The 121,896-nt window shown below is 46.9% G+C and overlaps 5 protein-coding genes across 12 annotated transcripts; 3 read left to right on the forward strand and 2 right to left on the reverse strand.

The window, feature by feature from the left end:
* Nucleotides 1–7,335: 7,335 nt before the first annotated feature.
* On the forward strand, nt 7,336–40,286 carry Fam234a (family with sequence similarity 234 member A). 4 transcript variants are annotated; one of them, XM_021149025.2, is made up of 13 exons: nt 7,336–7,547; nt 27,802–27,908; nt 32,081–32,380; nt 34,443–34,559; nt 34,872–35,066; nt 35,756–35,892; nt 36,452–36,584; nt 36,803–36,932; nt 37,759–37,899; nt 38,239–38,314; nt 38,485–38,640; nt 39,063–39,165; nt 39,252–40,286. In XM_021149025.2, exons 3-13 carry the CDS (start codon nt 32,113–32,115, stop codon nt 39,461–39,463), a joined length of 1,668 nt encoding a protein of 555 aa, XP_021004684.1. In that variant the 5' UTR covers nt 7,336–7,547; nt 27,802–27,908; nt 32,081–32,112; the 3' UTR covers nt 39,464–40,286. The 4 variants fall into 4 exon arrangements, with proteins under 4 accessions (XP_021004684.1, XP_021004685.1, XP_029327203.1 ...); XM_021149026.2 differs by having other exon boundaries at nt 7,336–7,531; XM_029471343.2 differs by having other exon boundaries at nt 7,336–7,531; nt 27,802–27,892.
* Nucleotides 40,287–41,620: 1,334 nt separating this feature from the next.
* Rgs11 (regulator of G protein signaling 11) lies at nt 41,621–50,004 on the reverse strand. Of its 4 annotated transcripts, none has more exons than XM_085832731.1 (17): nt 49,911–50,004; nt 49,583–49,679; nt 49,463–49,513; nt 49,291–49,397; nt 48,559–48,610; nt 48,397–48,455; nt 47,992–48,068; nt 47,729–47,810; nt 47,133–47,201; nt 45,626–45,649; nt 45,490–45,551; nt 45,286–45,399; nt 45,071–45,186; nt 44,866–44,953; nt 44,649–44,787; nt 42,530–42,612; nt 41,621–42,450 (listed from the first exon to the last, which is right to left on the reverse strand). In XM_085832731.1, the coding sequence occupies exons 1-17, from the start codon at nt 49,977–49,979 to the stop codon at nt 42,339–42,341; spliced, it is 1,401 nt and encodes a 466-aa protein (XP_085688857.1). In that variant the 5' UTR covers nt 49,980–50,004; the 3' UTR covers nt 41,621–42,338. The 4 variants fall into 4 exon arrangements, with proteins under 4 accessions (XP_085688857.1, XP_085688856.1, XP_085688855.1 ...); XM_085832730.1 differs by having other exon boundaries at nt 49,851–49,985; XM_085832729.1 differs by having other exon boundaries at nt 49,463–49,679; nt 49,911–50,001.
* A 1,577-nt stretch (nt 50,005–51,581) lies between these two features.
* On the forward strand, nt 51,582–53,779 carry Arhgdig (Rho GDP dissociation inhibitor gamma). The gene is made up of 6 exons (XM_021149863.2): nt 51,582–51,883; nt 52,592–52,771; nt 52,864–52,947; nt 53,133–53,209; nt 53,285–53,348; nt 53,432–53,779. The coding sequence occupies exons 1-6, from the start codon at nt 51,811–51,813 to the stop codon at nt 53,629–53,631; spliced, it is 678 nt and encodes a 225-aa protein (XP_021005522.1). The 5' UTR covers nt 51,582–51,810; the 3' UTR covers nt 53,632–53,779.
* A 149-nt stretch (nt 53,780–53,928) lies between these two features.
* Pdia2 (protein disulfide isomerase family A member 2) lies at nt 53,929–56,968 on the forward strand. Its single transcript, XM_021149998.3, has 11 exons — nt 53,929–54,136; nt 54,714–54,920; nt 55,012–55,145; nt 55,223–55,360; nt 55,428–55,544; nt 55,685–55,810; nt 55,882–56,079; nt 56,169–56,289; nt 56,370–56,551; nt 56,640–56,747; nt 56,845–56,968. Exons 1-11 carry the CDS (start codon nt 53,929–53,931, stop codon nt 56,887–56,889), a joined length of 1,584 nt encoding a protein of 527 aa, XP_021005657.1. The 3' UTR covers nt 56,890–56,968.
* Nucleotides 56,969–57,160: 192 nt separating this feature from the next.
* Axin1 (axin 1) lies at nt 57,161–117,132 on the reverse strand. Of its 2 annotated transcripts, XM_021149614.2 has the most exons (11): nt 116,785–117,132; nt 112,254–113,212; nt 80,754–80,894; nt 70,445–70,541; nt 68,745–68,882; nt 64,712–65,229; nt 64,189–64,359; nt 62,683–62,928; nt 60,305–60,412; nt 58,937–59,104; nt 57,161–58,044 (listed from the first exon to the last, which is right to left on the reverse strand). In XM_021149614.2, exons 2-11 carry the CDS (start codon nt 113,144–113,146, stop codon nt 57,918–57,920), a joined length of 2,607 nt encoding a protein of 868 aa, XP_021005273.1. In that variant the 5' UTR covers nt 113,147–113,212; nt 116,785–117,132; the 3' UTR covers nt 57,161–57,917. The 2 variants fall into 2 exon arrangements, with proteins under 2 accessions (XP_021005273.1, XP_021005274.1); XM_021149615.2 differs by lacking the exon at nt 60,305–60,412 and having other exon boundaries at nt 116,785–117,023.
* Between the last annotated feature and the right edge of the window lie 4,764 nt (nt 117,133–121,896).

The raw sequence follows: 121,896 nt of genomic DNA on the forward strand, positions 1-121,896 counted from the left end.
CTTTATTATTTGTTTTCATTGTGGATGGTTGTGAGCCACCATGTGGTTGCTGGGATTTAAACTCATGACCTCTGGAAGATCAGTCAGTGCTCTTAACTGCTGAGCCATCTCACCAGCCCAATTACATGCTTTCTAAAATGGATAGGTGTTAATGTATAATTTTTTACCCACAGCACATGGATTTAGGAGAATGTACCAAAATCCACGACTTGGACCTTCAAGCAGATTATGAAATTCCAAGTAAAGAAAGAGACCTGTTTTTTTAATTAGATGTAAAAAATTTTTTGGATGTTGATTTATCAGTGCTGCAAAGTACTAATTGCTATTGAGAGTAATGTTACATTTGTAAGTTATAAAGCAAAATAATTAAATATGCACTTTTTTACATATATATAAAACTGGGGCCGGAATGATGGGCCAGAGAGTAAGAGCACTAACTGCTCTTCTATGGATCAGCACTGCTGAGTTCAAATTCCAGCGACCACATGGTGGCTCACAATCATTCGTTATGAGATCTGACTCTCTCTTCTGGTGTGTCTGAAGACAGCTACAGTATACTTACATATAACAATAAATCTTTAGAAAAAAAAACTTTAAAAAATGAAAAAATAAAACTGGGCAGGGGTGATTTGTGTCTGAAAGCTGGGGAATAGGTGTTGGATCTATAAAGTTCAAGCTAAGGGATTTCTTTTGATACCAGGAGGAAACGACCTCTCTAGAATGGTAGACTTTCGTGACAAAGCTGCTTACTCTATATAAATTGTAAAAATGTCCACCCTGAGACAGACAGTTTTGATGATCTAGCCCATGTGTTTATTAAATCGTTCTCCATTCTCTCTGAATGCTTTTGTGCTCTCCATGGGGGTTGCAGTTTGTACTTCACACAGAACCATAATAGTACAATATTTGTTTTATAATATATTACAATTCCCTTGGAACCAGAGTTAGAAATGTTTGGGAGCTGTCATGTAGGTGCTGGGAACCAAACCAAACCAAGAACAGTAAGGCTCCTAACCGCCAATTTCTCTCATCTACAATTCTCTTTCTACAGACTTCTCTTGGCCCTGCCCACTTACTATTTCCAGCTGACACACATGGCTTTGTTCTGATGTTGATGTCTGTTTTCTCCTTCTTGCCTCCCGGTACACTTTTTTCCTACACTGGCCTGGTTGTGCTCTGGTCCATCAATACGGATGTCTCAGTCTGATCTTAAATTAGGAGGAAGAGGGGATTGTTGTTTTAAAATCTCAAATGCTTGATTTTGCCAACAAAGGCTCAGGAGTCTGATGTCCAGGTGAAAGGCTGCTAGGTCATGGAGGCAGAGAAAGCACCAAGCTGACCTTCCCTCACAGTCAATGCCCCAGAAGCAATGCCCCACCTCCTTCTCAAACCACACTCCCTTCTACTTCCTGTGCATGCACGTTTCTCTATCTGTCCTCCTAATCCCCTTTTACTTTCCGTGGTTTTTTGTTTTGTTTTGTTTTTTCTGAGACAAGGTTTCCCTGTATAGTCCTGGCTGTCCTGGCACTCACTCTGTAGACCAGACTGGCCTCAAACTCAGAAAGCTGCCTACCTCTGCCTCCCGACTGCTGGGATTTTGCCCCTTCTCTTGACCTATGGTTGATTTTATTTAACCCTGTTTAAAGAATTCAAACTGAAAGCTCTTGTATGAAAGGTGTATGCTAAGCCACACTACAACTAAAACCAGGATTTTCCAGTAAATTACAGAATCTTGGGGTTCACAGCGTGATCAAAGGGTAGTTATGGTGTAGTTCAGCCCTTAAACACACACTTTAGACACAGATGAAGACAGAAGAAGCCAGAGAATAAGAAGGAGTCAGAAGATTAGAACATATTGTCAAAGTTAGTATGAGAGCAAGCAGAACAGTTGGCCAAGAACAGCAATTCAGGAGAAGCCAAGAGAAGCCAGGCTGAATTAGCCCAGAGAGGCCTTTAAGCCAGAACAGCTGAACTGAACCAGCCACCCAGAGCTCAGAAAGAGCTAGGAAGTAATGAATGTATTCAACAGTAAGACTCAGAGGCTGAGGACATCCTGGGCCAAAATTAGGTTGTATGGAGGCTAGAAGCTTCCAGGACTAGGCCTAGGTTAGCAGATGAAAGCAGTTAGCCTTGGAGACAACAATTACATCAGGAGAATATAACAGACTTTTACAAGATGATGTGAATTGAAGTTTCCAGGAAAAGCCCACACTTGGGCCAAAGATTCTACAAGGCCAATTAACGGTTTATAACCGTATGAATGGGGAAAAGAAGGGACTGGGGATGTGGCTCAGTTAATAGTGCTTGCCTAGTGTGCCCTGTGTTCTGTAGAGGCAGTAGGATCAAAATCTCAGATTCATCCTCAGCTACATAGTGAGTTCAAGGCCAGCCTGTATTACATGGCTCTTTGTCTAAAAGAAAAGGAAGGAAAGAAGGTAAAAGGAAAAAAGAACTTCCCGAATATGGAATGTTAGAATGTTGCTGATCTAGAACCAAATTATCATGAAGTTTCTTTAGTCCTTTTAGTACCATTTATTGTCTACCTATAGTCTGACCTATAGGTGGTTCTCTGTGACTGAGGCCAGCCTGGTTCACAAAGGGAGTTACAAGATAGCTAGGGCCACCAACCAACCAGGGCTACATAGTGAACCCTGTGTCGTGTGTGTGTGTGTGTGTGTGTGTGTGTGAATTATGCTCCCCCCAACTATAATTGCTTCATGAGCCAGGCATAGTGTCTTAGTCAGGGTTTCTATTCCTGCACAAACATCATGACCAAGAAGCAAATTGGGGAGGAAAGGGTTTATTCAGCTTACGTTTCCATATTGCTGTTCATCACCAAAGGAAGTCAGAACTGGAACTCAAGCAGGTCAGAAAGCAGGAGCTGATGCAGAGGCCATGGAGGGATGTTCTTTACTGGCTTGCCTTCCCTGGCTTACTCAGCCTGCTCTCTTATAGAACCAAGACTACCAGCCCAGAGATGGTCCCACCCACAAGGGGCCCTCCCCCCTTGATCACTAATTGAGAAAATGCCTTACAATTGGATCTCATGGAGGCATTTCCTCAATTGAAGTTCTTTTCTCTGTGATAACTCCAGCTGTGTCAAGTTGACACAAAACTAGCCAGTACACATAGTGTCACACACCTTTATTCCCAGCACTCAGGATGCAGGCAGATCCCTGAATTCAAGGTCAGCCTGTTATACAGAGTGAGTTCTAGGACAGCCAGAACACAGAGACCCTTTCTCAAAAGGAAAAATTATAATTAAAGACTCCTGAAACCTTCCTTTCCCAAGTTGGGACATAGCATTCAGAGACGTGGTGGTTTGAAGGAAAATGACCCCCCCAGCCCCACGTAAACCCATAGGGAGTGGCACTATTAGAAGATGTGGCCTTGTTGAAAGAAATGTGTCACTGGAGGTGGTCTTTGAATTCTCAGATGCTCAAGCCCAGTCAGTGTGTCTCTTCCTGATGTCTGCTAAGTCTCAGCTACCTCTCCATCACCTTGTCTGTCTGCATGATTCCCACCATGAGAATAATGGACTAAATTTCTGAGCTCTAAGCCAGCCCCAATGAAATGTTTTCCTTTATAAGAGTTGCCATGGTCATGGCAATAAAACCCTAAGACAAGGGACAACCTGATTCTTTGTTCCTGTCCCATGGTCATCTGTATATTTGACTCAAGAATACACAATCTCTTATCCCCTTCTAGGCAAGAGCTATGTTTTTGTGCTGGCAAACTGCTGGTCGGTTTAAAACTTAAGCAAAAGGCTGAAGAGATAGCTCTGTGGTCCAGAGGGCAGAGGACCAGAGTTTGGTTTCCAGCACCCATGCCTAACTGTTCACAACTTCCTGTAACCCTAGCTCCAGGAAATTTGACACCTTCCTCTGGTGTGTTGAGGTACCTGAAGTCAAATACTACATACACCCTCCCCTGACATACATATGAAAATATTATTAAATAAAAACCAAATGAAGCACCTAAGCAAGTTCTTTTGACAAATTTTAGCAATAAGATAGTTAGAAACGCCGGGCGTGGTGGCGCACGCCTTTAATCCCAGCACTCGGGAGGCAGAGGCAGGCGGATTTCTGAGTTCGAGGCCAGCCTGGTCTACAAAGTGAGTGCCAGGACAGCCAGGGCTACACAGAGAAACCCTGTCTTGAAAAAAACCAAAAAAAAAAAAAAAAAAAAAAAAGATAGTTAGAAACAATAGCACTTGGGTACACACTGCAATAAGCACTTATCAGTTGTTTTTGCTAAAATGTATTTACTCTTTACTGGGGTCCATAGGATAAAATAAAAGTCGGAGAAGGGGCCTGGTGAGATGGCTCAGTGGGTAAGAGCACCCGACTGCTCTTCCGAAGGTCCAGAGTTCAAATCCCAGCTCAAATCCCAGCAACCACATGGTGGCTCACAACCATCCGCAACGAGATCTGGCGCCCTCTTCTGGAGTGTCTGAAGACAGCTACAGTGTGCTTACATATAATAAATAAATCTTAAAAAAAAAAAAAAAAGTCGGAGAAGAAGCTGGGTGATGGTGTGGAGCGCCTTTAATCCCAGCACTCAGGAGGCAGAGGCAGGTGGATTTCTGAGTTTGAGACCAGCCTGGTCTACAGAGTGAGTTCCCCTAGGACTACATAGATAAACCCTGTCTTCAAAAAAAAAAAAAGGGCTGGTGAGATGGCTCAGTGGGTAAGAGCACCCGACTGCTCTTCCGAAGGTCCGGAGTTCAAATCCCAGCAACCACATGGTGGCTCACAACCATCTGTAAAGAGATCTGACTCCCTCTTCTGGAGTGTCTGAAGACAGCTACAGTGTACTTACATATAAATAAATAAATCTTTAAAAAAAAAAAAAAAAAAGCCGGGCGTGGTGGCGCACGCCTTTAATCCCAGCACTCGGGAGGCAGAGGCAGGCGGATTTCTGAGTTCGAGGCCAGCCTGGTCTACAGAGTGAGTTCCAGGACAGCCAGGGCTACACAGAGAAACCCTGCCTCGAAAAACCAAAAAAAAAAAAAAAAAGGACTAGTATGTCTGGATTCATTTTGTCTGTCTGTCTCCTTTACTTTAACTGATGAGATGACAAATATTAATGATTATCCTCAACCTTTCTGCTCAAACAAGTCCCAGGAAGAAAAATTTGGATGGACAGCCCTCCTCCATCTTACATGTGTCTGGATATCCAAACATCCTTTCACTTGCGTCTGTTTCAGGAAAACAGTCTTTTTTTTTTTTTTTTTTTTTTTTTGGTTTTTTTCGAGACAGGGTTTCTCTGTATAGTCCTGGCTGTCCTGGAACTCACTCTGTAGACCAGGCTGACCTCGAACTCAGAAATCCGCCTGCCTCTGCCTCCCAAGTGCTGAGATTAAAGGTGTGCGCCACCACGCCCGGCTACAGTCTTTTTTTTAATGTGTTTGCTTTAGCAAGACATTCTTTCAGCTGGGCAGTGGTGGCGCATGCCTTTAATCCCAGCACCTGGGAGGCAGAAGCAGGCGGATTTCTGAGTTCGAGGCCAGCCTGGTCTACAGAGTGAGTTCCAGGACACACAGTAATGAGTAATTATCCACAGTAATAAGGATGCACCATCAGGAATAAATAGATTAATAATTTAAAGTGTATTGAGGGCTGGGTCTTATCAGTGACAGTGATAAGAGTGTTTGCTTAACATACACTGGGCCATGGGTTAAGCTCCCACGACCATCCTTCCCCAACCTTCAAATCACTAAGTATAGTGTTGCAGGCCTATAATCCCATGAAATGATAGAGGCAAGAAAACCAGGAGTTCAAAACTAGCCTTAAATATGTAAAAAATGCAAGGCTGACTTGGGCTAAATGAAAACTCCATCAAAAAAAGAAGCAGCTAGGGTTGTACCTGAATTGGTAGGGCGCTTATCTACCAACCACAAAGCTCTGAGTTAGATTAACAGTACTGTATAAAATCAGTGTAATGGCACACCAAGTGGAAACTTCTAGTTCTTTAGAAAGTTAGCTATGCCAAATGATGGTTTGCTGAGGCACACGGGTGAAAAGATGTCTTTTTTTTTTTTTTTTTTTTTTTTTTTTTTTGAGACAGGGTTTCTCTGTGTAGCCCTGGCTGTCCTGGAACTCACTCTGTAGACCAGGCTGACCTCAAACTCAGAAATCCGCCTGCCTCTGCCTCCCAGGTGCTGGGATTAAAGGCGTGTGCCACCACTGCCCGGCTGAAAGGATGTCTTGCTAAAGCAAACACATTAAAAAAAAAAGACTGTTTTCCTGAAGCAGACACAAGTGAAAAGATGTTTGTTGGATATAGCAGACACGTGTAAGGACTCTTGGTAAAGGAGTATAAATGTGACCCCACAGACAGTGGGAGGAGAGGAGCACTGAGCTTTGGTTTGCTCTGCCTCGCTAGTCTTTGCTAAAGACACATGTATTTGTTTGCATTGTTGAGCTTACCTTGTGGTAACACTGCCATTGAGAGAAATTACCCAAAGAACTGCTTGTGCCTTTAATCCCAGCACTCGGGAGGCAGAGACAGGCGGATTTCTGAGTTCGAGGCCAGCCTGCTCTACAAAGTGAGCTCCAGGACAGCCAGGGCTACACAGAGAAACCCTGTCTCGAAAAACCAAAACCAAAAACAAAAAAAGAGTAGGTTGCAAAAAATTTATGCCTACATGCCTGTAATTACAGTACTCAGGAGATATAGTTCAAAAAGTAAAGATTTCAAGTTCAAGACCAGCCTAAACGACATCAGACCCTGTTTCAAAACAGTAAAGGTCCCATGAGGTGACTCAGAGAGTAAAAGTCCTTGCCAAGCTATTGTGCAAGCCTGTAACCTAAGTTCGATCCCAAGAACCCACATAAAGGCGAAAGAGAACCAGCTCTACAAAACTGTCCTCTGATCTTCACTTTCTGTCGTAGTGTGTGTCTCTGTGTGCCTGCGTGCGCACTGAGGAAAGAAAATACCGTGGCCAGTAAGTGATTGGAAAGATACGCAGGCTAGAAAAAAGAAGCCTTAGTATGGGTCTTCTGCAGGCCAGGTGTCCGACGCCTTGTCTCCTTTCATTGATTCCTGGGGTTAGTATGGGAACACCAGGCCTAAGCCATCACAGCATTATCATGCCAAAATGCTCCTGCACAAACAGGCTTTCTGCTCGAAAAGGGCAACACTGGACACAGTGGCCGCGTTGCTAAGCAACCGACTCAGGCAACAGAACGGAATCGCCGCGGTACGCCCCTTCCGCTGGCAGGAAGTGACGCACAGATTAGGTGGGCCGAACTAAGGGGGGGGGAAATCACAGCCTCTCTGGGGCGGGGCCTACTGTGGGGCGGGCCCAGTGGGGGCGTGGCACGCTGCCCTGGGGGCCGGGGCGGACCGGGGTGCGCCGGGGAGGGGCGCTGCTGTCCGGCGTAGTCTGTACTCCTGTTCAGCCGCTGTCCTCCCGGGAACCTTGGGGATGTGAATTCCCGGATTCCAGGGACCGCAGTTGAGCCAGCTTCGCCAGTCCTGTACCATTTGCTGAGGAGCAGGATCTCGCGGACAGGTCCGAGAGCAGGTCAGGATCGGACTAGGTAACTCTTAACGCGCGAGCTGGTTCCGGCCAAAGCCGCCTGCGTTCGATCGCCCGGAGCTAGTGGGGGCCAGGAGCGGGTCCCGCCTCCACTTGCAGCGCACTGCTAAGGTCGGCCCCGCCTGAGCTCCCAGAGTAGCAGAGCACAGGGCCTGGCACCCTCAAGCGTGCGCAACTTGGCCAAACAAATCTCTGCTCCGTCGTGTCTGTTCCCTGGAGGGCGCTGTGGTGACCCGGAGCGACAGGGGTTGACCTACCAGAGGGACTTTGTGCTCCGGTGGACATGTTCCTTAAACCCTAACGCTCTTTGGGCCCCGTGGGTTTAGTATCAGTGAGAATCAGTTCATGTTCTTCAAGTTCAGGCCCAAGGCAGTGAGGTGGGTACGGTCAGGAGTGGTTGGTGATGGGGGTTGTCTTCATATTCCACCCTCACAGTTCTAATGTTCTTTTAAGGCCACCACCGCCTCCTGCTGCCTTGAACTGGAAGCAATCTTCCTGCCTCATTACACCGAGCTGTTTCTTATGTACTGGCGTTTTTCTTACTCCTTCCATTGCCTCCTTGTATTCCTTATCTGTTGCTTTATAACAAACAAGAAGTTTATTGGTTTATCCTAGCAATCTTTATCCTAGGTGTGGTGGTGGATTTCTGTAATCCCAGAAGTAGAGGCTGAGACATATGAATTTGGAGTTTGAGATAAGCCTGGGCTACAATATGCGGTCTTCCCCAAATGCACAAAATAAAACAACCTTTATTAGTCAACATTTTCTGTGGGTAGGGAATCAGAAGTAGTCTACCTGGGTGATGATGGCCCAGTATCTCTCACCAAGTTGGGGGATCCAAATCCAAGATAGTGGACTCAAAAGACCAGTGGCAGGAGTCCTCATTGTTTTCTGTTGGTATCTGCCTTCCTTCAGAAGGAGTTATCTGTAAGGGAAGTGGGGCAATAGAGAGTGATAGAAACCACTGTCATTATGACCCAGTATGGGAAGTCTAACTCCCCCCTCCACATTCTTTTTGTATTACTAGGTACATAGGAGGTGGGTACAGCAGAGCTTATGAAATGTGTGTGTGCATGCAAGTGTGAGTGCAGGTGTAGTGTGTCAAGGACAATGACCTGTAGGGGCTCTCCCTCCTCTATATGGGTTCCAGAGAATCCTCTTGTCATGAGTCTTCCAGTGCTGGAATTTTGTGTCACCATCCCAGAACCCTACTAACCGACCTAGCACCCCAGCTCCCTACCTCCCCAGCTCCCCAACTCTCTTTTGGGAATGGAGTTTTTTGAGACAAGTTTTGCTTTTATCCCTGGCTGGCCTGGAACTCATAGACCAGGCTGGCCTCAAACCAGAGGTGAGCCTCTTTGCTCTTTCAAGTACTAGGGTCTCAGATATATGCTACCAAGTCCAGCTTTTGAATGTTATGTTTTTTTTTTAGAATTTATGTGTATAACTGTTTTGCCTGGGAGAGAGAGAGAGAGAGAAAGAGAGAGAGAGAGAGAATGTGTATGCACACACCATGAGAATGCTTGGTGTCCAGGGTGTTGGATCCTCCAGAACTGGAGTTACAGATGGTTGTGAGCCACCTTGTGAGTGCTGGGGACTGAACCTGTAAACCAACTTGCCAGCCCCTTGTGATTATATTTTAAAATCCTGCTACTAGCCGGGCGTGGTGGCGCACGCCTTTAATCCCAGCACTCGGGAGGCGGAGGCAGGCTGATTTCCGAGTTCGAGGCCAGCCTGGTCTACAAAGTGAGTTCCAGGACAGCCAGGGCTACACAGAGAAACCCTGTCTCGAAAAACCAAAAAAATAAATAAATAAATAAATAAAATCCTGCTACTGACATGCCTGTGGGCAAAGGGTGCCTACTCCCTGTAATTACAGCACAAGTTTCCACATTGCATTCACATGAGCTTTAGCTTTGTGAGAATGACTGGGGCTTTTCCCAGGGAAGGGAAGCATTCAGCACCCCAGGATGACGTTGAACACTTGGAAGAGCAGACTTCCCTGTAGAAAATGGAACTAGGTAACCGGGCGTGGTGGCGCACACCTTACCTGGAGACAGAGGCAGGCGGATTTCTGAGTTCAAGGCCATCCTGGTCTACCAAGTGAGTTCCAGGACAGCCAGGGCTATACAGAGAAACCCTGTCTCGAAAAACAAAAAAGGAAAAAGAAAATGGAACTAGGACTGGCTTGATGGCTCGGCAGTGAAGAGCACTGACTGCTATTCCAAAGGTCTTGAGTTCAGTTCTCAGCAACCACTTGGTGGCTCACAACCATCTGTAATGGGATCGATCCCTCTTCTGGGGTGTCTGAGGAGAGCAACAGTGTACTTACATATAAATGAAATAAGTAAATCTTTAAAGAAAGAAAGAAAGAAAGAAAGAAAGAGAGAGAGACAAAGAAAATGGAACTAGTCTTACAGAGAAAAGCATGGTCATAGGTGTTGTCATCTAACTGACGTCACCTGATCCTGTAAGGTTTCTCTAATGAACATACATGTTAGTAAATAGCCCATGTGTGCTTATGAGCACATGTGCTAGTGAATAGCTCTCCCGAGAGAGGCTGATGACCTCATTAAGGACATTTATTCAGTTCGTACCTCAGTCTATTTTCTGCCAGCTACCACTCACTCTGCTTTGTCCTTGGGGGACGGGGCGTGATGGGGGATGGGGAAGCAAGGACAATTGTGTGCTCTTACTGTTTCTGGAACTCTCTGTGGAGAGGACCCAGAGCAGTGTGATAGGCAACTAAGCCACAATGCTGTAAAGCATCATAGGAAATGTCCCAGTAGATTTTGGGCACATCTGGGCTTTTACAGATACAGTAGGAGCAAGTAGAGGGGGAAGGGCAGATGAAGGGACAGGTGCAGAGCCGCAGTATGATGGGACATGGGAAGGATGACACTAGACAGACAGACAGGACCAAGGATGGAAAGGCCTGATGTTATCCAGGGTGTTGACTTTGTTCCAAAGTGGTGATGAGTCATTTTTGGAATTGTAAAAGGAGTAACATGACCAGCAGATATTTTGGAAACATTTGAGGAAGCTCCAGGATTCACTGTGGTCTCTGGGAGGCGCCTGCTCCGAGGGCTGCTGAGACAGCTCAGCAGGTAAGCGCAGCTGTCACCAAGCCTGGTGAGCTGACTTTGATCCCTAGATCCCACTAGGAGATTGAGGAGAGAACCAACTCCTGCAAGCTGTCATGACTTCCACACGTGATCTTTCTATGTCAAGTGTGAATCCATACACTATACACACACATCAAATAAAATGAAATAAAGAGGCGGAACCAGATTGACAGGTTAGATGAAATAGAATCTACAGGGCTTATTAAGTGTTCCAAAATTTACCATGGATTTCACTCAAAATTGATCTTCAAACCAAGCATATGTGCTTGGTGTGATGTGTTTCTAATCTCCTTTGTAAACTCCTTCTTGGAGTTTAAGTTGTCATGTGTAACACACACGGGAAATGCTGAATTCTACCTAATAACCAGAAAGTTGATGCCGACAGTTGGTGTGACTCATCTTTGGAGTACAGTGTACTATAGAATGTTCAGAGGTTGGGCATGTGGGAGAAGTGTGCTGGCTCCTCACAGGTTATCTGTTGACTTTAGTCTTGGTAGTTAGTTCACAGAGCTGGTGTTCTCTGCTTTTGTGAATGTATAGATATGTACATTATAAAAGTCTTTTAAAAAATGATAAAGCAGTCAGGCGCGGGCCTATAATCTTATCATTGGGGAGGTAGAGATATGAGTTTGAGGTCAGTCTCAGCTACATAGCAAACTGAAGGCTAGCCTAGGATATGAGACCTTGTGGAAGAAAACAAAACCCAGGAAACAACAAAAGAAGATAAGTATGGCCGGGCGTGGTGGCGCACGCCTTTAATCCCAGAGGCAAAAGATCAGTAAATTGAGCCAATGCTTTAAGCAAATGAATGCAAAATTAGTTATAATTTATCTTAATAGTTTCCCTACTAAATACAGGAATGAAAAGGAATAATACTGATTGATGGGGGAATTGCAGGAAAGAAGTCTGATCTAGACTTTAGGGAAAAGTTTATTCCTTGGGCTAATCAAGGACTTACCTGAGGCTGTTTTTCATCCAAGCATCAGGTCTGTGTGTGCTGGGAAACTTTGGGTTTCAATCAGGGAACCATGACCTTAAAATTTGTCTCCCTTGGAGAACTGGCTGAGGCTCTGCCCTTGTTGTGAGATTGTGCTTTGTGAAGAGAGTCAATGGTGGCTCCCTGTAAACAACTGAACACTAACTATCTTTGTCTCATATCTGCTTGGCTCAGCTAGAAAGCCGGGTGCTGCCTGGCTGGTTTTTGTGGGTGTCTCTCTCAAGCATCTCCTATTGGAATGCAGTTAGAGTAGAGGGAGTAGTCCTGGAGGTGGCAAAGCCACACAGTGTAAAAGACATCCTTTGTTCTTTCGTTTGCTGCTTTTGTAACCTTGGTTATCCTGGAACTGAGTTTGAGGCCAGTTATTATTATTATTATTATATGTAAGTACACTGTAGCTGTCTTCAGATACCCCAGAGGAGGTAGGACGTCATTATGGACGGTTGTGAGCCACCATGTGGTTGCTGGAATTTGAACTCAGGACCTTTGGAAAAGCAGTCGGTGTTCTTACCCTTACCCGCTGAGCCATCTCTCCAGCTCCTTGAGGCCAGTCTTGAATTCAGAAATCCACCTGTCCCCAATTTCTGAGATTACAGGTGTGTACAGCCACATCCAGCTTGTTCTTGATTTTTTGTTTGTTTGTTTTGTTAGCTTTATCTTTTGTTTGTTTTTTCAGATAGGGTTTCTCTGTTTAACAGTCCTGGCTATCATGGAACTTGTTTTGTAGACCAGTCTGCCAGTCTGGCCTTGAACACACAGAGATCGGCCTGCCTCTGCCTCTGCCTCTGCTGGGAATCAAGGTGTATACCACCATGTCTAACTTCCATCTTGTTTTTTAAGAGCCTTTGCTTTTTTTTTTTTTTTTTTGGTTTTTGGAGACAGGGTTTCTCTGTGTAGCCCTGGCTGTCCTGGAACTCACTCTGTAGAGCAGGCTGGCCTCGAACTCAGAAATACACCTGCCTCTGCTTCCCAAGTGCTAGGATAAAAGGCATGCAACACCACCGCCCAGCTGAGCCTTTGCTATTTATAGCCCAGGCTGAATCAAATCCCTATGATCATGTGTGTGTGTTGGGGTCTTTCAATTCCTGATGTTTACCATCGTGTCCAGATGGTAAATACATTTTTTATTTATTTTTGTGTATACTGTTAGGCTCTAGAATAAGGAGATGAATTATCTTGCTCATGTTTTTTGTTCAAAGACTTGTACCTTATAATCTTGTGCCCATTATGATTTCAATGATATTTGAGTGTCCACTGTGTGTATGTGGCTTATGGGATACTGTAGATGTCTTTCTGCCCTAAAACAGCTATTGATATGGCAGAAGATGAGTGTACACAGGATGCTTTGAGTGGAAGGTGTGCCACAGTAATAGAATGCTAGCCTAGCATGTGCAAGGCCCTGAGTTCCGTGTGTGTGTGTGTGTGTGTGTGTGTGTCTGTGTGTCCTCTCTCTCTCTCTCTCCTTCCCTCCTTCCCTCCCTCCCTCTTCCCTTCTTCTCTCCCTCTCATTTTAAAAGAAATATACTAGGCATATTATATTTCTGGAGTAGGATGAGATTAACCATAGTCAATAGAGTCAAACCAAACTGACTTTATTCTCCTTAAGCTGAAAGTTGAATGACATGGAGGGTGTAGATCCAGACTCTGTGCGTGTGAGAGAGCATGTGTGTATGTATGTGTGAGAGAGAGAGCATGTGTGTATGTATGTGTGAGAGCATGTGTGTGTGAGAGCATGTATGTGTGTGTGAGAGCGTGCATGTGTGTGTGAGAGAGAGAGAGCATGTGTGTGTGTGTGTGAGTGAGCTTGTGTGTGGTGTATGTGTGTCCCTTTACTTTTATAGATCAGTAAAATTGCCATTGCCATTTGTTCTGCTGACCTGGGATTTCAAACCTTCCATAAGTATGAAGCAAACAGAACCAGATTCGTTTGTTTTTTTTTTTGGTTTTTTTTTTTTTGGTTTTTCGAGACAGGGTTTCTCTGTATAGCCCTGGCTGTCCTGGAACTCACTTTGTAGACCAGGCTGGCCTCGAACTCAGAAATCCGCCTGCCTCTGCCTCCCAAGTGCTGGGATTAAAGGCGTGCGCCACCACCGCCCGGCAGATTCGTTATTTTATTTTCAGTTGTCAGCGACGTAGAAGCTCAGAGCACTTGGGGAAAGGGGAAGCATATTTTATTTCTTTTCTGCACCTCCCATGTTTATGAGCTGAAGGAGCTATTGCACAATTTTATTGTTCTGCCTCACAATCAACCTTTTTACTCAGGTCATGATAGCGTGTGTTCGTGGACAGGCGTGGCAGCCTCAGGAACTTGACTGGAAGAGTGAACACTGTAGTTTTCTGATAGTCCACGGTGCCAGGGTATGATCAGCTTCAAAAGCCGTCATAGGAACAATCTTGCTGCAGAGCAACCGGGTTTTGTTTGCCCACTTACATGATGGATAGCAGAGCCTCAGGTTGGGAGGCTGCTTATTAGATGCTTGCCTGGCGTGAACACAGCACTGGTTTCCACCCCTAATTCCCAGTACCTCAATATGTATGTGTATACATATCTATATATTGTCTTCTGCGCATATGTGTATGTTTGTACGTGTTCATGAGTGTGCATTGGGAGGCTAAATGGAAATCAGGTATCTTTCTCAGGTCCCACGCTTTTGAGATTGACTTGTGTTATGCACGTGAGTGCTTTTTTGTGTGTATCTGCGCACTGCATGAGCCCCTGGTGCCCTTGGCGGTGAGAAGAGTGTTGGAGCCCCTGGACCCGGACTTACAGATGGTTATGAGCTGTCTGTCGTGCATGTGCTGGGAATGGACCTTGCATCCTCTGGAAGAGCAGCAGCAAATGCTCCTTATTAACTGGTAAAACAATCCTTTGTTTCCATGTAACTGTAGCACTTGTTGAAATGAAGGCAACTTTGCATCTGAGGGAGGCTGGTGTGCTTCTTCATTTTTACTGTGAAATTGAGGTTGCGCTGAGGTCACGTGCCTTTACTCCCAGTGCTTGGGAGGTGGAGGCAGGAGCCTTTCTGTGACCTCAAGGCCAACTTGAGCTACTTAGTGAGTTGGAGGCCAGACAGGGATGCACGGTAAGATCCTGGCTCAAAAAAATTTTTTTAAATTAAAAATAAAGATTGAGGTATAGTATCACACACCTTTAATCCCAGCAGTCAGGAGTCAGAGGTAAGCAGATCCCTGAGAGTTTGAGGCCAGCCTGGTCTACAGTGAATTACAGGACAGCCTGGGTGATGTAGAGACTGTAGTTAGTTTGTAGGTAGTTTGAATATTCAACACTCCAAAACAGCGCATCTTCAGAACTCGCTGGGTTACATGATATTTTGACTTTGTAAATGCTGTATCTATATTTGCATAAATGCATAATAAAAATGCTAGAAGTATGTTTAGAGCCATCTAAGAAATTATAGAAATGTAGTCCTAATGTAGAACTAGGATTCTTTTTTTGTTTTGTTTTTTTGTTTTTTGAGACAGGGTTTCTCTGTATAGCCCTGGCTGTCCTGGAACTCACTCTGTAGACCAGGCTGGCCTTGAACTCAGAAATCCGCCTGCCTCTGCCTCCCGAGTGCTGGGATTAAAGGCGTGCGCCACCACGCCCGGCTTGAACACGTCTTTGAACCAGTCTCATAGTGCCTGTTTGCAAATCTGAGTGAAAAACGAGCTGGCTGGCTTTGGCTTTGTTCCTCTTGAGGCCTTTAATAACCATCTTTATTTGTGGATGTCTGAGTGGAGTCCACCAAGAAAGTCCTTAGGGATTTATTTTATGGGTGCCATAAAGGAATTTCTCAGCAGTCTTTCATTTTCAAAGACTTTCCTTTCCAAGCTAAACCTGCATTCACCCTTTTTGGCAGCAGGGAATTAAGTGCTTAGTGATGAAGGCACGACTGTCCCTTCCCTGTTTAAGCTGTCACCAGGTTCCAGTCTGGATGAACTGTGGTCTTCATCTTTGCTCTCAGCACTGAGAATTTTGGGGGCCCCATTGCTGATGAGTCAGGCTGTATTGTTTTTCTCCACTCTGAAAACGGAAGTAACTGCAGAGGGTGGCTTTCAAGAAGCCAGTAATTATTTGGGAATAAAGAGTTGCAGCAGGCCAGTGGCTTGGCAATTCTTAGACTATGTCCCTGAGTTATTGAAAAGCCCCTCCATTAATGATATCCTTCCATCCACAAGCAAAGCAAAACAAAAGGCTACTGTCTTTGGAGCAAAACAGCCTCATAGGAGAGGGCTTAGAGGCATTGGCTGAGGCGCCCAGGGCAGCTGCTGCTTCCTCCTGAACTCGGGTGAACCTCTGACTCCACCTCTTGTGAAGGGTTCCCTTTACTTTTTAAAATTATGTTCTGTTTGGAACTAATTATGCAATCAAAAGATATTGTAAAAACAGCCTAGTGTTTTCTTGACTTCCCTGTACCTCGGTGGTAATGTCTCACACACACGAAACTGGGCATCTTGCCTTCTGCAGGAAGTCGTTTGTTGTACAGCCTCTGAGACTTTATCTCATCAGCCCGCCAGCCTCACACCCTGGTCTGTGTGCGTGCCTGACTGCGTAAAGCATCACTGCAGGTGGTGCTGATGTGCCCAGCCTCTACATCAGGATGCCAGTCTGTACCCTCAGGACAGAGACATTCCCTGTCTATTTCACCCACCCTTACGCCTGGCAGAAAAGGAAGACTTGTCACTGGCCATTACTCTGCTGCAGTGAACAGTGGAGCCCTGTAGTTTGCTCTTAGAAACTCAGCCCAGGCAGCGTTTCTGGGAGGAACAAATGTTGAACATCATTCGTTGTCTTTTAGTGAGGGAGAAGAAAGGCGGCCTTTTTTTATCTTGTCTGGCTCAGGTGCATTTTAGGGATAAACAACATTATTTTACTTGCTTTAGGCCTTGAGTCTTGCCCAGTGCTTAGTTCTTTAGTTTTTCTCTCAGAACAGAAACTTGAAAAGAAAGATCACAGGGGCTGGAGAGATGGCTCAGCGGTTAGGAGAACTGACTGTTCTTCCAAAAGTCCTGAGTTCAAATCCCAGCAACCACATGGTGGCTCATAACCATCCATAATGAGATCTGATGCCCTCTTCTGGTGCAGCTGAAGACAGCTACAGTGTACTTACATATAATAAATAAATAAATCTTTAAAAAGAGAAAAAAGGAAGATCACAGTGGGGCTGGAGAGAGGGCTCAGTGATGAAGAACACTTGTTGCTCTTGCAGAGGACCCGGGTTCAGTTCCTAGCACCCACATGGCAGCTCACCACCATTGTAACTCCAGTTCCAGGGCATCCAATGCTGCCTTCTAGCTGTTGTAGGCATCAAGCAAACAGGCCTACAGATGTGTATATCATTCATATAGCCAAAATACTTGTATATGTAAATTTTGTAAATATATATATTTAAAAAAATAACATCTTCCACAAAGTATTTATCTTTTTACTTTTTACAGTCACAGCATCTCTAGGCAGATCTCTGTGAGTTCAAGACCAGTCTGGTTCACAAAGTGAGTTCCAGGACAGCCAGAGCTACATAGTGAGACCCTGTCTCTAAAAACAAACAAACAAACAAACAAACAAGTAGAACAGTTGTTGCTCTTTGCAGAGATCCCAGGTTCAGTTCCCAGAACTCACATGGCAGCTCACAACTGTCTATAACTCTAGTTCCAAAGACTTGGATACCCTTTTCTGATCTCAGTGCTCCATGGTATACATCCGTCCATTCAGACAGACAACACTCAGTGCTTACGTGTAGAGGGAGCATATGCACCATGGTGCACAGATGGAGGTCCGAAAACCAAGGTTTGGGAAGTCTGTTTTTCCTTCCACTTCCCAGGATCCAGCTCAGCTCTCCGGGGATGCTGAAGGAAGTGCCGTTACCCACTGGGCCATTCCACCCACCCTTGAAGTCCTTTTCCTTTATTGTTGAATACCTCCCAAGGTTTCTGTCTACTACCTCCTTTCCATGGGAAACCTTAAAGTTTCCAAAGACATCCCAGGTAGAATTTAATCTCTCTCTTTTGTGAGTCATTTGTTATAGACTCCAATATAAAAACAGCCCTGTGGGGCTGGTGAGATGGCTCAGCGGTTAAGAGCACCGACTGCTCTTCCAAAGGTCCTGAGTTCAAGTCCCAGAAACCACATGGTGGCTCACAACCATCCGTAACAAAATCTGATGCTCTCTTCTGGAGTGTCTGAAGACAGCTACAGTGTACTTACATATAACAAATAAATAAATTAAAAAAAAAAAAAAAACAGCCCTGTGAACTGTGAGGCGAGCCATTGTCTAGGATAAAGACTGTGGCTTTTGGGCATGGCCAGCAGGGAGCCATGGAGGGGCTGACAGCATGGCTAGTCCAGCAGAACTTAGAACCCCCGGGCTGATGTGTTTATATATACTGTGACTTACTTGTAATAGCAACTCAAAGATCCTTCAGTGCACATCAGAGCAAACTGCAGCTTCCACCGCATGCATTGCTCGGCCCTGAAAGGAAGAGACTGCCAATGCCTGTGAATACTTGGGTGGGCCTCATTATACTGAACAGAAAAACAACTTCAAAGTTCACATGCCGTGATCTACTTATGCAGTGTTCTCTGAAGACAATATTTAGAAATGGAGAGTTCAGCCGGGCTTGGTGGGTGTGCCTGCCTTTAATGGCAGTACTTGGAAGGGTCTGGAACTCAAGGTCACCCTTGACCATGCAGGCAGTTCCAGACTAGTCTAACTTGAGTACCTTTGTTGAGAGAGAGAGAGAGAGAGAGAGAGAGAGAGAGAGAGAGAGAGAGAGTTAGTTCAGCAAATAAAAGTGCCTGTCACACAAGCCTGGTGACTTGAGTCTAAACTATGCAAGCCATAGGAGGAGAGAACCCTTCTTTTTTTTCTTTTCTTGTTCTTGTTTTTCATGACAGGATTTCTCTCTGTAGCCCTGGCTGACCTTGAACTCAGAGATCCACCTGCCTAGGCATCCTGAGTGTGAGTCTGGCATTGAAGGCTCTCGCCAGTGCCGCCTGGCTCCTGTTTTGTTTTGGTTTTGGTTTTCTTTTCTCTTTTCTTTTCTTTTCTTTTCTTTTCTTTTCTTTTCTTTTCTTTTCCTTTCCTTTCTTTTCTTTTCTTTTTTTTTTTGATTTTTAATATTTTTATTACATATTTTCCTCAATTACATTTCCAATGCTATCCCAAAAGTCCCCCATAGCGCCCCCCCACTTCCCTACCTACCCATTCCCATTCTTTTGGCCCTGGCATTCCCCTATATTGGGGCATATAAAGTTTGCAAGTCCAATGGGCCTCTCTTTCCATTGATGGCCGACTAGGCCATCTTTCGATACATATGCAGCTAGAGACAAGAGCTCCGGGGTTCTGGTTAGTACATCATGTTGTTCCAACAATAGGGTTGCAGATCCCTTTAGCTCCTTGGGTACTTTCTCTAGCTTCTCCATTGGGAGCCCTGTGATACATCCAATAGCTGACTGTGAACATCCACTCCTGTGTTTGCTAGGCCCCGGCATCGTCTCACAAGAGACAGCTATATTTGGGTCCTTTCAGCAAAATCTTGCTAGTGTATGCAATGGTGTCAGCGTTTAGAAGCTGATTTCTTTCTTTTCTTTTTAATTAAAATTTGTAGGACTGGAGAAATGGCTTAGGGGTTCAAAGCACCAGCTGCTCTTCAGAAGATCCAGGTTTGATTCCCAGCGTCCACATGGCAGCTTACAGCCCCCTGTAGCTTCAGTTCTGAGGGATCCAGCACTGTCTGTCTTCTGGCCTCCAAGTGTATACGATACACACACTACAGGCAGACGAACACTCATCCACAAAAAACAAAGTTGTAAACTTTTAAAAATTATGTTTGTTGGGGCTGGAGAGATGGCTCAGCGGTGAAGAGCACTGACTGCTCTTCTAGAGGTCCTGAGTTCAAATCCCAGCAACCACATGGTGGCTCACAGCTATCTGTGATGGGATCCGATGCCCTCTTCTTGGGTGTCTGAAAACAACTACAGTGTACTCATATAAATAAAAAATAGATAAATCTTTTAAAAAAATTATGTGTTAAGTTTCAAATCTGGGACTAGTGGCTGAGGTGCCTATTTAACATATTAAATCGGACCTGGCCTCCAGGTTCTCCCAGCATCCCCCAGTCCCTACCTGTTGCATGATATGGCTAGCATACCCGCCTTCTACACTGCTCTCCAGCCCAGGGGCTGGGCTGCCCTCCCCCAAAAGGGTCTTCCCTGTGTAATGCAGCCATTTCAATTACCTACCCCTTTAGTACCTTTGGCCTCCTGGCTGCTGCACTCTGTTCCCCTCTGTCCTTCTCTTCCCCCCTCTCCCATAGGGTTCGTGGTCATGACCACTCTCGACGCTCCCAGATGTCTCTGCCCCTGGCTCTGCTCTCCCACATATCTGTAACCAACTTTCTCCTCCATCATACCTAAGAGTGGCTGTGTCCTTTCCTTTCCTTTTTAATTCCTTTTTTTTTTATCAGTGTGTATGGGGGTTTTGTTTTGTTTTGTTTGCCTGCGTGTATATTTGTGAACCACACACATGCAGGACCCAGGGAGGCCAGAAGAGGGCGCTGGATCCCCGGGAACCCGAGGCTTAGTTGTGAGCTGCCATGCAGGTGCTTGGAACTGAACTCGGTTCTCTCTCTCTGTCTCTCTCTCTCTGTCTCTCTCTCTCTCTGTCTCTCTCTCTAATTTTATTTAACAATCTAGGAAGTTTGTGGCCATCAGCAGTTCCAGTGCAATTGGGAATTGAAGAATTTCGTGGAGCTCAGTGGAGCTGTTAGTGTAGGGGACCTTGTAGGTAAAACACATGCACACTTTCGATAGCACATGTGAGGGACTCTTCTAAAATTGACCTCCTTGGTTTCATTCTCGGCAAACTGGCCTGGACCACCCCACGTGGCCTTTCTTGTCCCTGATGTTAGTGCGTGTTCTCTTTTCTTTTCTTTTCTTTTATTTTTTTTCTCTTTTAGAATTTTATTTATCTTTTACCCGTCCTGAGCTTTGGAGCTTGTATGCACAATGTAACTTTTAATTAATCTCTAATATCTTGGCCAGTCCCTGATTTACCTGGGCAACAAAGGCAGGTCCATTAGCTCGGGAAGATTTCTTTTAGGATCTTCTTGGCTATCACATTGGTCGTCTCAGTCCTTCAATGGAGAGGCTACTGCCATCAGTGTACCAGCTCGAATTTTCAGGCCAAGGCTGATCTGATCCTTCAGATCATTTTGAGTACCAGTTTCTTCTGTCAGAACGTCAGCGCAGGGATGAGTAGGTGAAGTCTTGGGCAGTAGGGTAGAGATTGAGGACAGCAGGTGGAGCAAAGGTCACTCGTTCTGTCAACAAAAAGCTCTGATGTGTCACAGGAGCGTTGGTCGTCATCCATCAGTCAGGGGGCTTTCAGATAATGCTTTTAAGAGTGTGGGATGCCACTACAGTTATTTGCTGTCCCAGAGTGAGCTTATTAGCATCCTTGACAAGCAGAGCTATGGCAGCAATAATTTACAGGCAAGAAAACCACCCGCTGGCAACAGGGTCTAACTTCTTGGATAGGTAAGCCACTGGCCTTTTTCAAAGTCCCAAAGTCTGAGCAAGGACTCCTCTGGCGACCCGTGATCTCTCTGGGAAAGAAGTTTTAAGTGAGCAGATGTCTCCCTCGCTGGTTAGCAGCTTAGGCAGGGGTCGCCCTCCAAGGGGTCTTTCGGGATTCCTGGGTGTCACGCAGATCTCGGTGGGACCTCCAAATGAAAGAACCTAGTGGGGAAACCCCCACTCAATTCCCGATTCGACGTGCACCCAAGAATCACGAACAGACGACCAACTTGATGTAAGAACACGAGGTAGTTTAATGGCGGAGCTCCGGGTCGAAACGTATCTCACGAAGGAGACAGTGGATTCGACCACATGGTGGAGCCATAATGGCGGAGCTCTGGGTTGAAACGTATCTCACGCAGGAGACAGTGGTTTTGACCATGTTCTCTTTTCACAATAAATTCATGACCACCAGAAGATACTGATTTCACATCCGTAGCATCAGGGCCTTAACAGCCACCATAGGTTTTCTCCTCTCCATCCATTATGTTCTTGTAAAACTCTATCTGAGCCCAGAGGAACTTTAGAAGTTTCCTGGCGAGATGGAGATTCGGTCTGCTATTAACTTGCGTCTGAAGGAAGTGCAAGAAGCAACTCATAAATGTTGTCTTCTGAGCCCCACATGCTCTGCTACATGTGCCTGCATTCAGACACACAACAATAATAAATGATAAATATGGGGGGTTTTGGTTTTGGTTTTTTTTTTTTTTTTTTGGTTTTTTTGAGACAGTGTTTCTCTGTGTAGCCCTGGCTGTCCTGGAACTCACTCTGTAGACCAGGCTGGCCTCGAACTCAGAAATTCGCCTGCCACTGCCTCCTGAGTGCTGGGATTAAAGGCGTGCGCTACCAACGCCCAGCTTAATGGTAAATAATTTTAAATTAATGTTTAAAATGTTAAAATGGGAATGTCACTGGGCAGGTATGTATTTGAAAGACTGTTTAGAAAGTTAAAGCTAAAATAAAGATTAAAAAAAAAAAATCAAACTATTGAAGTCCTGAGTTCAGTTCCCAGCACCCACACGGTGGCTCACAGCCATGTTTAATGGGGTCTGATGCCCTCCTCTGGTATGTCTGAGGACAGCGGCAGTGTGCTCATATACATAAAATAAATAAATATTTTAAAATATTTAAAAAAAAAATCAAACTATTAGAGACAAATTAGGAAATAATTTAGGCACACCTAAGGAAATAAAACAAGCATTGAAATGAAGAGGCTTAACCTTTTCCCACCTGCCTCAGCCCGGCTGAAGCCTCTGCCTCTGGTTATGCTCTCCCTCACGACCACCTCACAGTTAACCTCACAGCTTTACCATTCTGGGTGCGTGCTCATGCGTGTTCATGTGTGTTGGGGGGCGGGGGCGTGGAAAGCAGAGGCCAGCCTCTAGTGTTCTCCAGGAGCTGTCCTTCTTTTTGAAGGCCACGGCTAGGACCTGCTGCTCTCTATTCTGACTAGGCTGCCTCGCCAGTGAGCCTTGGCGCCCACCTGACTCCAGCTCCCTACCACAGGGTTACAAAGCTTGCTTAGCTTTTTAATTGCATCTGGAGGGCTTATACTTGACTGGCTAGCACTCTGCTGACTGACCTGCCTACCCAGCTTCCCCTCCCCTCCCCTCCTTTCTTCCTTCTGTGTTTTTCTACTTTAAGACAGTCTCTCATGAAGCTCACTTATGTAGCTCATGGAAATTCACTATAAAGAGAAATCTGTCCTTGAACTCACAGAGATCCCCCTGCCTCTGCTGCCTGTATGCTGGGAGTAAAGGCGTGTGCCACCACATGTGGCCTTTTCTTGTAGTTTTCAGACAGGGTTTGAGGTATTTAGTTAGCATAAACTCATTGTATTGACAAGAACAGCCTTGAACCTCTAGTGCTCCTGCCCAGTGCCTGCCGAGTGCTGGCATCACATGGGCCAGCCACGCCTGACTTCTCTCAGGAAATGTAGAAATGGAGGAACCGTCTCTACTGTCATTTTGTTCCATAATCTTTACTGTAGTGAATATGTAATCCTCTTTCCTTCTGTCTCACAAGGATTTATCGAAAAAGCTGCTTACCATATTTTTAGTGGCCTTCCTAATGCTTCTATGCCAAATGCCTTGCATAGTGCTTTAGTGTAATAACTGATGGGGAAGTGTCTAGGTAAATTTGTTGTTTTGTTTACAAGACAATATGCAAACCATTTGCTTTGTCTGTATTCCAAAGTCTTGACCCTCCCCCCTCAACACAGCACTCATGTCTCCTCTGCGGCACACTCACACTCAGCTCAGCCCCGATGGAGGCTGAGTAACATGGAATCCTGACTCTCTCTCTTTAAGAGGTCACAACAGGATTAAAACTACGGCTTGCAGCATGCTAAACATGTACCCTGTGTCTCTAAGCTACACCGCCAGTGTGCCTGTGAGCTGGTGCTTTCTCGTTCTCTCTCTGTCTCTGTCTCTGTCTCCCAGAATGCCTGAAGACTTCATTTACAAACTTGCTATGTAAAAAAGGATGGTGCTGATGCTGCGCTCCTGGTCACTGTCCCTCCACCCTTCAATTGCTGGGATTGCAGACATGCACTGTCTTGTCTGGGCCATGAACAACTGTTTATTTATATGTCTTTTTTAAGTTTATGTTTTGTTTTATTTTACTGCATATGGGTGTTTGGACTGCATGTGTGTCCGTGTCACACATGCATGCAGTGCCCATGGAGGCCAGGGCTATAATTGTGGGTCAGTGGAGACCACTGGGCTCCTGTACGGGAAACCCTCGCTTTGGTCTCTGGTCTCACAAATGATAACTCTCCAGCCCTGCATCCCTGTCCCACGCTTGCCTCTTGGTCCCAGGTTCTGGGTTTGCTGGGTTTCCAGGCCACCGTCACTTGGCCCGAGAGTCTAGTGAGAAGGTTCAGCTTTGGCCTGGGAACCTGGACATGGCCATCAGCAACAAGTGAGTGAGTCCCACTTTCTAGGCCTCAGTTTCCCATCTGTAAAGTGGGTGTAGCTGCTGACATGTCCCATCAACCTAAGGGGAAGGACAAAGCAGTTGGCCTGTGTCAGGGACTCTGAGGACTCCTTCAATGCCCGAGCAAAGTGAGGCCTACTTCCCCTCAGCCACACACACTGCACCAGTGCTTCCTATAGAAACTGATTTTCACATGAGAATAAACCCTGCAGGCAAGTGGAGGCACTGTCTTAGTGTTCCTCGCTGTATCGTCGTCATCACCCTGTGTCCACTCGTGCACAGACCACAGAGCATGTGGCTTGTGCAGCAAGGACCTTTACCACTGAGCCATTTCTACAACCATATTTATGATTTAAAAAAAAATTTTTTTAAGTGCTGGGCATTGAACCCCTGGTCTCTTGAATATTAGGCAAATATTCTGACATTGAGCCACAGCTACAAACTCCACACATTTTCTTTATTTCTTTGGTGTGTGTGTGTGTGGGGGGGGCTGTTCTGGAACTCACTCAGTAGACCAGGCTGAACTCAGACTCTAGAGCTCTACCTGCCTCTGCCTCCTGAGTGCTGGCATTGCAGGGTGAGCCATCACATTCCTCCCCGACCTCTCATTTTAGTATCTACAAACTTTTAAAGATTTAAAGTTTTACTTTATGTCTGTGAATGTTTTGTCTGAAAAAAAAAAAAAAAAAGATGTGTATGCCTGCTGGATCCTCTGGGACTGTGGTTATAGACAATTGTGAACCACTGTGTGGGACCAGAAATCAAACTTTGGTAAGCTACTTCTCTAGCCTGCATCTACGAATATATAGATTTGTAATGAGTCTATATTTTAATAGTGAATATATGATTACTGCAAACACCACAAATGGTCTTTTAATGGTTACCAGCACACTAGGAGTGGACCTCACACCTAATCTCAACACTCAGGAGGCAGAGGCAGGTGGATCTCTAAGTTTGAGCCCAGCCCGGTCTATATAATAGGCAGGCAGGGCTACATAGAAAGGCTCTTAAAAAAAAAAAAAAAGTGGGGGAGTATGGGGGTAGGGAAGGAGTAAGAATCAAAGAAAAGAAAGAAACCAGGCCCATCATGTACTACCATGCCTGATTGTGGTTGAGTTTTTTTAACTACATTGTGTGTGTGTGTTTGTGTACGTGTGCCACAGCACATGTGTGAAGGTCAGAGGACAAGTTGGCAAGAGCTGATTATTCTCCCTACTGTGTGAAGCCCAGGGATCAAACTCAGACTGTAAAGCTTGATAGCAAGGGTTTGCCCAGTGAGCCTCCTAACAACCCCTATTATGTTTTCTTTCGGAGGTTTTGTGTAGCCAGCTTCAGATCTGCTGTATAGGTGAGCATGGCTTTGAACTTGTGATGCTTTTGCCTCTGCCTCCCCTGGATCCCAGGCATATGCTGCCATGCCCAGTGCATGTGGTGCTGGGCTGCGGAGCAAACTCGGGGATTCTTTTTTTTTTTTTTTTTTTTTTTCGAGACAGGGTTTCCCTGTGTAGCTCTGGCTGTCCTGGAACTCACTCTGTAGACCAGGCTGGCCTTCAACTCAGAAATCTGCCTGCCTCTGCCTCCCAAGTGCTGGGATTAAAGGCGTGTGCCACCATGCCTGGCCAAATGGCCAAACTCGGGGATTCTTGAGTCCAGGCAAACACCCTCTCAGTTCAGCTCCATGCTCGGCAGGCCTTTGATTACCGCAGGTTATTACAATGTGCCACAGGCTCAGAGACAACACTTCATTCTCAGCATGGGAAAAGCTAGGTGGTTAGCTGGTGATATGGAAGAGTCACTGTCATCTCAGGCACAGGGAGGCCCTGACGTTTTGCCAGTTTTAAATTCTACCTGTGGACAGGAGGCCTTTCTGCTCAGCTTCCTCCTCTGTTGCTTTGACTCCTCCTGCTGTTTCTACTTGAAAGCTTAGTCTTCTTCAAGGCAGGAAATGGCTCCCGAAACCCCTTCCCCAGACATTAACCCTCTGAGTGAATTTTTGAGTCAGGGTCTCACTTTGTTGAACAGGCTGGCTCCAAACTTCTGAGCTCTAGCATTCCCCTGCCTCAGCCTCCCACGTAGTTGGGACTTTTGCTGGATGCCTTGGAGTCTGCCAAAATACAATATTTTTATAATTTTCTAGTTTAACTGTCCTCCTTCTGTTAAGCCACTTATTCCTAATAAAAAGGCGTCAATAGTCCTAAAATAGAAAAAGAAAACTAAATAAGTAAACAAAATGTTACTTACCTAGGCATGGTAGTGAGTACCTGTTACCCCCAGCACTTGAAAGGCTGAGGCCGGCAGATCCCTGGGCTACACGCCAGCCAGGGCTACACAGAGGGACCAGTTCAAAACAATTCACAACTACATAGCATGTTCACATTTAATCTCTTTGGAGTTTATGCTGATTGACTGGGATTTTACTTTATTGAGGATTTTTATTTGATTTCTGTCAGGAGCACACATAGATAGCCTAGGTTAGCCTCAAACTCATTTAGTAGTGAGGATAACTTAAACCCCTTACCCTCCCCCTTCCTCCTACCAGGAGGCTATCAACACTGACTTTACTGAGAATTTTTTTAAAAGATTTATTTATTTATTTATTTATTTATTTCATGTATGTGAGTATACTGTCAGTGTCTTCAGCCACACCAGAAGAGGGCATTGGATCCCATTACAGATGGTTGTGAGCCACTATGTGATGTGTTTGCTGGGAACTGAATTCAGGACCTTTGGAAGAGCAGTCAGTGCCCTTAACTGCTGAGCCATCTTTCTAGCCCTTTACTGAGAATTTTTAAGCTAGTTTTTCTTGGTTTTTTCAAGACAGAGTTTCTCTGTGTAACAGCGCTGGCTATCTTGGAACTCCCTTTGTAGACCAGGCCAGCACCTACTTTAGCCCAGTAGCAGATGATTCTCTTTGAGAGTTTGAGGCCAGCCTGGTCTATATAATGATATCAGGCCAGTCAGTATTTTATAGTGAGACCCTGTCTGAAAACTACCACCTGCTCCAAAAGAAAAACAAAAGAGAAACAAACAAAAGGAAAAGAGGGGTCATGCTACAGCTCAGTTTGCGTGCTATGGCTAGTGTATGTAAGGTCTTGGGGTTCAGTCCCCAGAACCATTGTGTGTGCTTGCACACACACATATACACACAATTCACCAACAATAAAGTTAAGTATCTTGAGGAATGTACTTGGAGCAACAAAGTTTCCTGAGAATTGCCAAAAAGCAGGACTCAGACACAAGTTGGATGAGCTGATTCAAGGAAGGCCTCCTCCTCTTCCTCTGTGGGCCTCTCCTGGTTGGCAGTAAGGACGTGAGTCTCCACTGTGAAGTGCGGAGAGATGTATCCATTCTCTGACTGCATGAATGCTATTGGCTAAGTTAGTGGTGCCTAATGGGTATGGACAAACAAGGGCAGGCTCTGCACAGCCTTCTCCACCTAGCTGCTCCTGAGAGACCCTGGGACAACATTATTCATGGTCCTGACTCAGACCCCACCCTAGGGGGGCTATTAGATAATATGGGGCATTGCATCAGGTGGCTGTAGTGTGGATCACTGTAGCAGGACCTGCTGCAGTCATCTGACCTGAAATGCATTTACTGAAGCCTTTACAACCCTTAGGTCTGCCTGGGCTTTTGAAGACAAAGCCCCCAAGACCAGTGAGCAGATGCCCCAGCAGTTGGCCAGGATCGTCTATTGAACACCCTCTCAGGTACTCCACCCACCAGGTAGGTCTGGGAAATGTGAACCTTGAGGACAGATGGGCTGTGTTTCCAAACTCCTAGCACCCTGGCTGGCAGCCAATGTATGAAGATTTTTGTTGTATTTGAGACCGGGTCTGGTTCTGTAGCTAGTCTGGCCTTCTACAAAGATAGGCCCCCTGCTTCAGCCTCCCAAATGCCAGTATTGCAGGTATGAACCACCATGTAGGGCTTGGTGTATGAAGCTTGTCTACGCAGCATCAAAGATGCTCTGGCTTCTGACGGTGATGATGGCAGTCAAGCTGGGGCTGGGGCTTCCTGCCTAGAGTGTGAAGCTTCCAGAGCGCTAAAGACAGAATCCAAAATGTCAACACGCGGCTTCTCATTTGGTTCTCTTTGCTTTGCCAAAGACATGCGTCACGTGTCCCTTCCCTGTGTCCTTGGTGCCGCTGGCCGAAGCTCTGCTTTTCTCCAGGTCCTCTCCTTCCCTGTGGGCCCTGCTGTTGACCCGTGCCAGGTGCAGCTGCTGACTTTTCCCCTGGTAATCTTTCCGTGCAGCCCGCTGCCCCGCCCTGCCCGTCTCAGGTGCCCCAACTTAATGAGGTGCCAGGCCTGACTCAGTGTTTGATTTTCCTTGTGTCCAGCTCATTGCCTTTGATAGGAGTGCCTCTTCTGACCTTCAAGGAGAGAGCCCGCAGTACTCAGGAGCATGCACCGAGTTTTGTTTGCGATGGAAAGTATTCCATGGTACCACATGATTGTCACCCCTGAACAGTGGGGAGCGGGAGCATGAGGCCAGCCAGAGTTGCAGAGTAAGACCCGATCTCAAAACCAAACCAAACCATGGGGTGGAGAGGTTGCTCGGCTGTTAAGAAGTTGCTGTTCTTCCAAAGACCAAGGTTCAATTCCGAGTGCCCACACCTCAGCGCTCCACCTTACGCAACTCTATTATCCTAGCACTAGAATGAATCAGGATAAGGAGGTGAGGCCAGCCTGGACTACAGAAGACCCTGTTTCAGAACAAATAAACATTTTTATTGTCTTCTAAAGTAGATGTGCCTCTTTTACCAGTGAGGAAACTGAGGAACAGTCAAATCAGATCATTGTCTCAGGTCACATACCTTGGAGCAAGGCTGTGTCCCCAGAACCTGTTTTCACTCTAGATTTCGTTGGTGTGTTTGTTTTTCAAGACAAGGTTTCTCTCTGTAGCCCTGGCTGTTCCAGAACTCACTCTGTAGAGTAGGCTGTCCTTGAACTCTCAGAGATCAGCCTTCCTCTGCCTCCTGAGTGCTGGTATCAAAGATGTGTGCCACCACTGCCCAGCCCAGTATTTTTTTTTTTTTTTTGGTTTTTTTCGAGACAGGGTTTCTCTGTATAGCCCTGGCTGTCCTGGAACTCACATTGTAGACCAGGCTGGCCTCGAACTCAGAAATCCGCCTGCCTCTGCCTCCCGAGTGCTGGGATTAAAGGCGTGCGCCACCACGCCCGGCTCCAGCCCAGTATTAAAGTAATTAATATTATTTTAATATTATTTTAAATTGGCACTGAGGAGGCACAGGCAGGTGGATCTCTGAGTTCAAGGTAAACCTAGTTTTCTGTAGTGATTCCCATCCAGCCAAGACTAAATAGTAAGACCTTATCTCATGGGAAAAGTTTCATTAAAGTTGGAGTCTAGATCTTCAGATGTGGCGCGCAGCTTCTGCTACCCCACCTGAACTGGGAATGGCCACATCACCAGCCCCCACCCAGCTTCCCTTAAATCCATGGATAAAAGACACAGACACACACATTGTTCATTGTCAACCTGCCTTCTTGGCACAGTAGCTGGGCATCATTATTAAACTCCGAGCCAGTGTACCCTGGTCAATACTCTTAGCTCCACACCTCCCACCTGCCCTAGACTTTAGCTGCTCAGTTACATCTAGTCCCTTCCAAACACCCGGACTGCTCGCCTGGAGGAGCAGCCTGTGTGGCCACTCTGTTTTGAGATCTCACATGGCTGGTCAACTCTGTCTCTCCTTCCTTGCATCTTTTTGCTTGCCCCCAGGGCCCAGAAGTCCCTGCTTATTCCCTCTGCCCAGCAATTGGCCCATGGCCTCTTTACTAACAGATCAAGAACTAACTGGTGAACAGGACCTTAGCATCAGAGCCACCCCTACACTATGGGACAGACTTTTTCTGGGGAAACATCTATTCACCCCAGAAGTGGGTGAGTAAGTTTTTCTTGGTTACAAACAAGAAATGGGAGCAGAGAAGACTGAAAAGCAGCTGAAAGCTGCCCCTAAATCAGGCAGTGATACATGAAATCCCTGGCTCCGGAGAGTTCTCTCTGCACAGCTTGCAGGCAGCAGCAGGTCTGAGATTCTCCTAAGCACTTGGCTGGTCGCAGTCTCCTTCCCCAGGAGCTATTTACTCTTTCAGTAAAGCTTGGAAGGGCCCTTCCAGAACCTTGCAAGTTTCCACTTTGCCTTCCCATCCCTCCTAAAGAGAATGTTTCCATCAGAGCAATCTGCTTTCCGACAGATCTCTTGGTAGTCTATTTGTGAGGGTGTTGGCTTCATCAGCCTGGCATGCACCCCCTTTCCCATCTGCATGCCTGATTTAGGAGCAAGTGGGACCTGGCTAAGGAGGACACTAGCAGACCTTTTTTTTGTGTGAGGAAGCTGTGGTGTCTGGTCAGCTGGAGCTGAAGGATCAGCTGTGACTAACAAGAGACCAAAACCACTAAAGTAGAACCTTTGCTTACGGGGACAATTGATGCTGGTCAGCTGCAGCTGAGCAATTGGAGGGGATTAAGAGGAGACCAGCCTCGTTGAGGTAAAGTCTTCTGGAAAGTGTTACATCAGGGCCAACAATCAGAAGCTGTATTCCAGAGGCAGCCAAGGAAGGCTGTACCTTATGCTGGCACTACCGAGCTGAGCAGTGTAAGAGTCATTAAGGTGAAACCGGTTTTGAAGGCATGAAGAGGTCATGGAGAGCAGCTGAGGCTTGGCGCTGTGAGAGGCCAGGAGAGGCTGAGGCTTGGCGCTGTGAGAGGCCAGGAGAGGCTGAGGCTTGGCGCTGTGAGAGGCCAGGAGAGACGGCTGATGGAAGGTGCAGCCTCAGCAGCAGTTGAAGGCCCAGGATTGAAGGGATCATGCAGAGAGTTTGTTAGTGAAAGTGCAGCCCAGTTGCCACAGAAGACCCCAGCATTGTGGAGAAGCCGGGTGGAGTGGAGCCTGTCTGAGCTTAGAAGACAAGCTGTGTGTGCTGCAGAGTACTGAGCTGGAGATGTGACCCAAGCCCCTTGGAGGAGCCCAGAAGATGGTGAAAGAGCCCCAGACGCTGGACTTGAGTTAGTTACACTGTTACTTTGGTTTCACTGTGTTCAGATCATGATTTTGCCCTGCTGCTTCGCTGTTTTCGTTTGTTTGTTTGCTTGCTTGTTTTATTTCTTTCTGAGACGTTTCTTTGCAGCTTTGGCAGTCCTGAAACTCTGTAGACCAAACTGATTCTATTGGGATGATAAGTGAGTGTGCCGAACAGTGGTGGCACACGCCTTTAATCCCAGCACTCAGGAGGCAGAGGCAGAGGGAGGCGGATTTCTGAGTTCGAGGCTAGCCTGGTCTACACAGTGAGTTCCAGAACAGCCGGGGCTACACAGAGAAAGCTTGTCTCAAAACAAACAAACAAACAAACAAATCAACAAAACAAAACAACAAACCAAAAACAAGAAAAGGAAGGAAGAAAAAAAAGAGGCTGAGCAATCCATGAGGAGCAAGCCCGTGAGCAGCATCCTCCATGGCCTCTGCATCATCAGCTCCTGACTCCCTTCAGTGCCGGACCACGATGTGGAAGTGGAAGCTAACTAAGTAAGCCCTTGCCTCCCTATCTTGCTTTTGACCATGGTGTTTCATCACAGCAATGGTAACCCTGATTAAGACAGACATCATCTCAAAACAAAAAAACAGGACAGGACAGGACTGCTGAGATGGCCTGGGAAGTTAGATCTCCCGAATCCACAGAAGGTAGAAGAGAAGACCTGTCTCCACCGAGTTGTCCTCGGAGCTCCATGCTGTGGTGGGGATGCATTCAGACACGTACAATAATACTAATAATGTGTCTCCTGTTAGCAAAGGGCAGTGGGGTGGGGCGGATACAACTAATTTGCCTTGAGCAGCAGCTCACTGCCAGCCTTACCCATTTCATTTCTTAAACAGTGACCACAGTTAAGCTCTGGAATGTGCTCAGGATGATGGACAACAAGGACTTAGAAGCCGAAATACACCCCTTGAAGAATGAGGACAGGAAATCGCAGGAAAACCCAGGAAACCTACCAAGAAACGAAGATAACCTGAAGAGCAAGCCCGTGCCTTCCCGCTTGTCCCGGTGCCGCACAGTGGCATTTTTCCTTTCCCTGTTCATCTGCCTCTTCGTGGTGTTTGTCCTGTCTTTCATCATGCCATGTCCAGACCGTCCCTCCTCACAGGGCACGTGGAAGCTTGACTACAACAATGCAGGTGAGCCTGCGGAGGGACAGCGCGGGCTTCCAGACCCTCCCCTTGCCATTACTGTGACGTAGCCTAGTCCCGTGGTCTTTGACAGTCAGCCCTAAGGGGCCCTGGGTTTACCTCTGAACCTGGAGGCTTTAGGAGCCTTTAGGGGGCTTGGAAGCCCTCTCGTGATCAGGTAAGTAAGCAAAGGCAGGCTCACAGGCTTTAGTGGAAACAGGTCAGTGAAACACAACCTGGCTGAGGGATTAGAGAAGGCGCCATAGCTGTGGAAAGCTGTGCCAGGCAGCTGAGTGCTCCTGACACGAAAGCCGAAGCAAACCACACTTTATTTCCTGCCCATGAAATTAGCCTTTACAAAAAACAATGGAAACAGTTCTAATTTTTTATTTTATTTTTTAAATTTTTATTTAGAGGCAAGTTCTCCCTTAGCCTCAGGATAGCTTTGGATATACTGTGTATCTGGACTAGTCCTGAATTCCTGCCTCCCACCCTAATGCCAGGATTATAGGAATGTGTGTGAACCACACTTGGCTTCATGTGGCACAGGAGTCTGAACCCAGGGCTCCCAAAATGGTAGGAAATCACTCTACCAACTGAGCTACAGCCCTAGTCCCCAACTCCTGCTCTGTTAACTAATTTATTGCCGGGCAGAGGTGGTGCACACCTTTAATCCCAGCACTCGGGAGGCAGAGGCAGGCAGATTTCTGAGTTCGAGGCCAGCCTGGTCTACAGAGTGAGTTCCAGGGCAGCCAGGGCTACACAGAGAAACCCTGTCTCAAAAAACAAAACAAAAACAAGAAACCAAAACAAATTAACTTATTACTTAATTTATTCATCCATTTGAAATTTAATATTTCAAAGTATTCGTTTCCTATAGTTATAAAGGGACTTTTTTTTTTTTTTTTTTTTTTGGATTTTCGAGAGGTTTCTCTGTGCAGCCCTGGCTGTTAAAGGGACTTTTTAATAAATGTAATTTTAGGTTTGTTGCTCCCACACCAGGGCACCAGGGTACCAGTCTGCTGACACTTATTTCCAGTTTTGCTTTCCAAGCAGCCGTCCTGGTGGGTTTGAGGGTTTCTCCTTCAGGGTTATTTGCTTGTTGTGTGTCACCGTGCCCCACTTATGTCACTCTAGGTATTGAACCCTGGGCCTCACATGTATGAGGCAAATACTCTAACACCTGGCTAATACATCGTCAGCTACTTTGTTTTTTAATTTATTTATACTTATTTCTGTATTTATTTATGTTATTTTCAAGGCAAGGTTTCTCCATGTAGCCCTGGCTGTCCTGGAACTTACTGTATAGACCAGGCTGGCCTCAAACTCAGAAATCCACCTGCCTCTGCCTCCATGTGCTGAGATTAAAGGCGTGCGCCACCACTGCCTGGCCTGTAGTATATAATTTTAACTATTTAGGATCTGATCCATTTTGAAGTTTTTTGTTTTTTGGGTTTTTTTTGTTTTTCGAGACAGGGTTTCTCTGTATAGCCCTGGCTGTCCTGGAACTCACTTTGTAGACCAGGCTGGCCTTGAACTCAGAAATCCGCCTGCCTCTGCCTCCCAAGTGCTGGGATTAAAGGTGTGCGCCACCACTGCCCAGCCATTTTGAAGTTTTGAGTGTGATAAATGTCTAATGTCACCTTCTCAATGTTTGGTTTTATTAAAAGCTCATCATCTGAGTCCTAGGATGCAAGGCAGTACTAGGCCTCGCTGATGGAGCATGGCTGTCAGAATTCCATGCCGGACTTGGAGGAACGTCTTCTCAACAGATGTTCAGATTTCTTTCATGTTATTTATTTTTTCACTTATTTTTTGAGACAAGATCTTTCTTTGTCCCCCTGGCTGACCTGGAACTTTTTGTGCAGATCAGGCTGGCCTCACACTCAGAGATCTGCCTGCCTCTGAAGAAACTGCTTGGACTAGTAAGGAAGACCCTGCTCTTATTGTGGCAGGGGACCTCACAGTGGCAAGTTGCACAGTGGGAACACCACACCAGTCAGAGCCTTCAGCTTGACCTTCCCAGTGACGGGCATGGCCCATGGAGCATAACTTGGGCTTTCTTTTCCAGTCACGTACAACTTCCTGGCTCTGGGAGACGTAAACAAGGACAAGGTTCAGGATGTTCTTTTTCTTTACAAAAATACCAACAGCAGTAACAATCTCACCAGATCCTGTGCTGATGAAGGCAAGTCTTGTTCATTCTGTCTACTACGGTGGCCACATGGGAAGAGGGCTCCCCTTCTCAGTTAGGTGGGGATTGAATGGTGGGGATTGAGGGAACCACTTCATCATGTTTTCTTCTTCATAGATTAGACGAGGTAATACTGTTAGCTCCCTTACTCTACCCGGGGCCACCACCAGTGCCCCACGAGGACCAGGGATATGGGGATAATAGAGGAAATGGGCTGTCATGTGACTGAGACACAGAATAAGGAAGACAGGAGGTGGCATGCGATAGTTTGAGACTGACCAAGTGGCTGCCACCTCCACCTTCTAGGCTTTTCCACTCCTTGTGCCTTTGTGGTTGCGGTGTCAGGAGCCAATGGCAGCGTGCTCTGGGAGAGATCCGTGGCCCAAGATGTCACCCTTGTAAAGTGTGCCACGCCACAGACACTGGACAGTGAGGAGCTGTCTTCTGCCTGTATCTTTGTGGGAAGACCTGGTTCTTTCATTGCGGTCAGCTTTTTTACAGGTCAGTCACCTGGGGAAGGTTCTTGATGGTTCTCAGTGGAGGGGTCAGTCCTGGCTCTCACCCAGGGGTTGGTGACTTGGTAGGAACCCTCCAAGTGAGGGTGTGACCATTTGGAAGTCAATGATGTCACCTCATGCTCTGCCATGTTGCAGCTGTGTCTTTGCAACCACAGTTTGCGTCTTGTTATGGATGCTGGCAGAGACAATTAGTGTTGCCTCCTTTGAGGTAATGGGCTACCTGTTTGGGCTGTGGAGGGCTGGACTGAGCCTAAAGATGCCCCTCTGCTCCTAGAACAAGTCTCTGAGCCAGAGGAAGAAAGGCATACCCACTCAACTTTCATGTGGGTTCCTGAGGATCTGAACTCTGGTGTTCACACTTGCCTGGAGAGTGCTTTAACCACTGAGCCATCTCCCTGCTTTGCTGCCTTTTTAGGTTTTTGCAAGGTCCCACGATGTAGCCCAGGCTGGCCTTCTACTTGCAACAAGTGTCCCAAATGCTGAGATTCCAGGCATGAGCTGCCTTTTCAAGAGGCTGCCTGGCTGTGCTTGTTCTTCCTTAACAAGACTCTTGGGCTGCTTGTACATACTCCTGTATCTAAGCGGCCTCAGGCTCCCAAGGAATGAGTGCTCCTGCGTGACTGTGCCATTCCTTTGTCATGGGATTTGGAGCCACTGTGTGTTTGGTTCTAGGAGAAACCCTGTGGAGCCATCCCAGCAGCTTTAGTGGGAACGTTTCCATCCTGAGCCCTCTGCTCCAGGTGCCTGACATCGACGGTGACGGTGACGGTACTCCAGACCTCCTGATCCTCGCCCAGGAGGGACAGGAGGTGAGCAACATGTTCTCATGTACCCCAGGCCCACTTAACCTCTAAAGCCCCTTCTCTACTTCTCATCCACATCTCCCTAAAGAGAATTTGTGTGACCACCCAGCAGTGGGTCCTCCCGGGCTCTGTTCTGAAGTCCACACATGCAACATACTGGGAGGCTCCTTCTCTGCAGGCAGCTTGCTGGCCTTCCTCATGAATAGCAGGATGCATAATGGCCATGTGTGGTTGGTGTGAGCTCTGATCCCACAGCTGCCATGCCTCCTCGGCTGTGCAGCACAGTCACACATTGTTCTGTGTTGTTCACTCTCTTCAAAGTCTAGACCCAGTGAGGATTGACTGCCTTTTTGAGACAGGGTTTCTCTGTATAGCCCTGGCTGTCCTGGAACTCACTCTGTAGACCAGGCTGGCCTCGAACTCAGAAATCTGCCTGCCTCTGCCTCCCAAGTGCTGGGATTAAAGGCGTGTGCCACCACTGCCCAGCTCCTCTAAACTCCTAAAGTTCCCCTTTCCCTCCCATGCATCTTGCTCTGTCTCTCCCCTACTGCCCTTTGCTGTGCAGGTCAGTGGAGCTCTCTATTCAGGTAGCACTGGGTACCAGATTGGCCACAGAGGCAGCCTTGGTGTGGATGGAGATGGTGCCGCCCTCCTTCATGTGACCAGAACTGGGGCTCAGTATATTCTCCTGCCCTGTGGTATGTTGGATGCTGCGTTCTTGGGATGCTGGGCTGAGCACTGGGTTTGGGGCTAGAGAAAGATGCATACAAAGAAATCGGTGACTGGTCATTTGTGGCCATTCCTGTTCATGCGCTGACACTTAATCAATAGTCAGGAAGCCCAAGGGATAAATCAGGTGTGGCACAATGTGGTTCCAGAAGTGGTCCCCATGGTGACTGTCCTGTGTTTTGCATAGCTGGTGCCCTCTGTGGCTTTTCTGTGAAGAGTCTCTTTGAGAGAATTACTGGGCGAGATGGCCATTTTAAGGAGGATCCCTACTGGGAGAGCATGCTCAATCACTCTGTCCACAGGAGGCTTCTGCACAGGTTGGTTGGCATAGTTGTTTAGCTATTTTATTGGGTTCTTATATCTACTTCCCTTCCAACCCCCCACACTCGGTAGGAGAGAAAGAAGTTTAGAGGGCAGAGGGGGAGTATAACTCTAGGCTACTTCCTGCTGATTAGGGATGTAGGGTTCCTAGGGGCAAGTCCAGTCTTCCTCATCAGAATCTCCCTCGAGCCAACAAGCCAGCAATCCAATAAACACAACAGCAGGGATCAGCAGCAACAGGGGAAGCAGCAGCCACCACAGGCCCTCTGGATGCTCTCCCACTTACAGCCTCTCCATAGTCCCCAGAATTAAACTATCTGCAGCTGGCAGAAATCACATATATGACGCAAATCATAGTCAACTGCTGTGAACCAGCCTTTATCCCACACCTGAGATTAAAACAAAAAATATTCACATAATTGGGTTTTTAAAGAAACCACAACGTTCACTGCACGGGTTTGTCTGACACACAGGCCTTAGTTAGGGACAGCCTTGTGTGGAGCACAGGCCCGCTGGGCCTTGCAGTCCTATGAGAAACTGGCAAACAAAGGCAGAGAGAGTTGAGACAGCTGGGGTGGCTCATGATGAGTACTCGCCCTGCATGGTTGAGTCGCTGGCTTTCATCCCCCAGCAGTGAAGAATATCGGATGGGAGGACCATCCCTGCTCCACAAACGGAATTTCATTCTTTCAAGCCAGGGACCTGAGAAACATGGGGATATACTCTGAGGGCCTGAGGGAAGCCACCCCCAGCAGACCTGTCTTGAAGGGCCCATCCCAAAGACCACATATGTCTGCCTCTCCACCCCACCTCCTTGTTTAGTCCTGGAGCAGTTCGCTACCTGATGAATATCCCAGGGAAAGCTGGCCAGGACTTGCTCGTTGTGACCTCTGAGGCCTGCATGTTGCTGGATGGACAGGATCTGAAGCCCAGGTGGACCCTTGGTGAAGCTCAGGTTCTGAGGTGTGTGCAGTGACTGCTGAGCTTGACCAGGACACCCTGCTCAGGGCCTCAGCCGGGCCTGCTGGCTGGCGGGGATGATGGGTAGTGGGCTAGAAGTCCAGAGTTCTCCTGTCTGTACTGGGATCTGTCCTTTATCCCTGGAGGGGCTGCTGAAACTGCTGGTCATGGGTCCCAGCCCCTCATCCTGAGTCCCAGCCCCTCACCCTGGGTCCCAGCCCCTCACTCTGGGTCTCAGTGTAGGTAGCTCCATTTCAATTCAGGAGCATGCAGCCATGAAAACTTCATCTCAAGTCCCTCTACCAAGACCTTCTATGAGGTCTTCTTCCTTAATCCTTCCAGAAAACCTATTCTTGGCCACTACAAACCTGACACCTTGGCTGTTGTCATTGAGAATGGAACCAGCACTGATAGACAGGTAGGCTGGGCTTCACTGTGAATTGAGAGTCGAGCACACAGCGCTGAGCCCGAGACTCTGCCCTCAGATGGCAAGGTGGTTCAAAGAGCAGCCCTGTGGCTGGCATGGCTGGGCTACACATGAATATGCAGGTTGCGGCTGTCTGCCAATAGTGTCCCCACCCTCCCCAGATCCTACTTCTGGACCTCAGTACTGGGTCTATCCTGTGGAGCCAGCCCCTCCCAAGCCTGCCTGGGGGCCCACCATCCACCAGCCTGATGACTGCAGACCACCGCTCAGCCTTCTTCTTCTGGGGCCTCCATGATCTTGTGAGCGCTAATGAGATGGTATGAGATCACATGCTCAGGAAATACCCCATGTTGGGATTCAAGGCCAGAGGGACCAGACCCAGATCCCCCTGGATGATGCCAGGGCTGCTGGACTTCCAGAAGTCCGCTGAGTGTAGTGCAGACCTGTTGGGTGGGGGTGCGGGCCAAGGGGGAAGTATCCTGAAGGGCCTTGAGGCTGTTGGAGAAGGATCTTGGAGGTAGGAGCAGACCTGTAATAGGGAGGGCAGGTGCAGGAAATGGGAGTTAGCCTTATGGGGGACACTGGTAGACACACTTGTGAACAAGGTACTTGGATAGCAGCTTCTGAAAGTAGCCCGAGAGCTGCCCAAGAAAGTTCCAGGAGTTCAGAGGCCTGCTGAGGTGCAGCTGTGGCCTAGATAATGACAGGTGAGTGCGACACCTTGCTCCTCTCACTTCAGGATCCCCCGGATGTGCAGCACAGTCTGTATATGTTCCACCCGACCCTGCCTGGCATCCTGCTGGAGCTAGCCAACGTGTCTGCCAACATCGTGGCCTTTGATGGTGAGCATGGGTTCAGGCACTGGGACCAGGTCTTCCCCTCCCATAGCTCTGGCTGGTCCTGAGCAGCACCGACTGTTCTCCCACAGCTGTCCTGTTTGAACCAAGCCGCCACGCTGCCTATGTGCTCCTGACAGGCCCAGCAAGCTCAGATGTGCCTGGCCTCGTCTCTGTCACCAAACACAAAGTGCAAGACCTTGTCCCAGGCAGTAGAGTGATCCACTTGGGTGAAGGCAGCTCAGACAGCGACCAGGCTATCCGGGACCGGTTCTCCCGACTACGGTACCGGAGTGAGATATAGGTGTTGTCAGCTGGAGCACACGGAGAGATTCCAACTGTGAAAACGAAGCCTCTTGGAAAGCTGGCCTGCTCTCGGCTTTCATGCTGACCTCACTGCTCGCCCTGATGATTCGGGCTCTCTGGGAGCTATGGCCTTACCAGTTCTACCCAAGGATGTTGAGGGTGGGGGGCACCTCCATGTCCTCCCTCAAAGGTCTCACTGTGTGGCCCATCTGATCTGGTCAAGTAAGGCTCCCTGGGCTGGCTTGGGCAAGGCAGGCTCAGTCATCACTTCCTGCCTCCTTACCTTCTCCCAGGAAAGCCACTACTGTGTGCTGTGCTGCTCTCCCAGGAAAGCCACCACTGTGTGCTATGCTACTCTCCCAGGAAAGCCACCACTGTGTGCTGTGCTGCTCCCTAGGCCCTCTCAGACCAGCCTGGCTTTCCCCATGTCGGCACTGTCCCTCAGGGGTCACGAGGCTCGGAAGCTGCTTCCCCACAGCAGAAGGGAGCGTGTCTCCTGGAAAGTGAGCGACGCTGAGTCTGACTGGGAGCCTCGAGGGATTTCCAGACTGCTCACCGAGTCAGTCCTTTGCCTCAGTACACTGTCCCTGCACCCTGGCACAGCGGGCACGTCCCTTTCCCTACTCTGGTGCTTACCTGATGGCAGTCTCACCTTGTGCCTTGTTTGCTGTTCCTGAAGCCCAAGGGCAACAGAGCAGCAGCTTTGCCCAGATCACATCCATAGCTCTGTAGCCAAAGCAGTCCCATCACCCCAGCCACCATGGAAACCAACACAATAAACGATTTGCACTGATGGGGAAAGCCCCCGTAGTCCAGCGTGAGCCTGCAGTCTGTCTGGATGTCTTTCTGCTCACAACAAAGGGGGGCTATTCTAAGTCATATACTCTGGGATCTGTTATGGAATGCAATGAAATGAAAGTCGGGTAAGCATTGGCTGCCACAGCACAAGAGAGCCTGGAGGGCTTCTGGGCTTGGTCTGAGTATCAGTCCTTCTGAGAACCCTTTGAAGTTTGCAGAATTTAGACTTGTTCTCATAACTGCACATGTACAGAAGGCCAGAGTGTGCACAGGTGTGCCTGCGGAGTCAACATGACGACTGAGGTTGGTCCCTCAGCCCTGCAGAGTAAAGGTAACCTGGCATACACGTGACCCCGACAGAAGGGAGATGGGAGAGGGTTATCTTCAGATTTCAGGAGCCTGTCTCTCCAATGCTCAGGATGAGATGCGGGGTCCAAGGGCACCCACCATTCTCAGTGCCCCACACCTCGCTCCCCACAGCCCACCTAGTGGCTTTTGAGGACAGTCACCAATTTTATGGCCTTTAAGGGGCCAGAAACCCTCTAGCCTGCCATAGTTTCTTAGGGTCCTGGGGCTTGCTCTGTGGCTGGGCACACCTGCCGCAGGGGACACTGGACGGGTGGCAGCATCCTGTCTACCCACAGCTTCTTTCACAGGTTTCTGGTTCTTTGCTGCACTCATGCACCCATCTTGGTGCCCTTTCCCCTCCTCAGACTAAGTGCAGACTAACACCACTGAAGCCTGAGAGCGGGGCTGGGTCCCTCATCAGCACAAAGTGGACAGGCACCGTCCATAGTAACCACTTAAAGAAAACTGCATATAAATCATATGTAACTCAGGTATATATGGAAATCAGAAGACAAACTCTGGGAATCACTTCTTTTTTTTTTTTTTTTTTGAGACAGGGTTTCTCTGTGTAGCCCTGGCTGTCCTGGAGCTCTGTAGACCAGGCTGGCCTCAAACTCAGAAATCCACCTGCCTCTGCCTCCCGAGTGCTGGGATTAAAGGCGTGCGCCACCACGCCCGGCTGGGAATCACTTCTTTCTGTCATGTAGGTACCATGTAGGGGGTGAACTCAGGTCACTCGGCTTAACAGCAGTCACCTTTACCCACTGAGTCACCCCACCACCCCCATGGTGGCCACTTTTTATACCAGAACCACACCCTTGATCTTTCCTCCCCACCCCCGACCCTCTTCACACACATACACACCAGTCCATGACATATTCACACCACAGATGCCACCTGCAAACCTGCCACTCCTCCTACATAGCACCCACCATGCATTGAGCCGCAGACACTCAAGCCATAGGCTCAGGCAAGCCGGGCCCACAGAAGCATGGACTGTGCAGGGGATTGAAAGTTTTATTTCTGTGAAAATGGGTTGTGAAGGGAGACTAGAGAGCAGCTCTATTGGGAGCTGCATGGCAGGAGGCCCCATCTTTATTTCTACCTCTGGGGTGGCACTGGACAACCTGGACAGGAAGACTGGATGCCAGGGCTGCCAGCTTGACAAAAACTTGCCCTATGAGAACTGGGAGCCCTGTAGTCAGGACAACAGTGTGCTGTCGCCTTTCTATAGAGCTGATCAGACGACAGGTGGAAGAGATGCCACGTACAGCAATGGCATGGCACCTGCAGACATCGTCTCCTAAGAAGCCACCGGGTTTAGCCTGAGGAGAAGGATTATACACAGGAGGAGCCTTCCTGACTGGGGTGACATGGCCAGAGACTGACACCTCCTCATGCGTCACTGACTTGACATTCTAGAGCTGAGACAGCCTAGTCCTGAACTGAAGACTACAGAGTACCACCAACTCTGAGGACCTTGTTTTTACCTTTCTTCTAGAACAAGTTCTGTCCTGGCAAGGATCAGCCCATGAAATCTTGGCCTAGAAATCAGCTGGGACAGTCTCTTCTAGGCAGGGGAGGGCTTACTTGGTGGAGGCTAAAGGACCTCATAGCAAGGCTAGACCCTGTACACAGAGAAGCCAGTGCTGGGGTCTCTTCATTAGGAGAACACAACCCCACAGGGTGTCAGGCAGGTGATGGTAAGGTGAGGTATGCAGCAAGAGCTACTCCCCATCGGCACCTTCAGGGGAGCTGGTTGCTGCAGGCTCCCTGGGGGTAGACTGGAGAGCAGGGCTGGGGCTTGAGTGCAGAGGCTTCCGCAAGAATGGAAATGGCCTGGGGACAAGAAAGAGCTGAGGGCACAGGTCTTCCCCCTGCAGGGTCCTCCCTGCTCAGTGGCCATAGGGAGGCTCACCAGCGCTTTGTCTCCAGTGGAATCACAGCTTCCTCCAGCAGGCCCTTGTATATGTCAGACTTCAGGAACCTTGGATAGGAGTCCTACAAGAGACAGCGTCACAGTCTGACTCAGCATTGGTGGGACATTGCTGAAGCATTGCTGGGACAACCTTCTGCTCATAGGCCCTGCAGGACCCTGCTGGGGACCAACAATATCCATCACTAGCCCAAACCAGGACCTAGAGAGACCTGACACCCATCTGGTGAAGCCACTAGATTGCAACACATGGGCAAGGGACACGGCGTTCACACAAAGGGAGGAGTGGAGCACCTCCAGCCAAGGAGGAGGAGCTAGGGTGCTCCTCGTACAGAGACAGGGCAAGGATGTGGGACTTTTAACTGCACAGCTGAGCAAGCTGATGGTTCAGACCTGCAATACCAACCCTGGGGAGGCAAAGGGAGGAGGACCATAAACACATGGATAGCCTGGGCTACATAGACAATAAATAAGTAGCCATGCTCTAAAGGGCAGAGCACTCCATAGAAAAATCTCGAAAAACCTCACTAGAGTCCAGGCATAGTAGTACACACCTTTAATCCCAGCACTCAGCAGACAGGCAGGCATTGTGAGTTCAAACCCAGCCTGGTCTACACAGTGAGTTCCAGGACAGACAGAACTTGTTTTGTTTTGGTTTTTTTTTTTTTTTTCCAAGACAGGGTTTCTCAGTGTAGCCTGGCTGCCCTGGAACTATTATGAAGAGACCCTGCTCAAACAAAATAAGAGAAAAACCATACCAGAGAGCAGGAAGCCAACAAGGTCTGGAGGGACGTGGAATGCGACCATTGAGGTGACAAAGTCAAAAGGGAGAACTCACAAGTTAGGGTTAAGGGACATACAGAGATCCACCTCTTCTCTCTCTCTCTCTCTCTCTCTCTCTCTCTCTCTCTCTCTCTCTCTCTCTCTCTCTCTCTCAGGCTGACCTAGAACTCAACAGAGTCTGCCTGCCTCAAGTGCTGAGATTAAAGGTGTGCACTACCATGCCTGGCTTTTGTTGTTTGTTTAGGGTTTTGTTTTGTTTTTTAAGAAAACCTTAAAAAAAAAAAAGCTAGGCAGTGGTTGCACACGCACACCTTTAATCCCAGCACTTGGGAGGCAGAGGCAGGTGGATTTCTGAGTTCGAGGCCAGCCTGGTCTACAGAGTGACTATACAGAGAAACCCTCTGTCTCAAAAAAACATTTTTTAAAAATGGTGTGATGGTGCATGTCTGAAATCCTGGCACTTGGTGGCAGAACAGGGTCGCGAGTCAAAGTCCCTTGTAGCAAACTCGGGGTGGATCGGATCTATATGGAGGTTGTCTGTCTGTCTCTAAGGACACTGTGCTAGTTGGTTGCTGTGGGTTGGAGACTGTCTCTAAGGACACTGTGCTAGTTGGTTGCTGTGGGTTGGAGACTGTCTCTAAGGACACTGTGCTAGTTGGTTGCTGTGGGTTGGAGACTGTCTCTAAGGACACTGTGGTGGCTCTGGGTTGAACCTTATGAAATGTGTTGAAATTTTTTGAGATAGGGTCTCACTCTGTAATCCAGGCAAATCTTGAATCCACACAGATCCACCTGATTCTGACTCCCTAATAGCAGGAAGAAAGGCTTACATCCCCATGCCCTAAAAAGTCTAAGAATTTATTATGCTATTAAACAACATCAGGGAGCTGAGGCAGGAGGATCACCCACAGGTCAAAGGCCAGTGTGAATATTTATACATAGTTTGAGATTTCAGAATGAGAGGCCCTGACTCATACAATCTGAAAACCCCCATTAGCCACTCTGAACAAATACCAAAGATCCAGCTTAGTGTTTTAAAACTGATCAGTAGAGCTTTGCCTCCATCTGTCCTCCGTATGACCAGAGGATGCACAAAGGGTGGGTGGGAAAGGGACAGCCCCGTCAACAGTAGGCAATGTGGAGTCTGAATACCACCACCACACTGAGCAGCAAGTTGACAGAGGTAATGCCCATTCCTGATGGAGCCAAACAGACCAAACCAAACCAAACCCAGAACTAGAGAAAGAGTGGGGGTGAGGGGTTTGGACACCAGAATGTGGGAGGGACCGTGATGGCCGGGACACCAGGATGTGCCCACCTTCTTCATAAGCATGTAGATGTGAAGCTGTGCTGCATCCAGAACATAGCGGTGTGGCTGGCGCAGCCCCTCCAGGGTCCGCTCCATCGTCCTGCTGTCAATGTTGATCCAGCGGGCAGCTCCAGGGGCCAGGAACTGCCTGAGATACGGATGCTACAAGTGTAACCCACGCTGGGCCTAAGTGATGGCCAACTAGCTTCCACTTCCACACACTTACTGATACACAGAGTCCACCAAGGTGGGGACCTGGGCCTGTCCGCCAAAGCGCAGCTCCTCACATGCCTCCCAGAAGCTGAGGTTTTCCGCTAAGGACAGGGCAGCAGTCAGGGTTAAGGGTTCTCACTGAGAAAACCTGGGGCATGGTTCCAGGTAGCAGCCTTCCTCTCTTGGGGGTGCCTACAGCAGGAAGGGAGGTGTCTCACCACTGAATTCCTTCTGGAGAAAGTCCATGAAGTGGGCACGCCCCACGGGATCATCCAGGAGCTCCCGGAAGCTGAAGCTCCATCGCTCAACACGGAGTTTTGTGGGGGCAGCCACACTGGGAGTGGGGGAGGAGAGAGCGCGAGAGAGTGGGCTATTCATCCTGTCGCCAATCCAGGAGCATTTAACAAAGGCACCCAAAGACCGGGGGTCTTACTTGGGCGCATTCATAGCCCAGTAGGTGACATCATCTGTGATCCAGGGGTTGCTGGGCAGACACCCTGACATGATGGGATCGTGCGGCCCGTGCTGGCTGCTGAACTTCAGGTACCTGGGGGATCCAGAGGGCGGTGCAGGGTGACCTGGGGACTAAGCTGTTGTACAAAGGGTTGGGAAGGGACTCTTGCTGCCTCTTACTCACGCCTCGAGGCAGACAGAGGACTTCACCCGGTTCCTGCCCAGTGCCTTCCTGAAGCACTCGATCTAGGACACCAGAGCCGAGTCAGGACCGGTGCTGGGCAACCGGCTTCCCTACCCCCCAAGTCCCTTGGACCTACCTCACACTTATAGAAATCCGAGCTCTAGGTCTGAAAGACACAGTTGGCTTGGGTTACACAGCAGTCTTCTGCGATTCAGTAACACCACTGTTTCCACCCAGGCCTGAGCCCTTGCCCCACCAGGATGTAGCAAAGAAGGGCTCAGACCTGCAGCCCGGTTTTTAGAGCCCTCTCCTCCTAGCCCTCAGGAAGGACTCTCACAGACTTTATCCAGGTACTCTGAAGATGTTCTACAAAACCCTAAGGCTGTTTAGAAATTGCGCACTTGTTATTAACCCAAATACTTCCCAATGACTTCAAGTGTTGTTGCTGTTGTTGAGACCTTTCTTTGGTTTGTGCTGGCCTTGAATCCACTATGGAGCTGAGGACACACTTATATTTATGATCCTTCTGCCTTCACCTCCCAAGTACTATGATTAGAGGTGTCTGCCACCATCCTTGGCACTTAAAATATTTCTGTTTGTTTGTTCGGTTTTGTGGGGGGTGGAGAGTGGGAAGAGCAGGGAGTTGATTTTTTCTTTTTTTCTTTTTCTTTTTGAGACAGGGTTTCTCTGTGTAACAGCCTTGAATGTTCTGGAATTTGGACTGGCCTCGAACTCCACGTGCCTCTGCCTCCCTATGACTGGGACTAAAGGTGTGTGCCACTAAGCCTGAATATTTGTTTTGAGACAGAATCTATTTCTGTAGCTCTTGCTGCCTTGGAACAACTTGCTATATAGACCAGGCTGGCCTTGAACTCCACCTGTCTCTGCTTCTCAATGCCAGCATGCCTGGCCTTCAAAGTCTTTTCAAAGACATGTATATTGAGAAATCTTTCTCTGGGGAGCCTGGTTTAGCTGAGTCACAGCCCCTCTAGGCAGGTTTGTATGGCTAGACTGGAGGAGCCACCTAGCAGACTGGCCAACTATTCCCCTGGCATGGTACTGAGGTAGGTGGACGACGCCTCTGACTTCCAATATCCACCCTAGCTCTCTCTGTTTTTATATACAAAAAAGTTAGGGGGTGAAGTTAGCAAGACGTGATGAGATAACAGGATTTGTTCTAAAAATTGGGTTTGGGCGGGAGTGGCTGTTGCTAGTAGGGGCATTGCCACCGCCTGCTGCATTAGTTAAGGTCTGTCAGTGCTGGGTCCCATCTTTTCTAGTTTGGAGGTTACTGAAGGCTTTGGAGGGAGGGGCCTATGGACCCAGAGCCCTCAGGCCAAAGCCTTGGGGTTCTCACTTCACCTCCCTGGGGACTCTGCTGCTGTTTCAGCCTGGGGGAAGAGGGTCCTGCCCTCCCCTTGGGGCTGGGACCACCACTTACTTGCACCCAAGGCAGCAGGTAAGAGAAAAGAGGACAAGCATTATTAAGGGAGCCTGAGGGTGGGGTCCAAGAGAAGCTGAGACCAGGCACTTGGTAAAATAGGGACCTTGGAGTGGCTGCATTGGGGACATTTAGGTGGATCAGATGACAGACAAATGGACAGGTGAGCGGTGCAGTTAGGTTGAGGGTGTCAAGTGCTTACCATCTGCATGTGACTGGGGTTGTAAGAGCCCCTTTCAGGACCCTGCTCCAAAATGTTAGGTGCCCCAGGCTGCAGGAGGATGAAGAGATGAGGGTGCTGAGCCTCACGGTCTCCAATGCCCTTAACTGTTTGGTGTTGGAACTTGGGAACTGAGATGAGCCCTGAGCTGGCCTTGAACCCCATCTCTCTGCCCACCCTGACTCAGGGTGATCACCTTGTATAGTGAGCAGACCTCAAGTCATGTGCTAGAACCTCTGTTTCCCAGCGCTGCCCCACCCCACCCCCACCCTCACCCCCCACCACCAGTCCTTCTGCTGCAGCTGAGATCAGCTTTCACCTTGTGGCCTGGGACTCTCAGCCCTGCATTGGCTCTTATGTGTCTCCCTTAGACAGCGTTAACCTGGCTTGTTCTGTGGTCTGGGACTAGAGGCAGCCTCAGACCTGACCATGTCACCTCTGCATTGTCAACCAGGAAACAAAGTTCCTTGCCCACAGCTTAAGAAAGCAGTTTTGAGAGGGTCTTTTAGTAAAGCACACAGACCCCTTTAGCCTCATTCCCAGGGAAACTCCTCCACTCTCACCACATGAGGACTCACAGGGGGCTTATTCACCAGCCAGTATGTCTGCTCCTGACACGAAATGACCATTCTGTCTCCCTTCTGGCGCTGCTTAGCAGCCCTGGGAAGAGTAGGCAGAGGTGAGAGGGAACTGATCCTAGCACAGCACTCCCCAACGCTCGGCCACGGGCAGTGGAATCTGTGATGTTAAATTCTTGGTTCCAAGGCTGCCAGAGACCAGCTCGGCGACACCCTGAACATTCTGAGCTCTGTGTTCCACCAGCTGTGGTGTGGTGTCTCACCGCAGCTGCTCTCGAGCCTGCATCAATACCAGATCCCATGCATGGTTGATCTTCTTGTGCAGCAGGGCATAATGTTCCTGGAGGGCAGCAGGGTATCCAGTGGGTGAAGTTGCTAATCCCCACACAGGCCTACCTCTGGAATATGGGCCTCAGCTCTCAAGGACACTGCAAGGAGTTAATGATGTGTGTGTGTGTCCCTACCTGGTACAGAAACCAGCCCAACCCATTGGGCTTAAGCAGAGGCTGCCTCCCCTTCTAGGAACCCTAAGCCTCCCCCTCTGGGGCCCTTCCCAGTGAGGCTGCAGTGCGTGAGCAGGGGTATGTGTGGATTATCTAGTAGCCTAGGCTGCATGCTCTGGCTCAAGGGGTGAGTCCTTGCTGGACTTAGCCTGCTGGAGGGCTTACCTTCTCATAGTCCACTAAAGCCCCTTGTTTTTGGATGTTCTTCTTAGCCAGATAGATGGCTGGAAGGACAGGAACATAATGCGGAGGGCCATCACTGTAAACCCCATGGCCTTGCCCTGGGACCACCCATTCCCAGTCTGGATTTACATCCATCCCACTTACCATAGTCTAGCTCAGCAGCTGGCCACATAGTGCTTGTCCAAAAGTAGGGTGTCTTGTGTTGTGCAGGGAAAATGACATCCAAAGACATTCCCATTTCTCTCCCAAGTACCACCCACCACCTCATAGCGCCCAGCAATGACTGGTCAGAGGGTGCATCCGTATGAGATGCTCCAGCTGACCACTGCTCATTCTCTTTTGGGAGAAGCGGGGGTTGAAACAGAGTTTCTCCGTGTAGCCTGGACTATCCTGGAACTCATTCTGTAAACCAGGGTGGCCTCAGATTCACAAAGATCCTCCTGCCTCTGCCTCTTGAGTGCTGGGATTAAAGGTGTGCGCCACCACTGCCCGTTCTTTCTACCTGGAACTCCGGGTCCTGTAAAAGGACTACCTCCCTGACTCGGAATGCCAGTGGAACCTGATAATCCAAGGATGTGATCACAGTCTGAGCTTGGGTTGGCCTGGACTCACCCACTGAGATGCAGGGATCCTATCACTACACCCGGTAGACAAAATTTCAAGGATGAGACCTGCTGGAACCCCAGCTGAATGCCCGGCAGACCTTTGCGTGAGTGCTGCAGCACCAGAAAGTTGAAGCTCCCTGGATTTGCCTCAGTCCAGATATTTTGTGGGGAGGAGACGGGTCCGCTCTAGTGATGTCACAACGTCCCGCTCCAACCCCAGTAAGCTCCACCCTCCCTAAGTAGGGGTGCACCCTGCAACCCCGGGCCTGACCTGGAACCTGTAGGGGGTCTCGTCCGGCCTGAGTGTCAGGTCTCGGGACTCACGCAGTGGGTAGATGTAGCCGTGCTGCGCCAGGAGTGTGCCCAGGTGCAGGGCTTCTAAGGAGAAGGAAAGTGAGCGCCCTGCCAGTCCCCGCCCCAAGCCGCGGTGCGCCGACTCTCACCATCCTCCGAGATGCAGAACTTCTGAACCAGCCATTCCACGAGGTCTCTGCCTACACAGGAGAAGCGAAGTGGGCGGAGACCGCGGCGCCCTGCTCCCCCAGGGTGTCCACGAGCCTCACCCGCTACCGCGTGGGGAATGACAGTGATCAGAAGGCGCTGGCTCCGCATCTTCACACCCTGGTCAGGGTCCTGCATACTCACGACCACCCGCTCCATCTGAGAGCGAACGCGGGGGGGGGGTGAGGGGAGTGATTCAGATCGCGCACACTTGCCCCCAGGTCACTACGCAGGGACAACAGACTGGGGCAGTAAAGGCCGGGACCCCAGCTACCCAGTGCTGTTATTATGAGCTCCCAATGGTTTCCTGGGTCTGTTCATCCCCCTCACCTGCCGCGTTCCATACCCTCTCTCCTGCCCAAACTCTATGCCCACAGGCCGAGGGCCCACCTTGCTGAGATGCGGTCTCTGCATTCGGGAGCACCCGCCGTGGGGTGTGCAGCGGGTGACCGTGGCCATGGCGGACCTCCGGAGAGGAAACGCCCCGCCCCATGCCGGCCCCGCCCGCTAAGGTTAACCGTGTGAGCCTCGAGACACATGAGATACACGGGTTCTCGCACCACAGAGATGCCTGAGCCCTCGCAAGGTGTGACTTGGGATAGCCTGCAGTGTGGGCATCCTGAAACCTCAGAAGCCTGAAAGCAGAAGAGCCTGTCTCTTAGTCTGGTGGCTTGCCTCAGGGCTTGGTCTCAGAGATGGGATTTATCACTGAAGCCCTGGAAGAGGACAGAGTGTAGCCAGATAGATCAGGTTGGAAACAGTGGTTTAGGGTCTTGAAGTCTCAGCTCCATTCGTGGGTCAGTAAGGAGTGCAGAGACCAGCATAGTCAGGGTTGTGGGGTCAAGGGTGTGGCTTGACTGGACCTAAGAGTATCCTTTCACAGATACGACACGTATGTAGAGCCATAGGGTTTGTATGATGGCAGCCTCACCTGGCAGGTCATTGATCCATTTATAAAAGTCACGAGTGGGTTGTTTCTTCTTCTGAAGATCGGATGCCCTCTTTCTCTTCCCTACCCCTGGAATGCCAGGGGCCACAGGAGGGGTAATTGGCCTTACTGAGACCAGGAACCTTCAACATGGCATTTGAGTTTATCCGATGAATCAGAGTGGCTGGAAAGGTGTCCTACCCAGATATGGTACATCACCCAAAGATCCCAGGCTTCTCCCAGTCCTACTTCACTTAAACACAAGGTCAGGCTGGTCCCAGGCCAGCTGTCCTCCCTGGGTGAATAGGCAGCTCTAGAGGTTGCAGGCTGCTGGCAGCTGAAACTATCCCCAGTGTCTAACATTACACACTTGCCAAAGGGCACAGGGGCATCTCCCTGGCATCTTGGGCCTTCTTGCAGGATCTTGTTTTGGAAAGGTGGTGGACAGTGTGGTCACTAGCCCAATACCTCAGCATTCATGGTTGGCACAGCAAAACAAAGGTGGGCCTGCTGCTTGGATACGCCCAGAAATGCAAGAAACTGCTTTGCACTACTCCTTCCTTAAGCTGATCCAGGCCTTTGGTTCTGCGGTCCTCAGCTGAAAGCCCAGCTCACCAGTCACCTGCCTTAACTAACCAACATTCCCTTCCATCCCTCGGTCTCCTCTGCACGTCAAGATTAAGAAATCCCTCAGCATCTACTTTCTGTTTCTTTAGTTTTTTCCCAGTCTAGGAACCTGCAGAATTGTCTGGGTCTCAGGTCCCCACAGACATCCGCCCCTCCCCGCCCCCCATATTCACAGTCTGTACCAATAAGCTTTAAGAGATCTTGAGTCTGTGTGGCCCAGACTGCACTTCAGTGTGTGGGTACCAAGAACCAACAGGGTGTGGCCCAGCTGGAGGCTGATGGGCCCCAGGAGTCCCCTTTACCCAGACAAGAGGGATGGAGCAGGTGGAGGGTTGCGGGCGGAAGGGGGGGGTGGGCTCCAGGTGTGTCCTGTGCCGCTTGCTGATAATGGGAGTCCAGGGACGTGGGGGCGTCGCACCTGTTCCACTTGGCGTCCCTGGCCAGCACGCCCCGCCCAGGGGATCCCGGGGGACCCGACTCCACGTGGGGGTGGGGCAGCCCTGGGTCCCTGGCGACGCGTCCCGGCGCCGGGCGCGGCAGGGACGACCGGGTTCCGGCGCGGTGCGGACGAAACGCGCGTCTCTGCGGGCTGCGCGGGGTCCGCGGAGCGGCTGGGGGCGCGCGGCGCGGGCGCGGCGCTGGGCGCGGGGGGCGCTCCCGGCCGGGATGAGCTCACCGCAGTCGCGCCGGGGCTGAGCCGAGCGGGCGGCGGCTCCGCGGCGGGCCGCGGCTACCATGCTGGGCCTGGACGCGTGTGAGCTGGGGGAGCAGCTGTTGGAGCTGCTACGGCTGGCGCTGTGCGCCCGAGGTGAGCGCCCGAGTCGGGCGGCGGCCACGTGCGCCGGGGGGCAGCAAGGGAGCGGCACGGTTGGGGGTCAGTCCCCGCGGCAACTTTAGGGCGCGTGGGGACCTCGTGGCGTGTATGTATTCTGGCCGGGCGTGGGACTTTAGTCCACGCAGACCCTTCTAGGGAAGGGAGCGAGGAGGAAAGGAGTGTGTCCAGCCGGGAGGCTGCGGCCTCTCCTGTAGGTGGGGCTGGGGCTTCTTCCGGTGAGAGGCAATCCTAAGGTTGGAGGGCAGTGGGCAGCATCTTAGTGAGACCTCTGTGCCTAGACACCCAAAGGAACTATGGAGACCCCCCTAGTTTGGGGCACCATCGGAGGGATCTAGGACATTTATGAGAAGAGTACAGAGCTGGGGAGCCCCTGGAGTAGCCCAGGGCCACTACTTTCAGTAGTAGCCTGTAAGCTAACCAGAAACAAATGGTCTCTCCAGGGTCTCTTAGGTACAAACCCCTTCCAGTCACAAGAGCTCCTTCTGAAGAGACCAAGCCTAGGGATTTCTAGGGACTTGGGGGTCACTGTGTGTCCATGACAGCTCCTATGGCTTCTTTAGCTCCACTGGGTAGTGGGAGGAACAACCGCTGAGAGTGTGGGTTCCAGCGCAGCAGCACTTGAATGTTGGTTGGGGTCAGCAGGTGGCAGGTGCCTCCTTATATTACCTTCCCTACTCGCAGTCCTCTTGGCTGACAAGGATGGGGAGTCAACTCCATCAGATGAGGTGCTGGACGAAATTGTACCAGAGTACCAGGCCCCTGGGAAGAAGAGCATGCTGGCAATCTGGCAACTGGACCCCGGGGACGTGAGCTTGGTCAAGTACAAGCAGGCGCTGCTGGGACCTCTGCCACCCATAATGGGTATGGCCTGGGACCTGGATGTGGAGGGCTGCAAACAGGGGGAGGGGACGGGAGGGACAACAGAGCACCCCGTGGATGCTGTTTCTCCTCAGACCCCAGCCTGCCCAACGTGCAGGTGACTAGGCTGACACTGCTGACGGAGCAGGCTCCAGGGCCTATCATCATGGACCTTACAGGTAACCCCCTCTGCAGACCACAACCCATCTTTGGATGAAGACAATCCCTGGACCCTGTGCTGAATCCTAGCTCTTTGGGTGCATTGCCACAGACTTCATGGGCACCACCAGTCCCCACATAGATGTTGCTGTGGCAGGGTCCTGTACATCCTGGAGATTTAGTGTTCCTGTCAATTCCCTAACAGGAGACCTAGATGCACTGAAAAACCAGGTGTTTGTCCTGAAGGAGGGCATTGAATACAAGGTGAAGATCACCTTCAAGGTGAGGGTAACTGCAGTAGAGGCCAGCCATGTCCCAGCCTTCCAGAGAAGGCCCTTAACCTTCTCCTTTCCTCAGGTCAACAAGGAGATTGTCAGTGGCCTCAAATGTCTGCATCACACCTATCGTCGAGGACTGCGTGGTGAGGCAGTGTGGAGGGCACCCCAAGTCTGGGGAGGTGGGCGGAGGCGGGTGGCTGGCTCGTGATGACCTTCCTTCCCACAGTGGACAAGGCCATCTTCATGGTGGGAAGCTACGGCCCCAGGGCCCAGGAGTATGAATTTGTGACTTCAGTGGAGGAAGCACCAAGAGGAGCATTGGCACGTGGCCTCTACGTGGTCAGGTCCCTCTTCACTGATGACGACAGGCTGAACCACCTGTCCTGGGAGTGGCACCTCCATGTCTGCCAGGACTGGAAGGACTGAACCCCACTTGGGGTCTGTATTCCCAATTTCTTGTCAGTTGCAGAGACCTGCAAGCATTCCCTAGACCTCCCAGTTGGTGACCAGATGTCCCCCCAATTTCTGCTGTGTCCCCCCTGCCTGGTGCCTATTAAATGTTACCTTGTCTTGCTGCCTGCGTGCTGCCTCTTTCTGCCTATCTCCGCCCCTGAGGGGCCTTTCAGACTTTATCTTCCCTGAGACCCAGCCAGGTGCCACGTGGCTGTTGCTGCTTGGTCTCCGATCTCTTTATCTGCTCCAGCCTTCAGGGCCCAGCGCGTCATGGACAATCAGCTTTTGCCAGTGTTGCTGCTCCTGCTGGGTGTCTCAGGCTCATGGGGACAGGGAGAAGAGCCTGGGGGTCCTTCAGAGGTGCTCCCTGAGGAGCCCACTGGAGAAGAAGTCCCCAAGGAGGATGGTATCTTGGTCTTGAACCACCGAACCCTGAGCCTGGCACTGCAGGAGCATTCAGCCCTGATGGTGGAGTTTTGTAAGTGCTTGGGCCAGTGGGCTGAAAACCATGGTGGTAGCCTAGGGGTTCAGGCCTCTACTTCCTAGACTTGGCCTTTCTTGTGGGCAGCCGAGGGCTCCTGCAGGCTCCCGAGAGGGTCCCAGAGAGGATGCCTGGACCAAAGGTTGTGATGTTGAGATGGGCTTGGTGGTGGTCCAGTCTGATTGGGAAGGAGGGGTGTTGGTGTAGTGGGTACCCTGAGGACACACGAACACTCAAATCCCCCATGCTCTGTAAGCCATGGCCACATACTGATGTTACTATCTTTGGGGCCTCTATTCCAAACAGCTGGTCGCTGGTCTTTCTGAAGTTTCTTAAAATCTTTTAAAAATGTCAAAGCATTCTTCACTGGTAGGCTTCAGAAACTAGCTACATGTGACCCTGGGAGAGAGGAAACAGGATTCTTGTCTTTGTCTGGGATCTGGCACCCTGTGTAACTGTGCTCAGTATCTAGGGAGGGCCTGAGGGAGGGGTGAACAGAGCACGCTCTCTGTTGGGCCTGGGTTGCAGCTGGCAACCTGCAGAGGACTGGTGTGCTCACAGCCTCATCCCTCAGATGCCCCATGGTGTGGTCACTGCAAAGAACTAGCTCCCGAGTACAGCAAGGCGGCTGCCCTGCTGGCGGCTGAGTCAGCTGTAGTCACCTTGGCCAAGGTGGATGGGCCTGCGGAACCGGAGCTGACCAAGGAGTTTGAAGTGGTAGGGTACCCTACACTCAAGTTCTTTCAGAATGGAAACCGCACAAACCCAGAAGAGTACGCAGGTACGAGGTGGGCAGTACATGGGTGTGGAGTAGGTGTGGCCTAGGGATGGGTGGGACAGAAGTCCAGTCTGGAACTGAGATTCCTCTTCAGGGCCCAAGACTGCTGAGGGCATTGCTGAGTGGCTGAGGCGGCGAGTGGGGCCCAGCGCCACACATCTGGAGGATGAGGAAGGTGTTCAGGCACTGATGGCCAAATGGGATATGGTGGCCATTGGCTTCTTTCAGGTATAATAGCAGGGGTAGACAGGCGGTGGGAACAGTGCTGGTAGGCATCCATGTTTCTCATGGGGCTGGTCCTGTAGGATCTACAGGAAGAGGATATGGCAACCTTCCTGACCTTGGCCAAGGATGCCCTGGACATGACCTTTGGCTTCACTGACCAGCCACAACTTTTTGAGAAGTTTGGCCTCACCAAGGATACTGTGGTCCTTTTCAAGAAGGTGAGTTGAGACTAAGAAGAGGGTTGGGGTCAGAGTCACAGCTCCTGCTAACCTTGTTGGTGTCCAGTTTGATGAGGGTCGGGCCGACTTCCCAGTAGACAAGGAGACTGGCCTGGACCTGGGGGACCTGTCTCGCTTCCTCGTCATACATAGCATGCACCTGGTCACAGAATTCAACAGCCAGGCAAGTAAAGGTGCAGGTTTCAGTAAGGTAAAGGGACCCTTAGGAGGTGTGAGACTTGGTTGGGGTGGAGGGACCTTGGGATGGATGGGAGCCCTCAAACAGAGGCCCCAATAGAAGTCATGAAATTCCTACCCCTCCAGACATCACCTAAGATCTTTGCAGCCAAGATCCTCAACCACCTGCTGCTGTTTGTGAACCAGACACTAGATCAGCACAGGGAACTGCTGACAGACTTCAGAGAGGCAGCTCCTCCATTCAGGGGGCAGGTACTGGGGTCTCAGGAGGAGGGCGGGATGGTAGGGCCAAATGAGACCCAACTTGGTATTACTTTTGGTAGGTGTTGTTCGTGATGGTGGATGTGGCCGCTGACAACAGCCATGTGCTGAATTATTTTGGCCTCAAGGCTGAGGAAGCCCCCACCCTGCGTCTGATCAATGTTGAGACTACCAAGAAGTATGCACCTACAGGGGTGATACCCATCACTGCAGCTTCTGTGGCTGCCTTCTGCCAGGCAGTTCTCCATGGGGAAATCAAGGTCTGTAGCTCTGAGAGGGGAGGAGGAACAGCAGTCCTAGGTCTCTGGCTCTGCACATGACCCCACTGAAGGCCTGTTTGCTTCCTTAGCACTATCTCCTGAGTCAGGAGATACCCCCTGACTGGGACCAGGGGCCAGTCAAGACTCTCGTGGGCAAGAATTTCGAGCAGGTTGCCTTTGATGAAACCAAGAATGTGTTTGTCAAGTTCTGTGAGTGCTGAAAGGGGAGAAGGTGGTAGGCTGGCAGGGGCAGAGGCAGGTCCAGCTAGTCAAGCTGACTTCTCCTCTAGATGCCCCATGGTGCAGCCACTGCAAGGAGATGGCTCCAGCCTGGGAGGCATTGGCAGAGAAGTACAAGGATCATGAGGACATTGTCATTGCCGAGTTGGATGCTACAGCTAATGAGCTGGAGGCCTTCTCTGTGCATGGCTATCCCACTCTCAAGTTCTTCCCTGCTGGGCCAGACCGAAAGGTGAAGGCATGGAGGTGGGCGGGGAGTGACTACTCTATAGCTGGTGCCTGGCTGGGGAGCATGCCCTCGGGTCTTCCTCTTTCTTCAGGTTATAGACTACAAAAGCACCAGGGACCTAGAGACATTCTCCAAGTTCCTGGACAGTGGAGGTCACCTGCCTGAGGAGGAACCCAAGGAGCCTGCAGACTCTGCCCCAGTGGGTACTCCATTCAGGACACCAGCCCCTGAACAGGTTCTCTCCTAACAAAGTGGGCGGAGGCAGGTCTGAGTTGGACTTCTGTGATTCTTTCTAGGAAGAACAAGCCAATTCCACCTTGGGTCCCAAGGAGGAGCTGTAGCCATTGGGACCCTGTAATCCAGAGAGTGGTGTTCTCAGGTGCTGGAAGGAGCTGTGCACTATGAATAAACATGTTGTCCCAGACTTTGTGTGGTTCATAAGCAGGGCCAGCTGCTAGTCTGCCTAGTTTGGCTGCTGGCCTTTAGGGCTTTGCCTGGGCAAGAATGGATAACATGTCAAGAGGCCATCTTGCCTCCTTCACTACTTGGCTTGAGGGCCGCATAGCCACTGGCCCTGCCCCACTGGTGCAGATAGTATATCACATATCCAAGGAAGGTTCAAAAACGTTTTTATTTCATTATTATCCAAGTACCTTTGAAAAGATAATTGTACAAGTCATTGCATGAAAAATGGGCTCAGGGTATCCCCCTGCTGGCCCTGGCCTGAGAAATGTACATATTTACACGGACACTTGGAAGGGACCAGACACATCCACCCCCTGCACGCACCACCCCTGCTGAACCAAGCTGGTGGCTGGAGACAGGCAAAGGGGCCTGAGATGCTCAGCCACCAGATTCACACAGTGGCAGGCAAGAGACAGCTATGTTGAAGGCACTCAGTGACATGTACAATATACAGAGGCCCCCACAGGATCCCCTGCTCCTGGACCTGAGCCCAACCAGGTGCAGTGGATAGGTCCCAGAGAGAAAGAAGAGGACAGTGGGATACAAGCCCAGGGCAAAGTATCCCTAGGTCAGACTGGATTCAGAAGCAAGAGCTGCTGAGGGTCATGAGATGGCTCCTAGTATTGCTTCAGGGGGTAATGTGGTGGTAAGTGGAACTTTCCTCTTGAACAGCAAAACAGAGAAACCCAAGGAACCACTCAGTAGGACGACCCCCCACCCCCACTTTCCCAAAGCCAGAGGGACAGAGGCTGACAGACCCGAGGTCCCCAGCCTCACCCCCTAGAAGAGCTCATGACACAATCTTGTGTTGTTACCCACACCAGGCTCCTGAGGACAAGGCTGTCCACCTGACTGATGACAGTGCACAGTAGTGATGGTGTGCTCTGGGAGTGCTGCCCAGTGCTCAGTCCACCTTTTCCACCTTGCCGATGATCTTTTCTTCAAAGACAGGCAAGACGGCCTCATCCTCCCGTACTTCCTCAAATACCACACCACAGTCAAACTCGTCACTCACTTTCTTAAAGTAGTATCTAGGGACAGAAAAGTGTGGAGACAGTGAGAAAAACCTGCTCCAAGAAAAGAATGCCTGCCTGTCCTTGACCCTCTAGAAGTCTGACCACCCTAGAAAGCAGGCTTCTCCCGGAAGTCCAGCTGGGCTGGGCTCCTGATTGGTGCCTGCTGGGCAGTGGCAATACTTGGGGAAGGGCTGGGACCACTGATGGGCTGAGTTAACAGCATGCTGGGAATTGCAAAAAACCAAACCAAACCAAAACAAAAAACCACAAAACCTGGGAGCCCCAATCCTGATAGGTTCCTTCCTTCCTTTCTTCCCTCCTTCCTTCCTTTCTTCCCTCCTTCCTTCCTTCCCTCCTTCCTTCCTTCCTTTTTTCCTTCCCTTCCCTTCCCTTTCCCTCCCTCCCTTCCCTTCCTTCCTTTCTTATTTATTTATTTTTGTGTTTTTTTTTCAAGACATGGTTTCTGTGTATAGCCCTGGCTGTCCTGGAACTCAGAAATCCACCTGCCTCTGCCTCCTGAGTGCTGGGATTAAAGGCGTGCGCCACCACGCCCGGCTTTCCTGATAAGTTTCTTATTCAAAGAGGTCTTGGGGTCCCAGCTCTGCTATCCACATGAGCTAGTCCAGTAGGGCTGGCAGGTTCTCCTGTCACTCAGGTAACAGGAATCTGTCTACTAGAGTCTCCAAGTTGGCTAACATGGAGGGAAAGGTCTAAGGCTAGAACCAAGGGCCAGTCTGGCTCTGAGGCAGGGTCCTGATGTCACCACACAGCACTAAGTAGCATCCATGGCCAAGAGAAGTAGGATGAGGGGGTAGATAAAAGACCAACGGGACAGAAAGCTTTTCCCTTCTAAGCTCAACCAAAAGCATACTGGACAAATATGCTCCATGGCTGCAGCTTCTCTTACCTGTAGCTCCCCTTCTTGGTTAGCAGCTCCTTGAACTGGCCCAGGGTGACAGCACGGCCCCTCACCAGGGTCCGGTAGGGGATGGGTTCCCCACAGAAATAGTAGGCCACAACAATGCTGTCACATGGTGGTGCACTCCCGCCACCTGCTTTTCTTTGTGATTTTGTCCTGGGGCAGAAATAAAGTGATTAAGTAGTGGGCTCAGGGCCAGGTCTCAGAGAGTACCTCAAAGGTACCATCTACCAGCAGAGGACAAGACACCCCAGGGTTAGAACCTCATTAACCAATGTGATACTCACAGGTCCTGCCACCCACCTACCCAAAATCTGGGTACCTGTCCTGTGTGAACCACTCACTGGGAAATGAAGTACAGGTCTAGCTCTAAGAACACACTCCCCACCAGATCATGACCAGGCCAGGCACACAAAGTCCCATCTCAAAGGTTGTAAAGGAAGTCAGTTCCTAGACCCTGTCAAGTCCCAACCTCTCCAAACATCCCTAAGTCTCAAGGACAGACCAATCAGTGCTGCACAGATCTGGAAGGGAAGTGTTCCTGGGACCAGGATGGCCAGGATCTCCAAAGTAGACTAGAAGCGTGAGCTATTTCCTGCTCAGGTGCTCAGACTGCTGTGAGGCTGTGCAAGTAGGATGACAGGCAAGTCTCATGTGCTCCTCCCATCACCCAGAAGCCTCCACTGCTGGCCTCGCCCATGGCCACAAGCGGACCATTTTGGCTCTGAGACTGTGGTCTGGGTTCTTGGGCTTTTGTCCTGCAATTGGCTTCTGGAGTTCTCTGGGGATTCTCCAGAACAACTGGAAGGTCACCTGCAGAGGCCCCAACTTCAGGGTCTGATGATACCCTCTCTTATGATGTGATTGTGACGGAGCTTGGGCTGGGTCATCAGCAAGGCTCATCTTCCTAACTTGAGTGAAAGTACAGGAAGGACAGTCAGGAACGTCCCTAACCTACATGTGACCATGGCAGAGGAGGCACAGCGTCTAAGTCCTGGCTGCAGTTACACTGCCCAGGTCCTACTATAAAGTCGGCTTAACCTCCTGGTGCTATTTCCAGGGGACCAGGACTGTGGACTGCCAGTCCCTAACCCTCACTGAGCAGCTCACGAGAGCAAAGACAGGATGAGAGGCAGGCTGTGGTACCTGCAGGACCTAGTGATCATGTCACCACAACGAAGAAGCATGATCTCCTCTACTGGGAGAAGGGAGAGAGAAGCCCCAGTAGGCCTTTCTCCAGCCCTGGTGCTTCCTGGCTCAGTGGCAAAACCTATCAAAATAGGTGTTCCACTTTGGAATTTGGCCTGGCCTGGGCTGGGCTGGGCAAAACCAGGAGGACCCACAGGGTGCACATACTCTGTCTCGGAGAGTTCCAAGTCCGACACGGCTGGTACCACACTCAGCACCGGTGCACAAGCTGGCCTGACACAGGTGCGTCCCCGCTGCATGACTGCCTGCACATACCTAGGGAACAACCCGCATCAAAGAGGATGGGGCTCAGCCAGTGTTGTGGACAAGAGGCACAGAAAGGATGAGCAGCAGGACCTAGCCATCAAAAACTCGTACTCACATACTATCAGAGGCCCTGCCATTAGGTATCTATCTAGACACAGGGTCAACGTCGGTCTGTTCTCTGGAATACACTCTGGAGAACTGCTGATCTAGGTGCTAAAGCTGTCACTTCACCCCTTGCTCAGATGTCTTCTCCAGGCTAACGGTTCTTAAAGGGGATCTGCCAGGACAGAAACGTGGCTCTTTCTTACACTTTCAGCACAAACTTCCTGAAGATGATGTGGATATCAGACATGGACAGTAGCAGTGGGTGGCTCTGCTGTACAGTATCTTGGGGAATTCTTATTGCCATGACTGAGGCATGTCCCAGGGTCCCTGCAAAGCAGAACCTTTCTAAGTGAACCCTCTAGTCGGGGGTATGCCACTATGGGTTCCTAATAGTGACTTTACTTTGATCTATCTTAACAGGGCCTGCCAACACCTAGCTAGGGCTTTCACTCCAAAAATCTACACTTGCTTACACAGTTCCAGACTGATAGATTTTTTTTTTTTTTTTTTTTTTTTTTTGGTTTTTCGAGACTGGGTTTCTCTGTGTAGCCCTGGCTGTCCTGGAACTCTCATTCTATAGACCAGGCTGGCCTCGAACTCAGAAGTTCGCCTGCTTCTGCCTCCCGAGTGCTGGGATTAAAGGCATGCGCCACCACCGCCCAGCTTAGATTTTTTTTTAAAGATTGATTGATTGAAGTATGTAAGTGCACTGTAGCTGTCTTCAGACGCACCAGAAGAAGTTGTCAGATCTCCCTACAGATGGTTGTAAACCACCATGTGGTTGCTGGGATTTGAACTCAGGACCTTCGGAAGAGCAGTCAGTGCTCTTTCAGCCCCAGACTGATAGATATAACATGATCAGTTTTCTCACACATGAAGATTTTGGAGGAACCAGCTAAGATCAGATGTGTGTGTGTGTGTCTTGTGCGCATACATGTACTGGTAATAGTGGTGGTGATGTCATACCCCAAAACATTGACCAGAGGGATTAGCTGATGCTACTAACAGAAGAAAACCGGGGCTAGCCAGGTGCTGGTAACCAGATGAACAAATGTAACCTCTGCATCACAAGAGAATCCTAACTCACAGAGTACCCTGCTCCATTAGAAAATCCTGCCTCCTAGGAACACTTTGCTGCTCTGAGAGCACCCTGCCCAGACCACTGAGGGCATCAGTCTTAACAGATCCACATGACACCCTGCTCAAATTGCCTCTGACCCTTGCCAGACACACACAGTATTTCAGCATCAGTAAGAACACTTCCATGCACTAAACAGGCAGCACAGGAGCATGACGTTGCTTACAGTAGGCGGCAGAGTGCTCCCTTGTGTCCCAGGCAACTGTCACTTCTTTTGGAACCAAAACTAGTACAGGCCCAGAACCTGGTGTGAGCCTTTGGAGACCTCTAGTGACCAGGGACATATTTAAGCTTCCAGGGCAACTACAGTTTGACCCTGCTAGAGACCAAAAGTGTAGAACCAGAGTCATGAGTTATATCAGGGAGCGAGGACTCTGACTCCAGAATCTATACATTCCAAGATAAATAAAGGAGCTGACAGTTTAAAAGGCAATAGTGGCCTTTGTGTGACCATGGTTCCAGGGACTGGCTAAGAAACAGATCCTAAGCCTTCATGGAAAGTATTACCCATTTGGGAATTGCGATCAGCCACGACATCCAGGCAACTGGTTCAAAGCCAACATAAAAGGGTCAGAGAAGGCATGTTCTGGCTCCAAGAATGTTGCTACTCAAAAAGAAATCTCTTTGAGTTTGGGCAGAGCATGCTCCCCAAGAAACAGAACAGGCTTGCTCAACTGTGGTGGTGATGGGGTTGATACTGAGGAAGGCAGGGAGAAGGATTGGAAGCTGTGGTCTCTCCAGACAAGTCCTAAAACTGCCTGTACTTCAGAATTGTCCATCGTCTCCCTTGGCTGTGCTTTGTGTGGCTGTCATCAGAGATGGTCAGGATATCTACCACTAAGCCAGGCATGTTCAGAAGTTGTTGGCCACCTGACCATCTGCCTTGTAAGAACATTCACTTTACAGCCCTCTGTCCTGCAGCAAGGCTACCTCTGTGATTCTCGTGGAGAAGCAGCCCAACATGGCTATCTTCCCTGAAGGACCCTCTCTAGGCCTTAGGGCCATGGTAAGGTCACCCTATACCACAAGAACCTACCTCTGCTTGGAGGGCAGTTTGTTTGCTCTCTTTTCTTCTTCTTCCAAACGCCTGCGGGCCTCTTCCAGCTGGGTCAGGGGATTAGGGGCTGGATTGGGTGGCATTGTGGGATCTTGGATGAAAAGATGAGAAGGCTGGACAGAGTTCCGAAGCTGAGCGCTGACCCAAGGGTGCACGGCCCCAGGACGCTCGATGGACAAGGGCCTGGAGCTTTCATGGGCCTGCTGCTTCCTCAACCCAGAAGACCTTGGGGAACAAGGACAAGTGACTACGTGAGCAATGGGAGCAACTAAGTGTGTCCACGCTCTACTAAAGGAGCCACGGGGACACACAGACACACTCCTTCCCTTCCTGCAGACTTCTTTTTGTTTATGATTTGAGATTGAACAAGGGGTTTGCTCATGGTGCACCATCACTGACATTTCTTTCATTCTAGACCTTTCTTGGTTTTTGTTGTTGTTGTTTTTTTTTTTTTTTTTTTTTTTGGTTTTTTCGAGACAGAGTTTCTCTAAGCCTGGCTGTCCTGGAACTCACTTTGTAGACCAGGCTGGCCTCGAACTCAGAGATCCACCTGCCTCTGCCTCCCAAGTGCTGAGATTAAAGGCATGCGCCACCAAACCCGGCTTAGACCTTTCTTAATTTTTAAAAGATTTATTAATTACATTTTGTGTGTGAATACAAACACACATGTACCACAGCCTACATAAGGAAGTCAGAGGACAATGTAAGAACTCTTGTACCATGTGTTCTTGCTTGTTCTAGCTTGGCTCTGGTAATACTGAGCCATCTTGCTATCCTATATTTTTGAGAAAGGTCTTCCTAAGCTTCCAGGCTGCACTGGGTGTGGCAGCACATGATTATAATTCCAGTACTGGGGGGTAGAGGAAGAAAAGAATCAGAAGTTCAAGGTTAGGCTCATCTGCACAGATAACAGGCCAATAGGGACCTATGATTCCAAAGACAGATTTTCTGCCTGCAAAAGAACCAGGATCAGGTATGGGATGCCTCCTGCCTAACTTACACTCTCCTGCTCTATGTAGGAAGGTAGCCTCCTAGCCACGGTTCCCAAGTATGTTGAGGACAGGTAGTGAGCAGACAGCATGTTAGAGTAACCCTGAGGAACGGAACCTGCCTCGTTCCTAGATTCCCCTAATATGCTCAGAAATGAGCCATACAGAGGGTCACAAGGATGGCACCTCTCCCTGTGGAGCCAGAAATCTATGCAAACACACAACAACATGAGACAAGGCAGAGGAGAGATATTTAGAGGTCGCATTACAGCTGAGCAGCCTCAGACCCTGAGGAGTGCAGAAAAAGAAAAGTAGGCGAGAGAGAGAGAGAGGAAGGCTCTTCCACAGCTGCCACTTCTGTAAGTCCACAGGTGACAAGGCATTAGCTGAAGTCATCTGACCCTGAAGACAGAAGCAAACTCCTAAAAGCAAGGGTCCCGGCAACAAGAGGACAGGTGGCCAGCTGCTTTGGGACAGGCCCCTGCAGTGTACATACCCATGGCCTGCCTTCCGGTGTCTACTGATCTCCTTCTCGCCCTCAATGATCCACTGCATGATCTTCTGGTTCTTCTCTGCGTCCTCGGTGGTACTGGGTACCTCAGCACTGGCATTCTTCCCAGATTCAGCCTTCTTGGTGTTTCTTTTGGAAGATGTACTAGTTTTACCACTGGGAGAACAAGACATATGAGGTCACTCTGGTGTTTCTTGTTACATCCTGAACCCTCAAGCTCAACAAGAAGTCCTGCAACCCACTGTGAAGGCTGAGGCCTCTGTGAAGGTCAGCTGTCTGTGGTCTGTTTTACTATGGTAGGAGAGCCATGCTGACCAGAGCCAAAGAAAAACTCAATATGCATCCCTCCTCATCCAGTCAGAGCAAGGCCTGAAGTCTGAGTGGCCCCTGGCCCGGGTATTGTCTGACTTTTGCTGGATTAGGTCACAACAGGACCATGGACTCTCTGAACCATGACTTGGATACAAGGACACACTGGAAACATTAAGAAGGCTGGATCAAGACTCACCCAAAGGCCAAATCTCCAGCACTGAGGGTGGTGCCTGCGTTCTCGGAATAGCTCCGGGGCTTGGCATGACCATGTGTTTCTGGGCCCCACGAGAAGCTGCTCTGGACCCTGCGGGCAACTTCAGCCTCCATTTGCTCCTTAGGTCTAGCTGAATTATGGTGAACATGGTGGTGGACATGTCTATGATGGTGAAGGCCAGCTGTATCCAGCTTCAACCCTAACTTAGGAACATGCTTCCCATGCCCGGAGGCTGTACCCCCTAGCACTGCAGTCTTAGCCACATGCCCACTGTCAGGAGAGCGGTGGCCTGGGCCAGGTGACTGGCAGCCAGGTGTCCTCATGACCCTTTGCACATGCTCATCCAGGATGCTCTCAGGATTCTCCTCATGGGCATCCCGCAGTCCAGAGCAGCCCATATCCACATAGCGGGGTGGGAAATGGTGCCAAGCTGGGACAGAAGGCAGCTTGTGACTTGCCATGGGGCCAGAAGGCATTTCACCATCCTCCCCTTCTTCCTCCTGTGGAGAAACAGCAGTACTGTCAGAACAAGACTGAGGACAGACCTGGAAGTGAACCACAGTCTGAGAGTCAAGCCAAAGACTTTGCAGTCTACAGTGAGGTCAGGTCAAGGAGAGGTGTTGACTCCTGGATACCCTATGTTCTTTCTCCTTTATTTTTCCCTTTTTTTTTCTCTCTCTCTTTGTTTTTTTCTGGGCAAGGTTTCTTTATGTAGCTCTAGCTATCCTGGAACTAGCTCTAGCTCCTACCTGGCTTTATTTTTTTCCTTAAAGTTAAGACACGCCCCCCCCCCCACACACACACCCAGTGTGTGCACATGTATACATGCACTTGCTTTGTATATATGTACATGTACATGTATGCACGCAGGCAATGACAGGTGGGAGTGCATCATGCTACCTTAAGCTTAACCTGGAATTTTTATTTTGTTTTTGTTTTTCAAGACAAGGCTTCTTTGTATAGCCCTGGCTATTGTGAGCCCCCTGCTTCTGCTTCTTGAGTGCTGAGATTAAAGACCTGTGTTACCACTGCTCAGCTCTGACCTGTAATTTGTAAGGCATCTTACCTAGCACATGGGAAGAGCAAAGAGACCATCAGGCCTCCTCTTCTGTCACTTTCCACTCATTCCTTGGAATTGGGTCTCTTGCTGGCCTGGGACTTGTTTTCTCAGATAGGTTGGAACCCAGAGAAGCCCAGTAAGCCTCTCCCTTTATCCCTCATCCCTCCCAGCTGGGGCTATCGGCCTACAGGAACCCCAGCCTGCTCCATGGGTAAAGGATCTGAACTCCAGGCCTGATGAAAACGCCATGTCTTCAGACCTGTTCACAAGTTTTATTTTCTCAGGTTTTGGATAAAAATAAAAATGGGTAATTATAGCAGGACAGTGGTGGTGTCTGCCTTTAATCCCAGCCCTCAGGAGACAGAAACAGGTGGATCTCTGAGTTTGAGGCCAGCATGGTGGACAAAATGATTTCCAGGACAGCATGCAAGCTGCAAAATTCTATGTCTGTGGTTATATGGTCACCTACTCAACAGGAGAAAGCTCAGGACAGGATGGCGGCACAAAAATAAAGGCCAGAGCATACATGTTAGCCCATCAGCCTAGAGGACCTCTGGCCACAGATTATTTCCTAAGCTGATATAAAAGAATCACTCAAAAGCTTTTCATTTTAGTGTTCTCTGTTAAGTCAAAACAATAATAGCACCATTCTCACCTGTGGTGTTAGCTCTTATCCTTGCTACTAGGGACTGGGCCATTCCATCTGGCACTCCACAGAGCGGAGGGAGTTCTAAGGCTCAGACATCAGAAAATCACTAACACCTGTTGACCTCTGCCTTGAACTAACTAGGAGCTGCTGTCCAGGGGAACTGAGCAGGATGTGTGTGCCAGCCCTAGAATAAGCAGGGTTCCTTAAGGAGGCTGTTAACAGATACCCACGACATCCATAGCCTACCCTCATTTGGGTCCAAATAAGTTAGGACTTAGCACTTTAAAAAGGTTCAGGGATGGAGAGATGGCTCAGCGGTTAAGAGCACTGACTGTTCTTCCAGAGGTCCTGAGTTCAATTCCTAGCAACCACATGGTGGCTCACAACCATCTGTAATGGGATCCAATGCCCTCTTCTGGTATGTCTGAAGACAGCTATAATGTACTCGTATGTATTAAATAAATAATTCTTTTTAAAAGAAAAGAAAAAGGTTCAGTGTTTCATGTCAATACAGCTCCCATTTTATTTATTTATTTATGAATATAATCTATCAGCATGCTAAAACCATGTGGCACATAAAACAGTTGGCTTCAGTCTGCAAAATTTCACTGCCCAGCAGATGCCTGGCTGCACATCATGGGGTGTGTGCCCTATGCAATTCAAGGTTACATTAGGCCCATAACATGATGTCTCACTGTAGCCTACCAGTACTGCACCGTTGGATAATGCTGCATGCCAGCCATCTCATAACGACTAGTGGGTGAGTAGCCATTCCAACACAGGAAAGGCTGCCTGGCAGTCTAACAACATCTCTCCTGTTACCAAAGGGACACAAGAGAATGCCGCTGTCTCAGTGACAAAACAATTTAAGAGAATATTTTCACATAAACTCCTTAGAAAGTTTTTTATTGCGCCGGGCGTGGTGGCGCACGCCTTTAATCCCAGCACTCGGGAGGCAGAGGCAGGCGGATTTCTGAGTTCGAGGCCAGCCTGGTCTACAAAGTGAGTTCCAGGACAGCCAGGGCTATACAGAGAAACCCTGTCTCGAAAAACCAAAAAAAAAAAAAAAAAAGAAAGTTTTTTATTTTTTAAATAAAAATTGAAAATTTTCTAACAATAAATTTTTAGTTATTTTATGTGTAAGAGTTATTTTGGCTTCATGTATGTGTATACTCGGTTCCTGCAGAGATCAGAAAAGATTGCCAAATGTTTGTGAGCCACCATGTGTGTTCTGAGAACCAAATCTAGTTCTCTGCAAGAGAATAAAGACTCTGAATGCTGAGCCATCTCTCTAGCCCCTGCCTGTTTTTTAATCTCAGCCTCTGGTCTGTGAAGATTATAGCTGGCACGGCACCATGAACCCTGCCTCTAGGGAGCCTGAGAGGGAAATAGTGAACCTGGAATAGGTTTCAAGTTTGAATAGGGCTGGGTTTCATGTGTCAAGTAAATAAAAACATTAGGTGAGCAATGGAGAAATAACTCCACAGAACAACATTGAGCTTTGAGTATGGAAACTCATATAAATAAAAATGCTTCATCTTATCCAGGCCAACCTCTGAAAGACTGAAATGAGGAATGTTGCTGTAAGAGGCTACCTTGGGCTACACAGGGATTGGAGTAAAGGACACACATATGAGGATTATGGCCTCCATAAAGAAAGTCTTACCACAGCAGCACTGGGAGGGGAAAAAAAATAGTGGTTTCTCAGCCAGGTGGTGGCGGCACATCCTTTAATCCCAGCACTCGGGAGACAGAAACAGGTAGGTATCTAAGTTCCAGGCCAGCCTAGTCTACAGAATGAGTTCCAGGACAGCCAGGGCTACACAGAGAAACCCTGTCTCAAAACAACAACAAACCCAACAAACAAAAAGCAGTAGTTTCTCAATGAACCAAAATGAGCTCCAAGGGGGCCACGATAGGTACTGCAGTCTATAGTGTCCCCTACGTGAACAGGAAAGGACCTGCACCTGCCCAGCTTTCATAGCAGGGCCCCCACAGCTCAGTTCCTGCTACTTGCCAAGGCTAGGCATTTTGTCAGTTCCTGTCTTCTTCAAATGTTGGGAACCTTGGGAGCTTCCTCCTAGGCATCCCCTGCTGGGAAAAGGGATTGCTAGAGGTAAGCACTAGGCTCAGTTAGTGGTAAAAGAGCCAGAACAAGGTGTAGAAGATGAAGGAAGGAAGGCAGGCCAGAGCACAGTGACAGCAGGCTGAACAGAGCACCTCAGAACGGAAGCTTCCCGACATGGAGGGCTTGTAAGCCATGGAAACAGTGGCCGGAACATGACCCTAGCACACAGTTCACTCACCATGCGTACACGCTTCAGCCGTTCCTCCAACTTTTCTTCAGCCTCTCTAGTGCGCTGGACAGCCTCTAGACGGTGAATAAGCTCTTCAGCAAATTTCTGTGGCTCTACCCGGATCTCCTTTGGCATTCGGTAAGTGCGCTGTGGAGAAATACAGCAGTCAGCAGATATAGCATCTCTTACTGAGCAGCACAGTAACAGCCTGCTAGTGAGTAACAGGGAAACTGCAACTTACTTTTTTTTAAGTTCTATATATTTATTTTAAGTATGAATGCTTTATCTGTGTGCCAGAAGAAGGTATTAGATCCCATTACAGATGGCTGTGAGCCACCATGAGGTTGATGAGAATTGAACTCAGGACCTCTGGAAGAATAACCAATGCTCTTAACCGGTGAGCCATCTCTCCAGCCCTACTTAAAGCTTTTTAAAGCAGATGTTTACTGTTCCCTTTTACTGGGACACTAGCATTCTTACTGGCCCCCTCTTCTCTTTCACTGACCTGAAGATGTAGACTGCTCTCTAGCCATTTATAATTACATTACTGGAGGCCTGCGCAGGGTCCTAGTAACGCACAGGCTGTGGCACCCCCGAGTGTTCATGTGTACAGACACCCAAACAGGTGATGGTCAAAGCCTTAGCCAGCATGCTCTACACTGAATACTCCCAGCTTGTCACAGAAAAACATTCACGACATAGGTGAGGAACAGCTCAGTGCAAACAGCACTGGGAACATAGGATCAAGATGAGTCAGCACGGCACTGGTCACTAGAAGCTCCTGGGGGAACTGTGGTCCTGAAATAGCCATGCACTCCCCAGGCTTACACCTCTTCAAACGAAATCCTAGAGCAGTGCCTGGCCCTGATATACGGCTGAGTGTAAGCAGGGTGGGACTATACTCAGGAGGGTTGGAACTCTCAGCTCTGTCATAGTGACAGGAGACAAAAAAATTCATGATACACAGAACAAACATCATCTTCTAAGGACAAATGTCTATTTCCTAAAACTGAAGATGCAGTCAAGGAGCTGAAAGATTCTAAGAAATTATTCCGGTCGTGGTGGCACACATCTTTAATCCCAGCACTTGGTAGGCAGAGGCAGGCGGATTTCTGAGTTCGAGGCCAGCCTGGTCTACAAAGTGAGTTCCAGGACAGCCAGGGTTATACAGAGAAACCTTGTCTCGAAAAACAAAAACAAAAACAAAACACAGGCTCTTTAAATAATATGCAGAGAAGGAGTCATGGGTGGAGGACACTGCCAAGCTCTCTAGAAGTCTTTCTGTCCCAAGTCTATGTGCCAGAAGAAGGAATGATTGTTCTGTGTCACCAGTTGTAAGTGCCATGCACACTTGCTCAAACATACAGTCAACAAAGCCTTATAGTCCAGGCTCAGGAAAAGCTACTATTATCACCCAATGGGCAAAGCTGGGGCAGCTTCTGACCTAAGATGTTTACATGGCAGTACCCACTGCTCAGCAGAAAAGGCATCCATTTCTTAAACCCTTCAACTCTTACTTCTTAAATCCTGTATTATCTACTGGGATGGCTATCTCTCACCCAACATCACTCAGATTGTCTGCTGAGCCCAGAGATAACCCGTGGTCCTAGGAAGCCCACTAGGTGCATCTCCTACTGGTGCCATGGTGGAAACCAGTTAGCTAGGCACCAGGAGAAAAGACAAGGTGCTATTGAATATATGGTACTTACAGGAATGTGAGGTAGAGGTACCCGCCCATTGACTTGGATACTCTCCTGCATCTCCCTTCTGTGCTGCTTACGGATCCTGTATGGGGGGATTCCATCCCTGCATAGACAAAAGATGTAGCCATTAGCTCAAGCAGAAAACAAGGTATACAGCAGAGCATCAAATAGTTACCAGCCCATGTTCACTACGATAGCAATGATATCCACACTGTATCAACCCATGTACATGGAGACATGGAACTACATATACACAGAGACAGATACACTTACACGTACTACATGACATATGGATACAACTCATATATGCTAACAAAGCCCAAGAACTCAACCATGGAATGCTCTTCTACCTTTACTGATCATTTCAGCAAAGATCAGCTGCCCTTTTGTTATGGATCTCAGAGTCTACAAAATCTCAAACTCTGTAGTTAAGAATGATTTTCACACACACACACATCATGTAGTTTGTGCACGTATATGAATAAGTACATGTGCCACAGCACATGTGGAGGTCAGACTTCAAGCAAGTGGATTCTAGGGCTTGAATCCAGGTCACTGAGAGCCTGTTTGAAGAGTGAAACAAACATGTAAAGCAAACTAGAAAGAGCCTTCAGGAGCTATAAACCCAAGGACTAAGGCCAAGCAGTTTTTTGCTCATTCAAGATAGATGCTATATCTAACTTAAAACTGCCTAGCCTCCATCCCATGGTGTTAGAAATCCATGGTGTTAGCTGCTCTAGAAATAAGAAGAAGACAGGCTGACTAATGAAAGTGCTGGGTGCTCTCACTACAGCTCTCTAGTGACATGAAAACAGGCAGATGGGAGGACTATAATCAATGCTGAATGGGATGTGTTTTTAAATTATCTTATTAATGAAAGATTCCACAGGGCACTTAAGGGATGTGGTCTCTATACCCTGCCCTGGAGAAGGTGGGAAGCCATCAAAGACAGTGGAACCCCAACAATATTACTCTTGGCAGCAGTAAAAGACTCAGCCCCAATCAAGGGATGGTTGCCCCCAGCAACCTGCCCAGGCAGTTAGTGTACCCAGGCAAGAGGGTAGTATTACAGTGTTTTCCTTTTATAAACAAAAAGGGAACAGAGTGTAGAGGAATGGGAGTTTAAAATTCCTATGACTTGGCTTCCCAGGCACTCAGGATAGTAGGTGGCTTAAATCCAATAGCTAAAACCTGTTTCTTCTATACTTAGATACAACACTTTAAAATCCCCAGCATTTGAGGCTTAGGCTTGTCCTCAAAATCTACATCTAAGGATATGTGACATACTAGGAAACACCTTGAACACTCATGTAATCCAACTGTGACTTCAATGTGGGAAACACGTGAGCTACCTACCCACCAGATATGGTCAGATCCACCATTTCATCTCTTTGCCTCAGATGTTTGTTCAAATATAGGTGACAATTTTGTATCCCAAATTCTTAAGTCTCCCAATAAAATCCAAGATGAACAGATTGTCAAAATTGAAAAATTGCCTATGCTTGGATGTGTGGCCATAGCTCAGCTGACAGAATGCTTGCATAGCATGTATGAAGGTGTGTGTCTAAGCTCAGCACTGCATTAACTGAGTAGAGTGGCAGATGCCTGGAAGCTCAGTCCCTGGAAGGCAGAAGTCAGCCTTGTTTACATGAAACTCTATCTTACCCCTAAAGCAAAAAACCTTTCCATGAATTTTAACTTTCTCCATTTGGGTAACATGTTTTCTTAAAGATGCTGGAGGTTGAGATTCATTGATTCCAGGGCTGAGGAAAGTCAGGTGTTACAGCTTGTTGTCTTCTTTTGATGGGGCTGGCAAACACTTTTTAAGTGAGAAGCCACAAAGAACTCCAGAAACTTCAAAAAATTGTTGCTGGAAATGCCAATGTTTAAAGGGTCAAAACTGAAACAAAGCTAAGTGTGGTGGCACAGGTCTTTAATCCCCGCAATAAGGTGGTAGAGGCAGTGGATTCCACACTGGAGGCTGGCCTGGTCTACATAGTGAGTTGCAAGCCAGCAAGGGCTTTTAAGACCCTATCTCAAAATTAACTAATTAAAAGACAATGAAATGAGACATGTTATTGTAGTAGAAAAATGGAACACCCTAATCTGTGCCACATGGCACTAGCCAAACTGACTTCTGAGCTGCAGAGGATGGCATGCTGCTTGTTTGCTTTGCTTTGTTTTTTTGTTTTTTTTTTAAGACAGGGTTCTTCTGTGTGGAAATCTGATTGGGCACAATCTATTTTTAAAAGTCAAGTGTTGGAAGAATGTGAAAGGACAGGTAGATGAAAAGAACCAGCCACAAAAAATGACACATAGTGGGCATGATGGCACATGCCTTTAACCCAGCACTTGGGAGGCAGAGGCAGGCAGATTTCTGAGTTCAAGGCCAGCCTGGTCTACAGAGTGAGTTCCAGGACAGTCAGAGCTATACAGAGAAACCCTGTCTCAAAAAACAAAAAAAACCCAAAACCCCCCCCCCAAAAAAAAAAAAAAAAAAAAGAAAAAGGAAAAGGAAAAGGAAAAGAAAAGAAAAACATTTAATTGGGGTTGGCTTACAGGTTCAGAGGTTTAGTCCATTACCATTATGGTGGGAACAAGGCAGTGTGCAGGCAGACAGGATGCTGGAAGAGCTGAGAGTTCTACATCTTGATCCATGGGCAGCAGGAGACTGTGCCACAATGGGTGTAGCTTAACCATAGGAGACCTCAAAGCTTGCTTCCATAATGATGCACAAAAAACCAATAAAGCCACATCTATTCCAATAAGGCCCCACCTCCTAATAGTGCCAACTCCTTATGGCCAGCCACTCAACTACATGACTCAAGGTAAGCTATACCTATTCAAACCACCAAATGTGATCACAGCAAAATGGAGGTGAGTCCAGTTGTTCTGGGGACAGAGGAGATGATATGGAGATAGGAGGGAACAGAATCAAGGTGAACTACCTCAAGTCATGGGTAAATGAGCTTCCAAAATCCTTCTGCTGGCTGAGTCTTCACTCAGCTCTGCTCTTTTGCCCTGGTGCTGCTGGACCTCTCGACCTGACTGATTTGCTAAGATGTTAACTGACTTCTGGGTGAGCTCTGAAGACTACTACAGACCTCCTGAATAGAGACAGGATCTCCAGCAGCACAATTGCAAACCTCTAGCCTTATAACACTTCTTATAAACACTTACCAGACTAAAATAGTATCAAATATTTCAAAAATTTTGTTTGTTTGTTCTGTTTTCCTTTTTCCAAACAGGGTTTCTCTGCAACCCTGGCTGTCCTGGAACTCATTTGGTAGACCAGGCAGCTTCAAACAGAGGTCCACCTGCCTCTGCTTCCTGAGATCTGGGATTAAAGGCATACACCACTGCCACCTAGCTCAAATTTGTTTTGGTTTTTTACTTTTTTAAAGATTTGTTTACTTTATGCATATGAGTACACTGTTGCTGTCTTCAGACACACCAGAAGAGGGCATCAGATCCCATTACAGATGGTTGTGAGCCACCATGTGGTTGCTGGGAATTGAACTCAGGACCTCTGGAAGAGCAGTCAGTGTTCTTAACTGCTGAGCCATCTCTCCAGCCCCTCAAATATTTGTTTTTAATATTGACTTAATTATGAATCAATATGACTATAGCCAAATCATATGTATGTATGTGTGTGTGTGTGTGTGTGTGTATGTATATATATATATTTTTTTTTCGGTTTTTTTTCCAAGACAGGGTTTCTCTGTGTAGCCTGGCTGTTCTGGAACTCACTTTGTAGACCAGGCTGGCCTCGAACTCAGAAATCCGCCTGCCTCTGCCTCCCGAGTGCTGGGATTAAAGGCGTGCGCCACCACGCCCAGCTTTTTTTTTTAATAATGCCTGTTAACAAATACCTTAGCAAAACCAGTGTGGAATTTATTCATTTAACAGGTATTATTAGGCCCCTCACAATTAGCCAGGCAAATTTTTAGACCCAGCAATGAACAACAGCAAAAATCATTCTTTAATAGGTTTACATTCTTGATTATTGTTGCTTGAAAAATATGCTATTTAAAAAGAATTGAGGGGCTGGCGAGATGGCTCGGCGGGTAAAGGACACTGACTGCTCTTCTGAAGGTCCTGAGTTCAAATCCCAGCAACCACATGATGGCTCACAACTACCTGTAATGTGACCTGACACCCTCTTCTGGTATGTCTGAAGTCAGCTACAATGTACTTATGTATAATAATAAATAAATTTTAGCCGGGCATGGTGGCGCACGCCTTTAATCCCAGCACTTGGGAGGTAGAGGCAGGTGGATTTCTGAGTTCAGGGCCAGCCTGGTCTACAGAGTGAGTTCCAGGACAGTCAGGGCTATACAGAGAAACCTTGTCTTGATAAACCAAAAAAAAAAAAAAAAAAGAATTGACACCTAGTGTTGGGTAGCTAGCATTTAATCAGAATACAGTGTGATGATGTACATGTTTGGCCCATATTATGAGGTATGGCCTTGTTGGAGTGGGTGTGTTACTGTGGCCATGGGCTTAAGACCCTCACCCTAGCTGCCTGGACGTCAGTCTTCTACTAGTAGCCTTCAGATGAAGATGTAGAACTCTCAGGTCTACCTGTACCACACCTGCTTAGATGATGCCATGTTCCCACCTTGATAATAATGGACTGAACTTCTGAATCTGTAAGCCAGCTCCAATTAAATGTTGTTCTTATAAAAGTTGCCTTGGAACCAGGCAGTGATGGCACACACCTATTTAATCTCAGCACTTGGGAGGCAGAGGCAGGTGGGTTTCTGAGTTCGAGGCCAGCCTGGTCTACAGAGTGAGTTCCAGGACAGCCAGGGCTTCATAGAGAAACCCTGTCTCAAAAAAAACCAGAAAAGTTGCCTTGATCATAGTGTCTGTTCACAGCAGTAATACCCTAAAACAGAAGCTGGTACCAGGAGTGGGGAATTGCTGTGATAGGCCTGACCATGCTTTTGTTTGGAGGAATGTGAATCTGGGGGTGTTGGAAAGCCTTTGGAATGTTTTAAGTGGGGCTTAATGAGTCATCCTAGTAGGAGTAGGCAAGACTTAGTTGCTGGGAGTGATCTGAACTGTGCAGCCCTAGCCCAAGAGGTTTCATAGGAGAAGAATTTCAGTTTTTGTGAGAGACAGTTTTTGTGGTATTTTGGTGAAGAATGTGGCTACTTTTTGCAACTGTCTGAAGAATCTTCCTGAGGCTAAGGTAAAGAGATTCATATTAATTGCATTGACAAAGGAAGTCTCAAAAAAGTCCAGCAGAGACTGTTCTCTGGCTAAGTCTCATGAAGAGCATTTTGAACAAGCATAGCAAGCTTAGAAAGGAAAAATGTAAAATATAGGGTTCGAGTATTAAAGGGCACCAGGCAGTGAAATGAAGCAAACTCCTGTGTTCTAGGAGAGCAGGTTAAGGGAGTGGGACTTTGGGGCAAGATCCTACCCAGCTAAGTTTAGATCCAGGCATGGTGGTACACATCTTTAATCTCAGGAGATAAAGCCAGGAGGATCTCTGAGCTCAAGGCCAGCCTGAGTCAGAGCAAGTTCTACGTGAAGAAAACCTCAAGACCAGGCGTGATGGTATACACTTTTAATCCCAAGAGACAGTCATGCAGATCTTTGAGTTCAAAGTCAGTCTACAGAGCAAGATCCAGTACAGTCAAGCTTAGGCAGTGAAGGTGTTGGAAAACAGAAAGCTAGTAATGATGTAATATAACAAGGGGGACATGTTCTAGTCCTGGCAAGCAGCAGGTTTGGCCACATGGCTTTGGCTTTAGAGTCAAGAATAGAAGGCATTAATGGGATTAGCTGATTCTGGTTAGCTGGAGCTAAGAAATCAGTGGTGATTTAAGAAGAGACCAGCGGGGCTGGAGAGATGGCTCAGCGGTTAAGAGCACTGACTGCTCTTCTAAAGGTCCTGAGTTCAAATCCCAGCAACCACATGGCTCACAACCATCCATAATAAAATCTGACGCCCTCTTCTGGTGTGTCTGAAGACAGCTACAGTGTACTTACATATAACAATAAATAAATCTTTTTAAAAAAAGAGAGAGAGAGAGACCAGCATCACTGAGGTAAAATCTTCTGGGAAGTGTTAGCTGAGAGCACAATGAAGCTGTGTTCCAGAGATAGCCAGGGTTGAACCTCATGCTGCAGCTGGACTTGGTAATGTGTAAGAGTCACCAAGGTGGTACTGGTTTTGAAGACATGAAGGTGACATGAAGGGGTCATGAAGAGCAGCTGAGACTTGGCACTGTGAGAGGCCATGGAAGGCCACTGGTGAAGGTGCAGCCTCAGTTGTAGTTGATGGCCCAGGATTGAAGGGGTCATGCAAAGGATGCGGCTTGGCACCATGAAGAGAGCCTATGAGAGGCTATTGGTAAAGCCTAGTTGCAGCAGAAGACCCCAGCGCATTTGAGATGCCAGTGTCACGGGATGACCACTAAGAATAGCAGCAGCAGTGGAGTGGATCAACCTGAGCTTAGAGTGCTACAGAGGGAAGAGCTGAAGAAGCCCAGAAGATCATGTGTGGATCTCAGACACTGAAACAAGAAGCCGTAAAACTGAAGTTGTCTTGGAGACCCCAAGATGTTCGAGATGCCAGAGCCATGGGCTATTTGCTGAGGAAAGCTGCTAACAGGGAATGCAACCAGCCCAGGAGAAAGAAGTTTGTTGCAGTCAACAGAGATGAAAAATGAATTGGAGATCTAAAGACCACTTTGACATAGAGATGCAGAGTTTGGAAGTTTCCTCAGCTGGTTTCCTGTCTTGCTTTGGGACTTATAGTTAAGTAATTGGATGAATCTGAGAAGAGACCTTGAACTTTGCAAGCTGGACTAAATGTATTTTGTTTGCATTATAGTATGTCTAGGTATGGCCCTCATAGCCTCATGTGCCTGAACAAGCCTATGGGGGCCAGGGATGTGATGGTTTATATATGTTCCGCCCAGGGAGTAGCACTATTAGAAAATATGGCCCTGTTGGAGTGGGTGTATCACTGTGGGCATGGGATTAAGACCCTTACCTTAGATACCTGGAAGTCAGTCTTCTACTAGCAGCCTTCAGATGAAGATGTAGAACTCTTCTGAGAGCTCTGCCTGTACCACATCTGCCTAATTGCTGCCATGCTCCCACCTTGATAATGGACTAAATCTCTGAAAATGTAAACCAGCCCCAATTAATGTTGTCCTTTATAGGACTTGCCTTGTTCCTGGTGTCTGTTCACAGTAGGAAAACCCTGAGATACACAGCTATAGTAACTACTTTGAAAACTATTCCTTCTAGTCCTAAGACTTTATATAGTGGGTAATTAGAAACTGGCTCCTATTGGTATCAGTGTTATTCAATATATGAGGTCTGTCTAAAATATTTAGGGGATATTCTCCTCCTTTATAATTAAGCCATTATATTTGGCAAACTGCTAATAGTTTTGTCTTCAGAATACTGTTGCATTTGCTTAAACAGAATTTTTTTGTGAAAAGTGAGTGAAGCATCTAGATTACAATACAGGAATGAAATGACACTATAACCAGACTATTTGACCCATTGTTCTGCTACTTACTAATTCCTCTAAGAAATGCTTACTTGAATCAGTGAAAACAAAAACCACTAACTGCACATATACTTAACACTTATCTGGGGAGATAAGATGGCTTAGATGTGAAGTGCTTACATCCCAGCATCTACTTAAAGAAACAAAACAAAACTGGGCATGGAAGTATATGCCTATAATCCTAGTGTTGAAAAGTCTCTGGTGCTCGCGGGTCAGCTAGTTTTGCTGACTCAGGACCTCCAGATTCAGTGTCAGCAAGTGGGTAGAGGCCCTTTGGAGCACAAAAGGCTTGATGACCTAAATTCAATACCTAGAAACTACAAGGGACAGCAGAGAACCAAATCCCTACAGTTGCCTCTGACATTCACATGTGCTATGGCACACACATGCACCGGTGTACTCTTTTATACACTCACAATACAACACATTTTTAAAAAAATTTAGGGGACTATGGAGTCAGCCCTGTGGTTTAAGAGCTCATCCAGAGGACCCAGCATCTACACAGTGGCTATATATAACTCTAAGTCCCAAAGATATGACATTCTGATCTGCTCTCCAGGGCACCAAACATACATGGTACAAATACGTGCATGTAGAACAACAACAAAGTGTATGTATGTATGTATGCATGTATGTATGTCTGTATGTATTTTGAGACAGTCTTACTATGTAGCTTTAACTGTCCTGAAACTCACTGTAGACCAGGCTGGCCTTGAACTCAAGAGATCCACCTGCCTCTGTCTCCCAAGTGCTGGAATTAAAGGTGTGGGCTACTATGTCTGGCCAAAATACATTTAAAAAAAAAATTAAATTTTAAATCAGGGCAGAACTGCTGAGCTGGCCCAAGAACCCCTTTGAGGACCCTTCGCAGTCATGAATTAAGAGCCATCTAGTGGTGTCTTAGTCAGGATTTCTATTCCTGCACAAACATCATGACCAAGAAGCAAGTTGGGGAGGAAAGGGTTTATTCGGCTTACACTTCCATGCTGCTGTTCATCACCAAAGGAAGTCAGGACTGGAACTCAGACAGGTCAGGGAGCAGGAGCTAATGCAGAGGCCATGGAGGGATGTTCTTTACTGGCTTGCCCAGCCTGCTCTCTTATAGAATCCAAGACTACCAGCCCAGAGATGGTCCCACCCACAAGGGGCCTTTCCCCCTTGATCACTAATTGAGAAAATGCCTTACAGTTGGATCTCATGGAGGCATTTCCTCAACTGAAGCTCCTTTCTCTGTGATAACTCCAGCTGTGTCAAGTTGACACAAAACTAGCCAGTACAAGTGGTAATCAGAAGACTTGCTCTGATGACAGGCAGTGAGCAAAAGCTTACTCTAACACTAGGGTGCTACTGGAGGAAGCCCCAGGCGTGGGGGTAAACTAGTAAGCCTCAACTCTTACATTCTTATTCATCCCCAAGGTCTAAATAACTTTAAACGTCCCACAGTCTTTACATATTCTTAAAATGCCCAAATATGTCCAAGCCAGAACCCCTAGGAAACTCCAGGTTGGATGGTCAACTCAACAAAATGTTTTATGCAATTCAATACTTAGTTTGAATAATTTAATATGCACCAGGGTTCCAAAAAGCCACCTGCAGGAGGCAGTTCATAGGTTAGATCCATCCCACAAGGGCTTTTGGGTATGTGACTAAACAAAACAAGCTCCTAGTTGTGACCATACTATCAGGGATGTGGAGGCAAAGATCTGCTTCCATAGCTTAGAACTTAGGCCCTCAGGAAACTGGTCTTACCACAGAACACAGGCTCCCCAGCTCCTCCTGACTATTCATGATATATCAAGAGTCCATATCATAAAAAGGTCCAGGGCAGAACAACATGGGCGAGAAACCCATGTGTGCAGACTGATGGATCCCAGGACTGTCTCTTGCTTGCCACCTGGAAAGAAGACTGCCTGTCTGATTAGTCCCTGTTTCTGTCTTCACACTGAAACCTACATTCTGTAGCTAGGAGAAAACAAACCTCAAGTTTCTTTTTTTTTTTCAAGACAGGGTTTATCTGTATAGTCCTGGCTGTCCTGGAACTCACTCTGTAGACCAGGCTGGCCTCGAACTCAGAAATCTGCCTGCCTCTGCTTCCCAAGTGCTAGGATTAAAGATGTGCGCCACGACCGCCCAGCAAACCTAAGTTTCTTACATGCAGCTCTAACTCTGAGTCCATTGCTCTTAAAAGCAGCAGGAAGCCTTAGCCTGTAAGACAGTCAGCTAATTCAAAGTTCATCTCTTGGTTGGATTCTGTCAGGACTTTTAAACAATTTTTGTTGTGCTGGGGACTGAACCAGGGCCTCCTCTGAACTGCACCTTGGCCATTGGGCTATGTTTTCAAGAATAACCACTTACAGTCTGTCACCGTTTTTAGGGTTTTTGTTTTGACATAATTCTCATTCTATACAGTGCAGGTTAGTCTGGCACTCATGGTAATTCTGCTTCAGCTTCCCAAATGCTGGGATTACAAATATATTCTACCAGGCTGGAGAGATGGCTCAGTGGTTAAGAGCACCGACTGCTCTTCCAAAGGTTCTGAGTTCAAATCCCAGCAACCACATGGTAGCTCACAACCATCCATAGTGGGATCTGATGCCCTCTTCTGGGGTATCTGAAGACAGCTACAGTATACTTACATATAATAATAAATATATAACAACAAAAAAAGCAAATATATTCTACCATAGCCAGCTTCATGTCTGTTCCTTAGAAACAACTCAGTCAAGCTCTAAAAGAATCAATCAGTAAGGATCAGCAAGCGATCATGGGACTTACACACTACTGTCCGTAAGGGATAGAGTGTCAGCATCACTGGACAGGCTCTGCTGCTCACTGTCATTGGCACTGGTGGCTGGGGCCAGGGCATAGCCAGAGTTGACGTAGTAGGGGTTGACGGGCTCCCTCCAAGATCCATACCTGTGAATGAGAAAGGCACGTGAGTGGCAGCAGAGCAATTATTCTCCTGTCTCAATATACACTGTAAGAGTTATGTAAAAACAGAGCAGAAAGAGCATGTGCCTTCATCCCCTTCCTCCTCCCCTCATTCCACCCTTCCAATTCCAAGGGAAGGGATGAAACTCCTTCTTTCTATTTTTTAAAAAGCAGTTAAGTACATATCCATAGAGCATCACTCAGGTAGCAGATAATGCTCCATCTCTCTACTAAAGAGCACAAGAAGAAAGAGACCATTATCCTTGTTATAACTACAAAGTAACCCACTTCTGGCCCAACTCAATAGGTTTTTCTGGATCAGCCTGCCAGAGCCACCAGGACTCTAATTCAGTTCCTTGAGTGTCAGGCACCCTGATGCTCCATGGACATTATACACAAATGAAATCTGCTGCTGGGTAGGTGTGGGGAGGAAGGTCAAAGCCCCACTACTAGAAGTAGCAGAGTCTGGTTGCTGCCATGTGATTGGCCAAAAACAAGAAACATAACCTGCATTTTCCAAAAGTGCACTTCTGTATACTTGTTTTATATTATAGCATCTGGCCCTTGTCTACTAGGTGATTTGTTCTGTTTGGGGATTTGTATATTGTTTTTGTTGTTGTTGTTGTTTTAATACTTTACCAGTTTTCAAAAAAAAAAAAAAAAAAAAAAAGAATTAGCTGGGCATTGTGGCATGTGCCTTTAATCACACAACTGGCAGAGGCAGGTGAATCTCTTGTGAGTTTAAGCCCAGCCTGGTTTACAGCCTGGTTTACATAGTGAGTTCCTTGCCAGTGCTACACAGAGAAACTCAGTCTCAAAAACAAACAAAAAATTGCCTTTAATCCCAGTACTATGGAGGTAGAGAGGGTTGATCTTTGTAAGCTCAAGGCAAGCCTGGCAAGCTCGGCAGAGAGCTAGTTCCAGGATAGTCAGAGCTACACAAAAGAACCCCTGTCTCAGCCAGGTGGTGGTGACACACATCTCTGAGGCAGAGGAAGGTGGATCTCTATAAGTTTGAGATCAGCCTGGTTTACAGAGCAAGTTCTAGGACAGCTATGGCTACACAGAGAAACTGTCTCAAAAGCAAACAAACAAACAAACAAGTAGACAAACAAAAGGGGAAGGGGAAGGAAAAAGAAACCCTGTCTCAAAAAAACAAAAACAAAATGATTTTACATGTGTGTTTAGCCTACATGCATATACACTACATGCATGCCTAATGCCTATGCAATCCAGAAAAAGAACACTGGAACTCCTGGAGCTGGAGTTACAGTCAGTTGTGAGCTGCTGTTTAGGTGCTGGGAACCCAGTCTAGATCTTCTGCAAGAGTAGCTATTGCTCTTAACCACTAAGCCCTCTCTCTCTAGTCCTCCAGAGTGTGTGTGTGTGATACACTTGCACATGCAAACTTCATCTCTTGGTTGGATTCTGTCAGGACTTTTAAACAATTCTTGTTGTGCTGGGGACTGAACACACATATGTGTGTGTATGTATGTGTGTGTGTATATATATATATTCATATATATTATCTATCTATTTATCTATCTAATATAAACAATGCATGTAAAATATTTTTTCCCTAAATATTCTTCTTCTTACAATAAAGGCCTTCTTAATCTGGCCACTTGAATGCATGGCCCTGCCTTAGGTTCCCGGAGTAGTTGGAATTACAGGACTGCACCATCATACCTGGTCCCTTATAACCTTTTGTATTATGCATACACAGGCCTTTTCATTTTAGGTCATAAACATATTCTATTATTATTGAAACAATTAAAAGATTTTCTTTTTTAAAAAAGATTTATTTATTTATTTATTTATTTATTTATTTATTTATTTAATGTTTATGAGTACACTGTCTTCAGACACACCAGAAGAGGGCGTTGGATTCCATTACAGATGATTGTGAGCCAACATGTGGTTTCTGGGAATTGAACTCAGGACCTCTGGAAGAGTAGCCAGTGCTCTTAACTACTGAGCCATTTTTCCAGCCCCTAAAAGATTTTCTTGAGGCAGAGATTTAGCTTTGGCTGATGAACTTGCAGTGATCTTATCTCTGCTTTCCCAAGTACATGACTGTGATGGTTTATATATCCTTGGACCAGGGAGTGGCACCATCTGAAGGTGTGGCCTTGTTGGAATAGGTGTGACCTGGTTGGAATGGGTGTGTCACTGTGGGTGTGGGTATAAGATCCTCACCCTAGTTGCCTGGAAGTCAGCAGCCTTTGGATGAAGACATAGAACTCTCAGCTCCTCCTGCGCCATGCCTGCCTGGATACTGCCATGCTCCTGCCTTGGTGATAATGGACTGAACCTCTGAACCTGCAAGCCAGCCCCGATTAAATGTTGCTTTTTATAAGACTTGCCTTGGTCATGGTGTCTGTTCACAGCAGTAACACCCTGACTAAGACAATGACCTATCTATCATACCCAGCTTCCAGTAATTTTCTGCTGTGTTTTACGAAGAGTCTCACTATGTAGTCCAGGCTGGCTCAACTCAAATTCCCTCTGCCTTAGCTCTTCAAAAACTGGGACTACATCTATATGTTAATACCCCAGGCTTCCAATATCAACCCCGAGAGTGTCCTTCAGGAGACTATGCATCTTATTTTGAGACAGGGTCTCTCACTGGGACCTAGGGCTTGATGATAAGGCTAGGATAGCTACCTAGTAAATCCCAAGGTTCCTGTCTTCATCGCCCCAGTGTTGATTATTACATCTGGCTTTTAACATGGGTGCTGGGAATCAAACTCAGGTCCTCACACTTGCACAACAAACCTTTTATTGACTAAATTAGTTGATCCTCTGACCCCACAATGGATGGCCAATTGGCAGCACTAACTGGTACATGATTAGTAATTTAAATGCTACTTTTAGCTACTTCCTAACTTGACTTTTAAACAGGAATCGAATTCCGTGGTTCTGTGCTGAGGGACAACCTTGTAGCAGCTACACATCTATAGTAGTGGTTCTCAACTTGTAGGTCGAGACCCCTTTGGGGGTTTGTGTCAAATATCCCTTTCACGGAGGTCACATATCAGATATCCTGCATATCAGATATTTACATCATGATTCATAACAATAGCAAAATTACAGTTATGAAGTTGCAACAAAAATAATTTATGGTTGGAGTCACTTTAACATGAGGATCATATTAAAGGGTCATAGGGTGGGCTGGAGAGATGGCTCAATGGTTAAGAACACTGACTGTTCTTCAGGGGTCCTGAGTTCAATTGCCAGCAACCACACGGTGGCTCACAACCATCTGTAATAAGATCTGATGCTCTTTTCTGGTGTGTCTAAAGACAACAAATGTACTCATATACATTAAATAAATCTTTAAAAAAAAAAATAAGGGAGGGGGCACAGTATTAAGAAGGTTGAAAACCACTGATCTATATAGGGCCTCCTGACAATTCTCTTCTCTAAAGATGGCTGAGCATGGTGGCGCACGCCTTTTATCCCAGCACTTGGAAGGCAGAGGCAGGCAGATTTCTGAGTTCCAGGCCAGTCTGGTCTACAAAGTGAGTTCCGGGACAGCCAGGGCTATACAGAGAAACCCTGTCTCGAAAAAAAAAAAAAAAAAGTTCCAGGTTGGGCTGGCGAGATGGCTCAGTGGGTAAGAGCACTGACTGCTCCTCTGAAGGTCCTGAGTTCAAATCCCAGCAACCACATGGTGGCTCACAACCACCCATAATGAGATCTAATGCCCTCTTCTGGTGCATCTGAAGACAGCTACAGTGTACTTAGATATAAAAATAAATAAATCTTTGGGCCTGAGTGAGCAGGACTGACCAGAGCAGAGGTCCTAAATTCAATACCCAAAAACCACATGAAGACTCACAACCATATATGTACAGCTACAATGTACTCATATACATAAAATAAATAAATCTTTTTAAAAAGGGGTGGGGGGGTTCCCCGGCAGCCAGGGCTATACACTGATGGCTTTCAATGCACTACTCACTGCACCTGAAGTTAGTAAATTAGGAAATACCAAAAATGAAGCTACTTGAGAGGTTCGTCTGTTTGGATCTTAGATCCTAGGGTTAGAGCCCTTCCCACACTAAGCAGTAAGCCATAGACTGTACTTGACTGTCAGGCACTCTGTACTGTACCCTCAGTGTAAGAGAAGGAATATCCAAATTGTTTCTAAGGGAATAGGCCTCCCTTTGACCATCCATGTACAATGACTCACCTACAAGTGTGCAGAAGTGGCAGGAGTATGTGTTATAGGTGTATATCACTATAGCCAGCCCACTACACTTCTTTTTCTTGGTTTTTCGAGACAGGGTTTCTCTGTGTAGCCCTGGCTGTCCTGGACCGCTGCACTTCTATAGTCAGCCCTCTGCACTTTTCCAAGTCCTCAAAATAAAAACTTAGTGGAATCCATGCAAACATGCCCAACTTACTCTTGACAAAAGTACAAAAGTAAACTGATGGAGAAAAGGCAGTCTTTTCAATAAATGGTGCTATGATACCTAGACATACACAGACCCAAAGAATGAACTTTGATCTACATCTCACACCTCATACCAAGTCAAACTCTGTAGTTCTTGGATGTTTTTAGCCTGAGCTTCAGTGATGCTCCAGCATTCCATTCACTCGGCCGCTGCCCGCCTTGGCTCAGCAACATGCCCTGACACAGTACCCTGAGCACTCAGTATTTCTTTCCCAGTCCTTGTAACACCAATATTAGCTGGCATTCAGGCTATTGTGAGAGGTACTCTGGTTACCTATGGCCAACCCAGAGTGGACACTATGCATTTGCACCATGTGTATACCTAGTGCCTACGGAACCAAGAAGATACTATAGCTCCTAAAACTGAAGTTACAAGGAGTTATGAACTTCCTGATATCAGTGCTGGGAACCAAACCCACATTTGACACAGCTATGGCATCTCAATACCTGGTTCACTTGTCTCTCCCAGCTTGAAGATACTTGGTGACTAATGCTCTTCAGGTTTCCTAGGATACTTTCTAATATGGGTCAATGAAAATACTGATCTTAGGGCTAGGGAGATAGTTCAACTATAAAACAACTACTGTGCAAGCATGAGGACCTGAGTTCATCACACATAAAAAGCCAGGTCTGAACGGGCACCGAGGCACATACTTTAGTCACAGCACTTAGGAGAGATAGGAAGATCTTTGTGAGCTCAAGGCCAGCCTAATCTATCTACATAGTGAGTTCCAGGGCAGGCAGAACTACAGAGTCAGTCTCAGTATCTTCCCTCCCCCCTTCCCCCCATGTGTGTGTGGAGTGGGTGAGTATGTGTATATTGGTTTGAACAGAGTCAGTCTCAGTATCTCCCCTTCCCCTTCCCCCCATGTGTGTGTGGAGTGGGTGAGTATGTGTATATTGGTTTGAACAGAGTCAGTCTCAGTATCTTCCCTCCCCCCTTCCCCCCATGTGTGTGTGGAGTGGGTGAGTATGTGTATATTGGTTTGAACAGGAATGGCCTCCATAGTTATGTGTTTGAACGCTTAGCCATAAGGAGTGGCCTTATGAGGAGATGTGACCTTGTTAGAGGAAGTGTGCCACTGTGAAGGCGAGGTTTTGAAGTCTTAAAAGCTCAAGCTAAGCTCAGTATGAAACCCACAGTCTCCTCCTTACTGCCTGAGGATGAAGATGTAGAACTCTCAGTTCCTGCTCAAACACCATGTCTACCTGCATACTGCCATCATCTTCTCACCATGATGATATAACAGATTTAAACCTCTGAAACTGCAAGCCAGCCCCAATTAAATATTTTCCTTTGTAAGAGTTAATGGTCATGGTGTCTCTTCACATCAATAAAACCCTAAGAGAGTAAGTCTGTCAGTCAGAGTGTCTGTCTGTCTGTCTCTCTCTCTCTCTCTCTCTCTCTTGTTTTTTGAGGCAGAATTTCTCTGTTTCCCCAAACTTATAGATACATCTGCCCCTGCCTCCCAAGAGCTAAGATTAAAGGTATATACAGTTACCACCCAGTTCTCAAAAAAACAGGAAAGGAAAGGAAAGGAAAGGAAAGGAAAGGAAAGGAAAGGAAAGAAAAGGAAAGGAAAGAAGGAAAGGAAAGGAAGGGAAGGGAAGGGGAGGGGAGGGGAGGGGAGGGGAGGGGAGGGGAGGGGAGGGGAGGGGAGGGGAGGGGAGAAGAGAGGAGAAGAGAAGAGAAGAGAGGAGAAGAGAGGAGAAGAGAGGAGAAGAGAAGAGAGGAGAAGAGAGAAGAGAGGAGAAGAGAGAAGAGAGGAGAAGAGAGAAGAGAGGAGAAGAGAGGAGAAGAGAGGAGAAGAGAGGAGAGGAGAGGAGAGGAGAGGAGAGGAGAGGAGAGGAGAGGAGAGGAGAAGAGAGGAGAAGAGAGGAGAAGAGAGGAGAAGAGAGGAGAAGAGAGGAGAAGAGAGGAGAAGAGAGGAGAAGAGAGGAGAAGAGAGGAGAAGAGAGGAGAAGAGAGGAGAAGAGAGGAGAAGAGAGGAGAAGAGAGGAGAAGAGAGGAGAAGAGAGGAGAAGAGAGGAGAAGAGAGGAGAAGAGAGGAGAAGAGAGGAGAAGAGAGGAGAAGAGAGGAGAAGAGAGGAGAAGAGAGGAGAAGAGAGGAGAAGAGAGGAGAAGAGAGGAGAAGAGAGGAGAAGAGAGGAGAAGAGAGGAGAAGAGAGGAGAAGAGAGGAGAAGAGAGGAGAAGAGAGGAGAAGAGAGGAGAAGAGAGGAGAAGAGAGGAGAAGAGAGGAGAAGAGAGGAGAAGAGAGGAGAAGAGAGGAGAAGAGAGGAGAAGAGAAGAGAAGAGAAGAGAAGAGAAGAGAAGAGAAGAGAAGAGAAGAGAAGAGAAGAAGCAGAGCTTACAACCAACCTTTTCAGCATATCCTTTAATGGGCAAGTAGGACTGGGATGTGGCTAAGTGCCAGGGGAAGAGGGGTGTGTGTGTGTGTGTATACATAGATATGTATACATTATACATAGTTTTAAATTATTTATGCATATTGATGCTTTGCCTTCATGTAAGCACATGCATGTCTGTTGTCTGAGAAGTCAGAAAGGGTTACTGATTCCCTGGGACTGCAGTTACAGACAGTTGTGAGTTGAAGCAGGGTCCTCCAGAAGAGTTGCCAATACTCTTTTTAATAGCTGAGCCATCTCTCCAGCTCCTTGTTTTGTTTTGTTTTATTTGTTTAGAGATAAGGCTTCAATATACAGCCCAAATTAGCCTTAAACTCATTATTCTTCTGTCTCAGCCTCCTAAGAGGTATGTACTACACCAGGTCCAGAGTAAAGTACTGGTTTTTGTTGCTGTTGTTTGTTTTGAGTCATTTGTTCTCTCACTCTCTTTCTTTCTTTCTCTCTCTCTCTCTCTCTCTCTCTCTCTCTCTCTCTCCCTCCCTCCCTCCCTCCCCCTTTCCCTCTCCTCTCTCCCCTTCTTCTTCCCCTTTCCCCCTTCCTTCCTCTCCCTCTCCCCCTCCCTCTCTCTCCCTCCCCCTTTCCCTCCCCCTCCCCCTCTCCCTCTCCTCTCCTGTAATGAGTGATCACTCGATTGCCTCAGTCTCCTGAGAAAGCAACCTAATACCCATAAGTAGGAGCAAGGGCTCTACTGGCTTTAATTTGTTATGGCTGATGATGGAATACTTCTGAGAATCAGAGGCCTTGAGCTCTTATGCTGGTAACCTTGGCCTAAACTCTGCCTACCTTGCTGCCCAAAATGAGCATAAGCTAAGAACCATCAAATGTATCCTCTCCCAGGGCTTGTTCCTACTGTCCCAGCTCCCTGCCCTGGTATATAGGAACAAATCTGTCTTAAGCCAGGTGGGACATCCTGGGCTGAACAGATGGCTTAGGGCTAGAGGAGAAGGCCTGTCTAACTCTTAGGATCACCCCACCCAAGTCCAGTGTCTTTGGCCACCTAAGTCCTAGAGATGCAATTCAAATGGGATGAGTTTAGCCAATAGTCGTTGGCTCTTTATGAGGTCTCTGGAGCTCAGACAGCAGTGGTGAGGACCGTGTCTTACAATGTGCAGAAGTCATCCTTGAAGCCAAACAGGGAGCAGGCAAGTAGACGTGACCATACTACTTGCAGGCATTGTCTCCAGAACTGTCCTTGAAGCTCATCATTCCTGGCTGAACCCAGATCTACACTTGACTTTGGTAAGAGACTACCCTCAGCTACATTCCTGCCCTCAACAACAGCCTACATCTTACCCTGAGAACAGCAAACAGCAAATATAAGGTGCACATGCAGGAGTAATGAACACTGTCTTCTAGGCTCAGAACCACTAATCCCATAGAGTCTCAGTCCCCTCCCAAATGCAACGACAGGAGCCCATCCTCCTAACATCCATATAATGACTCAGACAAGCTGTGGCTCCAGAACAACAAAGAGATAATACTCAGTCTATAGACCCAAATAGATGAAGGCAACTGACATCAAAGAACAGAAGGCATGATAGCATATCATTAATGTCCTAATTATGAATGACAGCATGCTACCAATGCTCAGATGCATATCCACTCACAGAAAAGAGCATGCTGTTGCCAGGCGTGTTGGTTGCATGCCTTCAGTCTTTAATCTCAGCATGTGGCAGACAGAAGCTGTCTACAGGTTAAGTTCCAGGACAGCCAGAACTACAGAGAAATCCCATCCAAAACAAGCATGTTTTTGGATATCCTGATGCTGTCTACCCATGGATGACAACTGTTATTTATCCATGTTATAATGCATACCCACTCATGGAAGGTGGTGATGTCTGGGTTCTGACTGTGTCCATCTCATTAGATCATCATGTGTATCTTTCACTCCACATTCCCTATGCTATACCCTAGTTTCCCAAGATAGCTCTTCTTCCAAGAGTTTATCTTCTCACACGAGGCTTCAGAACTACAGAAGAACCAGTGACGATGACACTAGAAGGGCAAGAGGGGACACCTCACTCTAAATTAGCATCTGCATAAAATGTGAAAGACTGGCTCACAAACAAGATCTTCCTGGGCATACCCCTACTGTGTAAATATAGCTACTTACAGAACAAGCACCTCTCCTCTGCACCTAAAGGTAAAAGAATATCCTGTGAGAAGCAATCCACAATACCCACCAGCAGCTGGCAAAATCCCCTCATATTCTCCATGTAAATCAGGAATCCAGCCTCAGCCTCCTCCTCCCCTGTGAGGATCACAGTCACCAGCACCTTTCAACAGTACAGTCAACCGGATGTTAGAGCCCTTGGGAACAGGTACAAGTGACCTTAGAATCTGAAGTGGCCTGCCATTCATTGTAGACCCACTCTGCAGCTTCTGATGGGACCTGGGACCCACCTGACTGAGTGGGGTAAAGAGGGGGCATGGCTCCCACACTGCAAATGTAGTAGATGGGATGGCACCACACTTGCCCTCCAGAGGTGACTGTCAGGAATCCTGACGGGATTTCTTGTTACCACTAAGTCACCATTTTCTCATTGTAAAGCAGAAATGATAATGGTCAGCCAGACATGGTAGCACAGGCCTTTAATCCTAGCACTTGGGAGGCAGAGGCACGATGATCTCTGTGAGCCCGAGGCCAGCATGATCTTCACAGTGATTTCTAGGCCAGCTAGAGTTACATGGAAAGACCCCATCTAAAATTTAAAAAGAAAGGGAGGAAGGGATGGGACAACAGATTCTTTGCAGGACGGCTGAGCTCTTAGTGACCAGTACTCAATGCTTGGAAAGGGCTCAGCACACAATGCTGAAGAACCTCAACATAGACTATACTGTCTTTGGTCTTGCATCCCTCACATGAGTTAGAAGGACAAAAGGGTGATGATGGCTATAGGCCACAGCCAAATAACATAAATGTACAACCAATTCAAGATTCTGAAGTCAGAACAAGAGATCCATAGGATCCAAGCACTGGTGACTCTACCATGGCTCTACAGAATTAGAAAGTGTCTGATCTGACATCGTGTCGTCTCCAGCCCAATTTTTACACATTCCAGTGTTATTCCAATCAGCAAATGTTTAAAGTAAGTACTAAAGGATAAGCAAGGTAGCTTAGATGGTAAAAGTGCCTAATGCCAAATCTGACCACCTGAGTTCAATCACTGGACACACATGGTGGGAGAGAACTACTGAAAATTGTCCTTTTATGCCACACATATACCTCGAGCGCGCGCACACACACATTATTGAAAATACAAGTAGTGGATGATACAGATTTTAATCCCACTGTTGAACTAAAAACTAGACTATGTATTAAGAAAATGCTAAAGGAATCCAGGCCATAGAATGTCTCCAGTGACAGAAACATAAAGACACCTCTGTTTACACTGCTTTCTCTTTTCTGCACCAAATCTATCTACTCTATGTTTCTCTGAACACCAAAGTGAAAGCTAGGGATGCAAAGAGGAATTTGGAATGAGAAAGTTCTGCAAAACTACACATGGGACTTGCTAGTCAGGGCTCAAAGGCAGTGAGGTCCTAGTGACTGCACAGCTTCTATCACTTTCTTCAAGGTCCTTACCCGAGAGCCTGAACTCATATAAATGGTTTCAGAATATTTCTGTAAGTAAAAAATCTGATAAAGAAACACTCTATCTGATGAAGTGAGATTTAAATAGTGGGATTAAATAAATGGAATAGAGCCGGGCATGGTGGCACACGCCTTTAATCCCAGCACTTGGGAGGAAAGGCAGGTGAATTTCTGAGTTCGAGGCCAGCCTGGTCTACAGAGTGAGTTCCAGGGCAGCCAGGGCTACACAGAGAAACCCTGTCTCGAAAAACCAAAAAAAAAAAAAAAAAAAAAAAAAAAAAAAAAAAAGAAAAGAAAAAAAGATGTACCTTGAACCAGCTTAGGTTCAGACATAAATAAAAAACATTAAGACCGGGCTGGTGAGATGGCTCAGGGGGTAAGAGCACCAGACTGCTCTTCCGAAGGTCCAGAGTTCAAATCCCAGCAACCACATGGTGGCTCACAACCATCCGTAACGAGATCTGGCGCCCTCTTCTGGAGTGTGTGAAGACAGCTACAGTGTACTTACATGTAATAAATAAATAAATCTTTAAAAAAAAAAAAAAAAAAAAAAAAAACCATTAAGACCCTCTCTAGCTTCTGCTAATCTAGCTACACCCTTTTATCCAAGCAGCTGGTTTAGCTTACCCCTCACCTAAACTAGAAGCTTAAAATAGAAAATTATTAACAGCCAAGCTTGTCTACAGATATGACAAAGTCATGTGTCTCGTTAAGCTTTAAAATAAACAGAATGTAAAACAGAGATGAATCCATCCATGATCTGTTGAAAACTCTATGTAGATGGTAGAGGGAAAGAAAAGACATAGATGATGTTAGGATGTGCTCTCCTGACTATTCAGCCAATGAGGAAAAAGAGGAAGGAAGCTCTGTTTAGGGCATAAAAGCCTCACTCTGAGCTGACATTGACACCTAACTTTGCAAAGTTTTAAAACTGCTTTGCTTTCACAAAGGGGTTTGTTTTGTTCCTCACACCTAATAGGATATGTAAATGTCAGGTGGATGGGATCCACCCCCTGCCCTCATCCTGCTCTCCATAATCCTAGGGCTTGGAAAGTGGAGCAAGCATTAGCAGAATCAGCAAACAATGGGTTCAAGGAAGAGATCTGTCTCAATATATCTGAGAGAAAAGAAAGACACCCAATAATCTTGGTCCCCCCACGTACACCTGCACATACACAAAAAAAACTGAATACACACATACAGTGTATATATGTACATATACACAATAAAGAAAAACCATTTTGGGGCTGGTGAGATGGCTCAGTGGGTAAGAGCACCCGACTGCTCTTCTGAAGGTCCAGAGTTCAAATCCCAGCAACCACATGGTGGCTCACAACCATCCGCAACGAGATCTGGCGCCCTCTTCTGGAGTGTCTGAAGACAGCTACAATACAGTGTACTTACATATAATAAATAAATAAATCTTTTAAAAAAAAAAAAAAGAAAAACCATTTTAAAAATGGATAGCTATAGCTGGGCAGTGGTGACATATACCTTTAATTCCAGCACTCAGGAAGCAGAAATAGGTGCATCTTTGAGTTAAGAAACCAATTTTCTGGGTTGGAGAGATGGCTCAGCGGTTAAGAGACTACTCTTCCAGAGATCCTAAGTTCAATTCCCAGCATCCACATGGTAGCTCACAACCATCTGTAATGGGATGCGCTCTTCTAGTGTGTCTAAAGACAGGGACAGTGTACTCATATACATAAAGTAAATAAATCTTAAAAAACAAACAAACAAACAAACAAAAAACAATTTTCTTCCTTCCTTCCTGAGTTTTTTGAGATGGTCTCATAGCCTTGGTTGACATGAAACTTGATATATATAAATATATATACATACATAAATACACACACACACATCAGACCGGCCTGAAACTCAAGAGATTGGCTGCCTCTGTGTTCAAACTGCTGGAACTCCGTGTGTGCAATGCCATGGTCAGGCGCAATTTTCTTCTGATGAGCAGAGGTCCTCAAGAGGATCGGGTGTGGAACCCTGAGCTGTACAAGAATGGGAAGCACCCACATACAAGCCAAGACTTTAGCTATGTCTCATATAGGAAAATCTGCTACACAGAACACTGTGTTCCTGAGAAAGATGCAATTTTCACTCAAAATGAACTTCATGGGTGTCATGCCTGACCTTCTCTAACTAGCTAGCCCACATGTCTTTTTCCTCTTAATTCTCATGTTAAAAAACCGCTTTAAGACCCACATGTGGTGATGTACACCAATAATTCCAGCATTCAAGAGGCAGAGGGAGGATGATTTCTGCAAGATCAAGGCCAGCCTGGGATAAATTGTGAGTTTCAAGCTAGCCAGGGCCACATAGTAAGACACCATCCCCCAAATTAGGAGTGGGAAGGCATTATTTCATTAGATCCAGGATTTATAATGCACAGGCTCTCTAAATTAAAACAAACAAACAAAAAAAAAAACAAAAAAAACACAGGGAGATGGAAAGGATAAAAGTATCCAAAAAATGACACCAGAGAAGAAATTATCAAAAAGAACCCATAACTGAAAGACCAGTTTCTTCTTCGCGGTGAAGAAAACCTCAAAGGGAAACACACCTGCAACACTATGAGAAAACACTACCAACAATGAACACATTAGAAGACATCCTCAGGGTAAGGCAGGCATGCAGTGCAGTGCCAGAATGTCTATCTACCATGACTAAGGCCCCAGATTCAATACCCAACACCTTAAACAGGAAAGCCAAGTGTGGTAGCTGACATTTGTTAATACCAACATCAGAACTCAGGAGGTGGAAGCAGGAGGATATCGTTAAATATAAGGCCAGCCTGGACCATACCTCAAGTTCTAGGCTAATCTGGGATACACAACAAGACTTTGTCTCAAATAAAAAGCCATCCTGGGAAAGAAGTCATAGCCACAGAAAGGGTCACCAGTTTAGTTCATCTTCAGCATAAAGGCACAATGCGGTTGAGAGATATGCCACCCAATTAAATCCTACCCACAAAGTGTGTTTGACAACTGTATACAAGAACAGCAACTAGAATCATATATACTCCTAACCCAATACGCAGTAGTATCATAGCACTCAACAATGTAGTGCTATGTATTACCACAGCACTAAGCAAAGCACACCGTAATACAGTATCTCAGCAACACAGCATCCAAGACCACCCAGACTGCTGACACCATGTACCTTGTACCACAATACTCAACATCATCCACACCATCAGGCACCAAGGCAACACAGCACCTAGTACTACAGTACTCAGAATCACAAGATGCCTAAGGGACAACTCTTTCAGCTAGAGTAGGAACACAGAAGGCTTTGGGAAATGTGTTCAGGAAAAACTAGCTTATCACTCATGTATCACAATGTATATATAGCACACTTCAAGCTGCTAAAGAGTCATGAAGGGCTGGAAAAGTGGCTTAGAAGTTAAAGAGTACTTGTTCTTGCAAAGAACCTAGTTTCAATTCCCAGCACCCACATACCAAATAAAGTCTGTAAAACCAGTTCCAGGGCAAGCTGATGCTTTCTGACTCCAAAGGCACAAGGCCACAGACTGAATATCCATACAGATACGTAGACCAAACATCCATCCATTCATCTATCTATCTATTAAATTAAATGAAAAGAAGAGCTAGAAAGATGCTCTTATGGGTCGTCTAGTCCTAATTGCCATGTTAAGTGGCTCAAAACCACCTGTAACTTCAACTCTAGAGATCTGACACCTTAGGCCTCCAGGTGTTCATGCCTACATACATACACAACTTTAAATAAATAAATAAATAAATAAATAAATAAATAACATTTTTAAATCTTAGGGCCTGGAGAGATTAGAGGTGAAGAGCACTGGCTGCTTTTTCAGAGACCCCAGGGTTAGAGTCTTAGCATCAACATGGCCACTATAATCATCTGTAACTCCAATTCAGAGGGGATCTAATGCTCTCTTCTAGCCTCTGCAGGTACCAGGCATGTATATGGTACACAAGCATAAATGTAGGCAAAACACCCATACTCATAAAATAATTTTTTAATTAAAAAAAAAAGTGTTGGGCTGGTGAGATGGCTCAGTGGGTAAGAGCACCCGACTGCTCTTCCGAAGGTCAGGAGTTCAAATCCCAGCAACCACATGGTGGCTCACAACCATCTGTAGCGAGATCTGACTCCCTCTTCTGGAGTGTCTGAGGACAGCTATAGTGTACTTACTTATAATAAATAAATAAATAAATCTTAAAAAAAAAAATGTTGCGGCCAGGCAGTGGTGGCGCACGCCTTTAATCCCAGCACTTGGAAGGCAGAGGCAGGTAGATTTCTGAGTTCAAGGCCAGTCTGGTCTACGGAGTGAGTTCCAGGACAGCCAGGGCTACACAGAGAAACCCTGTCTTGAACAAACAAAAAAAAGCTAGGGGCTGGAGAGATGGCTCAACAGTTTAAGAACACTGACTGCTTTTCTAGAGGTCCTGAGTTCAATTCCGAGCAATCAAATGGTGGCTCAAAACTATCTGTAATAGGATCTGATGAACATTTTTTGGTGTGTCTGACGACAGTGACAGTGGACTCACATAGAGAAAATAAATAGGGCTGGAGAATGGCTCAGCAGTTAAGAGCACTGACTGCTCTTCCAAAGGTCCTGAGTTCAAATCCCAGCAACCACATGGTGGCTCACAACCATCCGTGATGAGATCTGATGCCATCTTCTGGGGTTTCTGAAGACAGCTACAATGCACTTACATATAATAAATAAATAAATCTTTAAAAAGAGAGAGAGAGAGAAAATAAATACATCTTAAAAAGTGATTTGAACACTGGGGAACAGGAAAGCAAACATGAGGACTTATTTCAGACTGACCATGAAGAAACTTACAGAGCATGCAAATCCCAGTCTGAATAAAGAGACTTCAAGCAATTTCAAGAGAACCCACCTGGGGGTGGGGTGGGGGGAGCAGGGGTCAGTGGCACCCTAACTGAAAATATCATTCAGTGGAGCCCAATTACACTTGGAACAGAAGTATTATTTTCTGTAAGTCAGCACATTCTAATAGAATTTAGAGTAGAATTTTCTTTAATTTTATTTTATTTCATTTCTTTTTTTTTTTTTTTTTGGTTTTTCGAGACAGGGTTTCTCTGTATAGCCCTGGCTGTCCTGGAACCCGGCTAGAATTTTCTAAAGAGTATCCAAATAAACAACTATTAGGTTTTTATCCAAAATGTTTCGTTCAATTGTCATTAACCATGGTAGCATGATTAGAAATTCTTCAGTTGATGGACTTCAACATAACTATATTTTTTATCTTAACCTCAATTCAGTCTCTTGATAAATGAACCAAATATAAACAGTCCAGCCAATAGCCAGGCAACACAACTTTATCAACATAATGAGAACACGACAAGTTTTAGCCACGGTTGAACAAAGTTTTAATGATTCATAATAAACAACAGGCCTGTTAATCTTTTTTTTTTTTTTAAGATTTATTTATTTATTATATGTAAGTACACTGTAGCTGTCCTCAGACACTCCAGAAGAGGGAGTCAGATCTCGCTACAGATGGTTGTGAGCCACCATGTGGTTGCTGGGATTTGAACTCCTGACCTTCGGAAGAGCAGTCGGGTGCTCTTACCCACTGAGCCATCTCACCAGCCCCCTAATCTTTATTATCATTGCTGGAATATAGTTTAGCTCCCAAGAGAAAGGTTAGCAAATTTAAGTGCCACAGGCTTTAAGGATTCTGCAGAGAAATAAAAAAAAATCCTTCAGCTTAGAACCTACAAAAGCCTGTATTATCTTGATTAATGTACTTTTTTGCATGGTGTGAACTAGTTATCACTACATAAATTTGTAATATATATCCTGTTTGTATTGTTCCAACATAATGATGTGTTTTGCTGTTTTTACTTTCTGTATGGGTTTTTTGCTTGCATATGTTTATATACTAGTTGTGAGCCTGGTGACCATGAAGACCAGAAAAGAGAATTGGATGCCCTGAAACTGGAGTTACAAAGGTTGTGAGCGACTATTCGAGTGATGGAAAGGAAACTGAATCCTCTGTAGAAGTAACCAGTGTTCTCAATCACTGAGTTATCTCTCCAGACTCATGTCAGTATGTTTAATGTCAGAATATACATTTTGTAAGGGCCGGAGAAATGAATGGCTCAGTGGTTAAAGAGTGCTTACTGCTTTATAGAAGATTCAAGCTTGGTTCCCAGCACCTACGTTAGATAGCTCACAAGTGCTAGCAACTCTAGCTCCAAAGATTCTCAGACCCTCTCTGGCCTCAACAGGCACCTATACTCATCTAACATCCACTGACAGACACATACTCATAAATAAAAATAAATATTTTTAAAATCTATATATTAATAGATATATATTATAAACCTGTACTTTTATCAAGTACTTGATGCCTTACTTTTAACTTTATTTATTTAGAGATAGCTCTCACTATGTAGACCAAGCTGGCCTTAAACTCACAAAGATTAACCTGCCTCTGCTTCCCCAGGGCAGGGACTAAATAAAGGTATATATCACTCACTACCTTACAAGTTAATTCTTTAAATTACTTGTTTGTTTGCTTGCTTGTGTATTTGTTAGTTTGTTAGTTTGTTTGTTTGTTTGTTTTGAGACAGGGTTTCTCTGTGTAGCCCTGGCTATCCTGAAAGTCACTCTGTAGACCAGGCTAGCCACAAAATCAAAAATCCACCTGCTTCTGCCTCCCAAGTGTTGGGATTAAAGGCATGTACCACCACTCCCATCTAGTCCCATCTAGTTTTTTTATTTTTTAAACTTAAAAAGATACTTAAGGGGCTGGTGAGATGGCTCAGTGGGTAAGAGTACCTGATTGCTCTTCCAAAGGTCTGGAGTTCAAATCCCAGCAACCATATGGTGGCTCACAACCATCCGTAACAAGATCTGACTCCCTCTTCTGGAGTGTCTGAAGACAACTACAGTGTACTTACATATAACCAATAAATAAATCTTTAAAAAAAAAAAAAAAGATACTTATGGTTTTTTATACATAGTGTATCATACTCAAAGAAACCAAACAAAAACACAAACAAAAAAACAAATGCATCTTTTTAAAAAAATTTATTTTATTTACATGTGTATACTGTTGCTGTCTTCAGATACACCAGAAGAGGGTATCAGATCCCATTACAGATGACCAACATGTGGTTGCCAGGAATTGAATTCAGGACCTCTGAAAGAGCAGGTAATGCTCTTAACCACTGAACCATTCCTTCAACACAACAAATGCATCTTAAAAAAAAAAAAAAGTTACGCTATCCCATTTTTTTGTTGTTTGGTTTTTGTTGTTGTTGTTTTGTTGTTGTTTTGAGTCCTGGAACTCACTATGTAGGTCAGGGTAGTCTCAAACTCACAGAGATCGTCATCTCTGCTCCAAGTTCTGGGATTAAAGGTGTGCACTACTATGGCCAACCTACATGTATGTATGTATGTATGTATGTATGTATGTATGTATTTATGTATGTATCTATGTGGATGCACAGGTCATAGCAAGTGAATTGAGGTCAGTGGACAACTTGTAGAAGTCATATGGGTAGCTAGGATCAATCTCAGATTGGCAGTGTCTTCACCAACTGACATATCTAACTGGCTCTGTATGCATCTTTTTTTTTTAAAGATTTATTTATTATTATTATTATACATAAGTACACGTCAGATCTCATTACGGGTGGTTGCTGGGATTTGAACTCAGGACCTTCGGAAGAGCAGTCAGTGCTCTTACCCGATGAGCCATCTCACCAGCCACTCTTTTTTTTAAAGTGTATTGTGTGTGTGTGTGTGTGTGTGTGTGTGTGTGGTGGTTTGGAAGCTCTTGTTTTGAGACTGCATCTTGTCACGTAGCCCCGCCAACCCTAGAACTAACTTACTATGTAGAACTTACTGTGTCTGCACTAGGATCACTAACACATTTATCTGATTTTCTGTTTGAATTCCTGGGCTCAAGTGACACAGGCACATGGTGCCATTGTCAAATTCAAGAAGCCAGGCTTTTTGACACACGCCTTTAAATCCCAGCACTTGGGGGGCAGAAGTTGGATCTCTGTAAGTTTGAGTCCTGCCTAATCTACTTAACAAATTCCAGGACAGCCAAGACTAAATAAAGACCTTGTCTCCAAAAGCTCTGAGGTAGTGGCACATGTCTTTGAACCTAGCACCTGGGAGGCAGAGGCAGAGGCAGACTGACTGATCTCTGGGTTCAAGGTCAGCCTGGTCTACTGAATGAATTTCAGAATAGCCAGAGCTACAAAGAGTTCTGGTGTGTGTGAGGGTTGGGGGAAGATACATAAAATGTAGAAGATTGATACATGTGCAAATAAAATAAACAAATACATAAATAAAACATGGGCTTTTTGTAAAATCTTATTTTTTCCTTTTGTTAAAATTATTTTTATTTTTTATGTGCACTGCTGTTTTGCCTACATGTATGTCTGTTATGAGGGTGCTAGATCTTGGAGTTACAGACAATAGTGAGCTTCCATGTGGGTGCTGGGAATTGAACTCTCAGCCTCTCAAAGAGCAGCCAGTCCTCTTAACTGCTGAGCCATCTCTCCAGGCCCCTATTTTTGCCTTTTTGAGATAGGGGGTCTCTCTCTGTTTGACTTAAACTGGAGGCCCTCACCCTCCCAAGCACTAGGATGGCATTAAAGTTATGAACCACCATGCCTAAGTCAAAAACCCTTTATTTTATTTCATATATATGGGTATCTTGTCTACATGTATGTCTGAGCACCATGTACTTGCCTGAGACACAGAGAAAGAAGCAGCCCATGTAGCCGAGAGTAGAGAAGAGTATCCCTGGTGAACCAGCCCTGATGAAGGATAGCAGAGGGAAACTTAGCGCTCTGGGGAGATGCATCAACATCTGCCTGAGCAAATGTGCACAGTGCACACCTCTACCTAGCTAGAGACATGCAGCATAGGGCTGACCTCTGCCCAACCAAACAAGAGCTACACTCACCTTCTAGACTTACCAATGACTTATAGAAGGCTGGGACTTGGGTATAGGGATGGGGAAGACTAGGACTAAGTCAAGCACTAAATGTCTAGCTCCACAGAAAGATGGTTAAATGTTAAGAGGCTATCTATGTTTAATGTTAAGATGGTTGCCCATCCCACAGAAATGATTGAAGAGACATCCTGAATGTTCCTGTAGATTACATACTTTTTGAAATTCATAACTCTAAGGGGTATATGACTCATGTGGTATGTTCTTACTGGTGAGATATATAGTGGCCAAAGCAAAGCTAGTTTCCTCCCATACAAAGGCACAGACCCTTAGACTAGACAGGGCTAAAGGAAGAACTGTCAATGTCAGACAAACTTGCTTTCCACCAACTCCCACAACTCAGCCACAAGCAAGAGCTGAAGGATAAACTAAAATACATAAAATCTGGACTGTAGAAAGATTGGCAAAGCCAGACGGCACAGATCAAACTTGAATGTTCATGGCTAACTAGCATACTGACACAAGGACACAGGCAGAGTCACCAGGCATCTGACCTACAGGTACAGCTTAATTTCAAAAGAGACCATACTGATGCCACAATAAAATGTACACATGCCAGCAACTTGTGCCAAATATATAAATCCTGCTCTTTTCAAACACTGTTGTAAGAGCCAAAGTAGTATGGTCCACAGAGACAGCAACCATGAAGTGTTCAATCTTGTGTTGCCTGTAAGTGCTTCCCATTCATAAGCCTACCAAATTAGTACAGGTATTAGCAATTCATGGCCTGAGAGCTCAGGACTAGAGTTGATCCCAATTTCTTTGTCCGATTCCCTACCCATAGTATTTCATGGATGCCATGGAAGCTACCAGGTTGTATGTAATTCCATCTCTCTCAGGAATATATCTCTGGTCTCAGTGAGTCCCTGCGTGTGTGTGTGTGTGTGTGTGTGTGTGTGTGTGTGTACTTGCAAACTGTGGAGTTTTGCATGGCTAGTGCAGGAAAGGCCACCTTTTAACAGGCATATACAGTGGGTACATTAGGGTTCACAAGAAATCTTTGCAGCATTGGTAGAAGGGATGGTATATTTAAGATTTGCCTAATGGGGCTGGAGAGATGGCTCAGTGGTTAAGAGCATAGCCTACTCTTCCAGAGGACCTGGGTTCAATTCCCTGCACTCTCCTGGTAGCTTACATGGTAGGATCAGCTAAACTGATGTGGGTGGCTGAGTACCACTGAGCTGCTGCAAAGACCAAGTTGGGGCAGAGGAAGGAAGATCTGGTGTTAGGAGCCTCAACGTGTCATCAATCATCCTACATTGCAATCATGAGAGAACTCCGATGTGGATTCTACCAGCAGCTAAACTAAGTTTTGTTCAAGAGGCTAAATGCCCAAGTAGGGCAGAAACTCACAGGCATCTGGTGGGAATCTATGCACCTCCCATGCATTATCTAAGGCTTCTCTACAACATCCTCATACTGCAGAATACTTACAAAACAGTAAAACACACAGCAGGAAGGTAGTCAACTTCACAAAATATAGCCTGTGAACTTATTAAGCTAGAGTTTCCTTTTCTTTTCTTTCTTTCTTTCTTTCTTTTTCTTTTTGGTTTTGATACAGCATTTGATACAGGAGAAAATGGGGGGAGGATAGTTTAGCAGTTAATAGAATGTACTGCTCTTGTAGAAAATCAAAGTTTGATTCTCAGCATCCATGTTGGGCACCTCAACAGCTTGTAATTCCATCTCTCTCAGGAATATATCTCTGGTCTCAGTGGGTCCCTGTGTGTGTGTGTGTGTACTTGTAAGGTACATGTGTGCACACATGTCCACATATATACACTTAAAAATAATCTTTTAAATTTCTCAAGCTGTAGGTGATGATTCACACCTGTAATCCCAATACTTAGGAGGTAGAGGCAGGAAAACTGGGAGTTTAAAGTAATCCTCAGCTATAGAACAGGTTTAAAGACAATCTGGGATACATAATGTTTTGTTTTAAAAACTTTTTGGATCTGGGAGCTAAAGAGAAGGCTCAGTGGTTATGAGCACTGGCTGCTCTTCCAGAGTACCCAGATTCAATTCCCAGCAACCACATGGTAGTTCATAACTGTCTCTAGTTCCAGGGGATCTGACAACCTCAAACCAACACACATAAAATTAAACAAATTATTGAAAGAAAAAAACCTTTTTGAATGTAGGGAAACATCCCCCTGGGAACTTAGCACCAGAGCTACTCACTGGCTTCCGTGCCAGACATTTCTTAATGGTAATGGGGGAGAAATATAAGTTCCAAAAGGGCCAGAGAGCTACCCAGACACTAAGGGTGAGAACTCTCAAGGTTTCCTCCCGAGAATCCAAATCTGTAAGTCAAGACTGTCTAAGAAGGAGCTAGAGAGATGGCTCAGAGGTTGAGTACTGACTGTTCTTGGAGAGGTCCTGAGTTCAATTCCCAGCAACCACATGGTGGCTCACAACCATCTGTAATGGGATCTGATGCCCTCTTCTAATGTGTCTGAAAATAGCTACAGTGTACTCATATTTTAAAAAAGACTGTTGCCGGGCAGTGGTGATGCACGCCTTTAATCCCAGCACTCGGGAGGCAGAGACAGGTGGATTTCTGAGTTTGAGGCCAGCCTGGTCTACAAAGTGAGTTCCAGGACAGCCAGGACTATACAGAGAAACCCTGTCTCGAAAAAACAAAAAAAAGACTAGGAGTCTCCAGCTTTCTCATTCTGAGGTCATGTAATAAGAATTCACTCCACAGAACCAGCCAGACATCTGGAAAATGGTAGGCACAGCAATAAGGACTTGCTCTCTCTCTTAGCCCCATGTCCAAACAGCAAGAGTACAAAGGGCTACAAGGAAGTCAGACTAAATGATGAATTTTTAGCCACAAATGGCCATAAAGAGATAGTACCACGGGCTGGTGAGATGGCTCAGTGGGTAAGAGCACCCGACTGCTCTTCCAAAGGTCAGGAGTTCAAAACCCAGCAACCACATGGTGGCTCACAACCATCCGTAACAAGATCTGACTCCCTCTTCTGGAGTGTCTGAAGACAGCTACAGTGTACTTACATATAATAAATAAATCTTAAAAAAAAAAAAAAAAAAAAGAGATAGTACCACAAGTCAAGTCAGTCTAAGACATCCTGTGCCTGTGTCTTCAACCACAGGCTCAGCAGACTACACCCTCCTCTGAAACTAGATAGATGTTCTCTCACATCTTCCTGATCATTTGGCTAAGATCAAGTGAAATCAGATGTTCTCATTGGAGCCTCTGAATTCCTCAAATCATGACCCAAAGTTAACCTTCAGAACTATGCACCTACTGGATGCTTCCTCTTACAATATCCTTTTTCTGCTGGTTGATAGAGACATACCCTCCCAGCACTTGGGAGGCAGAGGCAGGTGGATATCTAGGAGCCCAAGGTCAGCCTGGTCTACTGACAGACACCATGCAGGAAGAGCTGTAGTAGACAGACAAGTGAGCTTCTTGGGAATGGCTCACTGTTTTGCATGGCTCTGATGGGTGAACCCAGGGGCTTTGTCCCAGGATTGCTTCTTGTTGCTGATCTGCTTCTCTTGTGTGTCATGGCTGTATTCCTCATTGTTCTGACATGGTGTGGCTGGGCAAAGAAAGACCCTTTCTGCCTATACACTGTTATGATTGCTTCTGGGTATTAGCCCACTCTGTTGAGCAAAATTCTTGCAGATCAACATTAAGATGAACTCTTTTTTTTTTAAGATTATTTATCATAACCAAAAAAAAAAGATTATTTATCATATACAGTGTTCTGCCTGCACATGTCTACATGCCAGAAGAGATCCCATTACAGATGGTTGTGAGCCACCTTGTGGTTCTGGGAATTGAACACAGGACTTCTCCAAGAGCAGTCAGTACTCTTAACCTCTGAGCCATCTCTCCAGCCCCAAGATGAACTCTTATAAACTAGTATTGTTTAAATTAATGATTTTACAGTATTCTTGATTTGATTTAAATAGTTTTAGAAAATAGAGTAGTTGGTAGAAAGTTTAAGGAGATGGTTTTAGTCAATTTGCCAGAAAGATGTAATAATAGACTCAGGAATAGAAATGTGCCCTCCTACAGAATAGTAAGTAAAGACTGCATAGGTTAGAAAAGGAGTACACTGATGTTCATGAGTTACAAGCACATACACTGCACTAGAAAGAAAATTAGGCTTGGAACTAATTAATGATCAAGGAAAACATTCATTCTAGGTTAGGTCCAGGGATGAGGCCACAGGTGTGCATCAGAATAAGTGAGGTCATGGACAAGGAGTGGGTAACTCTGAGTGTACAAACAGAGAATGGATGATTAGCTGGACATCAAAAATAAGACTAGTCGGGCAGTGGTGGCACAAGCCTTTAATTCCAGCACTTGGGAGGCAGAGGCAGGTGGATTTCTGAGTTCGAGGCCAGTCTGGTCTACAGAGTGAGCTCCAGGACAGCCAGGGCTACACAGAGAAACCCTGTCTCAAAAAACCAAAAAAAAAAAAAAAAAACAGAAAAACAAAACAAAACAAAATAAGACTAAGATAGATGACCTGTTTCTTGGTAAAAAGTTTAATGTATTTAATGTATAACATAAAAAACTATTGCTTTGAACTTATAATGAGCTTATTGAATGAAAGACAGATAAAAACTACTGTTTTGCACTTCTCAACAATTCTGCTGTAAGTCCTTCTTATATTAACATTTTATCTTGTTTTTTATTTTATCTACTTTTTAATGATGCAATTCTTCCTTTTACATAAAGAACTTTGTCTAGGGAGTATAAAAAGCTAAGAGGAAAAAAAGTTGATAGAGCTGGCTTGTTAGAGCTTTGCTCTATCCACCAACTGTGTACATATCTAAAATGATTACAACTTGCTAACTAGAACTTTGCTCTATCCATCAAATGTGTGTAAGTGTGTGTGTATGTAATATATATGTATGTACATGTGTGTATATGTAAGTGGTTAGCGCTTGCTTGCTCACTAGATTTTTGCTCTATCCATCCACTGTATGTATCTATGTAAAATGGTTAGAGCTTGTTCGCTAGAGCTTTGCTATATTCACCTAAGGTGTGAATGTGTGTCTGTCTGTCTGTCTGACTGTGTATGTATAAAGCTATTGGAGCTTGCTTATTGGAGCTTGCTTGCTTCAGCCACTAAGTTTGTATGTATGAGTGTATGTATTTTCTCTTTTCATTTCTTTCTCACCGTCCCCCAAAGAGTTTAAAGAATTCAAAGTTTCTTGCCAGTCACAGAGACTACCAGCCCAGATAACTAGGTTTTGCTCCCATGGCAGCACTACTAGGGCTGACCCCCAACCCCCAACCCCCTCAATGGCTATTAGCACCAACCCCAATCAGCTTAAACCCTCTGGTTGTTGAAGCTGGCCTTTGATAGTGTGCAGAGCAAGTTTCAGGGCTGCCAAGGATATACAGAAAAACTGTCTTGAAAAAAATTATTTTCTTTCTTTTTTGTTGTTGTTTACTTAAGCCATCACCAGAAACACTCAATAAGTTGACAGACAGGCCTAATAGTTCCTCTAGCAAGAGGGCTGGAGAGCAAGGGCTAATTACCATGTCTAAAAGATCCTCTTGTTTTCTGAGTGGAAAGGGCTGTGTGGCAAGAACCCAGCCAAGCCACTATACTGCTCCTGCTGTCAACACCGTCTGAAGTACACTCCATGTCAATGGCAGCAGCAACCAAGCCTAACCTGGAGTATACCATGGTGTTGGCCTCAGAAAGACATTAGGAAAAGATCCAGGAGACTATCTATGTACAGGGGAGGACACAGCTAACAAGAATGGTAAGAGCAGCTAACATAAATCATTTCAGAAATTAAGGGTTAAAACTAGCAGCCAAGTGGCAAGGCTTACTTCAGACCTGACCATTAAGATTTGTCAGGAAACCCAACCAAAATCAAACTTGTGGGCCAAGGAAAGTAAAACCCAAGTCTGCCAGTTAGTGTGTCATAATCCCTGGGCCTCAGTGCAAACCATTCAGCAAACTGCCAATACCCTGCTAATTCATACCTGTTAAAAATGCGGGGCTAGCCGGGCGTGGTGGCGCACGCCTTTAATCCCAGCACTCGGGAGGCAGAGGCAGGCGGATTTCTGAGTTCGAGGCCAGCCTGGTCTACAAAGTGAGTTCCAGGACAGCCAGGGCTATACAGAGAAACCCTGTCTCGAAAAACCAAAAAAAAAAAAAAAAAAAAAAAAAAAAGTGGGGCTATAGAACAGGCACATCAGGCTCACAACCAGTTATCATTATTCTCGTTCTCGGAAACCCAGCGCCCTCTTCTGGCCTCCAAGCACACCTTCCTACATGCAGTACACAGCATACACTTCTACCCACACACAGACACAAAAGATAAGATAGTAAGTCTAAAAATGAAAACAACAGCAAAAAACCCCACCATCCATGACATTCAGGCCTTGGAGAAATACATCATGGGTAAAGGAGCCAGCTTAGCTGCCAAGCCTGCCAATTAAGTTCAAACCCCAGGATTCACATGGTGGAAGGAGAGAACAGACTCTTGCAAGTTGTCCTCTGACCATCACATGTACTCTGTACTACATACATACATACATACATACATACATACAAACATAGAGACATATAAATAAAATTAAAAAAAGACAAACTGTGGGTAGTAGGTGGGATGGAGGTACTCTTATAATCCCAGTACTTGGGAAACTGAGATAGGACTGCTGAGTTTAAGACCAGTGTGAGCTAAGACCCCAACTCAAGAAGAAAACAGGGAACCAATGTGGTGACACACATCTTTAATCCCAGGACTGGGGAAGAGCCAAGTGGATTTCTGTGAGTTCAAGGCCAACCTGGTCTACCCAGTTAGTTTCAGGACGGCCAGGCATACAAGGTGAGTCCCTGTGAAAGAAAGAGACAGAGGGAGGAAAGGAGATATAAAGTGAAGTGTCTGGGCAGATGGTGCCAGGGTTAAGAGCCCATAACTAAAGTACCATCCCAGCACCCACGTAAGGTGGCTCATAAAACTTCCTATAACTCCATCTCCAGACTTTCCAACTCCCTCTTCTGGCTTTGTAGGCACTGACACCCCTCCATACACACACACAAATGAACAAATAGACTTAAAAAAATTTTTTTTCAGCTTTTCAAGACAGGGTTTCTGTGTAGCCATGGCTGTCCTGGAACCCACTCTATAGACCAGGCTGGCCTTGTACTCACAGAGATCCACCTGCCTCTCTTTCCACTGCCCAGCACTACAACTGTCTGGCTAAATCTTAAAACTTCAAAAAGCAAAAAAAAAAAAAAAAAAAAAAAAAACAACAAAAAAGAAGTCAGATGTGATGGCATATACCTAAAATCTCATGATTTGGGAGGTAGAGACAGAAAAAAAAGAAGTTCAAGACCAGCCTTTGCTACATAGCAAGTTCTAGACCTTGTCTTCAAAATGATCAAAATAGCCTGTCAGTGGTTCATATATCTCTGGAGGCAAAGCCGTCAGATTTCTGTGAGTTCAAGGCTAGCCTGGTCTATACAGTTAGTTCTAGGATAGCTAAGGAAGGCTACACAAAGAAACCCTGTCTCAAAACATAAAACAAGACAAAAAAGGGGTGGGGGGAGATACATGAAAAGATGCTGCATGAGTGTAATGCATGCAAAAACCAATCAAGGGTAGTGTGTCTTCTTGTTTTCATGTGAGACTATCATGCCTTCTCAGATCTGACAGAATCCTCAAATCATCTATATGAAAATCACCATGCAAATGCAGTAACACAAGAGGACAGTGATGGCAATTCCTGCCAAGGCAGAATAGCCACTAACAAGAGCATAGCAGAGTACCCAAACCACAGAAACACCAAGCAAGGAAGCCAGTGACCCAAGTCTGTTGGTACCATTTATACTACATCTGGCTCTTTGCATCGTATTTGCATGCCATTCACAGTAAAGTTATCACCCAGGAAGACTTAGTTCCAGGCCCTCCTTCTTTGTGAACACTTGCTAGTCATCTATTCAGCATCAACTTTTCTTTTCCCAATTGCCATCAGCCCCAAACTTCTTGTAGAGGACTCCTTCCTCACCACTAGGAAATAGCCATGCTGTCTAGGTAAAGCACCCATTTTCTTTACAGGATGGCAGGATGGTCCTACTTAGCTTAGGTGCAATAACACATCATCAGGCTTTAAGTCAGTGGATCTCAATCACACTAAACCTGTAACCTCATGCTGCTCCAACCATAAAATTATCTTTGCTGCTACCTCATAGCTATAATCTTGCTACTCTTATGAATCATAATGTAAATATCTGTATTTTCCAATGGTCTTAGGTGACCCCTGTGAAGGGGTCATTCAACAATCATTCAAAAACCCCCAAAGGGGTCACGACCCACAAGTTGAGAAGTTGAGAGGCATTCAAAGATCCGCAGGACATAGCAGCAAAATTGTTCCCCACTATGGGCCAATGAAGAGCCTTCCTTCACTGGTGTGGAAAAGTCTAGTAAACAAGAGTAGTTAAGAGCACAAGTTCACAGAGGAAGCCACCTCCACCACAAGGGACCAAAAAAAGAAAAAGCAGGTTCATTAAACTATAAAGAAAAGTGGTGCTAGTCGGGCGTGGTGGTAGTACTCGCCGCCACGCCGCCGTTAGTCCTAGCAGTCAGGACACAAAAGCAGAGGAGGAATCTCTAAGAGTTTGAGGCCTACCTGGTCTACAAAGAGTACTAAATTTCCAGGGCTAAATAGTGAGACCCTGTCTCAAAAAGAAAAAGAGGAAGAGGAGGAGGAGAAAGAGGAGGAAAAAGAAGAAAAAAAAAGTGTTGGATCTCTCATCAAAGCACGTGAAACACTAGCCAATTGAGTCAAAAATTAATCCCAGTAGACTGGATTTTCTTATTCCCAACCTAGTACTTCCTAAGTACAGCCCACTGCAGCATAACAGGCAGAATGTATTCAAAGAAGAAAGTTGGTGGGGAGGATAAATTATTGTTAAGCAAAAAAAAAAAAAAAAAAAAAAAAAAAAAAAAAAAAAACGGGTGTGGTGGCACACACCTTTAATCCCAGCACTCGGGAGGCAGAGGCAGGTGGATTTCTGAGTTCGAGGCCACCCTGGTCTACAAAGTGAGTTCCAGGACAGCCAGGGCTATACAGAAAAACCCTGTCTCAGAAAACAAAAACAAAAAAAAAACAAAAACAAAAAAAAATTATTGGTAAGCACTTGCCTCTAATGCATGAGGTCTTGAATGGGATCATTAACACTGAAAACAAAAAACATGAAAAAATACCAACAAAAGACATGTTGGAAATGAGGTGTGATGGAATTGCCTGTAACCTCACCACATGGAAGACAGAAGGTGAGTTAATTCAAGATCCTCCTTGGCTACACAGCAAATCAGAGGGGTATAAGAGCTCTTGTCTCAAAAACTAAACATGCTAAGAATATAGTGTCAAATATCTGTCAAAATCCACGGCTTCAGGTTTAACCTTCAGCACTGCATAAACTGTTGGTGCATGCCTGTGATCCCAGAATTCTAGCGGAGGAGGCAAGTGACTCAGAAGCTCAAGTGATTCTCAGTTATATAGGGAATTTTTGAAGTCTACCTGGGATGCATTAGACCCTGTCTCCAAAACAAACCAAACCAAACTGTCCTTTAAAATCTTGCTAAGTAATAGCACTTGGCTAATGACAATAAATACAAACAGCACATATTGATCGGTGTCTCTTCAATAAGGAAGTGTTAATTCTGTAGGTGACCAATTCTGATTTCTTTGTGGTTACAGAAATCTTAAAAAACAGCCCCAGTCCGTCCGCGTCCATGTATGAACTGCCCCCAATCCCCCAGAATTTCTTTGTGTAGCCCTGGCTGTCCTGAAACTAGCTCAGTCAACCAGGCTGGCTTCGAACTCAGAGATCTACCTGCCTCTGCTTTCCTAAGTGCTAGGATTAAAGGTGTGCGCCAACACATCTGACTACTGCTTTTCTTTATAGTTCAATGAACCTCCTTTCTTGAGAAGCCATTTGACTTAATCCCTGAGCCACTACACCCAGCTCAATCCTAGTTCTAAACATCAACTACTTCAACAACTGAAATGGTTTTCAGGTCGGGAACAATGGTAAGTTAAGTCTCTAATCATCAGCTCTAGGGAAATAAGCAAAAAACGCAACCTCTGCTCACAAGTGCAATAGGCACCCAAGCCAGCCAACCAAGCCTCTGTAACGATGATGATACTTAATTTAAAAAACAGTAAAGCTTGGTCTGACAAGACAGCTTAGCAGGTAAAGGGGTCTGTCACCAAGCCCAGAACTCACAGGATAAGAATGTCTCCTATAGGAGCTGGAGAGATGGCTTAGCGGTTATGAGCACTGACTGCTCTTCCAGAGGTCCTGAGTTCAAATCCCAGCAACCACATGGTGGCTCACAACCATCTGTAATGAGATCTGACACCCTCTTCTGGGGTATCTGAAGACAGCTACAGTGTACTTACATATAATTTAAAAAAAAAAAAAAGATTGTCTCCTATAAATAGTTCTCTTATCACATATGCACACATAAGCCTCATAGAGGAGCCTGAGGACAGTGCCTCCCCAACCCACCATATAAGGTAGATGGACACACGGTCGGACAGACACACACAAGTGTAAAAAACTTTGTTTTTTATAGAGAAAGGCGAAGAAACAGTTTCAAAGCCATGATCCCTTCTGGAGAACACTGCTGTGATGCTCTTCAAGCTGCACATGTCAGAACACACGATCAGAGCACCCTTCACTAATCACACCATGGAGGCAAAGGTCCAATTCTGGAACTCCAAGCATAGCCAGCCATCAGGAGTTTCTGAACCCTCCAACAACTGACTACACAGAAACTGTCCCTCTACCGTTTCACTCTCCAGAAAGAACCCAAATACTGATTTAAAAATTAGCAAGGTGGAGGTAGAGGGTTGGAGTGATGACTTAGAAGTTAAGAGCACTTGTTGCTCTTCTAGAGGGCCTGGGTTGACTGCCAACACCTGTGTGTAGCTCACAACCATGTGTTAACTCCAGTCTCAAGGGATCTGACACCCTCTTCTGACTTCTGTGGGCAGCAGCACATACATGGTGCACATATACACACACACACATACATACATACATTCATACATACACATAAAAAAATTAAATGAATATAAAATAAAGATAATTATAATTCTCTATGCATTTGAATGTATTTCCCTCTCATTATTAAGTGGTGGCGCACACCTTTAATCCCAGCACTCAGGAGGCAGAGGCAGGCGGATTTCTGAATTGGAGGCCAGCCTGGTCTACAAAGTGAGTTCCAGGACAGCCAGGGCTACACAGAGAAACCCTGTCTAAAAAAAAAAAAACAAAACAAAACAAAAAAACAAAAACAAAAAAAGAAAAGGAAAAAAAGAAAGATCCTTCTTCTACGCACGAAGACATAATTTTGTGCTCAAGGGTAAAGTTTAAACATTATGATTTCTAAGAACTGCCGTGTTTCTAATAATTCACAAGCCATATGTTTATAATTCACAAAGCCCTGTATTTAGCAGTACACGTGTTACTGAAGAGGGAACTCTAGAGTTTCCTGCAGGCTGTGCAGGAGCTCTACTAAGCCTCTACACCTTTTCATTTTGAATCTCTACAAGTTGCCCAGACTGACACTCAATTTTTCCATTCTCCTGCCTCAGCTTCCCAAGTAGGTGGGATTAAACCTGGCAAGTCTTGTTTGTTGCATTCTCAATGCTATAAGATATAAAAAGGTATCTAAAGACAAGTATGAAAGTATCTAAGAGGAATTACAACCATAATTCAACAGCAACTGCAGCAGCAATTTCAGCTGGGGTTAAAAACAAGACCACCTGTTACCAACACCTTTTCCTTGCTCCTTTGCCAGGTCTCTGAGCTGTGTATAGAAAATGGACACCCTGTGCCGAACTCACCTGAGCTCTCTGCCTTCGTTGTACCGTCTACTTGAGGGGGCCCTCGGGGCAGCAGTCTCCATTAGCAGCTTCTGGGTGAGCCTGCTGGGGGGGAGAGGGTCTCGGCCATCATCCTCATCTGCATCTTGGTCACATTTCCATTCTTCATCTTCATTCAAAGTGGGCAGGTATCCAGACATGCCCTTCCCTGTTCCAGACCCTGAGCTCTGGTCACTGCAGACCTTCGGACTCTCTGAGCCTGTCCTTGTGTACTCCAAATAAATGTCAGACTTAAGAAAGGAAGGGTAGGTATTCTCCTCCATGGTGGACTGGATTTCTGTCTGTGCCTGGTCAAACATGGCAGGATCGATCTGCTGCTTCATGACACAGTCCTTTATGAAGCTCTTAGTGGCTGGCTTGGTTTGTCTGGACACAATGCCATTGCTATCCAGGATGTACTTTCGGTAGATGGCTCTTGCCAGCTTCAGCCTCTTTTCCTCATTTGAGTCACAGGGCTCAAGCTTCCTGAAGCCACTGCAGGCAAACCAGAAGTCCAGCAGGTCAGCACAGCCCTCCTGCTTCAGGAAAGTCCTGAACAGGCTGATCCCATCTTGGTCATCCAATAAGGAATGCAGTGACTCAGCCCACCTCAAATATGGTGGGGTGGGGGAGGCACTGCCCTCGGGCTCATATCCCAGATCCAGATCTGAACGTCTTGGGGTGGCTGTTGAGGTCTCACTTTTAATGCTGGTACCTTTCCCAGAGCAGAAACTGTGGTTGACAGGCCTCGAATCAGTAGATACCAGTTCTCCCTCTTCTCCAGGCACTGGGGGCCGGGGGGCATCTTCGGTGAAACTTGCTCCGAGGTCCAAGGGGAAACCCTGCTCCTGGACATTCATTTTGGGACTCTGCATCAGTGAACAATGAGCGCTGCACCCTAATACCTCAGTACTTACAGCTCCCAAGGGAATCAATCTCTCCTGTTAAAACCATTAAGAGGACAAGGATTAGGAAAGGTGGTCCATGGAAACACCAGAGGTTCTCTTGAGATGTGCAGGGATGCCCTCCCATTCCCACTTGGAGCAGAGACTCAATGCAGACGTCCAGCAGAGACATATTTGGCCACAAATTTTGCTCTATCATTAAGGCAATTTCTGGAACTTTTACAAGAATGCCTCTCACACTAAGTGAAAGCCTGAGTCATGGAGGACATCTCTCCTTCAAGGGACACCTCCAATAGTAAGGCCTGAAGACCACCCATCCTGGCTTAAGAAATGTCGCTAGAGAAAAGGAAGGGTGCCTCTGTCTCCACTCACCAGCATCAGTGAGCTGGTCCCTCATACATGAAGACAATCACCTCTCTTGCCCTAGTGACACTCAGAGACAAAGAGGCACTACAGATCCTCAGGTAGACAGGCATATGACAAGTATAACAGTCTCTGTTTTTCCTGTCTATTCTTTTACTTTTCATACCTGGCATGCCTCATGAGCAACCACACAGCAAGATGTCCTTCCAGCTCTCAACAGCTGAGACATCAAGTGATCACAGGCTGGCTACCAGTGACGGAAGGACACAGTCCACATTCAGAGGCATCCATACATTAACAACACAGACAACCTTAGAGATTCAAAAGGCTGCTGTACTTGGTTGCTAATTTCTCTTTTACAAGGAGATTCCCTTCTGATAGCATATAGTGACTTTGGAAAGACAGAAAAGATACAGAAAAAAATCAGTTACAAATACAAGTATGCTTTTCGATAAAGAAGCACACAGAGAGTATGGTTTAGCTCGACCAAATGGAAACCATACCACCTATACTCTTAAGAAATTAAAAACTTTATTTTTTGTTGCTGTGAAGGGTGTGCAAAAGGGACCAAATTTGCTCAGATTTGGATAAGAACCTCTGCTATGATCTTTGGTCCTTTCTGCTACATCCCACAGGCTCTCTCTCCAGCAGTGCCTCTCAACATATCCAAGGAGGAGATAGCAACACAGCCCCAAATGTTCCCAGCTAAAAGTGAGCTAGAGAGAGGCATATGTCAGCCAGATAATTGGAACAAAATATATCCTAAAAACAAAAGACAGGCATCGTGGTTCCTACCTGTCATCTCAGAGCTCAGAAGACTGAGGCAAGAAGAGAATCATCCTGAGTCAAGGCTAGCCTGGGCTATATATAAAATGAGAGACTGTCTCAATAAATAAATAAAGCCAGTGTATTGGCACAAATCTATAATCTCATCTCGGCACTTGGAAAAATGAGGAAAAATTCAAGACCTGATCAAGAGTTCAGGGTCAACCAGACAGTGAGTGGTCCCAACACTCAGGAGGTAAAGGGAAACAGATCTCTCTGAGTTCAAGGCCAACCTGATCTACAGAGCAGTCAGAGTTCCAGAACAGCTAGGACTATAGAGAGAAACCTTGTCTCAAAAATAAAACAAGTAAAAGAATTCAAGGTCATGGGGCTAGGGGTGCAGCTCAGATGGTAGAGTGCTGCCTAGCAAGCTTGAGGCCTGGGTTTCATGCCCAGTTGCCCAGCACTGCATAAAACTGAGAATGATGATGCACATCTCTGTATGGAGGTAGAGGCAGAGGATGAGAAATTCAAGGTTATTCTTGGCTTCATGAGAGTTAGAGGGTAAAAGAGACCCTGTCACAAAACAAAAAACAACCAAAAAGGGAGTGGCTGTCCTTGGTTACCATTCAACAGTGCTGAGCCCTGACTTCCATGAGAGCTATCTTTTGTTCATTCTCACAGAATACACACTTTACCTGCTAACAATGCTGATGGCTAGATTACTAATGGCTACAAGGAAAAGGCATATACAAATAAGAGATGGGTCACAATTATGACATTTCTGCAGCTAATGACTTCTTAGGCAAGCTATAATCTCAGCCTCAGCAGGACCAGCCTGTTTCTTAAGTTCATAGGCCCTATGACAGTGGTTTGCTGCTCACAGACCTCCTATACCTCTCTTTAACCTCAGTCACTTTCTGGTAGTTCTGTCTGCATGTGGTAAGCACATTGGATATCTAAAACAACACACCAGCCCATCGTGTCTACTATGCTCTTATCAAGGATATCATCACAGGAAAAAGGGGCCTGCACTCCTGGCTACCTGTCCCTGAACACGAAACATTCCCCAAAATTACTAACACCAAAACAGCCCAATTTCCAATAATCCCTGGGCTCCCACAGAGAGCATCTGATACTTAAGGCACACAGAAATACCGTAACACATAAAGCAGCTATGATAATTCAGTAACAATCTAAAGCCCATAGCACCAAACCCAGCCTCAAATCTGCAACCAAGACTTAGAAAGTGACTCCATAAAGGTAATATAGAAGCCTGATATCATATATACAATTCCCTTTGACACTGTCAAAACACACAGCCCTGGGTGTATTTGTATATACTGCTTATACTCAAGTATAGCTTCCAAGCTTATGATTTAGGTTGAATGTGGAAGTAATAATATGACTAGCCTACTAACGAGCCATTGATTAAATTCTTGAAAGGTCAGGGCTCTCATTTCATATCTAGTGCAGTCCCCCATCACATAAAGTCGCAACGGTGTTTCTCTGAGAGATGTAGGACAAGTCAGTACTGCTGAAAAAAAAATCAAACAAAATCTCTGTGCTTCCTATATTTTCTTGGCCCTGAAGTGGGCTCTAAAACTGAAACCAGCTAGTACTGCCTCTTTCAGGTAAAGTCAGACTCGATGTTCTCCAAAACGGGCTGTGAGTAAAGGAACGCATTGGAGTAAAAGGGAGGAGTACACAGTTATTGAGAAGTCTTTACAAGTTATCTTCAGATGATCCTAAAAAAATCCTTATGCCCAACTAAAAATGTTCGCTCTGGGCTTTGGTTTTGGGTGAATTTGTTTTGTTTGGGGGGGGGGCGTTAAGTAAGGCAATGAACACCAGGACAAGTGGTTATCTGGCAAGCCAAACCACATCATAGAGTGCCCTCCTTGGATTGTTCTTACTCGTCCCTACTTTTGCTTTACTTTTTCATAAGGACTAGGGGATGGCGCAAAGCAAGACACACACAAAGTCTAGCACCAGCAGCTTCTCAGCACCCACTCACCCATATCCTAAATGTGTCCCAGACCCATCAACACCACACTCAGCAGACACACACCCACCTGTACATCATTCTTAGAATCCTTGCTTTTCCTTAGTCCCTGGTCCTGTTCAAACAGGCCTTGCTTTCCCCATGCCCTACTATCGTCCCGTCCCTGGCACATCGCATCCCCCCCCCCCAAAGCCCTTCTCCCCGTATGTCTAGCATACCATGCAGTCTCCACGCCTCTACTCATACTGCGGAGCCTGCCACCTCTTCCGCTCAACGTCCCCTTGGATCTCAGGTCTCCCTGCGCCGGGCACAACCTCGCACATCAGGGGCCGCGCTCCGACACGCCTCCCGCCCGCAACCCGCGCGCCCCTCTCTTCCGGGTCCGCGTACGCCGGCCTAGCGCGGCCTACTCCCGCAGCCCCGGGCAGCAGGCCTCCGCGCCACAGGAGCGCGCCCGTCCGCTCCCACTACTCACCAGCGCGCGGCGGCTGTGGAGGCGCGGCCCCGGGCCTGGCTCCCGGCCCGGCGAGGCCCATGCGCTCAGCGGCGGCTCAGCGGGCGGGCCACGGCGGGGGCGCGGCCCTGGGGGGCCCCCATCGCGGCGGCGGCGGCTCGGCGACCCGTGGCCCGGAGGCGGCGCAAGGCAGGCCGCAGAGCGCCGCCAAAACCGGCTGTTCACTTTCACCAGCCCTCTCTGGAACCAGGCTCCAGCCCGACCCCAGCAGGCTCCTGCGGCGGCGGCCGCAAGCGCTTCCCTGAGCCGGGAGCCTGAGCCCAGAGCCCTGAAGCCCAGGCCTGAGCGCCCCCGCCGGCGCCGCCCGGAAGTGCGGGGGCGGGGCCGTGGTGTGGGGCGGGACTGCTGCGGAGGCTGGGTCTCGGTGTAGAGGCAGAACCACGGTGTGGGGCGGAGCTTCTAGCATGGGGCGGGGTGGGAGACAGAGGACGAGAAGAGTAAGGGGCAGAGTCTTGAGCGAAAGGCGGGGCTGCGGCGTACTCAGGAGCCAAGCACTGTCTTGCGTTGGTGAAAGCGGGGCGTGAACTAGGAGCGCCGCTGAAAAGAAACGTAGTCGCGGAGGATGCCCAATGGGGCAACGACTACTGCTCGTCCCGAAAGGTGCCATGGGAAACAGCCCTGAGCGCGCTCAACAACCACAGCCATCACCGAACCCTAGGCCAGTACACTGAAGGCAGACCACCCATATCTGATCGCAGATGCTATTGAGAGAGTTTCTGGGTATCTGGTCGCCCTCCACACAAATACACACATAAAAATTATAATGTCTGCAAGACATCTCTTGCTAAGTCTGCAACTGCAACGAGTCAACTCCATGTTGCCCCACCACAGGAACATAGATGCCCAACTTTCTACTTGGCAGGTCTCAACCCTCGGTCAGCCACATGCCACGGAGAAATATGTGAACACAAATAATTACTGCACTTAAGAATGTCATCTACCAGTCAAATCAGCCCCTGACACCTCTCAGGTAGTCCATTTTGCAGACAAGAGGTTGTGACCTAGGCTTAGTACACACCCACCCAGACCTCACCTTGGCCAGAGGACTCCTGGTACCCATACCACCCAATCCTGGCTGTATCTGCACTTGCCATCTACGTGCTTTTATACTGCTGCTGCCAGTGCCACTGCCATGATTTGTTCTGGACATTGTTCTCCCTCGTTGCCTTGTCCCTTCTTCATGGCTCACAGGCAAAAGCAGTAGTACTGGCTTCAGACTCTAAACCCACAGGCTATCTTCCACCCAGCTGACTGGGGTGATCCTAACCCTGCCACCTGTCCCTTAAGAGGACTTGGCACAGTACTGAGGCCCAGGATTGCTATGTATAGAGAAGAAACCACTTGAATTATAGCTACTAAGGTGACCGAGCATGACAAATTCCCCTCCTAGACCCATCACTGAGCCTCAGGTCTGGGGCTGGCATATAGACAGTGCCCCACTCAAATCCCAGGACAAGTTTCATGTTCACGTCTGTCCAACTAATGCAGCCTCAGGTCCTCGGGCCTCTGGGCACTGGGGACTCCCTAGCAGCCCCAGACCCAGACCATTCAGCCTCATATCATTAGAAGAAACAATCACGGCCACTGAGTGAGCAGTAGATAGCCTTGGCCTTGGGCGTCCTCCCAACTCCCAAACCCAACGGGCCCCAACGCTTGCCTTGATTCTGTAGAGCTGCTGCTGCGGCCAGGCCAGGCTCTCGGGATCAAGTCCATGTCCATCCTCCTGCTGGCCCACGGTGGTAGGTATCCCCAAGCCCTGGGACCAGAGTAGGGCCCTCGGGCCTCCAGCTCCTCGGGACCCCTGCCCTGCAGGGACAGGAAGGGAATCAGGAAGCCTGGAGGAAATGCAACAGCCTGCTAAGGAGTGCTGTGGGGGTGTGGTGGGGGAGAAATTATAAATAGGGGTAAAAGGACTAAATTATGAAGACCTTGAGGGAGTTTCTGCAATGAGAGGGTAAAGGACAGCACTTGAGAGCCTTGCAATGCCTTTGCTCCACCCAGAATTGCCATTAGCAGCTTTAACGAAATTTTCATGGCATTTGTTCAGGTTTCTTGCCAGGAATCAAGAGTTTTAAAAACCCAAACTCATGAGCAGAAATTCTTTTCCTCAATGTAGACATAGAAATATACTTTTGTAAAAAAAGATTTATTTATGTATGTATGTGAGTACACTCTCACTCTCTTCAGATACACCAGAAGAGGGCATCAGATCTCATCAGAGATGGTTGTGAGCTAACATGCAGTTGATGGGAAAAGAACTTGGAACCTCTGGAAGAGCAGTCAGTGCTCTTAACCATAAGCCATCTCTCCACCTTGACATAGGAATACTTTTAAATAAAGTGTCTTTTAAAAATGATACAAGCTGGGCGTGGTGGCGCACGCCTTTAATCCCAGCACTCGGTAGGCAGAGGCAGGTGGATTTCTGAGTTCGAGGCCAGCCTGGTCTACAAAGTGAGTTCCAGGACAGCCAGGGCTATACAGAGAAACCCTGTCTCGAAAAACCAAAAAAGAAAAAAAAATGATACAAGGGCTGGTGAGATGGCTCAGTGGGTAAGAGCACCCCACTGCTCTTCCGAAGGTCCGGAGTTCAAATCCCAGCAACCACATGGTGGCTTACAACCACCTGAAATGAGATCTGACTCCCTCTTCTGGAGTGTCTAAAGACAGCTACAGTGTACTTACATATAATTAATAAATAAATAAATAAATAAATCTTAGAAAAAAATACAAAGAAGCCAGGTGTGGTGGTGCACCCCATTAATCCCAGCACTTGGGAGGCAGAGGCAGGTGGATTTCTGAGTTCGAGGCCAGCCTGGTCTACAGAGTGAGTTCCAGGACAGCCAGGGCTACACAGAAAAACCCTGTCTTGAAAAACCAAAAAATAAAAATAAAAATAAATACAAAGAGTGCCCAGTGTGGTGTCACACACCTTTAATCCCAGCACTTGGGAGGCAGAGGCAGGCAGATCTCTGAGTTCCAGGCCAGCCTGGTCCAGCCTGGTCTACAGAGTGAGTTCCAGGACAGCCAGGGCTACACAGAAAACCTGTCTCGAAAAAAAAACAAAAACAAAACAAAACAAAACAAAACAAAACAGAAAAAGATGATATGCAAAGAGTGGGTGGGTTGGGAAGCAGCGGGGGGGGGGGGGGGGGAGGAGGGTATATAGGGGACTTTCAGAGAGGAAACTAGAAAAGGGGATAGCATTTGAAAAGTAAATGAAAATTTCTAATAAAAAATTTTAATGATACAAAGAGGGGCTGGCAAGATGGCTCAGTGGATAAGAGCACTGACTGCTCTTCCAAAGGTCCTAAGTTCAAATCCCAGCTACCATATGGTGGCTCACAACCACCTGTGATGAGATCTGACTCCCTCTTCTGGAGTGTCTGAAGTCAGCTACAGTGTACTTACATATAATAATAAATAAATCTTTAGAAAAAAAATGATACAAAGTCACCTGGCATGCATGCATGAGGGTCTGGCCTAGTGCTACACTGCAGGAAAATGCATGGCAGAGGACCAGCTACAGAATGGCCACTGTCCATGCCACAGCTCAGGAAGAGAAGGACCACTGTGATCTTCAATTCTAGGGCAAGAGGGGCTTCAGGCTCTGCTGGTTTCTGTCTGTCCCTTGCCCCCTCTACCCAGTGCAGAAGTGGTGGGATGCAACTGAATCCCTGGTAGAGAAGCCTTGTGGTCTCATGGTTTGTTTTTTTTGTTTTGTTTTGTTTTGTTTTGTTTTGTTTTTTCGAGACAGGGTTTCTCTGTGTAGCCCTGGCTGTCCTGGAACTCACTTTGTAGACCAGGCTGGCCTCGAACTCAGAAATCTGCCTGCCTCTGCCTCCCGAGTGCTGGGATTAAAGGCGTGCGCCACCACGCCCAGCTGTGGTCTCATGTTTTATTTGCCATTCTAGAATACAGCAGCCATCTGGACCGAGTGTGACCCAGAATGCTCAAAGGACTCAGGTGGCCCAATTCCCTCGCTGTCAGCCAGCTATCTTCCTGCCATAACCCATCCCCAGCTCACGTCTCACCCCCATGAATCTTCTTTTTCCATCGTTTCTGACACTGGGTTCAGGGGTTGAGGGGTGGGGGTGGGGTGGCCAGGGCCTCTCTGCCTTCAAGGACAAGGAGTTGGAGACACAGCAGTGAGAAAATGGTGCAAAAACAGATGCTAATTTTTGTATCACAGAGCAAGTGACTGTGAAGGCAGGAAGAATAAGAGCTTATCGAAGAGGGCTCATGTAGGTCCGTCCCTAGAAGGAAGCAGAGCTACCATACCCACTCCAAGATGGAGTGTAGCTCAGGCTGGCCTTAAATTTAGGATGCCCCTGCCCAAGCTTTCCAAATGCTAAGAATACAGGAATGAATGTGCCCAGCATGCATTTTACTTCATTGTTTTTTATTCATTTTTATATGTATTGGTGTTTTGCCTGCATGTATTATGTCTGTGTAAGGGTGTCAAATCTTTTTTTTTTTTTTTTTTTGGTATTTTTTTTTTCAAGACAGGGTTTCTCTGTATAGCTCTGGCTGTCCTGGAACTCACTTTGTAGAAGACCAGGCTGGCCTCGAACTCAGAAATCCGCCTGCCTCTGCCTCCCGAGTGCTGGGATTAAAGGCGTGCGCCACCACGCCCGGCGGGTGTCAAATCTTAAAGACAGGTGAGAGCTGCCATGTGGGTGCTGGAATTTGAATCTGAGTTCTCTGGAAGAGCAGTCAGTGCTGTTAACCGCTGAGCCATCTCTCTAGCCCTATTTTATTCATGAAAGTGTGGCAGGGACAGTTGTGGTGGTGCATGCCTTTAACCCCAGCGCTCGGGATGCAGAGGCAGGTGAATCTCTGTGAGTTCCAAGCTAGCCTGTTCTACAAAGTGAGTTCCAGGAGAGACAGGGCTGTTACCCAGAGAAACTGTCTTGAAAAACTAACAAGTAAAAGAAAACTGCTGCTGTAACATTACCATTACCATGAACCATCAACCATTCTGCAGTTGCTATCATCTTCCAGTGACATCAGTGTATAAGGAATAGGGACAATATAATAGCAAAGTGAGCCCCTGAAGGATACAGCTGCTCATGG

Source organism: Mus caroli, unplaced genomic scaffold (genome assembly GCF_978045245.1).
Source record: "Mus caroli unplaced genomic scaffold, Mus_caroli_1 scaffold_18, whole genome shotgun sequence".
NCBI lineage: Eukaryota > Metazoa > Chordata > Mammalia > Rodentia > Muridae > Mus > Mus caroli.

Bases quoted from the DNA above. Each gene is read 5' to 3' on its own strand.
- Fam234a (XM_021149024.3), top strand. The intron at 32,381-34,442 runs GTGAGCCTGCGG...TTTCTTTTCCAG, and splicing joins GCTTGACTACAACAATGCAG to TCACGTACAACTTCCTGGCT. The intron at 39,166-39,251 runs GTGAGCATGGGT...GTTCTCCCACAG, and splicing joins CAACATCGTGGCCTTTGATG to CTGTCCTGTTTGAACCAAGC.
- Rgs11 (XM_085832728.1), bottom strand. From the start codon at position 49,979: ATGGCCACGGTCACCCGCTGCACACCCCACGGCGGGTGCTCCCGAATG. The intron at 42,613-44,648 runs GTGGGCACATCC...TGTCTCTTGTAG, and splicing joins TCTACATGCTTATGAAGAAG to GACTCCTATCCAAGGTTCCT. The intron at 42,451-42,529 runs GTGAGCCTCCCT...TCTTGTCCCCAG, and splicing joins CCACTGGAGACAAAGCGCTG to GCCATTTCCATTCTTGCGGA.
- Arhgdig (XM_021149863.2), top strand. From the start codon at position 51,811: ATGCTGGGCCTGGACGCGTGTGAGCTGGGGGAGCAGCTGTTGGAGCTG. The intron at 52,948-53,132 runs GTAACCCCCTCT...ATTCCCTAACAG, and splicing joins TATCATCATGGACCTTACAG to GAGACCTAGATGCACTGAAA. The intron at 53,210-53,284 runs GTGAGGGTAACT...TCCTTTCCTCAG, and splicing joins AGGTGAAGATCACCTTCAAG to GTCAACAAGGAGATTGTCAG.
- Pdia2 (XM_021149998.3), top strand. From the start codon at position 53,929: ATGGACAATCAGCTTTTGCCAGTGTTGCTGCTCCTGCTGGGTGTCTCA. The intron at 54,921-55,011 runs GTACGAGGTGGG...ATTCCTCTTCAG, and splicing joins AAACCCAGAAGAGTACGCAG to GGCCCAAGACTGCTGAGGGC. The intron at 56,290-56,369 runs GTGAGTGCTGAA...CTTCTCCTCTAG, and splicing joins GAATGTGTTTGTCAAGTTCT to ATGCCCCATGGTGCAGCCAC.
- Axin1 (XM_021149614.2), bottom strand. From the start codon at position 113,146: ATGCAGAGTCCCAAAATGAATGTCCAGGAGCAGGGTTTCCCCTTGGAC. The intron at 80,895-112,253 runs GTGAGTTCGGCA...TCTCATTCACAG, and splicing joins AACGAAGGCAGAGAGCTCAG to GTATGGATCTTGGAGGGAGC. The intron at 65,230-68,744 runs GTGAGTGAACTG...GTTTCTCCACAG, and splicing joins GGCTGAAGCGTGTACGCATG to GAGGAAGAAGGGGAGGATGG.